The following is a 123749-nucleotide window of genomic DNA, read 5'->3' as shown; positions in this document are numbered from 1 at the left end:
GGATAGGGCTTAACGCCAACAGATGCTTTCCCCTCCCTACTTCGGTCCCTCGTCCCTCCCTCCCCGATAAGATCCCTGGACCCTAGACTAGTCTTCATCGCGGCCCAATCGACAGCCTGCAGTCAGTCCTGCCTAACATTTGTAGGAGCTCACACAAACATTCTGAAGAAATGAACATACGAATGCACTCTTTCCTCCCTGCCTCTGTGTCCCAAACAGGGCAAAACTCGTGATGAGATGCTCTTAAAAATGTCTTTCTCATCTGCCAGATATTTCCACCCTGAGGAACAGATGCCCTGGAGGAGTCTGCAGCTTGACTGGACGGGTCCTCCCGACTCGGAGAGGCGATGCTCACACACCAGCTTTCCTCCAGGGCTGGCTTTCTCCGCGGCCAAGGCTTTCACTTCCCGATTCCCACACGCGAGAACACGTCGGGAGGAGCACCAGGGCCCCGAGGTTCCCGGATGCTAACGGTGGCGGTTCGGCTAGGGCCGTTGGCTGGTGCGCTCTGAGTGGTCCTCCCGGGAGATGCTGAGAAGGGGCGGAGCCACCGACGGGATGAGCCGCACTTGAGCGGTCAGAGTTGGTGGGGCTGCCGCTGGGGAAAGGGCCCGGGAGTCGGAAGAGAGCAAAGCTTGCCTGAGACGAAGAAGGAGTCCAGCGGACCCCAGGCGGTAAGACTGAGGGGTCCCAGGAAAGGAGGCAGGGCCTGGAACCAAACCTACAGAGCAAGCCGAGGCTTGAGGTGTTTTGCCGGAGGAAAGGGTTAAACGGTTTCCAAGGTAACGGATCAGGAAGCGCGCACGACGTCCGCCGCAGGTTCAGAGGTTAGCCTGGAGTTTAAAGCTCCCACGGCTGTGCGGGTTCTGGCCAATGGAGAGGCCGTCTCCACCTCACGTGACGTGAAGGCCGCTCCGCTCGCGGCCGCGGAGCACGTGAGCGGCTTTTCCCTTTTCTTTGCTTTTTTTTAAAAGCCCACCCACTTTTGCGCGGGCTTGGTCACGAGGTTCTTCTCGCGAGAGGGCGCGCCACCCTCTCGCGAGAGTGAGTGGGAGGCGTGGGGACTAAGGTGGTGTTGCGGGCCAGAGCTGCGGCGGCGGAAGCCCGGGTGGGCAGGGCGGGGGCGGGCCGCGGGGCGGGGAGGCGGGAGGGCTGGGACCAGAGCGGGCGGAGCGCCTGCCGCTCTGCAGCTCGCGCGCCCGGTCGTTGCGGGCTGGTGATAAGCCTGTGGGCTGCGGAGGCTGCGGTCCTCAGGTGAGCTGAGTGCGGATCCGTTCGCCGCGTGTCTGCCAGCGGCGGCGGGATGTGGGGCCGCGAAGGATGGAGGGGCCCAGTTCCGGCGCCCCAGCCTCCGCCTGTCCGCAGTCTTTGCTCTGACTTGGGGCTGCTCAGAGCTGCGCCTTCGCTTGGAGGTGGGAGGAGGGCGGGAGGAGCCGGCGGAGGGAGGAGCGGGGCGGAGGGAGGAAGCCTAGGGCACGGGGGCGCGGGTGTGTGTGTACAGGGGCTGAAGAGTCCTCCGGGGTCCGGAGTGTGCGGCGGAGCTGCAGTCCTTTGAATGACAAGTTCAGCTTCCACCCCCGAGGTGCGTGGTGGGGCGTGTGCTTAGATTGTGTGCGTGGTGCGCGCACAGGAGGGTGTGCAGGAGGCAGAGGACGTTGCACTTTGTCCCAGAACAGCAGCATCCTTCACTGTCAGAATCCTTGAGCCCTGGAACAAGGCGCAACCCGTGTGGCAGAAATGGAAGGCGTCGAGCAGCTCTTCAGAGGGTTGAAATGTACATTTTCGGTCAAATTTTCTCTAAGGCTGTTGGTCGTTTAAATGCTGGTCATCCGTATTCCGAATGGATTGAGTATACGTCTGTTATTCCAGGCACCTAAGCTGCTTTATAAAAAACAACACATAATGTGACCAAAGTATTAAAAACGTTGACAGAAAGACTAGAGGAATAAAATCTAAACCACCACCGTAGTATGACTTGGTAACAGTTCTTTTCTTCTGCTTAACCCTGTGCTCTGAAGCCTTATTAAACCGGAGGTGATTTTGCTTTAAGATGTTAAGGAAATTTCAGGACGAGAAATACTGCTGAGACATCTAGTGCAAACGTGAGTTAAAAATTCAGGTTCTCTTTTTCGGCTTTGTAATTATTCAGTCCCTCGCAAAACCTGTAAGCTTTCCTTAGCTTCTTCCCACCTTGTTAGGGATGTTATGATGATTGACACTGATTTTGGTATGTGTGGAAATACTCAGAGAATAAGGGGTTCTCGATAATGCAAAGATGGTTTTAATGTTTTATTTACTATTTTAGAGTAAATGGAAGTACAGTTCTCAGCGCATGATTAGGACATTTAAAATGTTATGACTTAATGAATCTTTTGAAACACACTTCGTTTTCAAGTAGTACCCTGGTTTTCATACTTTTTATGTTCCTTCTAGCAGCACTGCTGCAAGGGTTGCCAGTGAATTTCACTGTTAGTTGCAGCTATAACAGAGCAGTTTATGAGAGGTCAAAGAATGTAGGGCAGTTGGAACAAATGGGATCCCAAGCTGAACTGGTAACTAGTCATTAGTGTATGTCTGTACCTACCCACATAACTGCATTATTGATAAGGACTAGTGATACATCCTAGTTGTTGAGGATATGGTACTTGCCAAAGACCCTGAACCACAGTGAGAAATTCTCTAGCTTCTGATCTCCTGGGGTAAGTCTAGAAACTGAAGAAGTCTTTTGCTTTAGAGGCTTGAAGAAGGATAGTACATTTAAAATGTATGTGTGTAAATATTATATACATATTTTTTAATTCTAGGAACTTATCTTCTAGAAAAGGAAATCAAACCCAATCAGATGATACATTATTGCTCATTTTTAGGGAAGTTTTCATGTATAAATAGTGGAGTTCTGTCTATACTTGGAGAAAATGTGAAAAACTTAGGAAATGTCTTTTTGAGAATGGGTAAAAGAGACCCATCTGTATTAAAAAAGTTCCTTCCCATTCCATATTGGCAACATGATATTCAGGGATAGAAAAACAGACTTATTTATTTTTGCTGGTCTTTATAACCTTTTGGCAAGGGTTTCAAGCTTTTAGGATGTAAGTATTAGTTGTTTTGTCTTGCCTTTGAAAAGTAATTGAAGTAACTTTGGGTAGAATAATTATTTAAGTAAGCCGAATTTGTTCTTTTTCTATTAAGTCACCTACCTTTTAATAATAAAATGAACTACTTGGAGAGAACAAGGAGTGGGGGCAGGTCAGGAAAAGATACCAGCTTAGCTTGGGCTTGAGTTAAGGGTGTCTATATTGGTGAAGTGGGGAAAGGAAAGAAAAATACTTTATCAGTTTAAAAACAGACCAAACTTTTATACATAAAAGTTCATTTTATTTTAAAATATTTACTAGAAATTGAGGCATTTGAAATATAGGGTGGGCCAAAAGTAGGTTTACAGTTCCCATGGAAGATATTACAATATATACATAAGAGTCCAAGCGACCGCCTGGCTGGCTGGTAGCTATGCCGCACACTGACCACCAGGGGGCAGATGCTCAACACAGGAGCAGAAACTACAGGCATGGAAACATGAAACAGACTGATGAATCTCAGAGGGAAGGGGGATGGGGGAAGGAAGGAAGAGATTAACCAAAGATCTTATATGCATACTAGAGGCCCGGTGCATGGATTTGTGCACCGGTGGGGTCCGTCGGCCTGGCCTGTGGGGATCGGGCCAAAACCAGCTCTCCGACCCCCTGAGAGGTCCCTGATTGCCAGAGGGCGCAGGCCAGGTCGAGGGACCCCACTGGTGCACAAATCCATGCACCAGGCCTCTAGTCCTATATAACAAAAGCCTAATATGCAAATTGTCCCCTTGGGAGTTTGACCGCTTGCTATGATGTGCGCTGACCACCAGGGGGCGGTGCGGAATGAAGGAAGGCCCTGGACAGCAGCCAGAAGACCCTAATCGGCCCTTATCTCCGCCAGGCCTAGGGACCCTACCCGTGCACAAATTTCCTGCACTGGACCTCTAGTTTTAAATAATAGTACAAGAATAAACTATTTTATGTACTCACAACTGTAAACCTACTTTTGCTCCTCCATGTTTATAGATTAGAAACTTGGCAGGATAAAAGGAGAAAACATTTTTAACATTTTTGGATTAATCTGAGAATGTTTCATGGGAAGAAATAAGAAGTGATGTAGTGGCCTGAAACAGGGAGTATGTTTACTTGAGTGCAAGTGAGGTAAATTGTGAAGAGTTTTTAGGTTTTGGAATCTGGCAGATCTATAAATATTACTGAGCCTCTTTTTCCTCATCCTGAAAGAGTTAACATACCTCAAAAGGTATTGTAAAGAGCGTAGTAGTTGCTTACTCAGTCTTTTTTTCATTGACCTCTTTTAATAGTTTGAGGATTATTTGTGAGGAACAAAACCCCATTTGAATTAACTTACTTTAAAAACACCTTAAAAAAAAGGTGTTTGTCAGACAGTTAGATGACTGCCTTTAAAGTCTATTGTATGACGTCTACTCCAGCTCAGTGTCCTAGGGACCAAAACATCTTCAAGGGGTTAATCTAGTTTTTTTCTGGGAATTCATGTTCTCATTCTCTGCTACTCTATGTTTTCTGCTACTAGTACTCTGTTATGTCTGTTCCAGTTTTTTTTTTGTGTGTGTGTGGTTTTTTTTCAGATTGTCCCTCTCTTTAAAGCTCCTGGTTTCTGCTTCCCCATAACTTTGGTTTTCATGAAACTTTGATTTGTCATGGTGCCAACACCAGACCCACTTTGACACTGAAGTATGATTCTCAACAAATACCTCTGTATCTGAATTCTGAATTTCTGAAGAGAGAATCTGAATGGTTAGGTACCCCTTCTAGTTCAGTGGGCTGTGGTTGGGGGAAGATGAAAATGGGAAAATGAATGGAGAGGAGACTTAGGTGTGTCTCACAGTTTGTACTTTTTTAGACTGGGTACCGAAAGTTCTCTAAGAAAGCGGTGTGGACAGGGAGGAAATAAAACATATTAAAAAAGAAAGAATATCATTTCCACTCTCAGGAGTTTAGAAGTCTAGTGATGACCACTTCATATTTAAAACTATTTCTTGAATTTAATCACAGTAAATTCTTCTAAATCTACCTCACCTGCTTTTCAGACTGCTACCTATTTGTGGTTCTTTGTTTACCTGCCCAGGAACACTTTATTATGGTTGTCCCTTTGGATTCTCTCTTGATCCTCTGTTTTTCCCCAATCTCTAGGAGTTCAACCATTGCCTGATATATTGCAAGGTTTTTCTACTTTGGTTGGTGGAGATGCAAACTATTCCAAGTCCTGGCTGGATCCAGGTATTGTTTGGCCTATTGCTCTTTGGTAGTTATTTTCCCAACCTCAGATATTCTGCACAGATCAATATTGAGCCAGGGACTCTAGGGGAACTCATCTGCACATTTCTAAAGTTGTTACTCTTCCTGAGCTCTCTCTCCAGTACTCTGCCCTACAAATTCTAGACACTTTGGCCTTCCTGAACCCTGATCTTTGTCTCTGCAGCTAGGTGAGGCTTTCCTTTCCCTATGTTGTGACAAGGATGTAGCCAGATCATAGTCCTGCTTTGCCCGTTGTGAAATGTTTGAAAACCACTGTTTTACATATTTTGTCTTATTTTGTTATAGTCATATTGAACAGAATATTAATTTTTAACACTTGGCCATTTGTTTGGGATTTGTCAGAATGTTTGTTTGGAGCACATACTGTAAATATTTCTCAAATATTATAAAATTAGAAATTATTGTAGTCTTATTTTCTCAAATAATTCATTAAATGTATCCATTTAAACATTTAAAGACATACTTTGCACTTTAAAAAGAATTAATTTTTATTAATTGAGCAGATGTTTGAATCTTACTGTGTTAGAATGCAAATACAATAAAACACTTTTGTCTCCAAGGAACTCACAATAGGAGGGAAGCATGCAAACCATTGCACCAGAAAAATAAAGTACAAATCACTTTGGCAGCATAAAGGAGGTGGCTACTGTTTGGCAAGGAGATGAGCCAAGCCTTCCTAGGGAGGCCCTTGAACTGATGCATGAAGAGTCAGTAGCAGTTCAGCTGATGCAAGAAACGGTAGATTTGATGAATGTTTAGGAGGAGGATGGGTCAGGACTTGGTGATTTACTAGATGTGGTAGTCTGTAGTGATTGAAGGGAAGGTCAGTTTCTAGCTTGGCTTACCGGCTTATTTGGTTTACTGACTCTTCCTGATACAAAGAATGCAGGAGGTGATTGTTTAGAGAGAAAGTGTCATTCAGTTTTCAAACATATTAATTTTGGGGTAATTGGGACATTTAGTCAGAAGTACCTAACAGAAAATTGAACATAAGGAACTGAAACTAAAGTGCACGAAGTGTACTGAAGATATACATACATATTAGGGAGTTATGTGCATAGTAAAAACCAATGGTAGAGATAAACTATCCTTGGAAAACTAAATAGTATGAATGCCAAAGAGGACGAGGTAGAGGTTAGAAAATATTAGTATTTGAGGCCCTGGCTGGTGTTGCTCAGTGATTAGAGTGTCAACGGTTCGATTCCTGGTCAAGGCAAGTACCTGGGTTTTGAATTGGATTCCGCCCCCCAGCGGGAGCTTGTGGGGGAGGTGACTAGTCCATGTGTCTCTCTCACATTGATGTTTCTCTCTCCTTCTCCCCCTGTTTCCTCCCTTCCACTCTCTCTGAAAAGTAATGGGAAAATATCCTCTGGTGAGGATTAAAAAAGAAAATATTAGTATTTGAGTAGCAAATTATAAAAGAACTTAGAGACGGTGACTAATGTAATGGCTAGAGAGATAGGTGTTTCTCAATCAAAAATAAAAGAGTACTTGTTAAAAAATAAAGATTTCTATTTTCCATGTAGACCTAAATCTAGATCTTGGGGGTTGGGGGCAGATTTTAGAAGTAAGCTGATCCTTATGTGTACTGAAGTTTGAGAATGGGTGCAGTAGGAAGAGAGTCAAGATAGGACACTATTGTTTTTTTTTAAATATATATTTTTCATTGATTTTTTTTTTTTTTTACATAGAGGAAGGGAGAGGGATAGAGAGTTAGAAACATCGATGAGAGAGAAACATCTATCAGCTGCCTCCTGCACACCCCTTATTAGGGATGTGCCCACAACCAAGGTACATGCCCTTGACCGGAATCGAACCTGGGACCTTTCAGTCCGCAGGCCGATGCTCTATCCACTGAGCCAAACCAGTTAGGGCAGGACACTATTGTTGATGGAAGACTAGGAAGGCGTTCTCAGAGACTCCTTGGCTTGGTTAAGTCATGTTATAAAAAGGCCAAGGAGTAGATGATGCTGTCTTGAACATTTCTTAGGCCAGAGGAGAGGAGAAAAGACTGGGAAGTATTTGTTTTTCTTATTATAAAAAATGTTTGCAGAAAGAAAGATAAAACACACAATATTGCATTTACCCAGACAAAACTAATATTTATACCCCTTAATATATGTTCTCTTTTATTGCACATAAAAATATACACATGTAATAATACAGATTTTACATAAAATGGAGATAATGTGAACATGTTGGAACCTGCCTTATTTCACTTAATTTATTATCTATATATATAAAAGGCTAAGTGTCCATCCATCTGACCGGTAGCTATGATGCGCACTGACCACCAGGAGGCAGACGCTCAATGCAGGAGCTGCCATGACAAGCACTGGCCATTTAAAAATAAATGGCACCACAGAACTGGTGCGGACAAACCAACACTCAGCTTCCCCCAAGTGGGACACAGGCCCCGCCACCACCCCAGAGCGACACCCCACCAAATCGCAGCCAACACTGCCAAGACCACCCCACCAAATCGCAGCCAACACTGCCAAGTGTCCCAGTGCACTGATTCATGCACATTGAAAGGAAACTAATTAGAAGAAATCCTATCTAATAAAAGAGTAATATGCAAATTAACCATCACTCGAAGCCCAGCTCAGCTCGGAAACTGTGGTTGTGGGCACCAGGTAATGACGTCATGTAGCATCGCCCAGCTTCCTTTCTTTAGCGACTAGTATCCTTGGAGTTTCTTCAGCCCAGGAACCCAACTTGCTTTATAGCCAGGTGTAAACATTTTACAGTTTAACCAAATGTTTGTGAAGCGTTTTCCCATGCCTCTTCTCATTTGATCCTCACAGAAGTCCTGGAGTAGGTAGATAGGAGACTCGGTAGAATCCTATTTTCTTTTCATTAGCAGGACGTGAATAGCGGTATTAAAATACTAGAGGCCAGGTGCATGAAATTCATGCACAGGGGTGTGTGTCCCTCAGCCAAGCCTGCACCCTCTCCAATATGGGACCCCTTGAGGGATGTCCGACTGCCCGTTTAGGCCCGATCCTAGTAGGATCCTAGTCCAACTGCCTAAACGGCAAGTCGGACATCCCTCTCACAATCCAAGACTGCTGGCTCCCAACTGCTCTCCTGCCTGCCTTCCTGATTGACCCTAACCACTTCTGCCTGCCAGCCTGATCACCCCCTAACCACTCCCCAGCCAGCCTGATTGATGCCTAACTGCTCCCCTGCCAGCCTGATTGATGCCTAACTGCCCTCCCCTGCAGGCTTGATTGCCCCCAACTGTCCTCCCTTGCAGGCCTGGTCCCTCCCAACTGCCCTCCCCAGCTGGCCATCTTGTGGTGGCTATCTTGTGTCCACATGGGGGCAGGATCTTTGACCACATAGGGGCAGCCGTCTTGTGTGTTGGAGTGATGGTCAATTTGCATATTACTCTTTTATTAGATAGGATAGAGGCCTGGTGCACGGGTGGGGCCGGCTGGTTTGCCCTGAAGGGTGTCTCGGATCAGGGTCGGGGTTCCCTTGGGCCATGGGGTGGCCTGGGCGAGGGGCCTGTGGTGGTTTGCAGGCCGGCCACGCCCCCCGGTGACCCAAGTGGAGACCCTGGTATCTGGGATTTATTTATCTTCTATAATTGAAACTTTGTAGCCTTGAGCAGAGCCAAGCCTCCTGCTCACTCCATGGCCGCAGCCCTTTTTGTTGGGATTTATTTATTTTCTATAATTGAAAATTTGTAGCCTTAAGCCGGGGCCAAGGCAGGCCAGGGCTGTGGAAGCTTGGCTTCCTCCATTGCTGGAGAAACCCAAGCCTCCTGCTCGCTCCGTGGCCGCAGCCATCTTGGTTGGGTTAATTTGCATACTCGCTCCTGATTTGCTGGTGGGTGTGGCTTGTTGGTGTAGCAGAGTGATGGTTAATTTGCATATTACTCTTTTATTAGATAGGATTTCTTCTAATTAGTTTCCTTTCAATGTGCATGAATCAGTGTACTGGGACACTAGTCTTCCCATGTTATATGACATTTTATAACATTTAAAAAAAACAACTTGTCACGAGTGACCACTATCATGAATTTAGTCTGTATCTGTCATTTTTCCTAAGTGTGTGCATACACACACATAAGTGTGTCAGAATTGTGTTTGAAATTTTTCTTTTAATCACAAGTAGAGAACACACTATTTACACTGTTCTGTAACTTGTTTTTTCCATTTATATTCTGTGGACATGCTGTCATATCAATATGTATTGGTATAACTATTTCCAACAGCTGGGTAATAATAATATGAATATATTATGATTTCTTTTAATTGATGGACTTATAGATTAGTTTTGGTATTTTATCTTATTTTATTTTAATATTCTTTCACATATATCTTTGTGGATTTTTGTAAGTATATATGTAGGATAAGATGTGAAATTGCAGGATTAAGGGATACGTATAACTTATTCAGAGTGTCCCATATCTCTGTTTTCTGTACCCTTTATAGTTGTTTCTTTAATTGCTTTCTTTTGTTTTATTTTATATTTTGTGGTATTTCTTAAAACTTCCTTGGTGTTCCAGTGTTTTAAACAATGTGTGTTCTGCTTTTTTGCTGCTTCTAAGGGATTTTATATTATTTTTATATCCTGTGTCTTTCCTGGGCTCTGGCAGCTCACTTTTGACTTGTTTGCCTTGTCTGTCTGTACTTTCTTGTCTCGGATCTGCTTTTTTTAAAAATGACTTAGGTTCACTTTCACTTCTTTGACTATAGAGAAAAACAATTAGTATTTTCCTGTTTAGGACTCTTGTTTATTCACCCAGAATAGGTCACAGAGCAAAAAAAAAAAAAAAAGCATTAAATGAAAAGTTTATTATTTTAACACAGAAGTGTCCTCAGGAAAAATACTGTATTTTTGCTCCTCTTATGAAATCTATCTAAAACTACATACACTCTAATTATATAAGATCATGAAGTAACTCTGCTCTGTTACTCTTTCTCTCCATCTGTCTTGGCATCATTTCCAAAAGTGATTGTTTTTTCTTTACCAGAGTGCAAGTCATTTAATCTCATGTTAGGTCCACTTTTATGGACCATTGCATAGACATTCTCTGATAGATTTTTTTCTTTGTGAGATGTTTTACTTACATTTAAGATATACACAGTGAAGGAGTAGGGTTCATAATTGTGTTTTTTTTCAATGAGTGAAGAAAAGTGTAGATATGAAATTAAATTTAGTTTCTTTTTTATTAACATAAATTCTGAGATATTATCCTGAAAATAAATAGTGTGAATTTTGGGTGGCATGGTTATATTTGTCTGGATTTTTTTTTCTTTCTTTAGTTTATTCCTTCTTATATTTGTTTTATTTATTTAAAAATTTTTTCTTTATAGGTCATTCATTTTTGCTTTGAAAAGAGTGTTTTATCTAGGTTTGCTACTCAGAAATATTGTAGGTAGAGTCAACTGGGGTAGCTAGAGAGATCAGATCTGGGATGTTGTCTGAGAGCACCACAGGCCTCCCCACAAGCTCACTGTGACTCTTTCTTCTGCCTGAGGTGGGCATGGCATGTCGCACCTTCAGGTGAGCAGCTCATGTAGATAATTGGTCAGTTTTTTTCCTGGTGAAGCCTCCAATGATTTCGTGTTTAATCTTTGCTCATATTGCCTCTTGTCAGCAGCTGCAAAGGTTATTGCTTTTTCCTGTCTCTTTTCTCAACTCCGCCCTTTTATAGGAGTCAGAGAAAGTAAAGATTTTTTGTGCGCCTCTCCTGTCTGCCCTTCCTCTTTGTTTTTAAAAGGCTGCCATTACCATCTCAGGAATGCATGCCAATTTATTCAGTAACTCCCTTTTTTCTGGTATCTTGACCGCTGCTTATTTTTCTCTATGATAAAGTGTGATGAACAGCTTTTCAAACCTTTATGCCTGGTTATTAGAGTTTGAAGATTTGGATTTGAGTCCTCACTCTACTGCTTGCTGTGTGGGCTTGGATGAATTGCTTAATTTCCACTTGCCTGTTTTTCTAATTATAAAATTGGAATGCTACTTAGCCAGTCCTAAGGATTAAATGAGGTATTAACTTAATAATCTCAGCAAAGCACTTGGTGCTTTATAAACTTTAGTTAGAACCATAGATGCTCCAGAATCATCGTTTCCTTTGCTGATTCCCAGAAGTAGAATTGTGTCATAGGGTAGGAATATTTTCAGGGTTTTGATATGCATTTCAAAATTGCCCTCCAGAAAGGTGGTGTCAGTTTCCTTGGGAGCTGAATTTGAGAGTTTTCTGAAACCCTTGCGTTGACCTCTATATTACATGTTTTACGTGAAGTTTGAGGCAAGTCCATTGGCCTAAGGGCTCTGGCAGTTGAAGAGAACTCGGGGGGTGGGAAGGGGAGTGAGTTGGCCTAGGACAAATAAAAGGATTATTTTCTTGTTTTGGCCACATAAATCTTTATATTTACACCTTGTTTTTTTTTTTTTTTTTTTTAAATATACTTTATTGATTTTTTACAGAGAGGAAGGGAGAGGGATAGAGAGCTAGAAACGTCAACCAGCTGCCTCCTGCACACCCCCCACCGGAGACGTGCCCGCAACCGAGATACATGCCCTTGACCGGAATCGAACCTGGGACCTTTCAGTCCGCAGGCCGACGCTCTATCCACTGAGCCAAACCGGTTCCGGCTACACCTTGTTTTGATAATTTTGGTCCTCTTGTTCATTTTGCTCAATAAATATTTTAATTTTTATTATACCTATGTTTTATAGTTTCCAAAGTGCCTCCCATAAATTATTTTCCATTTGATTCCCACAATAAACTTGCTGGGTGAGTGAGGTAATATGTACATGTGTGTGTGTGTGTGTGTGTGTGTGTGTGTGTATATATATATACATATATATATATGTATATATATATATATGTATATATATATATACATATATATATATATATATATATATTGAGGAAGTAGATCCAGAGATAATGCAATTTACCTAAAGGAAACAAAGCTAATGAGAAGTAGAACAGGAACACAAATGATACTTTTCTGAATCCTGGTGTCTCTCTTTATCTTGTGCTTTTGGGACCTGTTTCCTTTCTTGCAGTCCTACTTCAGGTCAAGTCATTAATCAAATTTTATTGTTAGACCACTAGGATTTATCTTAGTTCAGAATAGTATCTATGTATATGAAGAGGTAATATGCTAATTTGTTCGTGAAGGTGTCCCTGTAACGACCAATTTGCATATTGATGCATGCGCAGCAGCGGGTGGGCGGCAGGAGCCAAGTTCCTGGGGGTCTGAGGAGAGCGCCTGACAGGAGCCCGGACTGCAAAGAAGGAAGAGGAAGCAGCCACCGGGAGCTCTTCCACTTCCCCTGCACAGACACCCTACCCCAGCCCCCGCACCCTCAGGGGGATGGGTGAACACCCTACCCCAGCCCCTGCACCCTCAGGGGGATGGGTGAACACCCTACCCCAGCCCCTGCACCCTCAGGGGGATGGGTGAACACCCTACCCCAGCCCCCGCACCCTCAGGGGGATGGGTGAACACCCTACCCCAGCCCCTGCACCCTCGGGGGGACGGGGAGGCTGACTGGATGGGGGGAAGACCCAGCCTCGGGGGTAGCTACAGCCCGCACCCCGGACACTCGATCTCTTCCCCCGCCACCCCAGCCAGGGGCGCCCACAGTAGCACGCTGTCGACCACCCATCAGTGCCCCCAGGGCCCGCCACTGCCCAGCCCTCTCCGCTGGGGCTGGGCACACCTCTCCTCCCTACAACTCCAGACCTGGGTGGAGGCAGGCCTGAGCGCGCCCCCCAGGGTCAGACCCTCCCCCCCCCCACAGCAGCAGCGCCCCCTCTGCAGAGGAAGCATGCTGAACCTCACTGGGGGCACGGCTAAACTTGCCCTCCTAGCCTGCCTGGCTCCGCCCTGCCCCGGCCCCCACCCCGAACCAGGAGATTGGAGCCCCACCCTGAGCAAGTAGAGCTTCGAAACAGCCACGTACAATTTAAAGAATGGCGCCAAGCGGGAAGGTTTGACAGTTACTTCCCCTTTGGCCTCACCGCTCCCCTAGCGCCCCCCTAATTTCCTGCCCACCGCCAGTGCCTCCAGGGACAACTACCACTACAGGGCTGCTGGCCAGAGCCTGCCCCTCCCAGGCCTGCAGAACCCTCTGCAAAGCTTCCATAGCTACAGTCCTGGGAAACAATCATGCCCTCCTCCCCTAATCAGCACCTGCTACCTGCGAGGGTACCCGTGGGCTTAAAAATAACAACCCCTTCCGGTTTAGACATCACTTGATGAAACATTTCTAGGTTTATTAGCTCAGAACCTCCTCATGACAACCCAGTGAGGTAGGCGGAGAAGAGATTACAGTTCCCATTGTATGTGCATATGTATTCAGAAATGAAGCTCAGAGAGGAAAAGTGTCAAGCCCACTGGTTCCCAAGGTGCAGCACACGCCCCACGGGGGGGGGGGGGGGGGCGGGGGGTGCGGCGGAGGGCAATCCTACATAATAAAAGGCTAATATGCAAATGACCGAATGGTGGAATGACCAGTCACTATGATGTGCACTGACCACCAGGGGGCAGACACTCGACGCAGGAGCTTCCCCCTGGTGGTCAGTGCACTCCCACAGGGGAAGTGCCGCTCAGCCAGAAGCCGGGCTCACGGCTGGCGAGCACAGAGGCAGTGGTGGGAGCCTCTCCCGCCTCTGTGGCAATGCTAAGGATGTCCGACTGATGGCTTAGGCTAACTGACCTGTCAGTTGGACATCCCCCCAGGGCTCCCGGACTGCGAGAGGGCACAGGCCAGGCTGAGGGACACCGCCCCCCCCCAAGTGCACGAATTTCGTGCACCGGGCCTCTAGTCATAATTTTTTGTCTGAAAATTAGAACCTAGTAATCTCTAAAGGAAGGTGTATGTGTGGGTGCACACACACACACTTCAGCTTTATTTCTAGTACAAGAATATAAAATTAAAACTCCGCTAAACTTTAGGGTTTTTTGCAGTTCTGATGGGACTAGGTTGAAGTTTGGTTTTCCATATAAGTCTCTTTATAATAAAATTTATATTAATAACTGAATGTCTTTAAAACTTCTATGAGGTTATTCTTTTTTTTTTTTTTTTTTCAGTCCTCATCTCAGGATATGGTCATTGATTTTTTTAGAGAGCAGGGGGGAGGTAGAGAGACAGAAACATCCCCAACTGGGGATCGAATCCAAAACCTAGGTGTGTGCCCTGACTGGGAATTGAACCCAAAACCTTTTGGTGTATGGAATATGTGCCAACTAACTGAGCCACCTGGCCAGGGCAGTTAGGTAATTTTTATAAGACAAGTTTGATTGAAACTAATTAACCATTTCTTAAATCTTGATTGACTCAAATTTTTTAGTTATTTAGTGATTTAGAATTCAATTCCCATTCCCACCCTTTACTATAATAAAACATTTTCCTGGCTGTTCTCCCCTGTATCCATAGCATCTAATGCAAGTAAATGTTGAATGAATGACCAAGTTACTGTGGTCAGATGTTGATATTAAGTGATTAATACTGAGTTGATTTAAGCTCTCAAAGGTATTTTATTAAAGCATTGATCATCAACAAATCAACAAACAACAAGTGTTGGCGAGGATGCGGAGAAAAAGGAACCCTCGTGCACTGCTGGTGGGAATGCAGACTGGTGCAGCCACTGTGGAGAACAGTATGGAGTTTCCTCAAAAAACTGAAAATGGAACTCCCATTTGACCCAGTAATCCCACTCCTGGGAATATATCCGAAGAAACTAGAAAAACCAATCAGAAAGGATATATGCACCCCTATGTTCATAGCAGCACAATTTACAATAGCTAAGATTTGGAAACAGCCTAGGTGCCCGTCAGCAGATGAGTGGATCGGAAAACTGTGGTACATCTACACAATGGAATACTATGCTGCCATAAAAAAGAAGGAATTCTCATCATTTGCAGCAACCTGGATGGAATTGGAGAACATTATGCTAAGTGAAATAAGCCAGTCAATGAAAGAAAAATACCACATGATCTCACTCATTTAGGGATAGTAAAGAACATTATAAAGTGGTGAACAAAAAGATAGATACAGAGACAGTAAAGCATCAAACAGACTTTCAAAGTACAGGGGGAAAGTTTGGGAAAGGTGGGGGAGTTATGAAATCAAACGAAGGACTTGTATGCATGCATATAAGCATAAACAATGGACGCAAAACTCTGGGGGGGGAGGGCATGTGTGGGTGTGGGGTGGGGGGGGTAATAGTAAGATATGTACACATATAATACCTCAATAAAAAATTTAAAAAAAAAAATAAAAAAATAAAAAAAAAAAAAAAAAAGCATTGATCAAAAAGTTAAGACTTAATTTTAGAGTGTTTACCAAGGGCTTTGTGTCTGTGTGCACACATGTGCACGCATGTGTTTTAAGTACCATTCATTATTGAATTTGGATATTTGCTGAACTCTAGTATGCTGTTAAGATCCTATCTAATAAAGAGGGAATATGCTAATCGACACTCACGCCATCACAAAGATGGCAGTGCCCACAGCCAATAAAGAGGGAATATGCTAATTGACTGCCCCGCCCTCAAATATGGCAGGACCCACAGCCAATAAGGAGGGAATATGCTAATTGACTGCCCTGCCCTCAAAGATGGCGGCACCCACAGCCAATAAGGCGGGAATATGCTAATTGACTGCCCCGCCCTCAAAGATGACGGCGCCCATTCCCCTCAGCCCCGCTGGGGTGCCTGCCTCCTGAGTCCCCCAGTGCCCTCAGCCCCCCAGCCGCCCAGGGCTGGCCCAAGGCACAGGCAAGCCTCGGATGGCGGCTGCCCAGCTGTCCAGGGCCGCCCGAGGCTCAGGTAACCAGGGCCAGCCGAGGCTTACGCTGCTGGCAATGGCAGCAGCAGAGGTGTGATGGGGGTGTCTCCTTCCCCTGATCACTGGGTAGCAGCAGGCCGGGCTGAAGGACAACCCCTCCAGTGCATGAATTTTCATGCACTGGGCCTCTAGTTACTATATAAAGAATTTGTTTTTGTTTATTTGATTTTAATTTGATATGTACAGATTTCACAGTTTTATTTGTATATTATCAAACCTATCTGCTCAAGAAGTAAGAATGTCTAGAGCAGTGGTCGGCAAACTCATTAGTCAACAGAGCCAAATATCAACAGTACAACGATTGAAATTTCTTTTGAGAGCCAATTTTTTTAAACTTCTTCTAACGCCACTTCTTCAAAATAGACTCACCTAGGCCGTGGTATTTTGTGGAAGAGCCACACACAAGGGGCCAAAGAGCTGCATGTGGCTCGTGAGCCGCAGTTTGCCGACCACAGGTCTAGTGCATTCACAGTTGCTATGAGGATAGAGTGCCTTCTATAAATTGTTTTCCATTTGATTCCTATGACTTTTAGGAGACAAGAAAAGAAGACTGTAATCTTTTTGTGATATTCTCTATTTTAGATTTTAAAAGGTTTTTCAAATACTTATTGAGGCTTTCAAGTATTTTCTTATATTTTCAAATATTTGCAGTAAAAAGGGAAGTGAGATTGAATGATAAGTAAACTACTTTATAATAACCTTGAACATAAAAGTAAAATTTTTGTAATAATGTGGTATCTTATTAAGGTACTGATACTAACATATCTTTCAACTATTCTTGTTGGAATAGCTAAGTAAAAATTTTATGGCTCAGAATTTTTATGTTTTTACTAAAAAAAATAACTATTTTAGAAGTTATTTTAGGGCATAATGCTTGCCTGAGTCACTAAAGTTAATAAATTGTTTTCTTTTAATATGTGTTCTTTAGGTGTCTTATGGATTAACTCTTCATTCATCACATACAGCAGCAATATAGTTATGGCGACCTTCCAGACTTTCAGAAACAGTCGCATGAAGACTAGAGCATCTGTCAGAAAAGTAAGTTCTCTATATTACATTACTTTTAGTGATAGTTTAGTAAAAATGTTGATATTTTTTGTTAAGCAGCTATGATATTCTTGTTTTTAAATTACTCTCATTGAAATTAGTAACATTACAATAATGCAAAGATTGGAATATATGACAGTAGTGATAGGAAATCATGAAGATAATGAACCTTATTTCCTAAAGATCACAGTGCCTCCCCATTTCTTCTCAGCACATAGTTTTCTATCATCTTTTTAGCAATGTAAGTATTAGGTGTAAATTGTCTTATAGATCTTTATCTCTGCCCCATCTATATGTCTGTCCGTCCGTCCGTCCGTCCATCCATCCATCCATCCATCCATCCATCCATCCATCCATCCTTCTTTCCCGTGGGCTAGAAGGACTGAAGGCATCTGGCATTTTGGTGACTAATTTGCCCTGTAGCGCCACTTTTCTGTCCTTGCCTCTCTCTTTTCAAGGAACCTGTACCACCAGGGGGCGTACTTCTTATGTACACTTTGCCAGAGGTATTGCTGTCAAGATGCGCTGGAGGGCTTCAACCTTCCTTCCTGTAAGGACATGGAGGATGCAGCAGCCACTTTCTTCTCTCATTGGTGCTTTCTCCCCATTCTTTCATTCATTCATTCATTCTGGAAATATAAATTTGAATGTTTTTTATAGGTCAGGTTCTATACTAGGTATTAGATAATCAGTAGTGAGCAGATTTCTACTTTCTGTAAACTGTAGTGTATTATACTCTTTTCATATTAGCAACAGGACTCATAGCTTTAAGCGAATGATTAAATTATACAGATTGCTTTATATTAATAATTAGAACTAAGAAATATACATACAAAATAGTAATAGTAATGAGCTAGTGACCTTGTTTTTTAAGCATAATACTACATACCTTTTTGACTCAAATTTACTAATATGAGGAATTAGGCCACAGCTGAAATTTCATACTATTATTTTAATATCTTTTGTTATTCAGCACATTATCCACATTAGGCACAAAATAAAGATTTGGTTTGAATTCATTTGAATATTTGGAAACTCTTTTAGATAAAAGTATGTGAATTCAAATGTTACATACTGTTTATATGTATGTGTATTATGCATACACTTGTACCATTTTTTTTTAAAAAAATATATTTTATTGATTTTTACAGAGAGGAAGGGAGAGGGATAGAGAGCTAGAAACATCAATGAGAGAGAAACATCGACCAGCTGCCTCCTGCACACCCCCTACTGGGGATGTGCCCGCAACCAATGTACATGCCCTTGACCGGAATCGAACCTGGAACCCTCCAGTCCGCAGACCGATGCTCTATCCACTGAGCCAAACCGGTTTCGGCCCATTTTTGATGTCTTTCTTTGATATGGCTGAATGACAAAACTTACCTATTGGTTAGTGTGGAAATTGAAAGGTGTACTTGAATTCTCTAGATTGCATTTTACTTTTCATTGAAAATAGAGACACATTAAATATTTATTAGGAATCAAGTATTATGAAGATCAGAAAGAGCTATACTTTCTACTCTATTATTTTTTAAACATGTTATTATGAAAAATTTCAAGCATATTGAGGAGTTAAAAGCATAGTATACCAACACGTAAATCTGTATACCAAATACCAGTACTCAACAGTTGTTAATATTTTGTCTTATTTGGTGTGTATATGTGTTTGTGTGTTTACTTTTTGGCAGAACTATTTGAAAATTTAAGTCTTAATGTCTCTTTACCCCTGAACACTTCAGCATGCTTCTCCCAGGAATAACAGCATCTTCCCACATAACAATAATACATGATCACATCTAAAAAAATTAAACATAATTCCCTTATATCTAATACTAGCCATACTCAGATTTCCTTTATTACCCTTAAAATATTTTTATAATCCCTTCCTTAACTTCCATTTTGGATTCAGTGTAAACTCCTAGGCCTTAAGTTGCATTTGATGGTTATGACTTAATGACTTTCTTTTGGTCTGAAAGTTTCTCCTCTTTTTATTTGAATATTTTTTAAAAAAATAAATATAACCTCAAGATTTTATTGTCTTCAGAATAAAACAAAAGCTGAAGCTTAGAACTGGATCAAGAAGACTTTTCGCTTCTTTCCTTCTCCCAATTCAAAATGCCTGTGTGTCTTAAGGTTAGCATTCTCTTAGATCTACAGTTGGACTCAATGCATTCAAGCCTCAGCAATTTGTAATTTGAGCCTTTTTCTGGAAAATTGGTTTAGTCTGCCCACTATAGCCACTCTGCTTCCTGTCATAATGCTGCTTTCCCTGGGTATGCAGAGAATCCTTGTCCTTCTTGTTCTGTCTCCATGTGGAGTCTTGTACCATGGGATCTTATACTTCGTGTACTGTGTCACTTTGTGGGACTGGTGCTTGCCACACTTCTCATAAAAAGTCCAGTGGGTTTTAGGAATGTTCACCATGTCTATGAGAGTGCTATCCGCATGGAACAAGTCTCTCTCTCTCTCTCTTTCTCAATATATTCAAGACTGACTTGAACAGACTAGGTCAATTTTTTGTACAATATTCCATATTCTGGATTTGTTTAGTTGTTTTTTCACAGCAATATTTAACTTATTTCTCTTCTATATTTCATATAGACTAGAATTTAGGTATAAAGGATTAATTAGATTCTGGTTAAACATTTTTGGCAAGAATACATGATAGGGTGATTTGAGGACAGAATTTCAGGTTTTCCTATGATCAGTGATGCAAAAATTGATCAGTTGAGTAAGGTAGTAACTCTGTATACCTAGTATTGAAGCATAATACTACATACCTGTTTGACTTGAATTTAAGAGCTGTCCATTTTCTATTTTTTAGTTAGCAGATAATCTATAGTCTGATACTTGGTTGTGTGTAAATATCTTGTGTGTTTTTTTTCCCTCAACAACCTTTCATCTAATATTTTTGGCATTTCTTAATGACCCTTTCCCGAACTTGTTATTTCCTAGAAGTTGCAAAATGGTAATTTTTCTCTATTTTCCTTTTTTTTTTTTTAACATTTATTAGCTAACATTTTTTTTCTTAAAGAAAAGCTTTCTGTCATCTACCTTAGATGAACTACAATATCTCCTATAAAGGGAGGGTAATGCCCTTTAATTACCAATTTTCAGATTAATGTTTTAGTGGAATAGTTACTTCCAGTGGTGGCAAGTGAGTTTTTTCCCCTCACTCATTCATTTGTTTATTTGTATTGCTCTGGACTCATAGATTTTTAAAATAATATACATTTTCCAATCCTTTATTTATTTATAGTCACTTATTCACTCATTTATTTGTATCAAGTTGCTTAAACCAGTGGTCGGCAAACTCATTAGTCAACAGAGCCAAATATCAACAGTACAACGATTGAAATTTCTTTTGAGAGCCGAAAACCGACTTCTGCGCATGGGCCACGAAGTTTCAATCGCACTGTACGTGCGCGCCCACACGTGATATTTTGTGGGAGAGCCATACTCAAGGGGCCAAAGAGCCACATGTGGCTCACGAGCCGCAGTTTGCCTACCACTGGCTTAAACTATTCCAAACTTGGCCTCTGGGAGCCCCTGCAAGCTGGTCCCTATGTCCTTTTGTCTCAGGCTCATAATTCTTGATTGCTTCCTTGTTTCTACTACAACAGATTGACCCCAGTTTCACCTTCCACTTTCCCTTCCTCAGACCTGGAATTGGCTATTCCTCTAAAGAACTCTGAATAATATTCAGAAACCAAAGTCTGTGAACTAGGAGTAGGAATGCTTATTGCTTCTTCAAGTGTCATGAGTTTATATTGATAGTTCATGTTCAGATTTCACATTTTAATTTTTTTAATTCATGTTAGTATCTTAGCCTGAAAACCTTCACTCATTAAAGAAAACAGAATCATTTAAAATATTGAATATTTTCAAGCCCACAGAAAAGTTGTGGGAAGAAAAATACAGTGAGCCCCACATATATTTTTCACTTACATTTACCCTGTTAATGTTTTACCATAATCATTCTATCTGTGTTTGTACACATGCACACATACATATGCACTTTTTTTTAAAATCCTGACCCGAGAATATTTTTCCATTGATTTTTCGGCAGAGTGGAAGAGAGAGGGAAAGACAGAGAGAAACACATCAATTGGTTGCCTCCTGCATGAGCCCCAATCAAGGCCTGGGCTGGGAGGAGCCTGCAACCAAGGTATGTGTCCTTGACCAGAATCGAACCTGGGACCCTTTGGTCCACAGGCCAACACTCTATCCACTGAACCAAACCAGCTAGGGCCATATGCACTTCCTTTTTGTTCATACATGCAGACCCAGGGAAAAGCCTGGAGACTGAAAAATATACCTCTGTAAGCAGAGGGCAGGGGAAGACTGAAGAAAGAAGTAGGTCGCTCCAGTCCAGCAATTAACAGAGTTTATTAAAGGAAACATAGGCTCATCTTGTGCTGTGGCAAGAGGAAGTAGATAATCTCCGTGATGCTTGGCAGGCATTAAAGAATTATTTAGAGCAGGGCAGGATAGATGAGGGACTGGACTGGTCCCAGGTAAGGGAAAATGCCTTTCATGCTCATCCGGGCAGGCAATGGTCTGTTCCAGGAACCAGCACAGCATGGAAATTGGGGAGTCAGCTATCTCTGAGGGGATTTATGGGAAGCAATCTCTCTTCTGGATTTACAGGAACAATCTCTGTTCTAGCCAGGATCTAATATAATACAACTCAAGGGTCCAGTAGTGGCCATGCCAGGAAACAGTCTCTCCTCCATACCTTCTGAAACAATATGAGAGTAAGCTGCAGATATTATTTTACTTCTCTTCTGAATATGTCAGCATACATCTCTTAACATCAGCATCATTACCACCCTTCAAAAGTCATTAATTCAATAACATCACGTAATATGCAGTCTATTCACAAATTTCCCTAATTATCTCAAAATATCTGTTACTTTTCCCTTGCCTGTCTTTTTTTTTTTAATTTCTTTATTGATTAAGGTATCACATATTTGTCCTCGTGCCCCCATTTCCATCCCACCTCCCTCCCCACACATGCCCCCACCCCCCTGTTGTCCTTAACCGCTGGTTGGGCTCATATGTCTGCACACAAGTCCTTTGGTTGATCTCTCCCTTTATCCCCACCCTTCCCTACCCTCCCCCCGAGGCCCGACAGTCTGATCCATGCCTCCTTGTTTCTGGGTCTGTTCTTGTTCATCAGTCTATGTTGTTCATTATTTCCCCTAGATGAGTGAGATCATGTGCTATTAGAAATACACTTATAAGAACCGAAAATGAGACAAGCAATAATGGTTATGGTGACAGGCAAATGAATCGGTCTGTATTGAGTTTCTTTCTGGGCCAACAGTTCTTTTGAGACCCAATTTCAATGTCTAACAGTTCCTTATGTGTACATGTCAGCACTGACATTTCAGTTCTGGATGGTGTACAACTGGTGGTAATGCAGGTCCGACTCTGTCTGGTTTGGTCCTGGGCAAAGGACCAAAGCAGTGATGCACAGCTGCTAACTGCTAGTATGGGAAGGCCACATCAGCGCCTTCTGTCTCTGGACTGCTTCTCTTCTGTCTTCATGGCTGGAGTAGTCCTGTCGATTCTTCTCTTGCTAGAATCCACATGGTCTCGGAGTTGTTTTCTGAAAATATACAAACATATTCTCGACCAAAAGTTAATAAAGGAATATTTTCTATAAATTTGACTGGGGATCCTTTTTCAATTTTTGCCCAAATGATTTTCCTCTGGCTTGTTTTATCACCTTGTGTGTTTTTCATGGGTGTCTTGCTTTTAGCCTTACAATTAATTTTCTAAAGTATTAATTTTCTAGATGTAATTTACTTACAGGATATTTTTCCTTACATGATATTCCTCTACTATCCCCTCCTTTTTTGATTTAAATGTTAGGAGGCTTTTGAAAATTTTATAATGTAGTCTTGATGGCTTTTAAATTTTAATTTTTTGTACTATAATATTACTGTTTTAGGTTCATTACATGGTGCACAATTTTATCGTGAGATGAAGTACCAATAAAAATTTTAGTTGACACTTTAGGAACACCTTTTTGTCCAGTACAATTATTTTTTCTAGAATATTCACTTGTTTCAACTGGCCAATTTAAATTTGCCTGAAAACTTGACTACTATTTTACTGTCAAATTTATTACTCTAACAATAATCTTGTTTTACCCTGTAAATATTGGTGGAAGGGATTATTTGCCTTCTTGAGTAGGTCCTGAGCATTCCTGGTGGTAGGCTGGATTTAGATATCATAAACCCACTTCCCCACAACATGGGTACAAGACAACTCAAACAATTCTTGTTGGGGTGAGAGGGCAGCTGCTGTCGGCCAAGTCTCTGTCGGTCACCTGGGTCCTGATGTGAGCTGGGCATGGGAAGCATGAAGCAGCCATGGGGGCAGGAGACCTCCCTCAGAAGGGGCTAGGATTCAGGCCCCTGCAATGTTGGGGGGGTGAGGGTCTGTGCCCCACCTCTGTTGATCCCCAAATTCTCTCCTGATGGCCCCTCTGCGACTGTGCCTGTCTTAGGTTGTTCCTTCCTTGAGGAATCTTACCCCTCTCTGGCTAACCAGCCATCCTCCGGGGCCAAGCAGGGTGACGTGAGGTTCAGTTTTGTCTCCTTGGTAGCCTATGCCCCCGTGGCCTCCATGCCCAGCTCCTGTCTTGGGATCCCCTCGCCTGCTGGCGGGGACCCAGCACTGATCACATATCTTTTGGAACCCGGGTTTCTTCTCCGGGGGGGCTCAGTTCGCCCTACTGGGTGAGAGACAGATCCATGGCACCAGCCATAACGAGACTTCAACCTCGACATGAACAGAGAGCTCATGCAACAGCTGTGATCCCTTGCCTGTCTTTAAGGATCCAATCAAGGTTCACATTGTATGTTTGTGTATTGTGTCTTTGTGGTCTCTCCCAATCTAGTCCATTTCAATGGTCTAGATTCTTTTCTCATGACAGCAGGTCTTTGAAAGTCTGGACCAGTTGTCTTGTAGAACATCTCTATATTTGGAGTTCATCTGTTTTGCCCTGTGATTAGGTTTAGCAGGAAACTCCCAAAGGTGATGTAGTCTTTCCATTCTGATGCCAGCTTGACCAGGTGGTTAAGGTTATAATAATCTCCAATACAAAGACACATAATACCGTTGTAATTGATAAGTAATCTGTAGAGTGATTCGATGAGACAGTGTGAGTATCCAGTTCCCCAGTAGTTTATAATCCAGTAGATCAGGATACACTGATGTTCCTTTCCTAAATCAGTAATTACAGGGGGAGTTACAAATCAGATTTTCTAATTTTGTCATTCTGTCCGTATTTGTTAGCATTTTGTTTGTTTGTTTGTTTGTTAATCCTCACCCGAGGACATTGCCTTTGATTTTTTAAGAGAGAGTTGAAGGGAGAGGGAGAGACACAGAGAGAGAAACATCAATGTGAGAGAGACACATCGATTGGCCTCCTCCCGCACATGCCCCGAGGAAGGCTGGGATCAAGCCTATAATTGAGGTACATGCCCTTAGAACTGGGACCCTTCAGTCTGAGGGCCAACACTCTATCCACTGAGCCAAACTAGCTAGGGCAGTCAGCATCTATACTAAAAAGCACAATGTGCTAATTAGACCGGACGTCCTTCCAGATGACCTTCTGGACAAAGCCGGGGCTGCAGGGAAGCCCGGGTCCTGGGTGCCAGAGGGAAGCCGGTGCCAGCAGCTGGGAGAAGGAAGGCCTACTTTTGCACAAATTCTATGCATTGGGCTTCTGATTCTTATATAAAGAAGGACTCTTCCCCAGCTCTACCCTTTTATCTATCTCTTTTTTAGATTTTTTAAAAAAATTTAGTTTTTATAGTCTGTTACCATTTTTATTCTTTTAATACCCAAATTGTCCCAAATTAGGCCAATGGGAATTACTTCAAGTTGGCTTCCATGTCTTTTGAAATGACCTATTTAGTCTCTGGGCATTTCTTTGCATTCTGTCAATAAGAAGTTGCAGCCACACTTCATATTTTTTCTATTTCTGACCTAGAATTAACCATTTTCCCAAGGAGCTCTAGTTCTTTTTATTGGTACATGATATTTAGAAACCAAAATCTAGGTACTAGAAGTGCTCATTGTTACTGAGGGTCATTGCTTCTATGATTTTTCAGTGGAAAAATGTAGTACATATATTTAAAGAGTCTTGAGTTCATATTGATAATTCACATTCAAATTTAACTACATTCTTTCTTTTCTTTTTAATTGTTTCACTGGTGGTCTGTGAGGTCTGAAATGTTGGCGACCACTGGTTTAAAGTATTATATATGTCTCCTTTTTCCCCCATCGACCCCTCCATAGCCACTCCCACCCCCCAGGACAAGCCCCCACCTCCCCAGGGTTCGTGTCCTTTGTGTATGCTAATATGCATGCATACAAGTCCTTTGGTTGATTCCCCCACCCACTTGCCCTCTCACCCCTGCCTTCCCTCTGAGGTTTGACGGTCCATTCTGTGTTTCTCTGTCTCTGGATTTATTTTTGTTAATCAGTTTATGTTGTTCATTATATTCCCCAAATGAGTGAGATCATGTGATATTTATCTTCCTGACTAGCTTATTTTGCTTAGCATTTCATATTTGTATCTCTTCTCTTAGACTGAAGATTTTCACTAATTTTCAGTTTATTAAAATTAGCACACATTTATTGAGTTCATATACAGGGTGCGGCAAATGTAGGTTTATAGTTCATATGGAAAATAATACAATAATAAATAATAATACAAGAATAAATCTGAGTTTAGTGTACTCAAAACTGTAAACCCACTTTTGCCTCATCCTTGGTACGTGTGGTATTGAAATGTAGGGAAACACATTGAGTTAAATACAATTTTACAGTCTCTTGCCTCAGTAATTTGGTTTAATAGGTAGGCAAGACAAATATATCATGAAAACAAATTATAATATATTGTGATATAGATTAAATGATCTTAATGTATAACTAAGATCATTAATGTAGGAACTTTGAGATTTATTATGACCAAGGGATGGGAACTTCTTCACATGTCTTGGAAGATTGAGGAATAAGGATATTTCTGATAGAAAAGCAGATAAACAGATCAGCAGGAGAGTAAGTTAGAAGGAAATTAATAATCTATTTATGTCTAATTAAAATAGTTATTATTTTCTTTATGTAACTTTTTCCTTCTTCTAGTACTTAGTACTTGTGACATCCTCTCCTGCCAAATCTGCAATGCCTTTCCTCACATTCATCATATAGCTGCCTTAAGGTCCCTGAAAACCTTATTTGTGGTTATTAAGTCTTTCCCCCCACCCCCCATAACCAACTTTGTTATGAGAGTAATCACTATTGTAAGCATACCTTATTGTAGCTTCCACAGTGTCTCATTCCTTATAAATTATTGCTTCTGTTCTGCCAATGACTTAGATATCAAGTATGCAGACTGTTAGGTTTTAATGTAGGGTAAGAGTAAGTGAACCTGGTGTAAGGGCCCCGTGGTCTTTCAGTAGGTTGAATGCCTGGGTTATGATATGTGTGTTTTGAGATGTGGAACTCTATTTAAGCATTTTATTCTTTTTTTCTCTTAGCTGAATTGAGTTCTGTATTTATCAAAAGGTATATAATATGCCAAATGAATATTAATTGAGTTAGTTACTCTCCATTTAAAACTAGAATATCTCTTGGATCTTTGATCTTGTCTTAGAATCAATCTTGTCTTAAGGATATCTTTTGTTTTCAGAGCTTCAGTGAAGATGTGTTCCAGTCTGTAGAGTCTTTATTACAGAGTGAGAAGGAACTGTGTAATATATCAGCAGAGGACTGTTTAAAGCAAGATGAACATACCAGTTTGACTGAGGTTTGACATATTATTCTCTATACCCTTTCCTAATAAAGCAAAATGTATGTTCATGCATTTCTGTAGAACTGCATTCCTACTTTTAAAATGCCTAAAATGTTTACATGTTAATACATGTATGAGAAGTACCTGTTTTAAATACCCACTAATATAATTGTCATTTAATTCAGTGCACAGGCATTATTGCCCACTCATCAGACAGACAGTGCTGTATCAGATGATTCCTACTCGATTTAGTAATTGGTACTTTAATACTGAAACTTTCTACTGTGAAACATGAAATATATTCTTTTTTTTGGTAATAGTTTTTTTGGTTATTGTTAGTTTTCTTGGTTGTTTAAATTCAGTACCTTGAGTCAAAATGAAAAAGTAGTGCTAAATTTATTTTGAAATTAAGATATTTACTACTTGAAGATAAGATATATCATTTGCTCACCAGTTTCACTGCTACATTAGTGTTTCCTATCTTTGTTTGAATTTATTACTAATAAAAAGGAATAACAGCCCTAGCCGGTTTGGCTCAGTGGATAGAGCATCGGCCTGCAGACTGAAGGGTCCCATGTTTGATTCCAACCAAAGGCACATGCCCAGGTTGCGGGCTTGATCCCCTGTAGGGGGCATGCAGGAGGCAGCCAATCAGTGATTCCCTCTCATCATTGATGTTTCTATCTCTCTCTCCCTTTCCCTTCCTCTCTGAAATCAATAAAAATATATTACAAAAACAAAAAGCTTAAAAAAAAAGGAATAACATTTTATTCTTCAATATAATCATAGTCCATTAACACATTTATGATATCAAATAAAAGAGGATATGAGCTCATTGAATCTGAAAAATAAGATATTAGGTTGTTAATACAGATTTTTTTAAAATTAGTATTCTAATAACATCTTGATTATTCTTAGGTTTGGGAATGATTTTCTTTCCTGTTTCTTGAGAAACTATATTGAAATAGTCCCATAGGATGATGAGCACACCTTTCAGGCCTGTAGTGTTCTCTGACCAGAGCCTCTTCTTTTTGTATCAGCTCAATTTCTATGGCTCTTGACTATTACCTTAATTTCCCTTTTTACTTTATTTTCATAAAGCTGAGCCACTCTTAATCTCCTTGGTTGTTGCCATGTGTGACAAGTCTCCTGTGTCCTTCTGCCCTCAAACAATTTTCCAGCCTGTATATCTCAGGCTGCTTATGTAGTGCCTTTCTAAGCCCACATTTTGGCAAGGTCTTCTTCGATCAATGGGATATGCAAGACTCAAGTGGCATCTTTAAAACCCCAAGTCAGCTTATTTTCTCTTGTATTCAGTAAAAGGAAATTTGAAAGAATAGAAGGAATTTCTTTCTCACTTTAGAGTGTACATATCCCAAAATATCTTTTCAAAGAAAGGAAGGGAATTTATTTGAATGTTTCTTTGTTATTGGGTGCCTGTAATATACTAGGCACTTTCCTCTACATTATCTGATTAACCCTCACAACTGTGGAGGAGAAGTTGTATTGCCTTAAGTTTTATAGATGCAGAGACAAGCTACTAGAGGTTAACAACCTACCTAGACCTGTAGAAATTAACTGTAACAATTCTGTGAAGTAATAACCCTAATAAGTCAGAATAAACATCCTGAGCTAATTTCTGACTTGCTTCTGAATCGTCAGAAAGAGATCAAAAGTATATTGTGTTGCTTTATATTTTAACTATGATATTTTCCCTTAATTCCTAGATTATCTATATTGCTATTATTTAATTATTTCATACTTTTAGTCACAGTGCTTGCTTAGCACACAGTTTACTATTCTATCTTCAAATGGAAAATATTTCTTCCAATAATGTCAAAGACAAAGGGAATATAAACTTTACTTTTATTATTTTTAATTCTCACCCAAGGATATTTTTCCGTTTGTTTTCAGAGCGTGGAAGAGAGAGGGAAAGACAGAGAGAAACACTGATGTGAGAGAAACATCTCAATAGGTTGCCTCCTGCATGAGCCCCGACCAAGGCCAGGGCTGGGGAGTAGCCTGCAACCGAGGTACATACCCTTGACTGGAATCGAACCTGGAACCCTTTGGTCTGCAGGCCGATGCTCTATCCACTAAGCCAAACTGGCTAGGGCTGAGAATATAAACTTTTAAAATAATACTTTTTTTCAGATTATAAAAGCAGTACATATTTCCTTATAGACAGCACAAAAGAAGAAAATGACTATCATTAATCTTATGAATGAGGGGAAAAAACCCACAGTGATAAAAGTAGAAAAAAAACTGGCTGGTGTGACTCAGTGGTTGAGTGTTGGCCTATGAACCAGGAGGTCATAGGTTCATTTCCCGGTCAGGGCACATGCCCGGGTTGTGGGCTTGATCTCCATTGTGGAGCTTGCAAGAGGCAGCCAATCAATGATTCTCTCTCGTCATTGATGTTTCAGTCCCTCTTCCTCTCCCTCTCTCTCTGAAATCAATAAAAAAAGAAAAAAAATATGATTACTTATAATTTCATTGTCTTGAGTTAATCACTGTTGTAGTTTGATGTATTGCTTTCTGGTGTTATTCCCATGCATATGTTTTAAAAAATATTGTTGAAATTGTAGGCATACTCTTTATCATTTTTGTGTAACTTGTCTTTTTTATTTAATGTGACATGTCTTCATATCATTTCATATTCTTTAGAAATTTAATTTATGTAAATTTCTACAGAGAAATCTCTATATAAGGGCATTGATGGAAATAAGTGATGATAACACAGGGAGTCAATAAGGAGGTAACCGTGAGGGCCTCCTCTCTGAGGAGGTAACATTTAAGTTGGATCTTGAAGAATGAGGTAGAACTAGGCATGGGAACATCCAAGGAACAGAGATCCAGGTTGAGGGGGCCCTACTGTAAAGCCCTTAGTCGAGTACATAATGGGCATATTCTAGGCCCAGAAAGGGAGCCTATGTGTATAAATGAAAGTGAGGGAGGATTGAAGCCAGCTAACCCAGAGCCTTGGGGCCTGTTAGGATTGCACTGGGAAGCATGGAAGGCTTTTGAAAGGCAGGTGACATGATAATTACTGGGATCTGGTGGAAGAGAATTGTAGTAGCGCAGATGAGAAGTGGTGGTAGCGGGAATGGAGAGAAGTAGATGTATGTGAGAGATGTTTTGGGAGTAGAATTGATTGAACTTGCTAATGAAGTTGAAGAACTGCACTGTGAAGCCAAATCTTTGGTGGAAAGCCTCATCATCATCTTTGAAAAAATTAATCATTCTGTCCAAAATAGTCAGTATTTTTATTTATTTACTTTGAGGTCTAATTGACATAAAACATCATATTAGTTTCAGGTGTACAACATAATGATTTGATATTTGTATATGACAGTATTTTAATTCTTTATGTGTTTTTTTTCTGTTTCTCAGCTGTCAGTAATCTAATTGAGATAAAATGTTAAAATTTGAACTAATGGAGCTTACTTTATTTATTTATTTTTAATCTAGGTCACATTTCTAGGTTTTAATGAAGAAACAGATGCTGCTCATATACAGGTATGGATGATTTATTAAACTGGGAAGGACCAGGAGAGATTATTTGGAACAAATTTTGAGACACGTAAAATTTGCCTTATTAACCAAAAACTTACACACTAAACTTTTCTGTTATCATTCCTGTTTAAAGTTAAAAGGTGACATTTTGAGATCAGCTTTGGACATTTTCACTGAGTATTCTTGGTATGGAAAGCAGTTTTAGGTTAGGAAACCACAAAAGTCAATTATCTTAAGAAAGCTGAAACCGAAGGCTGAACTTTTTCTCCTGAAGTAGAATGTAAGCCTTGTTTTTTAATTTGGATGGTTTTTATAATCTGACCTCAACAGTCAGATTCTTATATTTTCAAATGAGATAGAATGAAATTTAAATGGTAAAATAAATGAGATAGAATTAAATCTAAAAGGTAAAATTTATAAAAAGTAATATTAGCCAATGCAAAACTTTTAGCCTGTTTGATTTACACAGGAATTTACAGAGGGACTGACAGTGAGATTAGGATCAGCAAAAGGAAAGCTTCACCGTTACATAAAGAGTGGTTGAAGCTCCAGGAGGTGTGGTAGGCATACTGTGTTTTACCTCATGCAGTATCTTAAGGTTTGTGATTGCCATATGTTTCCTTTTGTGGCAGTAAAGGTCTCCCAATAGAAGAAGAAGTAACACTATTCAATTCTTTGTGAACAATGCATAGAAGGTGATAATGAAAACTCTTGTGTGTCTTGATTGTACCCTTAGCTGAAGGGAAAAGTTTAGGCAGAAGGTGCAAGAGAGGACATACTCCTGAGAATGTGAGGCTGAAAGCAGAAGTGTTCCAAAGTATTTCTCTCTTGTTCTACTTCCTCTTTAAGAGTTACTGATAAAACCATAATTAGAAAGGAAAGTACTTTGAGAGGTCAAGGGTGTTAAAATACCTTAACTGGGTAAAATCCTATCTAATAAAGAGGGAATATGCTAATTGACCCTCATGCTGTCACAAAGATGGCGACACCCACAGCCAATAAGGAGTGAATATGCTGAATGACTGCCCTGCCCTCAAAGATGGTGGTGCCCACAGCCAATAAGGATCGAATATGGTAATTGACTGCCCTGCCCTCAAAGATGGCGGCACCCAGTCCTCTTAGCCCCCTAGCCACCCAGGGCCAGCCCGAGGCACAGGCAAGCCTTGGATGGCGGCTGCCCAGCCGCTCAGGGCCAGCCGAGGCTCAGGTAACTAGGGCCGGCCGAGGCTTGTGATGCCACCAGTGGCAGCAGCAGAGGTGTGATGGGGCGTCGCCTTCCCCTGATCACCGGGTCACCTCCCGCCCCTGAGGGCTCCCGGACTTTTCATGCACCGGGCCTCTAGTCAAATACGCAAATTGACAAATATGCAAATTGACCATACCTCTGACAAATATGCAAATTGACCATATATAGACAAATATGCAAATTGACCATACCTCTGACACACCCGTAAGCCACGCCCACAAGCCACGCCCACCATCCAATCAGAGCGAGTATGCAAATTTAACCCAAACCAAGATGGCTACAGCCACAGAGAGCAAGGTTTCCTAGGTAACAGAGGAAGCCAAGCTTTCTGCCAGCCGTTGCAGGCCTAAGCCTCCACTCAAGCTACAAAGTTTCAATTATAGAAGGTAAACAAATTCAAACAAATGGTGGCAGGATGGAGCTTGAGAGAGCAGGCCAGGGTTGCCGCCGGGAACAGGGGAAGCAAAGCTTTCCGAACACCCTGGCCGGGCCCACCTGCTTAAGGCAACAAAGTTTCATTTATAACCCCAACACAAATGGCTGCCAGCCTCGGAGGGAGCCCTAGGCTTGGCTCTGCTCCTTCTACAAAGTTTCAATTGTAGAAGGAAAATAAATTCCAGATACCAGGGCCTCCGCTTGGGTTGCCAGGGGGCGTGGCCCGCCTGCAAACCACCACAGGCCCCTCGCTCAGGCCGCCCCACGCCCCAAGGGAACCCCACCCTGATCCGGGACACCCTTCAGGGCAAACCAGCTGGCCCCCAACCCTGTACCAGGCCTCTATCCTATCTAATAAAAGAGTACTGTGCAGATTGATCATCACCGCAACACACAATATAGCTGCCCCCATGTGGTCAAAGATCCTGCCCCCATGTGGACACAAGATGGCCACCACAAGATGGCCAGCAGGGGAGGGCAGTTGGGAGGCACCCAGCCTGCAAGGGAGGGCAGTTGAGAAGGACCAGGCCTGCAAGGGAGGGCAGTTGGAGGTGATCAACCCTGTAGGAGAGGGCAGTTAGGGGTGACCAGGCCGGCAGAGGAGGGAAGTTGGGGGCAAACAGGCTGGCAGCAGAGTGGTTAGGGGGTGATCAGGCTGGCAGGCAGAAGCGGTTAGGGGTAGTCAGGAAGGCAGGCAGGCAAGCAGTTGGGAGCCAGCAGTCCTGGATTGTGAGAGGGATGTCCGACTGCCCATTTAGGCCTGATCCCACCAGGATCGGGCAGTCGGACATCCCTCAAGGGGTCCCAGATTGGAGAGGGTACAGGCTGGGCTGAGGGACAACCCCCCTTCGTGCACGAATTTCGTGCACCGGGCTTCTAGTCTACATAAATAAAAGCCTAAGCAACTGTTATGACCGGATGACCAGCCAGTAGCTGTGACACACACTGACCACCAGGGGTAGACGTTCAATGCAGGAGCTACCCCCTGGTGGTCAGTGCACTCCCACAGCCGACCTCCCATGGCCGGCCACACTCCCACGGTCCCTCCTCCCCCTGGCCAGCTGGCCCTGACCAGGACTGGGCAATATGCCCCGATTGGCCCCGATCACTGGCCAGGCCAAAGGGCCCCACCCATATATGAATTTGTGCACTGGGCCTCTAGTATTTACATAAAAAGGTCAAATGAGAGAAAAAAGCTATTTTCTTTTTCTTTACATCTTCATTAAATTATCAAAGTTTAATATAATACTTCAGAGAGAAAAGGTAGAAAAATAGATTTGTATTTTATGAATATAAAACTTAAACTCCAATGAAGTATAATCTGTAGGCAAGAATCCTGTATGAAAAATTTCACAGTTAAACTTGAGGACTTCAGGTTGACATTTGCAGCTAAAAACTATTAACCCTCATGGATGTGTGAGGTACCATGTAAAATTTTTTATATCTTCATATTAATATATTTAAAGGGGTACAGAAATGGCAGGTATTAAAATATTTTAGTACACTTCATTTTTGAGTTTTAAAAAAATGGATTGTGGTTGATAAGCATATGTTAACTATTATGAACTGGAAAATTTATTAACCAGTAGACCTTATGATTTTTAGATAGGACCCTCATTATAGGAATCTTAACAAAATTTTATTGTTTTAAATTAGGATTTAGCTGCTGTTTCTCTGGAACTTCCAGATCTTCTGAATTCACTACACTTCTGTAGTCTAAATGAAAATGAAATTATTTGTATGAAGGATATAAATAAATCACCAAATATAAACAATGGTCCTCTAAATCAGGTAACTTTTATATATAATTTCTAATGAGTTTTTAAGGGCAGATTTTACAATGACATTTGATTAAGACTGTTAAACTTTTAAATGCTTCGGTGAAGTTGTTTTTTTTTTTTTTTTAAATCGTATTTGAGGAAGTATGATTCATGAGAAATCTAACTCATGAAGCTTTGAAATCATGCTGAATGCTACAGGAAAATGGAATACAAAAATAGAATAGTACCTGGTTCCTGTCTTCAAGCAGTTTGCAGGGTAGTTGGTAAGTTAGGTGAATGATTAAATAAGAAAAATCACAGGGCTGTACAGTAATACAGGAAAACATTATTGCTAAATGAATGGATAGTAAATTCTGTAACATTTAAGGAGATAATGTAGGTAGAATTTCAATACCTGGATAAGAGAAAGCTGGGAGAAAAAGATTGGGGAGTGAGAAATGTGGAGAAAGAATAAAGAAAAGAATTAAACATTACAAAATCAGGCTGCATTTCAGGATGCATGTATTTTTCTTTTTTATTTTCCCCCTGAGATTGTGTTATTTCTAGGCTTCACTTCCAGATAATATGTTTTGTATGTATAATATGTTTTGAAATTAAAATATATTTATCATCTTTCCCAAGAGTCGTCATTCTGGAATGCTTTGTGTCATGAGAGTGTCACCACCTACATTACCAAGACTCAGAATTGATTTTATCTTTGGTCTCCTAAGTAAATATGCTACTGGTATAAGATACACCCTGGATACATACTTGCATCAGAAGCGCCAACTTGAGACCACTAATGAAGATGATGATGATACTAACCAGTCAGTGTCTTCTATAGAGGATGATTTTGTCACTGCGTTTGAGCATTTAGAGGAAGAAGAGACCTTAAAGCCATATAATGATGGTTTGTTCTTTACTAAACTTTTTGATATAGAGGATTAAAGTTTAAAGTTAAGTTTTAAAGGCTTCAAGGCTGAGTTACTCAATTCTTTTTAACCTTTTTTTCCTGATTGTCTGAGGAATTACTTTTCTTGAGATTTTTTAAGTTCATTGCTATCTGATTTTTATTTTTATTGATTTCAGAGAAAGGGAGAGGGAGAGAGATAGAAACATCAGTGATGAGAGAGAATCATTGATTGGCTACCTCCTGAACACCCACACTGGGAATCGAGCCCTCAACATGGAATATGCCCTGACCAGGAATCGAACCGTGACCTCCTGGTTCAAAGGGCAATGCTCAACCACTGAGCCATGCTGGCTGAGCCATTGTTACCTGGTTTTTAGTTTTGCTATTTCTGTTCTTATTTTGTTAGTACTGTTTACCTTATCGTAAGGGTTTGGAACATGCCTAGGGTCAAACTTGAGAGGAGTTAACTGGCAGAATCACTCACTGTATTCGTGTTTCTAACAAATGTGACAACATACTAAGCATTCTGTGTATTCTCAAGTATGGGGTAAAATTTAATTATTTTAGTAGAAGATATATTTGCTTTTGAGAATGATTTGGGATGAATATGTTAACATAATTTAGAAGAGACATGTTACAAATAAATATTTTATTTGGAAAGTCTATTCCCATTGATTTAAATTAAAAAAAAAAGTCTGTTCAAGAATAATCTGATCATTTTATTCTTTTCCTATAGGAGTAAACGTTACTGCACTAAAGAGCCACTGTGATGCTGCTTCACAGACTACTTGTGGTCACCAGTTAGAAACCCATGATTTAAGGATTCTGGTTAGCTCTGGGCGGCAGAAGTCATTGGCTAAACCTTCAACTTCCTTAATAAATGTTCTGGGACGTAAAGAACAACCTGGGAAAAGTTTAGTCACAACATCAATTTCTGAGCCTTGGATCCAAAGGAGTTTCTATAGGTCATCTAATGCTTCAGATAAAGGTCATGACATGCAGAAAACGTTTTTTTCTTCTTCTCCTGCCTATTCATCTGAATCAGAATGCTCAAGTCCAAGTCCAGTTATTTTCTTAGATGAAGAAGGATATCAAAAAAGTTTAAAAGCCAAACTTGAGTTACCAAAAATTCCTGTAATGAAAGATGATATAGAGGACTCAGACTCAGAAGTAAGTGAATTTTTTGATAGTTTTGATCAGTTTGATGAACTAGAACAAACTTTAGAGACTTCTTGTCCATTTCTAAAAGATTCTGTAAAAGAGAAGATACTGCAAAAGAAAGGGCACAAACATGACAAATCTTCTGTAACCACTACTATGAATCCTCAGAAATTCAAGTTTGATTGTCCAGCTCTCCCAGCTAATGTTCGAAAGCCAACACCTCGTAAACCAGAATCCCCTTACAGCAACCTGAGTGATGCTCCAGATTCTCCTCGCCCAGTGAAGGCATCTGGGGAAGACAGTGGCTTGTTTAGCCCCATTCGGTCCTCTGCTTTTAGTCCTCTTGGAGGCTGTACACCTGCTGAATGTTTTTGCCAAACAGATATTGGTGGAGATCGGATTCATGAAAATCATGATTCTATTTATTACACCTATGAAGATTATGCCAATAGAATTACATGTGAAGTACTGGGCTCGGTCCTTCATACTCAACATACTAATGCAATATCAAACATTAATAGTGTTAAAGAGGGAAAAAATGAAACCATTGCTCTTAAGAGTGGAAACCTTGATCAAAATAAATCTAAAAATAAACCCTTAATGATTAGAGATAGCATTCAAAAATTTGCAGCAGATCTTGTGGAAAAAAGTTTTGGCAGTGCATTTAAAGACTTGCAGAAAGGAGTCACTTCATGTACCAATGCATTGTGCCATTTAGCCATCAAATTAACATCATCCGTTTTTCAGATGGCATTTAATGAACTGAGAAGGCAGCGTGCATTTTCACTGAAAGAGCGTGCTATTAGTGGTCTGGCTAATTTTTTGGTGAGTGAAGCGTTATCAAATGCTTTAAAAGATTTACAGTATGTAAAGAAGCAGATATTTACAAACATAGTTGCTGGGTTTGCTGCAGATCTTGCTGAAGAGCTTATTTTTGAAGGTATCATGGAAGTGTGTCAGTTTTCATCTCCTCCAACACCTGCATCTCCAAAGTATTCATTTGACTATGAAGACAAAGTAGTGAAGTCATATGCAAAAGATTTGTCTGAATCTGTAATGCAGGAAGCATTCATTGAGCTATCACAAGTTGATGTGATCTTTACAACAAAGGCAGCAGTTAGTGTTTCTACAGATAACATAAAGTATGTGAGTGCAGAAAATATTGTGCCATGGACACAGACCTCCACATGTCCCATTTTTAATAGTCAAGCAATTGTGGCAAAACCAATGCCAGAATATAAATACACTGTACAGCAGGCCTTATTTTGTACTTCTGGAATTGTTACTTCTATACCAGTGCCCCTGGCTGGAAGTGCCCTTCTCCCATATCACTTTTCATCTAATACATATCAGGCAAAGACTCATCTGTCATCTGGTGATAGTAATTTGAATGGTGATTCTACTGAAGCAGGTGTTTCCACAAAAAACAGTGAAGAGGAAGTAGCTTGTCTCAGAAATATTTGTTTACCTTCAGAACACAGTCTAGGTAACCAGAATGATTTTAAACCAACTAATGATGATGTTGAAATGCAAAGCTCTTCAAAATTAACAAGTGATCCTGTGATTATTAGCAACTTTTCTACAGCACTGGTGCATTCTATAGTAAATGAAACTTTAGAGTCAGTGACATCATTCAAAGTTACAAAAACAGTTGATGAACACACAGATTGTTTAACTAAAACAGTAAAGGGAAAAAACCCTCCTTTCCACAATGATCAAGTGACCCTGCAACAGAGTGAAGCTAGCAATAAGGACATGTTTGTTGATCGATTATCTAAATCTGTTATTAAACATTCTATAGAGAAAAGCAAATCAGTGATCTCCAATGTGGATAAAAATATGGTAAACAGGGAAGGCTTGCCTGTTGCTGGAGAAGAGTCACAGTTGATCTGGGAAAAGTTTCCCAGATCTCTTGATGCTCAAGATCACTTAACTCACTGTTCACTTTTAGTAGGAAAGGATTGTGTTCCAGAATGTAAAGATTCTATAGCTCATGGATTTTCTTTAGAGCCACTACCATGTAGTTCTACTATGGCAGGTCAGAAACCTGATTTGAAGGAAGCTGCTAAGGACACATTAGTGAAAAAGTATAGTTTGAATAATATGGCACCTGTGCCCTTGTCTTTTGGGCAAGAAAGCCCTTCTCCCCATTCACATACTTTCTCATCTGCAGTGCTTACATATGTAGATGGTTTGCATGTGGAAGATAAACAGAAAATCAGAGATGGAAATGTAATACCTGATACTCCTCCATCAACTCCTCTAGTACCATCCCAGGCTAGTTCTGAATGGGATATCAAGAAGTTAACCAAAAAGCTTAAGGGGGAATTAGCAAAAGAATTTGCACCTGCTACACCACCTTCTACACCTCACTACTCATCTGTTGGTAGTTTGTCTGAAAATGAACAAAATACTATTGAAAAAGAAGAGTTCATGTTGAAACTCATGCGATCTCTTTCAGAAGAAGTTGAAAGTAGTGAAGGTGAAGAGCATCCAGAAGTGGATGTGAAGGCAGAGCACTCGGAGAAGAAAGCTCAGTTTGCTGAAGCATTAGCTTCACACATCATTTCTCTTGCAACTGAAATGGCAGCTTCCCATTTAGATAATAAAATAATTCAAGAACCCAAGATTAAAAGCCCTTGCTTAAATGTGCAGAGTCAAAGAAGTGTATCACCTACTTTGTTAAATCATGCAGATGAAAATTTACAAGCATTATGCAGTTTTGCAGGTGATATGGCAGCAGAAGTCATTACAGAAGCTGAGAAAATAGCAAAAGTTAGAAGTTGTATGCTTTCCAGGCAGAAGAAGAGTAGTTATAGTGATGGTGACCAAGACCATAGAACAGAAGAGAAGCTGAATATAGAGACGGTAGCACATCCAAGAGAAGTTGATCCATTTATTCTTTCATTACCACCAAGTTCTTGTATGTCAGGTCTGTCATATAAGTATCCCAGCTGTGAAAGTGTGACAGATGAATATGCAGGTCACATTATCCAAATACTAAAACAGGAAGGTGGTAATAGTGAGTTAATTATGGATCAGTACGCCAATAGACTTGCTTATCGGTCTGTCAAATCGGGATTGAAAGAAGCAGCTAAGACCGCAACAATGAAGTGCAACTCAAAAATGTTTCTCTTGAAAAACTCACAGGTGAAAGCCAACAATGAACTCTTAATGTTCTTAAATAAACACCACCAAGAAGTAGATAAAAAAAGACAAAGTAAAGGAAATGGAGGTTACCTCTGTAAAAACCAAACTTGTGAATGGACAGGGGATACATACAGAAATAAATGCTCTGAACTGTATAGTTTTTCAACCTCTCTTGCTCACAGCATAACCAGAGATGTTAAAAAAGAGCTTACATTGTCTGCAGTTGGCTTGCCAAAATCCTCAACAGATTCTTGCCTTTATGAAAAGTCTGGATGTGATGAAGATAATGAGTCTCACATTGAGCCAGAATTTCCTAAGTTTCTTCAACCTTCCCCGCAAAATCACAGATTTTACCACAGTGCAGGCAGCTTAAATGCGTATGGTTATGAAGAGAATGTTGTTCAAGCTATAGAACAGTATGCTAAAAAAGTAGCGGATGACACTTTAGAACTCAGTTTAGGATCCGCAGTTTTCCAAGTGTCTGAGACCACAAAAGCAGCAGATAGGATCACTTATGCAGAAAAGTTGTCACCTCTTGTAAGTCAAGCTTGCAGGTATTGTGACGAGAAAGAACTCCATGACTGCAGTGGAAATTCACCTCAACATTCTTTCAGACAGGATTCACTTGCTCATAGTAAGCCAGGTTCTAATTCAAAATTTAGCAACGTTTATCAGAAATCTAGAATTTTTCACCTTGATGTTCCTCAAATTCATGTTGATCTTGATAAGAAGACAGTGCTTGCTGAGAAGATAGTTGCTGAAGCTATTGAAAAAGCAGAGAGAGAGCTGAGCAATACCAGTTTGGCAGCTGATAGTGGAATTGGACAGGATGGTGTTAGCTTTGCTGAAAGCCTTACTACAGAAATAATGACATCAGCTATCATGAATGTTGAACATGCTGTTAGTAGGTAAGTTTCAAATTTCTTTTGGGTCTGATGATAAAATGAAAAGTTAAACTCCATTATTTCTGGCTGGATGGCTCAGTTGGAAAGGTTGCGGGTTTGATTCCCAGTCAGGGCACCCAGTTTGCAGGTTTCATCCCTAGTCAGGGCAAGAATAAGAGGTAACTGACTGGTATTTCTCTCTCACATTGATGTTTCTCGCTCTAAATTTTAAAAAAATCAAAGAAAATCATATCCTCAGGTGATGATTTAAAAAAAAATTTAAACTTGATCATATATGTCTTAGATTCTGTTCAGAAAGGCAGGATTTTTTTAAACCATAAATTAGCAATTTTTCTCTGTTACATTTATGTATTGTTTCATATCCTACATATTACTTTGATATACATTCTTCATTATCCCACAACAGCCTTTTGAGGGAAGGTATTAACCATTTACCCAACTAAAATATGTAGCTCTTATGGTTTAAAACTATAGTGTGATTGTAGGAATGACCAATATAATTCTGGTTAGTATATTTTAAATACAAAATGAGACTAGCCCCCAAATGGGGGCAGTTCAGGACCTATTCTAGGCACTGGGGAACAAAAGTAAGTAAAACAGGCAAAAATATGTGTTCACTTGGACTTCATGTTACAGTAAAGACAATAAGTAAAATGTGAAAAAAATAAGTAAAAGGGAGTTAGTGTTTTTGGTGATGGCAGTACGTGGCAGCAGGTGGGGCTGGTTTGCAATTTTGAATAGGTAGCAGGCAAAAGTAACCCTGACAAGGTAACATTTGAGCAAAGAGCCAAAGGTGAAGAGAGAATAAGTCACATGAGAATCAGTGGAAAGAGGGTTCCAGGCAAAGGGGTGGGACTGTGCATGTGGAGGAAACGGCAAAGAGGCTTGAGTGGCTGAAGTGAGTGAGTCAAGGGGAGTAGTAGGAGATAAGGTATAGGTTATGAGAGATTGTCACACCAGGTTATATAAATATTTGGCTTATTTTGACTGGTGAGAAGCCACTAATGGGTTTTGATCAGAAGACTAACATTTTTCCTCTTTATGTTTAAAAATACACTTTTGACTGCTATGTTGAGAATTAAATGTAGTTGGGCAATTGCAATAATTGAACAATGGCCTTCCTTGTGAAAAGATAGAATAAAATTTGAGAATGTTTCTTCATTGGAAAAAAGTGAGAAGGGTTAGGTTTATGATACACACTCAAATTCAAAGAGATTTGGCTTAGTTTGACTCTAAGTTTGATTTACACTACTAGAATTACTTGAACTACTTTTTTTGTTTTTTAAAGCCAAAATAAAGGGCTTTATTTTGTTTTGTTGTACAAATAAAAGTACTGTCTTACAAAGCAGTTGGAAAACTTAGGAACTTGTGCTCTTTCATAGTGGTCCCAGTTGAAAATATGAACTGCTTTGAAAATAATTTAAATGATGCACTTGGGATGGATGGTGTTCGTGGGTACTCACTTAACTCTGAAAGTAATAAGCTGCCCTGCTAAGTCTCTTTGTTAGCAGACACAACGAAAGGGGATTAGGTGGACCATTGGTCTGACTCTGAATATCATTTCTTGTTTTTGTTATCTTTATCATTTATAAGAATTAAAGTCTTACTAGAGGCCCAGTGCATGAATTCATGCATGGGTGGGGTCCAGCTGGCTTGGCCCCAGTCGGGGCGGATTGGGTCAGGGCCTGTAGGGAGGAGGAGACAGCAGGAGGTTGGCCAGCCAGCCCGACCCAATCGGGCCCAATTGGGACTGGGCCGGCTGGGGAAAGGGGCCGAGGGGGGGAGGGGCAGCTGCAAGAGGTTGGCCAGCTGGCCCCACCCCCCGATTGGGCCTGTTTGTTGGCCACAGTGGGCATCATAGCAACCATTCGTTTCGGTCGTTCTGGCATTCTGGTCGCTGGAGATATATATATAGACTAGAGGCCCGGTGCATGAAATTTGTGCAATGGGGAGGGTTGTCCCTCAGCCCGGCCTGCACCCTCTCCAATCTGGGACCCCTTGGGGGATGTCCGACTGCTGGTTTAGGCCCGATCCCGCAGTCGGACATCCCTCTCACAATCTGGGACCGCTAGCTCCTAACCGCTCACCTGACTGCCTGCCTGATTGACCCTAACCGCTTCTGCCTGCCAGCCTGATTGCCCCTTGACAGCTCCCCTGCCAGCCTGATTGACGCCTAACTGCTCCCCTGCTGGCCCGATTGCCCCCAACTGCCCTCCCCTGCCTGCCCGATGGCCCCCAACTGCCCTCCCCTGCTGGCCCAATGGCCCCCAACTGCCCTCTCCTGCTGGCCCGATGGCCCCCAACTGCCCTCCTCTCAACTCGATGGCCTCCAACTGCCCTCCCCTGCCATCCCGATCGCCCCCAGCTGCCCTCCCCTGCCAGCCCGATCGCCTCCAACTGCCCTCCCCTGCCAGCTTGATCAGCCTCCTTCATGCGAGGTGGCGGAGACGCCGGGACTGGCCTCCTCCGTGCCACGCGGAGCCGTGGGATCCCCACGCGGAGCGGCCGCGGGATCCTGCCTCCGCTGTGCGCATGGCCATCTTGTGGCGGCCATTTTGTGGTGGCCGTCTTGTGATGACGTCATGTGCGAGGAACACTTAGGCTTTTATTAGTATAGATAGTTCAGAACCTGATGCGTTTGGCATTCATTCATTCATTCATTCATTTATTTTAGTCCAAAAGAAACAGAAGACTTTCAGTCAACTGAGTCTTTCGGTAGCCAGCAGATGAATCTCAGTATTGGTGATGACAGCACTGGTAGCTGGTCCAATTTAAGTTTTGAAGATGAGCATCAGGATGAAAGCAGCAGTTTTCATCATCTAAGTGAAAGGTAACTAAAATTTTACATGTGATTGCATAGTTTAGATCCTCACACCTCTGAAGTGAACTATTAGTTTACATTGAGTATTACTTAAAATTCTGAATTTGAGCATCTGTCATTATTTTCAAAATGTATTTTACTTGCAATATATTTCTAATGGTTTTTAACATTTATTAAATACGAGAGTCCCAGTGCACGAAATTCGTGCATGGGTAGGGTCCCTAGTGGCTGCCAGCCGGGGGCACCTCCCTTCCCCTGGCCACTGGCCCCGCCCCCTGGTCGAACTGGTCGAACTCCTGGTCGAACTCCCAGTCAAGGGGGCAATTTGCATATTAGGCTTTTATTATATAGGATAATAATTAGCCCAGCTAATTTTCTCTGGATATGCCAATAGTTGATTTGAAAATGTTGCATACATTTAATTTTATACCCTTTAGGCTTTACCTGGACTTCTAATGAATTTTTTAGGAAAAACTTTTTTTCCCCTTACTTTAAAGAGAGTACTTTTTTGCCGAAATCGGTTTGGCTCAGTTGATAGAGCGTCGGCCTGCAGACTGAAAGGTCTCAGGTTCGATTCCGGTCAGGGGCATGTACCTTGGTTGCAGGCACATCCCCAGTAGGGGGTGTGCAAGAGGCAGCTGGTCGATGTTTCTCATCGATCTTTCTAACTCTCTATCCCTTCTCTCTTCCTCACTGTAATAAATCAATAAAATATATATAAAAATAAATAAATAAAGAGAGTACTTTTTTTTTCTGTAGAGCAGTGATTTTCAACGTTTTTCATCTCATGGTACACTTACAGTAATTGCTAAAATTCTGTAGCACACCAAAAAATATATTTTTTGCCAATCTGACAAAAAAAAATAGGTATACTTTTGACTCGTTCACACCATACAGGTACTAGTATTGTGTGACTGTTGTCAATTTTTAATTTGACAATCTAAGGGAAAAGAGGTCAGTGCCCCTGACTAAATAGTCAGGTATTACATTTTAAAAAAAATTCTGTGGCATACCAGTTAAAAATAGCTGCTTTAGAGGATAGGAAAAAGGACAGTTATCTGTAAGAGACATAAAAATGGCCTGTAATTTCCCAGGGATTAGTTTAGGTAGTATTTTTGGGGGGAGAAGGGTTCTTACTTGTCCTGCTACTCAGGAAAAAAATGATCCATAGCATTTATACTCGAATGACTGAAAATACATAAACTCATTATAAATTGTTTGGTATAGCAGAAGGCACCTACCTCATATATAACTTTTCTTAATTAACTTTATTTTGAATAAAGTTATGGAATATTTTATTTATTGTGATACAGTTGTTTCTTATATGTATAACTCTATACAGGCATTTTCTAACCAATAAAATTACATAAAATCTTTATCCACATTAATTGAAAATTGGAAATGATAAATACCATCTATAGCTGAGTCTAGGGAGTGGAGAGGATTCTCAGCATACATACTTCCAATTTTGGGCATATGTGGAAAGGACCCTGTGAGGCTCTAGGTGAACAGAGCCTTGGAATGGACTTATCAGGAGCGGGAGGTAAGAGGAGGAGGGATGAGGGAGCATAATAAAGGAAATGGCTATCACTTGTTAAAACATATCATTTCAGAGTATTTTGTTTGATGCTTGGATTAGCTAATAATTATTAGTATTTTTATAAAGTATTTTATTATAGTGTCTTAAAATGTAGTTGTAAATCATCAATATTTCTTAAAATGTAGACCCAAAAATGGCAGTTTTTAAAACTGGTAGTAGGAAGTGGGGGTGATAATCACACATCCTCACTTGGCTCTTTTCCATAACTTTATCTAGACTAGAATATGAACACTTAAAATGTTCTCTCATCTTTGAGAGACATAGGCTTCTAGAGTTTCAGTGAGGGTTGACATTTCTTAGGAAATCCCAGTGTTAAAATGGGAAAACTAGGGTTAGAGGCTAGTGGCGTTAAGAGGATTGTAGCCAGTAGAACAGCTCTATGTGGAATGTTACCTAGTTTGATGAAAAGAGGGAGACATCTACCATGCTCTGTTCTTGGTTCTGTCCTATATAGCATTATTTTATTGGTGATAAGTAATACTCATTTCTGAATGACTCAAAACGAAGATGAAAACAGTACATCAACAAGTGTTGGTGAGGATGTGGAGAAAAGGAAACCCTGGTGCACTGTTTGTGGGAATGCAGTTTGGTGCAGCTACTATGGAAAACAGTATAGAGTTTCCTCAAAAAATTAAAAATGGAACTGCCTTATGACCCAATGATTCTGGGAATATATCTGAAGAAATCTGAAACACTAATTGGAAAGAATATATGCACCCTTATGTTCATTGCAGCATTATTTACAACAGCCAAGATTTGGAAGCAGCTCAAGTGCCCATCAGGAGATGAGCAGATAAAACCTGCAGCCGGCAGTACATTTACACAATGGAACACTACTTGGCCGTGAAAAAGGAAATCTTACCTTTTGCAACAGCATGAAAGGACCTGGAGAGTATTACACTAAGTGAAATAAGCCAGTCAGAGAAAGACAAATACCATATGATTTCACTTATATGTGGAATCCAATAGAAAAAAACACAAACAAACTAGAAACAGACTCATAGATACAGAGAACAGACTGACCGCTATCAGAGGGAAGGGTGTTGGGAGGCTGGGTGAAAAAGGTGAAGGGGTTAGCAAAGAAAAAAAACAATTCATAGACGCAGAAAACAATATGGTGATTACCAGAGGGGGAGGTAGAAGAGGGTAAAGGGGAGATGAATGGTGACAGAAGACTTGACTTGGGGTGGTGAACACACAATACAAAATACAGATGATGTATTATAGAACTGTACACTTGAACGATATAATTTTATTAACTAATGTCACTCCAATACATTCAATAAAAATTTTTTAAAAATTAGGATGAAAGATAATCCCATTAATAGAATCAAGGTTCAGAAAGACCAAATTGGGCTGAGGCTAAAATAAGAATATTTAATATGGATAAATGCAAGTTGGTTCAGAAAATTAATTATTTGAATTCAGGATGGGAAAAGTTTGTCTTGATAGCATTTTGTCAGAAAAACTGTAGTTTAATCTACCACAGTCTTAAGAACTATTATGGCATTAAGATTCAGCACAAAGAAAAAGTTAGTGGGACTCATCCAGGCTTGTTGGACATACAGTTTCCAGGGCCTCATGTCCCAGAGATTGATTCCCTAGGTCATTAGAGGGTCCCAGAAATCAGCATGCTTGATAAGACCCTCAGATGGTTTTAATGCAGGAGGTTCAGAGAACACACGTAAGATAATATGGCTTTTCATGTTTCATATTTTGATGACATGTGGTGTAGTAGGCACTGTTATTTTCTGGTACAGAGATCAAGGTAGGAGATTAAAGACTTCAGAGGTTTGGACAAACTTGCATTTTCCCTCTAAGTAGGAAGTTCCATAGAGGGCACCAGTTAAAAAAGAAACAATAATCTCAAAATTTCACAAGTGTTTAGGAGGAATGTATAATTATTAAATCAGAAAGAGAACTGGTCTATGTAAGTGAATCTCAAGTATTTCAGCAGTTTGTGAATTTCTTTCCCCGCACTGATTTTTAAACAGAGTGGAAGAGAGGAAGGAGGAAGGAAGGGTGAGAGAGACAGAGACAGAAAAAACATTGACGTGAGAGAGACACATTGATTGGTTGCCTCCTGCTTGATCCCCGACCGGGTCCTGGGATCGAACCTGCAACCGAGTTACGAAGAAGTACGTGCCCTTGACCGGGAATCGAACCCTTAACCCTTTGGTGCATAGGCTGACACTCTAACCACTGAGAAAAACTGGCCCGGACTGGTTTGTGAATTTCTTAAAAGTTAAGTTGTAGCCCTAGCTTTTTTGGCTCAGTGGATAGAGTGTCAGCCTGCGAACTGAAGGGTCCGAGGTTCGATTCCGGTTGGGGGCACATGCCTGGGTTGTGGGCTTGATCTCCATTAGGGGACGTGCCGGAGGCAGCCAATTGGTGGTTCTCTCTCATCATTGATGTTTCTATCTCTCTTTCCCTCTTCCTTCCTCTCTGAAATCAATAAAGATATATTTTAAAAAAGTTAAGTTGTAGTAGATTTAGGTAAGTGATGGGGCTGGACTTGCCAAATTTTTTAGATAACTTTTGAGATGTGGCTGAAAGCCACAGTAAAGAATTTTTGGCCCTGACTACCAGTGGTTTGCAAATGCCTGTCTTTAACATAGGAAACATGAAAAGACATAAAAGAAAATGATGGAAGCAGGACAGTCTTTAGGAATGAAATGAAAAGACTTTTAAGTGAAGAAATGAAGTTGTTTTATGTGTGGTTAACATAGGATGATCGTTCCTCCCAGTTTGCTCAGGACAGTCCTGGTTTACTTCTGTTCTGGTGTAATTATTGTTGGTGACGTCTTTCATTTTCAGAAGTGCCCTGGTGAGGTGAAAAATACATGGCCATCCTAGTTTTAAGTGGCATTTTGTAAATAACTGACTTCAAATCTTTACTTCAAGGGGCAACATGGAAGGGGGAATGAGGTTAGATAGAGGGAGTTCGACAATATTTTAGCTGGTATTTTCATGTTCATCTAATACTTAGATGATTGATTTTATTGAATGGAATCATTAGTGTATGGGTAAGAAGTTTGTATATATTTTTTGTTTAGATAATCATTCTGTTAATAGAAGTAAATACAGTGTTTGAGATAATTAATTTCTCTGGCTAGTAGCTCTCTGTTCACTCTCTATTTCTGTATTTTCTCAGTTTTGGTTTGTTGGACAGACTACATGGGCAAGATTCTGGTTTTAATAGTTTTATGATAGAGCTATGTTTGTTTGAATATATGTGAAAAGCTACTGCTCCATTTTAACTTTTATTCTCTAATACGTTATAGTTTGTCACAATTTGTTAGTGGCAGAGTAAACATGGATATGTAAATTATTCGAGATTGCTTGGAAACTACTTAGAACTTTTAAATAATCTTCCTTTTTCTAGTAACTTTGTCAACATTTACTGATGCCTATGAAATTATTTAATGTTAATTCATTTTTTAAAACCAAAATTTTGGTTTATGTAAATATTAACTTTTATAATTGCCTAGCCTAATATGGGGAAATATAGCTGCTTTCACTGCAAACTAATGTGCTTACTAATTATTTTAATGATTAGAATTTTTAAAAATTGCATGTTTAGGTGTTAACCTGAAAGATTGAATTTAGTTTTGTTTCTGAACACAGTTGCTTTTTGTTTTTTATTGCTTTGCTGCAGTTTTAGAATATAGTTGCTTTCTTCTTTTGATTGGCTTAGTATAAGTTGTTATCTGTTTGGCGTTAGTGACTGGCCAACCAGACAAGTGAAATGCTTGAATAAGCCTTGGTTAGTCAATATTCTGAATAAAATGTATGTTATTTGCCAACTACTGAATTATATGTAATATATGAAATGAAAATAATGACATAATAAGAAAACTTGTTTTTGCTAAGTAGTTGAAAAGGTCTCTTTGGGACTATGTTTTGGTACCTACCTCCCTCACCCCCCCCCCACCCCCCAAGTCTATCACTGTTTGCACTATCTAAAGACCTGAGAGAATGTTAACATGTGGTTTTTTATTTTTTAAACTTATTCCAAACTGAAGAGTATTAGCTTTTAAAACTTGACATATACTTAATTTAATTGTTAAACTTCATGCATTCATTTGCTGTCTTTAAAGACATTTTGTTGTCATAATCTGTAAAATAAATATACATTTAGAATAATTTTTATGATCTCTTGAGGACAAGTAGGAAAATGTCCAGATCTCTGAAGCTGTCAGTTACCTTTTACAGTAGCAGTGTGGGCCTCTTGACCCCTGTGGATGCTGCACTCCCTGTGGCAGTTTCAGAACAGCCACAGTTATCACTTGACTGAAGCTGTTCCAAGGAAAACCACGATCGTCTTTACTATTCATTTTCTAGTTCAGCTCTGTTCTTTTCTTCCTCTGGCAGTAATGGTAACAGCAGTAGCTGGAGCAGTCTTGGTTTAGAAGGAGATTTGTATGAGGACAATTTATCCTTTCCAACATCAGACAGGTTGGTCCAGTCCAGAAACTTAAAAACTGATGAGTCTTTCATCACTAATGCATGATGTCATATTCTTAAAACAATGTGGGTTACAATGCCAATATGTATCAAGCTGCTTTTCTCCTATTTTTTGACATGATTCTGCTTGATAAATTACATCTAATGAAAACATTCTACTATGCTAAGATATGATTGACATCTAATTGCAAAATGTATTACTTTCATGCATGTATTGCTCTGCTTGCTATTTTTCATTCTACCAATTATTATTTCATTAAAAAGAGCTTGCTTCCTACAGGATTTCTGGTTTGTGTTTTTTTTTTGTTTTGGTTTTTTTTTGGTTTTGTTTTGTCTTTTGTTTGTTTTTGTATATAGTTTTATTTCATACATAAGAAAATGTGTTCTAACTATGTTAAAAATATATAAACGGCATCAGAGAAGCATTAATAAATATTTGTGGCATTCTATGATATTCAAATGCTGTGTTATCTAAAACTAAATTAGTAGAATATTTTGGCTTCAAATTATTTTAAATTAAATTTTATTATGAAATTATTTGGTGCTCTATATATCATGGTCAGGTAGAACTTCTAGGTTACGATAACTTATCTAGGCATCATTTGCAATTCGTATTTTAACATGAAATGGTGTGAGAAGCAAAGCTTCCTTTTTTATTGTCATTTCTCCCCTTTTTAAATACCACACATCGTATTGTAACATTCATTCTTTACCACATTTCAAGAATTGGTTTTAATACCATTATTAAAGCTTTTTTGTTTAACTGCTTCTGTTCTTTTATTCGAAAAGTGATGGGCCAGATGATAAAGACGAAGAGCATGAGGATGACATAGAAGGTAATTGACAATTTGTTTTTCAAAGTGTTTGCATGTTTTGTTTTATTTTTAATATATTTTTATTGATTTCAGAGAGAGATGATGAGAGAGATTCATTGATCAGCTGCCTCCTGCATGTCCCCCTACTGGGGATTGAGCCCATAACCCAGGTATGCACCCAGATCAGGAATCTAACCATGACCTCTGGTTCATAGGTTGACACTCAACCACTGAGCCACAGTGGCAGGGCCATGCTTTTCTATAAGGTTCTCTAGAAGAGTCTTTAATTCTTGTATTTGTGCATTTCATCAGTTAGGCTCTGGGCCATTACAAATAAGGGTATCTACACTAATAAAAGAGTAAGATGCAAATTGATAGTACCTTCGCGACGCCCACCAGCCAATCAGGAGTGAGTATGCAAATTAACCCAACAAAGATGGTGAGTTAATTTGCATACACAGTGCCGAGCAGCTGGGGGCCGGGTGGGACACTTGCGTCGTCTCCATGGCAACGATGCAGGCATTTTGCACCGCCCCAGCCACTCCGGGCCTCTGGACAGTGTGGGAAGGCAGAAAGGCGGCTATGGGCTGGAGTGAAAAGGCGGTTCTTGCCGGAGTGAAGGCGGTGCTGGCAGCCAGGAAAAGGAAGGCCCATTCTTGCACGAATCTTCATGCATCGGGCCTCTAATTTACATTATAAATCAGGGTATTCTTAAATTAATTTATCCAATGTCAGGCCTTTTGTTGAGCAATTTGTATTATTTGATTGCTAAACTAATGAAGTACCCATTGATATAAAGACTGAGTTGCTTTAAAAGAATGATTTAATTACTTGTAAGGGAAATTTATGATCAACTCTATAATTATCTTTTTCAAAATATAAATTTCTTACTCATAAGATATTATTTATTATAACTATAGTGTATGTCATAGTTCTTTCCTTCCAAACAAGTAACTTGTAGAATTAGTGCTTAATGACAATCTCACATAACTCATATTTCCTCTTCACATTTCTGCCCAAATTCCAGTCCTACACTCACATACATGTATTTGAAGAAAATACTCAATTCTTCCTTTAATGAACATAGTTCTGAATATGTTAATACCAGATACAATTGGTTTCGGAGTTCTGGACTATGATTTGTAACCCCTAATTCAAATATATTAGACTGTCTGAGTGAATCTAAAAATGGTTCACATTGAAGCTGAATGTTTTTTAAATGTATATATTTTTATTGATTTCAGAGAGGAGGGGAAAGGGAAGAGAGTGATAGAAACATCAGTGATGAGAGAATCATTGATTGGCTGTCTCCTGCACCCCCACTGGGGATCGAGCCCACAACCCGGGCATGTGCCCTTGACTGGAATTGAACCTGGGACCCTTCAGTCTGTAGGCCAATGCTCTATCCACTGAGCCAAACCAGCTTAGGGCGAAGCTGAATTTTTATTGTATTTAGATGGTTGTTGAATCCCCTCCGAATCTTATTTTTCCTTAATTATGAAAATACCAATTATGTCTTCTCTAGGGTGGAACATAAAAATATTCATACTGTTTGAGGTACAGTGCTTGTTTGTGAACTAGTGATTTTTTATGTTATCATTTATTTAGAAGTGGGTAAACTGAGAAAATTGCCAAAATGAATTTTTTGAAATGTATTTTATAACACCTAAATTTCCAGTCAGTTTTATTACCAATTGTACTTTTCTTGTTTAGTAAAGTCATGTACCAATTTTTTAGCTAAAATCCTCAGACTTAGGATGATTATTCTATTTGAGTGCTAGTGCCTCTGCTAAGTAGATATTCTCTTCATACAGGGCTTCTAGAAGTAAGTTTTTTCCATCAGATATAAAGTAGAAGTAGGGTGGTACTTTCTGAGTTATGGATAGGGTAGTAATTTAGCTTTATTTTTGTTAAAGTGTTGACTTTTTAATATAGAAACGTTTTATACTTTTCCCCAAGTAATACCTATGAGTAGGTTATTCCAAAGGCTATATACATGGTACAAATGCATGTGGTGAATATTTTCTGTAATGAATGCTAACTTGACTGAGAAATGATTAAGAGAGAAGAAAATATAAGTTAATATCTATAAAATTCATTTAGAAATTTTCACTTTTGGCACTAGGCAGCTGTTAAGGATTTCTTTTGTGAGTAAGTAGAAATCTGGAGATTAATTATTTGAAAATATATGTTATTATCCAGCTTGTGAGATTATAGTCATCTCTCATTATATAGAAAACTAGAGACCCGGTGCACGAAATTCGTGCATGGGGGTGTGTGTACCTCAGCCCAGCCTGCACCCTCTCCAATCTGGGACCCCCTTGAGGGATGTCCGACTGCCCGTTTAGGCCCGATCCTGGTAGGATCGGGCAGTCGGACATCCCTCTCACAATCCAGGACTGCTGGCTCCCAACTGCTCGCCTGCCTGCCTTCCTGATTGCTGCTAACCGCTTCTGCCTGCCATCCTGATCACCCCTTAACCACTTCCCTGCCAGCCTGATTGATGCCTAACTGCTCCCCTGTCAGCCTGATTGCCCCTAACTGCCCTCCCCTGCAGGCCTGGTCATCCCTAACTGCCCTCCCCTGCAGGCCTGGTCACCCCTAACTGCCCTCCCCTTCAGGCCTGGTCCCCCCAAACTGATCTCCCCTGCAGGCCTGGGTCCCCCCCAACTGCCCTTCCCTGTAGGCCTGGTTGCCCCCAATTTCGCTCCCCTGCTGGCCTGATTGCCCCCAACTGCCCTCCCCTGCAGGCTTGATCGCCCCCAACTGTCCTCCCTTGTAGGCCTGGTCCCTCCCAACTGCCCTCCCCTGCTAGCCATCTTGTGTCCACATGGGGGCAGCCATCTTTGACCATATGGGGGCAGCCATCTTTGACAACATGGGGGCAGCCATCTTGTGTTGGAGTGATGGTCAATTTGCATATTACTCTTTTATTAGATAGGATAGAGGCCTGGTTCATGGGTGGGGGCCGGCTGGTTTGCCCTGAAGGGTGTCCCGGATCAGAGTGGGGGTTCCCTTGGGGCATGGGGTGGCCTGGGTGAGGGGCCTGTGGTGGTTTGCAGGCCAGCCACGCCCATCGGCAACCCAAGCGGAGGCCCTGGTATCTGGGATTTATTTATCTTCTATAATTGAAACTTTGTAGCCTGGAGGGGAGGCCAGGGCAGTCCAGGGCGGGTGGGAAGCTTGGCTTCCTCCATCGCCAGGGGCAACCCAAGCCTCCGCTGGCTCCAGCTCCGTGGCTGTGGCCATTTTGTTGGGATTTATTTATCTTCTATAATTGAAACTTTGTAGTCTTGAGTGGAGGCCAGGGCTGGCCAGGGCGGGCAGGAAGCTTAGCTTCCTCCATCACCGGGGGCAACCCAAGCCTCCTGCTTGCTCCAACTCCGTGGCTGCCACCATATTTGTTGGGTTAATTTGCATTCTCACTCCTGATTGGCTGGTGGGTGTGGCTTGTGGGCATAGCGGAGGTACGGTCAATTTGCATGTTTCTCTTTTATTAGATAGGATTGTAGCCAACTTAAAAAAATTTTTAATTAGAAATTGGTAAATTAGGAGATAGATTGATGTAGATTTATAGAAAGATTCAAAATTATGGAAATTCTAAGGAAACAACCCTTAAAATTTTTGTTGTTGGTTGTTGGTAGTTTAGGATGTCAGTCCCTTCTCTTTTCACTGTGTTTAGTACCTTCTCTAAAGACAAAGGTCACTCATAGGTGAGGCAACCAGGAGTCCTGAACTGAAAAAGCCAATAGTACAGAGAAGCCTTGGGGTGACAGCTTCCAACCCCATGACCCCTGCAGGAATTACAAAATGGCCCAGAGACCATATTTAATACGATAGTGCACCAAAACCCTTTTTTGATTGAAAGTCATTGGTAAGAGAGGAGGGCAAAACAGTACATTTATTTTAAGAGAATAATGTGGACCAGCTTTTTAATGTTTTTATTATTATTTTTTAAATTTAATCCTTATGGTAAATTTTCCATTGATGTTTAGAGAGAGTAGAAGGGAGCATAAGAAAAGAGAGAGAGAAACATTGATGTGAAAGAGACATACCAATTGGTTGTCTCTTGCACATGCCCCTACTGGGACCAGGATCGAGTCTGCAACTGAGGTACATGCCCTTAATCTGAATTGAACCCACAGCCCTTCAATTCACAGGCCAACGCTCTAACCACTGAGCGAACCTGCTAGGGCCAGACCAGCTTTTTTTTTTTTTTTTTTTTTTTGAGGTATTATATGTGTACATATCTTACCATTACCCCCCCCCCCCCACACACACACACACCCCACCAGACCAGCTTTTTAAATGAAAAAATTAGGGACCTACACATATCCTAAAAATAATTAGTAGTGGTCTAGAATGCAAACTATAAAAATGAATGAGGGACATTAACCAACAAATTTTTATTACTGGTACAATTTGGTACCATGTCTGCCAGCTGGCCGCACTGTTCACCTTTTGTGTGGGAGGGCCCATGTCTTAGCACTGCTTATTTTCCAGCCATCCTAACTTAAACAGGAGTGTTAAGTCATTACTTTTACAGTCAACAGAGATTCATCCTACTTTATGTTGAAAACACAATTTTATTTTCTTTTATAATCACCCAAGAATATGTTTTTTTTTTTTACCTTGGTTTTATTTTACTTTCTAAATCCTTATCCGAAGATATGATTTTCATTGATTCTAGAGAGAAAGGAAAGCAGGGGTGGGGTCGGGGGGCGGGGGGCGTGGAGAGAGACATCGATGTGAGAAAGAAACATCAGTCAGTTGCCTCATATATGCCCTGACCAGGGATTGAACCTGCAACCTAGATATGTGCCTGATTGGGAATCAAACCCATAACCTTATTGTTGCACAGGAAGATGCTCTAACCAACTGAACCACCTGGCCAGGGTGAAAACATAACTTTCATTTTAAAAAAATAAACGTGAGAGCAATATTTTATTTATAATAGTGGTGTGCCAGAAAATTCCCTTGTCTTGCTTTTGGGATTAAAGTGGTTGTATATAACATTTTTCCATTAAGAGCATGGAGCCAGATTGCCTGTGTTCATATCCTTCCTCAGCCACTTCCTGACTCTGAGACTCTGGATCTCTCTCTGCCTCTGATACCTTACCTGTAAAATGGAGATGATAATAGTTTCTACATCATAGGTGGTTTTGGATTATAGGACTTTGAATATCTAAACAGCTTAAAATAATACTTTAATGTATGCTATACAAGTAGTTGCTGCTGCTGTTTCTCTTAGTTCAGAAAGCTTTCTTAAAGTCCATTTAATGTGTTTATTTGAGGTTTTTATTTGTGTGTTTCATTTGTATTTTGATTGTAATCTTGCTTTATAGTTTCATTTTCTCTTCCTTTACCTGTGGATCATATTTTGACACAAATGATGGCATGTGTGGTACTTCAGTACTGTGCTATCAGTAGGTGATCAAAGTTATCCCTTTGTTTTATATTATTTTGCCCTTTCAAAGAAACATTTTAATTGATGTTTTGGTGTGGTTAAGAAAGGATGAATTTTTCCAAGCATTCATTGGAATCTTAAGATGTGGCAAATATTTACATACCCTTGGATACCAGAGTGTTGAGAGTTGAATTGATGCATTTCACTTTATATTGTTTAAATTTAAATATTAGGTTTGGGGCAAGATGGAAAGACTCTGCTAATAACGAATATTGACATGGAACCATGCCCAGTAGACCCTCAACTAAGGATTATTCTTCAGTGGCTCGTGGCCTCTGAGGCTGAAGTTGCAGAACTTTCTTTTCATGACTCTGCAAAGAAGGAGTTTATACAAGTAAGTATCTGCCTTACAGGGTGGTTGTGAGGATACATTTAGTACATGATGTTCTGTGTCAACTGGTTGATCTAATAAGAAAACTCATTGATAGTAGAGTGATTAAATGTGTAGGCAACAGAGTCTGATAGTTGGGCTCATATATCAGCCCTGCTACTCTCTAGCGTACATGTAACTTTGGGCAAGTTCACCAATTTCCTATCTGCACTGTGTAAGTGAGTATAGAATTTACAGAGGTTTGTGAGGATTCAATATAATACTATAAAAAATGCTTAATCTAGTGCCTGATACATCCTAAGTTCTCAAAGTTAGGTGCCATTAATAAACATTTCAGGTGTTTCTAGGAAAAGATTGAGTTTGTATTTAATTGATTTATAATTGTGCCTAGTACTTCGTTTGTCTCTTTCTCTGTTAATCCAGTTTCATTATTGTGAAGAGCTAGCAAAATCAAAAGTCAATAGAAGTTTAAAATTCTAATAAGGGACAATGGACCTGTTTAATAAGGTTCTAATAAAACATTCAGATTTGATGCACTAATAGGATATTTTTATTGAGAACGTACTGTATACCAAGCACTTTGTTAGCCAAGATTTTCAGTTTACTGCACAAACCAGCATTTGGGAATCATTACCACAGTTCTTTTATCTCAAATATCCAAAAAATAATGAGCATATTTGCTAAAGAAATATAATGGTATGTTATTACAATAAACATCTGTATTTTCATTAAAAATATTTTTTCAGTTTAGATTCTTAGGGTTTTTGGCTCAGAATGTTTCTTATCAGAACTTTGGTTTAATTTAATTGTAAGGTATAGAATAGTCTAATGAATAACCAATGTAAATTGCTCAGTAATAAAAAGGGAACTGTCCAGTTTCTCATGATTCCTGGTTCAGAATTTACAAAAGTATTGTTGGAAGAAGTATGTGAAAAATATATTTTGAAAAAATACTGGGTTTTTTGTTGTTGTTTGTTTTTACTTAGATATTTTTTTTGTTTTTCGTTTTGTTTTTTTTTTTCCCCAGTTTAGGTCTCTGTTTTTGGGCAAAGGGAAAAATAAGACAGAAAGTGATGCTCAGGAATAAACTGTCAAGAAGAAAGAATGGGTAGGAAAAGTGTTAGAAATGACCTTAGGGAGCAAACATTTTCAAGTCATTTAGTCTTAGATAAACTGAGGGCTAAGAAAGGCCAGCAGCCGAAACCGGTTTGGCTCAGTGGATAGAGCGTCGGCCTGCGGACTCAAGGGTCCCAGGTTCGATTCCGGTCAAGGGCATGTACCTTGGTTGCGGGCACATCCCCAGTAGGGGGTGTGCGAGAGGCAGCTGATCGATGTTTCTCTCTCATCGATGTTTCTAACTCTCTATCCCTTTCTCTTCCTCTCTGTAAAAAATCAATAAAATATAAAAAAAAAAAAAAAAGAAAGGCCAGCAGCAGAGCTGAGTGTGATAGTGCTTGAGTTAAGGGAGCTTGTCCCTATGGAACCTCAGAAAATATTCTGCCAGTTCCTCAAAAAGTTAAAGATAGAAAAATAAAAGTTAAACATAGCATTATTGTATAACGCAGCAATTCCACTCCTAAATATATGAATGTTGTCCATTGCAACATTATTCATAATAGATCAACAGTGGAAACATCTTTAGTATCTATTAACTAATGAATGGATAAATAAAATATGGCATATCCATGCAATGGAACATAATCCATCAATAAAAAGGAATGAAGTAGATACATGCTACACCATGGAGGAACCTTGAAATTATTGTGCTAAGTGAAAGAAGCTGGTCATAATAGATCATGTGATACAAATAATAATTTCATATAAATGACTTCATTTATATGAAACTAAAGGCCTGGTGCATGAAAAATCATGCACTGGTGGCCGGGGGCGGTGTCCCTCAGCCTGGCCTGCCCCCTTTCATAGTCCAGGAGCCCTCAGGGGTGGAAGGTGACATCCCCATCACACCTCTGCTGCTGCCACTGCCAGTAGCGCAAGCCTCGGCCAGCCCTGGTTACCTGAGCCTTGGGCGGCCCTAGGCAGCTGGGTAGCCGCCATCTGAGGCTTGCCTGAGCCTCAGGAGGCCCTGGGCAGCTGGGTAGCCGCCATCCGAGGTTTGCCTGCGCCTTGGGCCGGCCCTGGGCAGCTAGGCAGCTGCCATCCAAGGCTTGCCTGCGCCTTGGGCCAGCCCTGGGCAGCTGGGGGGCTGAGTGGACTGGGGGACTCTGGAGCCAGGTGTGTAGAGCGGCCAGACCCACCTGAGGGCAAAGCCTGGTCGTGCTGTGTGCTTGCCATCCTGGTGGGGCTGAGGGGACTGGGCACTGCCATCTTGTGGCTGTGGGTGCCGCCATATTTGAGGGCGTGGCAGTCAATTAGCACATTCCCTCCTTATTGGCTGTGGGTGTCGCCATTTTGTGAGGACATGACGGTCAATTAGCATATTCCCTCTATTATATAGAATGGCCAAAATAGACAAATAGAGACAGAAAGTAGATTAGTGATTCTCTAGAGTTGAGGGGGTTGGGAGAAATGGGAAGTGATTACCAATGTGTAGGGCTTTCCTTGTGGTGTGATAAAATGTCCTCATATTGGTTGTGGTGATGGTTGCATTCAACTCAGTGAATAATACTAAAAACCATCAACAGGTACACTTTTAAAAGAGTGAATTGTGTGGTACGTGAATTATATTTTTATTGAGGTATAACTCAAAAGCTATTTTTTAAAAGGCTAAGCGTATTTACATTACAGAAATTGAAGTAGTTTTTACAGAACTAAATAAAAAAAATGAGTGAAGATGTTCTGATTGGTGATGGTAGAGTTTTATTTAAACTTGTATGTATTAACTTTTTAAAAATCCTCATTAGAAGATATGTTTATTGATTTTAATCAAGAGAGCAAGGGGAAGAGAGAGAATGAAAGAGAGAGAGGGGAAAACATCCATTGGTTGCCTCCCATATGCATCCTGACCGGGAATTGAACCCTAACCTTTTGGTGTACATAATGACGCTCCAATCAACAGAGACACCTGGCCAGAGCTACTTACTTTTTTTTTTTTATTGAGGTATAATTGCTATATAATATTATATTAGTTTCAGGTATACAACATCATATATACTGTATTGTGAAATGATGACCACAATATTTTACTTTTTAGGTTTTTTTGAAACATTAACATTTCTTAACTTAGAAAACCATGTTTCCTTTGAGGCTACAGTGTGTATTCCAAAAACACACACCACACTATATGTTGTGGAAAGAAAATCCACATCCTTTTATTAAGCTTGACATTGTCTTTATTATTTTATGTTTCTACTAGAGGGTGTGGCAGATGTATTTAGTTAGGTTAAGAGTATTTAGTTGGGTTAAGAATTTCCTGTAGAAATGTAGCACTATACTCCCACACAGGATATTCGCTTGGTGAGGTTATTGGAGTTCTGTCTCCAGCAATGCCAAAGTGTCATTCTGTGGAGGAGATGTGTTTATAAAGGGCAGGAAAGGAAAATGTTTAATTTGTGTAAAGTGGTGGTTAGGGAGAAAACTTGGTTATAACTGGGAAACAGTATTTTATTACAAACAGCAGGATTCTTAGATTTCGCTGATGTTAATAAAAATGAAAACTTTATTGTTATAAAATTATTTTTGGCTAATGTTTGACATATCTTTCTGTCTTATTAGCTTTCAAAACAATTACAAGAAAAAGGATGGAAAGTGGGAGACCTCCTGCAGGCTGTGCTTAACTACTATGAGGTGGTGGAAAAGACTTCCAGTGAGGAGAAATGCAAGTCACTGTATGATTGGCTCTTGGAAAATGCATAGAACAAATTCCAAACCAGTATATGTTTATTACTCGTTTTAGGAGAGGAAGAAACAGATAAAGACGCATAGGATAAAATTTGAATAGTGAATATTAACATTTAAAGTGAATTGGGGGAAAGTAAATATAGCTTGTTAAGCTCATGTGTCGTCACATACTGTATATAGTTCATACTTTTGTAATCTCTGTCAAATATTATCTTCATTCTTCTATACACAAGTGTAATATGTTAAAACCTTAAGAACGTATTTGAAGGAAGGTGTAACCATGAGGTTTTCAGGGACAGTCATATCATTCTTTTTACATCCAAACTGTGCTGCTAGAAACTGCACTGAGGTAGCTAAGGATAGGTTCCAGGGATAAAGAGTTAGAATTTGCTCCTTTGTAAACAAGTGGTATCCTATTAATAACTAATTTGACAAAAAAAAAAAAAAATAGCATTGGAGCTGATTTTTTTCTGGTAGTTTTGGACTCATTTTTAGAAGTCAATTTTATTTTGAAAGCTCAGCTATTGGTAGGTTTTTGAATCCCTCAAACTATTTAATTCCTTAGGAACATTAGTATTTTAGGTTTCTGTTAATACTGTAAATGATAGTTTCCTCAGCCTTTCATCAAAGTACATTATTTCCAATCATTCTGGCAGGAAAGTGAGTGTGTGTGTGTGTGTGTGTGTGTGTGTGTGAGTGTGTGTAAAGGAATACTTTAACCTTGCTAGTGCTTTGTGCCCTCTTTTATTTTAATATTTTCTTGGTTAGAAATTCACCATTGATATTAAAAAGGTGCTTTAAAATAAAATGTCTGTAAAGATTGTGCAGCAAAAAAACTTTATTTTTTTTGACTATTTGGGGTCCCCAACTTATCCTATAAATTAAAATAAAATTGAAAAACATGTTGAAATTTAAAAAATTAATGTTAATAGGGAAATGCATTTAGAGAAGCCCAATGATGATTTTCACTCTTGAATTTTTGAAAACCTCTCCTCTTGAGCAAGGGTAAGTTTTTTTCTAGGGGGAAAAAAAAAGGATCCTCCCGTGATAAAACCTATCTGCACTATTTTGTAAACCTCTGACATTTCCTACTGCTTTAGCTTTAGAAACTGCAAGTTGATTTGTCTAGAGGACCAAGATTGTGTCTTGGTTTTGTATTGGAGGGTGTGCATGTGTGAATTTTTGGTTCTTCTATGAGTGGATTTTGTAATCCAGAGTAAATCACTTTTTTCTGGGGGCTTTGGTTTTGCTTTAATACATTTTTTTTTCCCTGAGCACTGACTTTTTTGGAAGCTGCACATAGTGTAGAAGCCATAGCACCTGCCATGGGACAAGAAATAGGGGTACTTAATGTTAATTTGAATTAATAATTATGGTAGAGAAATATATTTTATAATGAAAGAGTCAAATTTGCTTTTTAAGAAAATGCCAAGAGCTATTTAAATATTTTGAGGTTATATTGCAAGCTTTGGTTTTTCTCAATTTAAGATAAAGAGCAGGCCTTGAAAATAAAAGTTCCTCAAGTTTCTTTAAGTATTTTTTAAGGTGGAGAAATGCAGGAAATTATATAACCAGAATGGTTTCTGTCTTTAGCTTCTTGGAACTTGAGAGACAGCAGCACTGGACTGGGTTTTTAAATGTTAGGAGCTGTGTTGTTAATTATAACACGTGTTAACTGATTATTAAGTTTGGATTGAATTTTTACAAATGTATAACTGTCATTGCATTTAGAAACTTCAGTGTATGTATGGGTTTGATTAACAGCAAACTGAGTTCTGAATTTCTTTTAACCTAAAGTGACATTATATTACTTTTGTAAAATTTTGTGCTTGAAAATGTTTATGTTTATTTCTTGTGGCAGTAGTCATTTTGAGGTAAGATTTTCCTCAGCTCCTTTTCTCCTTTGCAGTTTTATGGAGCTGTGCTGTTTTCCGAGTTCTCTTAGCCTCCACTTATGTCAGCCCAGTCATTAGGTATTGGCATGCCTAGTAATAATCATAGAAAAGTCCACACTTGTATCAGTTCAGTGCAGGGGCATAGAGAAAATGTTAAGTATTGGCAGATGTGAAAAGAAGCCTCCTTACTTAGAAAACATTTGTGTTTAGAGCAGTATTTTTATCAAGTACAGTCTAAATTTACTTTCTTTGAAGGCACTTTGTGATTTTTCCAAAGACATTCTAGATCCCTTTGATTGCTCAGTCTTCAGAACAGCTCTGTTTTTTGAAGACAACTCTGTCTTATTTGAATACAAATCTACTTGACCTATTTATATTATAATATTGTATTAATGCCATTCTGTAGATTTGGCTCTTATGAAATAGCTTATTCAGAACTGTTAAAATTGTGATGTGCATTGAGTTGAATTTTCTTTATCACATTTAGAGCCATTGAAGGATCTGTGGAAAGAAAATGAATGAGGCCTCTGATAAGGGGTTTTTAGAACATTATTTTAGATTGAAATGTGGCAAGTCTTTCATAGTCTTCTTTTCTCAAGCTAAGTTTAAATTTTTAGGTGTTAGTAATGTTGATTTTGAAAATATGTACAGATTTATACAAAAGAAATGATTCGTTTATAAATCACAGAAGAAAATTACAATGTCTGTTGGATGGTTTGATACAATTTAATGGAATAAAACCTTTGAAAGTATTCACTCAGTGAATATATGTGATGACATCTTTATACTTTGAAAAATGTTTCACTCACCCTTTCAGATATTTGATATGAATTAATTAAATTAATAATACTTTCATTATGCTTAAATAAGTGGTTTATGTTGTTGATAAGAGAGTTTGATTACTTACTAAATGCACCCTATATGAAATGAAAGGTGGTTTACCCAATGACTTTGACATTAGTGCACATTCCCCAGAGGCAAACTTGAGTCATCATCAGAGTCCAGACCCAGATGTTTTCTTAGTTAATTATTTAGCTAATATTATTCTTCCACAATTAAATGTTATCAATTTCCCATCAGTATATTGCTTAAATTTTATATTTTTCAATGGAAACTTTCCAACTAATTTTTTTAAAATGACACATCCATACTCAAACTGTAGGGAAAATACTTTCATTTAAAACCCTATCCACCTGTCACCAGCACAAAAGAGTTAGAGCTTCAATGGGAATTATAAAATTGTACTAAAGTGAAATACATTTTTTTCTCATTTGTAGCAAAAGGCCCTGTATGTAGTTACTCACTATTTCTGCTCTGAAGAAGCAGATACAGTGTTAGTCACTCTTGTCACTTTATTTATTTATTTTTTTTACCATCCATGTACATTCCTTTCACAAGGGTAGAATTGTAGTTGTAGAAGTTCATTGTTTTATTTTTGTTGTAATGTTTGAATACTATTTAATATCAGGTTTAATATTGCTGGATTTGCTATCTTCGGTTATTTGTGCAGTGTTAAAAGTAATTCACATTCTTATTTAATATACCAAATATATAGCAAAAGCAGCTTTAAATAATTGTAGTTGTTTATTTGACTGTGCTGAATTACTATATTAAGACCTTGTATTGTATAACAGTAACTTCTTTCTGCTTTTCAGTAATTTAATATGTTCATTTACCGAAATATGAACTTTAGGATGCACTAAAATTTTGTTTCAGCAGTGGTTCAAAATAAACATTTCAGAAATTACTTTTGTAATAATTCACAGTTGTTCTTTTATCTTTCATCTATTGTTTAAGTCTGTGATTTTTCCCCTTCCACCTAAGAATTCTCCAATAAACTTAAGACATGCCTGGCCTTGGTTTCATTGTATAGTATCTTATTAACTACTCTGTACTGAACTAAAACAAAGGCATACAAGTGGAACTGCTATAATAGAAGACACATCAAATAATCTCAGTGCTTCCAACATGGTTTTCTAGAACAAGAGAAGTTAGGAATGAATATATATATATATTTAAGTCCTCACCTGAGGACATGTTTACTAATGAGAGAGAGAGAGAGAGAGAAACATCGATGTGAGAGAACTGGGGATCGAATCCGCAACCTTTTGGTGCACAGAACATGCCCTAAACAACTGAGCCACCTGGCTAGGGCAAGAATATTTTCAATTGGACACTGGATTCTAACTACTTATTTAGGTGCTTCTGGATTCTGACACCGTGACTTGAAAGGCTATTTGTCTAATCTGATTTGGATTTTAGTACAAAGTAGAACAAGCATGCCAAAATCACAGGCTGCTTTCAGCCCACTGATATAACGGTATGTGAGAAACGTTTTAATAAAAATCCTGATATACATAATCTATACTAATAATAGCCTAAGTGGTTGTCACACCCTCACGCAACACGCCCTGTCACAAGGTGGCCATGCTCACAGTGAAGGTGGGGCCCAGCGGAGGAGGCGGGTCACAGCAGGGGAGGGCAGTTGTGGGTGATTGGGCCAGCAGGAGAGCAGTTAGGCATCAACCAGGCTGGCAGGGGAGCGGTTAGGGGATGATCAGGCTGGCAGGCAGGCAAGTGGTTAGTGGTCCCGGATTGTGAGAGGGATGTCTGAGTGCCATTTTAGGCCCGATCCCTGAGGGGGTCGGCCATTCTGGCAGTCGGACATCCCCTGAGGGGTCCCAGATTGGAGAGGGTGCAGGCCGAGCTGAGGGACTCCCTCGTGCACGAATTTTGTGCACCGGGCCTCTAGCTATTAATAACAAACTACAATGTTTGCTAATGACTGATTACTATAATCATGTTGCGTTCATTTCCCTTACATGCCTTAAGCTCAGGCGCACCATTTCTCTCCACTAATACCAGCAGCGAATATTTTAGCAGCTGATTGCCACGTCATTAGTCTTGGACTGACTTGTTTGGTGTGCGCAACAGGAAATATTTTGCTTTCAGAGAACAAAATAAATAGGTTTATTTGTGTTAGGCTTATTACTTTGAGCAGTTATTCAGTGTCTGGTAAGTTAATGTTTAAGAAAAGCTGATTTTTATTAAAATATTCAATTATTTTATGTTAACGATCATTTATTTCAGCCCTTTGTATTCAGCATGTCTCTATCGAAATAAACCTACATTTCTATGAAAATTGAAGCTTTTGTTTTTTAACGCCCCACATAAACTTAAACCTTGTTTATTTGGCCCATGTTAGCCTTTGAGTTTGACACCCTTGAAGTAGTAGAATATTTTGATTCCCTTCACTATGAGTGTGTTATAAAATAATTCTGGTGTGGGTTGAACACTCCTTCCATAGAACATAGGGATCATACCTCTGTTATGCCATGAAGCATAAAGCACTTAACCTTTTGCACTTGGATGTCGAGTGTGACTCGACACAGTTAGCATCGGTAGCAGCTCTTTTTATACTCTTTGAATGTATCAATAATTTGAAATATAAAAAAATCCAAATAAATAAGTTTGTATGAAAAGAAACTCCAGTTTTTTATTCTACTGCCACGCTTTGTAAAATCTGGGGTATTTAAAAAATTAAATCCCGAGTAGAATAAAGGAATCGAGAAAAAAGCAAGCGAGTGCAAAGGGTTAAAAGTTAGGTGCTATTAATTTATTACGAATGGAATTTGACTGCCTTAAGTATTTTAAGCCCTAGAAATTAGGGAATGATTTTTCTAGTTTTTCAGGAATGTTTCAAAATGCCAAGAAATTATAACAAACAATGGCTTGGGTGTGAGTGCATCCCAGTCAACACAACAATTTAAAAATTCTGAGAAAAGGTTAGCAAGATTACTTGAACTGCAATTCCAAAATCTGAACAATTTTGTACATTGGGATTATTTGTGATCTGTGTCCTATCTGGGATAGAGAGGAGGGTGAGGGACAGGGCTTGATGAAATACTTCAGATTTTTGAAAGTGGACAGATAGAGAGGAGTCACATATCCAAGGAAGAATATGCCCTTGGGGTTCTTATGTGAAAAGTGTAAGAGTAAAAATCTGAGCCCTTTTTGCAGTAGTATGTTTATAGCAGGAACAAAAGAATGGGTGAAGGTGATTCCTTGGGGGTAATTGTTGCATTTTTCCCCTCCATCCTTAGTAGTTTTGTAATCACCTATTTGTGTTTTAGGTTAAGGAGGGTAATGTTTTAGATTGGAGAGAAATTCAAAAGAAACATTTTAAGACAGGATTGAAGCCCCTGAATTTGATGTTTTAGCTCCTCACTCCCCTTCCCCTATACCTCTTCTTTTAAACAGATACCTGCATAGATTTCTTAGCTTAGAGTAAGGGGTTAAGACTGGACTCCTGTTTGCTGAATCAGCCCAATGATATGCTTTGGCCCAATGGGAGAGTATTGTAAGGTAATTAACACCAAAATAAGGAGGTTTCACATTTCACTATGTTTTGTTACAGATTCTCCTTTAAAAAAATGGAAGCTCTGGAACTGATTGCACTCCTCTGGCAGCAGTCTGGGTTTAGGTTTCTTTTTACCTCTGGCATGACCTGCTCCACTTCTCCCATTTCTGTTGCCTGCTGGGGGCCTGTAGGTATTTGAGATGCAACCTCTGATTTAAAGCAAATGAGGTCATGTGCTTAGAAAATTTGAACGATATTCAAGCAATTTTTCCATTCTCTAGGATTGCTTGAAGGGGGAAGATTATAGAAATTATAAACTTGGTGAGTTGATTTCTCCTGAGAAGAAAGCAAATCATAATTGTTGAACGCATATTGTTTTAAGTATAGAGAAGAAAGCAGGAGGAGGCTGCATAGGTTTACCAAGAGCAGATTCTGTTTGATTTACATTTCCTTTTTCAATAGAGTTATTGTACGGAGACATAGTATCTGTGTTTTAATGAGGCATTTTACATGGAGAAAAGGAATGAACATTTGTAGCTTCCTGGCTTTTTGAGAACATGTTCCCAGAGATCTGTAGTCAATAGTTCAGAACCCACCTGGCAGGTCAGCACTCTGAGGCGCCATAGGCCATTTGTGCATGGCTTTTTATATTGCCTTGGGTGAAGACTGTTGGAAATCTGTCGGTCGGGGGTGTGAAAGAGCATTATGATAATTATTCAGTAACCATACCAAGGATTACTATTTAAGTAGAATTGAAGTAAACTAGGAGCAGACAAGGGACTTCTGAGTCTATTTTCCCTTTGTCTTGACTGAACCATGATTTGACATTTTCCTTCAAAGGTGGGAAGGTTCTGTGTTTACACACTGCTCTTTTACAACTATGGGCTTGAATATTTAACTTCAAATGCTATATTTTTATGGCTTTCTTGATATAAAGTTACTTTTCTCCCTGTTACATAAATTCTATGATGCTTAGAAATCCTATAAAGGCTTAAAATGCTGTTAGGAAGAAAGAGAAGCTGCCAGAATTACTTATACCTGAAATCAACTTCATTTCTGTTTATAATGGTGTGTGTTTGTGGGGCAGAGGACATGGATTCCAGGGAGATTGAAATGCTACAATAGCTTTTCCAACCTGTAAGTCTATGTTACTGAGTCAACCTCAGATGCATGTAGCAAATGTTGGGAAGTCACTTAAGTTGCCTAAGTTTGGGGAAGTCAATAGACCTCTTCACTGGCCCTAAACCCCAAGAAGCCACGGCTTCCAGAAGGAGGGGGCCCTGGTTCAGTGGCAGAGTCTGCCGTTGATACAGCTGGTGAGATACAGTCAGTGTGTTGAGGGAAAATCAGATCCCGTAAGACTAGGCCCAAATGGTTAAGTGCTATAATAATGTGGGAGGTAAATCGTGGTCCCGCCTAAATACAGGGCAGTGGGAGATGAGAAACCCTCAGGCATGTATCAGGATCCGGAGAGGCTGCAGAGAGAAAGTATGTTGGTGCCAATGCCCTATTGGGAGTGGGAATATGTTTGAATGAAAAAGAAAAGCTCAACATTTATTGACACCCCCCCCCTCCCCATTGGTCTGCCTTTATGGAGCTTATTCTTTAGTGAAGAAGAGTCTTCAAAAAAATAATGTTTTTATTGATTTCAGAGAGAGGAATGGAGAGGGAGGGAGAGAGAAACATCAATGATGAGAGAGAATCATCCATTGGCTGCCTCCTGTACTCCCTCTAATGGGGATTGAGCCCACAGCCCGGGCATGTGCCCTGACTGGGAATCAAACCATGACCTCCTGGTTCATAGGTCGATGATCACCACTGCACCACATCAGCCGGGCAAGAAGAGTCTTTAAATGAACCATTTAAATTCTCTTGTAAGGTAGGAGCCTAAAACAGACAGACTTAGGATTTCCCTGAAGATGTGAGGCTGAGGCTTGGGCTAGGTTTGAGCTTAGTAGGTCCCAACCAGGCAGGAAGTTAGGGGTGGAGGGGAGTGGGAGAGTGGCTCCAGTACAGCCAGCAAGCACCCTGAGGGGAAGAGGCTCGTGACTTATTTAAAGAACCAAAGACCAGTTCCGCTACAGCATGAGGAGTTGTGACAAATCTTGAGAACAGCTTCTTAGCTAGCTCTCACTCAGGTGCTTAATGAAAGTGTTTGTAGTTTTCTGCACTGCAGTGGAATGCAGTTTTTCTACTGCAGTAGTTGGTTTTAAGCCCAGGGCATGGTAGATGATAGTCTTGCTTGACCCTGTGCTATTCAAACCATGCCTAGTCCAGATACCATCTGAAAAAGAACAGAAATAATGTGAACCATCCACATCCATAACAGCCTCATATGAGAGAGCTAAAAATATATCAGTTGAGTTTTCACTGAAGGAAAAAGGCTGTTTGGGCTTGGAGAAGGACAGGTGTGGGGGCTTTCAGTGTAGACAGATTGAAACTTGTCACCCTAGAGCAGTGGTCGGCAAACTCCTTAGTCAACAGAGCCAGATATCAACAGTACAACGATTGAAATTTGTTTTGAGAGCCGAAAGCCGACTTCTGCGCATGGGCCACGAAGTTTCAATCGCACTGTATGTGCGCGCCCACACGTGGTATTTTGTGGAAGAGCCACACTCAAGGGGCCAAAGAGCCGCCTGTGGCTCGCGAGCGGCAGTTTGCCAACCACTGCCCTAGAGGACCAGGTAAGGACCGGGAATAGAAGTTAGTGACAGATTCAGCTGGCTCTTCAAAAAGTGACTAGATTCCCTTCATGAAAAAGGTGTTCTTGTCCTTGGAGATGTGTCTGCAGTGCTGGCTGATCACTTCTGCAGGTTTTGAAAAGAACTCCAAACAGTTCATAACTTTAGATTAAGTGACTTCCATTCCCATACACTTTTTTTTTTTTTTTCCCTGTGGCAGTTTAGAAAAGTAAGAACATAGGTTCTGGGGTCAAAAGAACTCGATTTAAAATTGTAGCTCTGTCACTTGAGACCTATCGGTATGATATGGAGCAAAGGACTAGAATGATGGTACTTTTTCTTCGGTGTGTGTGTGGGGGATCATTCCGGTCAGGTGCCTGGGGGCACAACTAGTTTGGGAGCTCCTTGCTTTAAATTGAGGTCTCCTGGGTCACCAGGGCAGCTTGATGGTGCTGCACTCCAGGCCAGGGCCCGCATGTGGAGAGTGCAGCCTGGGAGCGCCAACCTGACGAAGAGGTGGTTTATCCTGTTGGTGGGTGGGGGGGGGGGTGGCGGGGGAGAGGACTGCCTTTTGCCTGTCTAGCCCTATGAGGCTGCCAGAATATTACTCTGGTTTTTGTCAGGTTTGGCAAATATTCTTGGGACAAAAAAATGGTGTTGAGTGCTGGGTTTATCTCCTAGGGTCCTCTGATTTTGTTGGATTTTGACCCACTGACTCCTCAATTTCTTATTAGCTTTCAAGACGTTTTAATATTTTTTATCCACCTTCCCCTCCCAGGTAACCATAATATTTTAATCTACATGTAGTTAGTTCTTAAATGTTTTTTTCTCCATATGCTTTGATGTTGATGTCCCTTTTATTTTTGTCTATATTTTATCTTTGGAGAGGGTTATAAGTGCATATGTTATTAAATTCTAGAAGGCATAAGAAGGTGCAGTGAGAGCGGCTTTCTCATCACTTCAGCCTGGAGAACCATTATCAAGTCTGCTGCGTAGAACTTGTGCTGTACAGGACATTCCAAAGCATTGCTTTGCTGTTATTGTTGGATATTAATTTGAAAGTGTCAGAAACAGGAACTGATTACTATACTAGTAAAATCCAGGTTAGTGGTTACTTCTGGGGCAGAGGGATATACAGGAGACTAATGTATCAACAATATTCTATTTCTTGAGTTGGGTAGTGGTTAAACTATCCGCACAGATTACATGCAATTCTGTGTCAACATTTCATAGAACGTGTACATATGCGCATGTGAGCGCATACATAATGTTTAAAACAAAACTGCAAAACTGATCATCTTCAAAATGACCAGAGGGTACAGATGGGTTACCTGCAAAGCAAAGTTTGGTTCACAGCAACCTGCTGAAGAGTTATGATAGAAGCCAAAAGATAATAGAACATCTTCAAAGTTCTGGTTTAAAAAAGTCAAATCCAGAAATTCATATTCTGCTAAACTATTTTTCAAGAGTGAACATAAAATTTCTAGTAGACTGAAAGAGTTTACATTTAATTTACCTGTGCTGAGAAGAAAACCTGATGAAGTGTATACTAATTTTATAAGAAGGAAATTGAGCTCTAAGGAAATAGTGGAGAAGCAATGTTTAAAACAATAAGTAAAATAGAAAATGAAAGAAGGAGCAAGTACCCAAATGCAATACATGTTCATATAATTCCTATTTACTGTTATGGCAAGCACTTCACATCATTGAAGCTAATATCAGCCTTGTCCTTATTCCTAGTTTTCATGTGGAAAAGACTCAGGCTCAGAGATGTTAGATTTCTTACATAACAGAGATTGGGTAATGCCCAGGTCATTAGGCTCCAAAGCCCAAGTTCTGCTCATCACTCTGTCACCATATTTACAAACCAAAACACAAAAAGATGACAACTTGTAATAACATAGAGACCATTTACATGTTAGCATACTTCATGTTTTCCCCCCTATATATCCTATCTAATAAAAGAGTAATATGCAAATTGACCATCACTCTAACACACAAGATGACTGCCCCCATGTGGTCAAAGATGGCTGCCCCCATGTGGACACAAGATGGTTGGCAGTGGAGGGCAGTTGTGGGTGATCAGGTCAACAGGGGAGGGCAGTTGGGAGGGACCAGGCCTGCAAGGGAGGGCAGTTAGGGGTGACCAGGTTGGCAGAGGAGGGCTATTGGGGGTGGCCGGGCCTGCAGGAGAGGACAGTTGGGGGGACCAGGCCTGCAGGGAAGGGCAGATGGGGGGGACCAGGCCTGCAGGGGAGGGCAGTTTGGGGGTGACCAGGCCTGCAGGGGAGGGCAGTTGGGGGCGATCAGGCCTGCAGGGGATGGCAGTTGGGGGCCACCAGGCCTGCAGGGGAGGGCAGTTAGGGGTGACCAGGCCTTCAGGGGAGGGCAGTTGTGGAGAACCAGGCCTGCAGAGGAGGGCAGTTGGGGGCAACCAGGCCTGCAGGGGAGGGCAGTTAGGGGTGACCAGGCTGGTAAGGGAGGGCAGTTAGGGGTGACCGGGCCAGCAGGGGAGGGCAGTTAGGGGCAATCGGGCCAGCCGGGAAGCAGTTAGGCATCAATCAGGCTGTCAGGGGTGTGGTTAGGGGGTGATCAGGCTGGCAGGCAAAAGCAGTTAGGGGCAATCAGGCAGGCAGGCAGGCAAGCAGTTGAGAGCCAGCAGTCCTGAATTGTGAGAGGGATGTCCCACTGTCCATTTAGGCCCAGTGGGATCGGGCCTAAACGGGCAGTCGGACATCCCTTGAGGGGTCCTAGATTGGAGAGGGTGCAGGCTGGACTGAGGGACGCTCCCCCCTGTGCATGAATTTCATGCACCGGGCCTCTAGTCTACACTAATAAAAGAGAAACATGCAAATTGACCATCACTAAGCTATGCCCACCAGCCAATCAGGAGCGAGTATGCAAATTAATGCAACAAAGATGGTTGTGGCCATGGAGCTGGAGCAAGCAGGAGGCTTTGGTTGCCCCCAGCGATGGAGGAAGCCAAGCTTCCTGCCCATCCTGGCCAGCCCTGGCCTCCGCTCAAGGCTACAAAGTTTCAATTATAGAAGATAAATTAATCCCAGATACCTGCTTCCAGCCAGCCCTGGTCTCCGCTCAAGGAGGCATTAAAAACAAAACAAAAAAAAAAGAAAGAAAGAAAGGAGGGGCTGGGAGCCTGGATCACAAGGGGGCGTGGCAAGCCTGAAAACAGCCATCAGCCCCTCATCCAGGCTGGCCTTGCCCCCCCTCCCTGCCAGCGGGGACCCTCACCCCATAGGGGCATGGCCGGCCTGCAAACCACCACAGGCCCCTCACCCAGACCGCCCCACGCCCCAAGGGAACCCCCACCCTGATCTGGGACACCCTTCATGGCAAACCAGCTGGCCCCCACCCGTGCACTAGGCCTCTATACTAGTAAAAGGGTAATATGCTAATTAGACTGAGAGACCTTCTAGACATTTTTCTGGACAAAGCCATGGTGACAGGGCCAAGGTAGAGGTGGTTAGAAGCCAAAGTTAGAGGAGGGCAGTTGTGGGTGATCAGGCTGGTGGGGGTCGGGGCCATTGGGGGTAAGCAGACCAGTAGGAGGGCCAGTTGGGGGCGAGCAGGCCATCAGTGGGGGTCAGTTGGAGGTGATCAGGACAGCAGGGGGAGCAGTTTGGAGTGAGCAGGCCAGCAGGGGGGCAGTGGGGGCGAGCAGGCCAGTGAGGAGGGAAGGTGGGGGTGAGCAGGCCAGTGTGGGGGCAGTTGGGGGTGAGCAGGCTGGCAGGGGAGGCAGTTGGGGCGAGCTGACCGGCAGCGGGGGGCAGTTGGGGGTGAGCAGGCCGGCAGGCAGAGTGGTTAGGGGCAATCAGTCAGGCAGGTGAGTGGTTAGGAGCCAGCAGTCCCGGATTGAATTTCGTGCACCGGGCCTCTAGTATTTTATATAATTAGGATTTCCTTTAGTTCATAAATATTTGTCAAAAACATTTTTAAAAGCTTTGGACTTTTCAGGTTTGGTTGTCAATCAATTTGGCCACTCTCTTGACTGGAAATAACGGCCAGAGCTCTTTGGTCTGACTGACTTGATAGTTTATTTTTGCATTCCTATTATGTGGGATTGCTTTGTGTCAAAGTTGGTTCAGTAAACCATCGGTTGTGCAGCCCTTGATTTAACGGACTTCAGATTTAATGGACAAAATTTCTGGTCTTTATGTCATATGTGAAAATTAATGCCCTTTTAGTTTTAAAATGCTTTTAACCAAGGTTTGCTTATAATTACACTAGAGGCCCGGTGCACAAAATTTGTGCACTGGGGGGCGGGGGGTGTCCCTCAGCCCAGCCTGCACCCTCTCCAATCTGGGACCCCTCAGGGGATGTCTGACTGCCGGCAGTCGGACACCTAAACTGGCAGTTGGACATCTCTAAACTGGCAGTTGGACATCCCTCTCACAATCCACAACTGCTGGCTCCTAACTGCTTGCCTGCCTGCCTGCCTGATTGCCCCTAACTGCTTCTGCCTGCCAGCCTGATCAACCCCTAACCGCTCCCCTGCTGGCCTAATACCTAACTGCTCCCCTGCCGGCCCAATCGCCCCCAACTGCCCTCCCCTGCCAGCCTGATCTCAACCCAACTGCCCTCCCCTGCAAGCCTGCCCCCCCCCCCCAACTTCTCTCCCCTGCCAGCCTGGTTGCCCCCAACTGCCCTCCTCTGCCAGCCTGATCTCACCCCCATTGCCCTCCCCTCCCGGCCTGATCTCGCCCCCAAATGCTCTCCCCTGCCAGCCTGATGGCCCCCAACTGCCCTCCTCTGCCGGCCAGATCTCGCCCCCAACTGCCCTTTCCTGCCATCCTGATTGCCCCTAACTGCCTCTGCCTGCCTGATCACCCCTAACTGCCCTCCCCTGCTGGCCTGATCTCGCCCCCTTCTGCCCTCCCCTGCAGGCCTGATCTCACCCCCAGCTGCCCTCCTCTGATGGTCAATTTGGTTCTGATTGGTTGGTGTCTATGCCAGTCAGTGTCAAAAGCTCTACCTCCTAGGCAGCCATTGGCTCCTCACAGTTGACCCAGATTTGGTTCTGATTGGTTGGTGTCTACGCCAGTCAGCGTCAAAAGCTCTACCTCCTAGGCAGCCATTGGCTCCTCACAGTTGACCCAGATTTGGTTCTGATTGGTTGGTTTCTATGCCAGTTAGTGTCAAAAGTTCCGCCTTCTAGGCAGCCATTGGCTCCTCACACTTCACCCAGATTTGGTTCTGATTGGTCGGTTTCTATGCCATTCAGCGTCTCTGGGCCTATCAACGGGGCCTGATCAGAAAGGCCTGGTGTAGGCCTGGAGGGAAATGGAGGTGTGGCTGCTGACCAGGCCCAGAGCTAAAGAGAGAGGCAAGTGCTGATCAACAGTTGCCACAGAGGCTATGGATCAGACCCTGCTTCTCTCTTTAGTCCTCTCTCTGGGCCTGATTCACAGCCCCCTCAGCAGTCAGTGCTGGGTCACGGTGCCTGCAGCCATAGCAGTCAGCACTGGGTCACCACGGCAACCCAGCGCTGACTGCAGGACTGACTTCCGGTTGGTCAAGCCTCCCGGTCTTTGTGCATGTGATAGACCTAGGGTTTTTATATATTAGGATTAACAGGTTTTTTTTTTTTGTTATTAATTCAGTAATTGTGAATTTTGTTCATTCATTCATTAATTTTTAACAAATTTTAGCAGACAGGCCATATGTTGGGAAATTTTGCTGACATAAATATAACTACATATCTATAACTACAGTTTACATATTTGAATTCAAGAGTCACTGCTCATAAACAGTGTTCCTCAAATGATTAGCTCATGATTGAACCATATCATTGGGTAATTGGTTCTATTACCTGGCTAGACTTTCTGTAACAGTTTTATTTAACTTCTGCCGCCTGCTGGTAATGTTAAGCCACGCCTCAGCCACGTGCATTTGTTTATCCGAGGTGACTAGTGAATGCATGCATTTACTGGACCTATTCAGTATAAATTTAAAATTAAGAGTAATACATGTAGAAAACTTTTCTCTGAAAGTAAACTTTTTATACATATTTAATTTTAATTATACAAATGTGTCTACATAAGTAAAAACAGGTAAACTAATTTGTCAATTTTTTAACATACACATTCAGAAAAATCTATTTATTATATAACGGACTTTGGGCTTTACTGGACACCACCTCGCCAGAATTAGTCCATTATATCAAAGTTTTACTGAACAGCTGAATATCTTTATAATGTATTTTATGTATATCTTTTGAGAAGGACAATATTAATAAGGGTCTCTGGTTGGTTTCTAGAAACCAGGCAAAAGTAATTATCTCAGCTTGACAATTTGATTTTTCTCTCTCCTCATCTTCAATCTTATTCTGCCCATCAGAGCTGACAGCAATAGAGGCCCTTTCATGCATGAACTAGAGCTCATCTTGCACCAGTAAACATGCACTATGTACCCTCCCATACTTGTTCAGGCTTTTGAGGTTAACACTTTGGAGTAATCAGTTATCTTTGACCTCTTCCTCTCCACCCTGACTCCCCTCTCCAAGAGGAAGGAGAAGCAGGTGTCTGGAGAAAAAATAATCCTCCATTCAGGGGAATGGGGAAAGTGAAATGTTAAAAGATGTTGAGGAAAGTTTGTAATTTGGTGCAATGTAAACCCATACTCCATAGCCAGTGATTTTGAATCAGGTATATGTAGTTATTAATCATTACTATTTTGTATTGGATACAATATATTGAGTCTTACAAAAGATGGCTCGGTAATACCAGATGATAGGAATCACCTAAGAGACGAGCCACATTTCTCGATTCAATAGTCTGTAAGGTAAATTAAAGAAAAGCACAATAGCCCTGGCCGGTGTGGCTCGGTTGGAGCATCGTTCTGTGCACCGAAGGATCACAGGTTTGATTCCTGTTCAGGGCACATACTCAGGTTTGCGGTTTGATCCCGGTTGGGGCGTATACAGGAGGCAACTGACTGATGTCTCTCCCCCTCACCCTTCTTCCCCTTTCGCTAAAAATCAGTAGAAAAATATCCTTGGGTAAGGATTTAAAAACAACACGAAAAGCACACTACATCAGCTTGTTTACAGACTTGCACTTTTGTTAGCTTGGCAGATGATTAACCCTTCCATTGAAAACAAACATGCTGCATAAAATATTAAAACGTTTCCTAAATGCCTTGATAGGCAGCATGAAGGCAAGGAAAATGTAGGCCAGTACACAAGTGAAATTGAGTGGGGGAACCCCAACGCTCCCACTCTGGGGATCAGACGAAAACTTGTTTCTGTCCAACACTTTGGCAGTAAATTGAGAGGAAAAACATCTTCCCTGAGAATTGATAAGCTAATTCTCACGTGAGCTTCAGTCTAAATTCACCCTACCTGGGCGGTTTAAAAAAACCTCAAGTGAAGAATTTAACATTTTTCTGTTAATGCTTCTCAGAACCTGCGGGAGGCAACCGAATCCCATGTTCATCCTAATGTTTCGATGATTCCCAAAGATCAAGTTCCAAGAAAAATGAGAAACTTAGATTTTAAAAACTGACAAAACCATGAACGTGAACGAAGCAGCAGAGTGGAAACCAGCTCAAAACAGAGACTTCAGATGTTGGTATTGTCAGGTGCAGAATATAAAGCAGCTGTGTTATATATTTTTGTAAGACAAAAAGGGAAGTTTAAATACGAACAGGGAACCTCCTCATATCCACTAGGATGGCTAAAATAAAAGAGGTGGGATAGAAAAAGACGGCCAAATAGGCAGATGTGCCATGCACCTCGGGCTGGAGCCAGGCTGGAAAAGAAAAGCAACTAGACGGGAGATCATCCACAGGAATTAACAAATTACACACAGCCGAGGAGACAGTTTACAACAAGGAAGGGCAGAGGAGGCCTGGAGAAAGGTAGACACGGGGATCTGGGCTGGAGAGGGGCACACAACCGCCTGGCGGAGAGGGTGAGGAGGACCCTGCACTGCACCAAAGCCGCGAAAGGCTGCGCCGAGAAAGGCGGCCCGGAAGACAGCCCAAGCAGCGCCGGGAGGAGAAAACTCACAGTTCGTGGTGGTTTTGGTTGCTTTGTCTTTGCTTTTATTTGCTAAACCCAGAACATAAGATCTCTCCATTGCAAACACTTGGAGCAGCGAGAGAGGCACAGTCTTGAGGTCCCCGAGGAGAGGTGGGGGAGGGAAGCAGGGCAGGGAGACGTGGCCAGGAATCTGGCATTGGGACATCCTTAGGCTTCCAACCCTAAGAGGCCATTTCTCTCCTGAAGAGCCAGCCCCTCCCGGTAATACAGCCAGCCACACCCTGCCTGCATTTTGAAAACAAAGGCAGAGGCTAAGTTTATGGGTCTGAATAGGCCCCAAGAGCCCCCAGTGACTGGATTGGCAGAGGGGCCAGTCGGCCTCGCTATTCTGTGAGCCGGACTGAAGAAACTCCAGCTTGCCAGCCAACCCCACTGGCCTCCCTACAAGGATCTCTGACCAACCAAGGCCAGAGTAATATTTTGGGTCGCTTGTGGAGGAGTAGCTCTCCTCAGGAAAAAATCACCCATCTTATTCCCTGAAAGCGAAACAACACCAACCCCACCTAAAGCCCTGTCAGAAACAGACTCTGAGTGATTAAGACTGACAGCTGGTCCTAGCCGGTTTGGCTCAGTGGATAGAGCGTCGGCCTGCGCACTGAAGGGTCCCAGGTTCGATTCCGGTCAGGGGCATGTACCTTGGTTGCGGGCACATCCCCAGTAGGAGGTGTGCAGGAGGCAGCTGATCGATGTTTCTCTCTCATCGATGTTTCTAGCTCTCTATCCCCCTCCCTTCCTCTCTGTAAAAAGTCAATAAAATATATATTAAAAAGAGACGGACAGCTGGCAGACAGGCAAAGAGGGCAGATTGGTCCCGCCTGCTTGTGGCCAAGGCCTGAGGAGACAGACACAAGCGGAGGGCCTGTGGACCGCTTAGAGCTTCAAGCAGGGTGCCGAAAGCCAAAGACAGTGCCTGACAGTGGCCAGCACCTACTAGCAAGTACCTAACAGGAAGCCCAGGATTAACAGACAGAACAGAAGAGTGGGTTCCTAAACCAGCTCCCATGGGGCATTAAACCTCGGCTGAAACTAACGACACTTCACTTTTTAATTTTTTTATTACCTTTTTCTTTTTATTTTAAAACTAGAGGCTGGGGGCACGAAATCGTGAAGGGAGGGAGGGGGGAGGGGGGCGGGGACCCTCAGCCCAGCCTGCACCCTCTCCAATCTGGGATCCCTCAGGGGATGTCCGATTGCCTCTCGCAATCCGGGACCGCTGGCTCCTAACTGCTTACCTGCCTGCCGCTGCCTGATCACCCCTAACCACCTCTGCCTGCCTGCCTGATTATCCCTAACTGCTCCCCTGCTGGCCTGATCGCCCCTAACCACCTCTGCCTCGCGCCGCACCCAGGACCCAGGATTCCCTCCCTCTGGCCAGCTGAAGGCACCCAGGACCTGGGCCAGCTTCGCCTGGGCCAGCCACAGCCGCACAGGACTGTGGGTGGACAGCTTCATCCGGGCCCAGCCTCAGGCGCCCGGAACCACAGGGCAGGCAGCTTGTCCCTCTCCCAGGCAGCAGCCTGGCTGGTCCCCATTCCTCTCTCCCGAGTTCATTTGTGCCTGGCTGGTCCCCATTCCTCTCTCTCGAGCTCATTTGTGCCTGGCTGGTCCCCATTTCCCTCTCCCCAGTGTTGAGTGTCTGAGCCATTAGGGCATGATGACCATTTGCATATTAGCTCTTTATTATATAGGATTTTAAATTATTTTTTATTTTATCTTATTTTATTTTTTACTTTTTTGCACCCTTTTCTCCTCTTTTCCCTGTTTGAGTGTTTCTGATATGGAATTTTTGGACTGGAACACGTGATGTTCCCCTGGGCCGACTGTTTCCTGGGTTCTTTGTCCATGGGAATCGAAGAATAAATCCATGGATGGAAGGTGGTATAGCAAAGGTGGAAATTTATTGAAGATCAAGTACAGACTCTCATGTGGGGAAGGGGGAAGAATCTCACAGCGCAGACTCCTAGGAGGGGGAAAGAGTTCCAAAGAACAGACTCCCACATGGGGAGGGGGAAAGAGTCCCACCAACTTCCTGTTTCCACGGTTTATAAAGGCTGTAGTTCCTGTGTCCTGATATACCCTCTGATTGGTCAATATTCCCTTTCAAATTGGTTACTATAGTAACTCCCGAGGCCCGCCTCCTTCATTGTCCTCCTATTACCTCTGGGCTTTCTTCCTCCTTCTTTATTTTGTAAATATAGACCTCTTGGCTACTCCCAGTTCCCTTGTCTTATGTAGATGTAACTGTTGCTGCTCCCTTGTGTTTTGGACATGTACCTTCTCCCAGTTTCCCTTGTCTTATGGAGATGTAGCTTCTACCAGTCTGTAGCCCTGTGTTTTTTGCCATGGACCCCAATTCTAAAAATTCCCTAAACCTGCCTATATCCCCCTAAATTTCCTGTTTCATTTCTTTTCCCCCCTTTTTAAAAATGGATCTTCTTTATCTGCTTTATTGGTGTGTTATCATTCCAGTCTCTGTTGATTTATTCATATATCTAATTTCCTCTTCCCTGCTCTTACCCCATTTTCTCTTCTCTTTCCTACTCAATTCTCTTCACTACTCAATTTTTTTTCTCTCGTCTCCTAATTTTTTAACTTGTTCCACTTCTTAAATTTAGGCCTATTTACTCTCTCCTCTATTCTCCTTTTCAAAAAATTTTTATTTTTAATTAAAAAATTTTTTTTCTTCTTGTCTTCTCATTTCTTTTCTCCCTCCTCTATTCTAAGCCATGGTCCTTCCCCTATTCATCCAATTCCTCAACCTTATTTTCTCTATTTAAGCTCTGCATCTACAGATTCTGCCTTTGTTTTCTGGGTGTTTTATTTTGTGCTTTTTGCTTCATTTGTTTGTTGTGTTTTCTCCCATAGTCTTTTTCTTCTTGCTTATTATCATTCTTGTTCTCTTCTCTCTTTCCTAATTCTCTTTTCTCTGGTGGTCATTTTTATTGGGGTATAGGTGTCTTGTATACATTTGTGTTCTGTTCCTTCTGTGTCGTGTCTTATCTTATTGTATTTTGTGCTGTTTGATCAGCGCCTCCATAATGGTTGGCACAATGTGGTAGGGAGCGAGCCACACAATCAGACAACCCGAGAGGACACTCCACCCATGAATGGGACAATAACATTCAAGACCCAACTATATCAGGAGAACCCAATTATCTCAAGTAGGAGGCCTCCCTAGTGACATTGGGGGAAAGGAGAACTAATACATGTCTAATAATTATAGGAGGAGAAGAGAGAGAGAATGAGCAGAATTAATATTTAAAAAGATAATTGCTGGAATTTTCCAGAAATGATGGAAGAGCCATCCACGGATTCAAGAAACCCAACAACTCTCAAGTAAAAACAGAATACATATTAAATTTTTTAGGAAGAGCTATACATATATTTGTCTACTTTTGTGGATTATTAAAAAGTAAGCTAAAATGAATTTTCAGGGTGTTCAGTAAGAATATATATATATATATACTCATAATAATATATATATATATATACTCATATATATGCTATATGTATTCATATACATGTTCTATATATAGACGTCAAGGAAGTATAAAAAAGAAACAGACTGGGACCAAAAAAAAAAAAAAGAAACAAACAAAAAAATAAGATGGTAGGTATAAAGCCTGCTTTCCTCATCACTCACAGGTGTTCCTGACAGTACCCTCCAAAAAACTTCCTGCACAGGAACATCAGAGTCTGTTTCCAGGGCAACCTGATCTGTGAGATTGGTACAATTGCTTTGAAAAATGATTATTATATAATTAAGTTGGATTTGTGTGTGCCCTATCACACAGCAATTTCACTATCATATATAAACTCTAGGGGAAAATCTTGCTTATATACGCCAGGAGGTATGTGCAATATTTATGAATAGTAGACTGCATATATAAATTGTGATATATTCATTCAAGGACATTTTATACAACAGTGGAAAAGGACAATTGCTATGCATCAACATAGATGCACTGCAAAAATATAATAGCAAAACAGGCATGTCACAGAACACACAAAAGTAAATCCATTTAGGTAAAGTTCAAAAACAGGCAGAGCTATATACTGTTGTTACATATACATATACACACTTATGTATATATATATGCATATATATATATGCATTATGTATATATATGAATACATATATGACTATTAAAAATATAAGGGAATGATTATTACAAAATTCAGGATAGTAAATTATCTGTGGAGATGGGGAAAGGGAAGAAGATGCAATCGAGGCTTCTAAGGTACCAGTAGTATTCTTTTTATGAGTGCTGGGTCCCTGAATGTTCAATTTATTATTGTTCTTCAAAGTATACACATTCTTTATATAATATTTTAAATATATGCTATACATCACAATGAAAAAATAATTTAAAACAGATACAGTAGCCCTCCCCCCTCATCCATGATTTCACTTTATAAAGTTTCAGTTACCCGTGGTTAACTGTGGTCCGAAGATATTAAATGAAATATTTCAGAAATAAACAATTCATAAGCTTTAAATTGTGCGTTGTTCTGAGTAGCATGAAGGAATCTCATGATGTCTTGCTCCTTCAGACCAGGGCCTGACCCATCCCCTGGTCCAGCTATCCACGCTGTGCACCGCTGCGCACGCTCCCCGCTCCTGGGTTCCGTGGTATCCGTCTTGGTTATGGGATTGACTGTCGCTATGGCAGTGCTTGTGTTCAGGTAACCCTTATTTTACTTCATAGTGGCCCCAAAGTGCCAGAGTAGTGATGGTGGCAATTCGGATACGCCAGAGGATTCACGAAGTGCTTTATTTAAGTGAAAAGGTGAAAGGCTCTCGACTTAATGAGGCATTTTATTTCACATCAATCCTAGAAAAAGGGTAGAAGATATTTTGAGACCACATTCACATAACTTTCATTACAGTGTATTATAACTTCTATTTTATTGTTAGTTATTGTTGCTCATCTCTTCCTGTGCCTAACATATAAATTAAACTTTATTGTAGTGTTGTGCATACAGGAAAAAACACAGTATGTACAGGGTTCTTCAGGACTGTCTGAGGTTCCAGGCACCCACCGGGGATCGATGTCCCCTGCAGATAAGGGGGCTACTGTACTCAACAGAATTTGTTGAAAGGAGGTGTGTGTGTGTGTGGGGGGTGTATTTTTTTTTTAAGTGTTTGCAAAAACAACTTTGAAGAAAAATGACGTTTAAGCACAAGAAGATCAAGGAGAAAAAAGCAACGGAACCTTTTCTGTTTCCTGAATTTTTCCCTGGAAAAATACACATTCCCTGGGTTTTCGGCTTGTCAGCCTCTTAACGTTGGGAGGAGCAGGGTGAGGGAGGCCATGGGAAGCAGTCAAAGAGAAGCCAGTGTCCTGGGGTCTCATCACTGTGTCTGTGTCTCCGCGTCCCCACTGCACCCGGACTCCTGCCCCAGCTCCTGGGGGAAGCTCCTACCCACCAGGAGGTGGTGACCTGCGCGGCTGTTGCCCTGCGGGGGGCGGGAGCAGAGGAGGTGGAGCGGAGGAGGGAGGAGATGGTGGAGAAGGAGGCTCTAAGTCAGAACCTTGAGCAGGAGAAATGCCGGGAGGCGCAAGGACACCGGCCGGCCAGGGGCCGTGGAAGCGGGCAGAGCTGTCGCGCGGCCCCGGGCTCTCGGCCAGGAGTGGGGACATGCCGATCTCCGGAAGCTGCCTCGGGATTCAGGGTGAAGAAACAGCAGAGATGCTTGCGCTCCGGAGGGCCGAGGCGGTCACCCTGGCAGCTCGCCCTCTGCAGTGGCCCCCAGGCGCCAGCCCTTTCGCAGGCACCTCTGCAGCCTTTCCCCCCGGGCTCACGGCAGGGCAGCCTCCCATCCAGGGCAGAGCCACGCAGCGCTTCATTACAACCGAGGGAGGGAGCCTTGGGGAAGGCCTGGCCTCGGGTCCAGAAACTAGGTGATCCGCTCTGCCCTTCAAGTGCAGTGTTCCTTTGAGCCTCAAGGTGGTACAGCAGCACAGCCCACGGCTTACAGAGCCCCGAATTCAGCGCAGAATGCTTCCTCAGGCACAACTGGCCCGGCCTTCAACCTCCTCGCAGTCTCCTGCGGGCATTCCTTGTTTCACATTCCCGGCCCCTCACCTCCATCCCCAGTCAGGATCTGGATCATTTTCTCCTCTTTGTTCACTTCTGCTCAGGTCTCTCCCTCCGTTTCAGGTTAGAACTGCTGCCCTGTGCTCACGGCCCAGGCAGTGCCAGGCACGCAGGACAGGTAAATACTGGGGCTCCTGGGGCTGTCACATCCACTGTCCCCACCACATCCTATTCCTCCTCTTGTGTTCACACCTGCTCCTGCCTTTTTATTTTCCCATTTCCACCTGCTTCCACCCCACACAGCCTCAGTAGCTTTTTTTGGGATTTTTCTATTAGTATTTCAGCATGTCCATGCTGTTTACAATTAGCTTTTATGCTAAATATGCTCTAAATTGTACTCCTAATTTAGTCTCTGCTCAGAATGTCAGTTTACCAATATCGTCTTCCCTTACCATGCTGGCCAAATAGCAACTACCTTCCAGCACTCTTTAACCCCTTACATTGCTTTGTTTTCCTTCTTTGCCCCCTCACCACCTGAGATAAGTATTTATTTACCTCTTACACTCTCTAGAGCCTAGAGCAGTGATGGGCAACCCTTTGAGCTTGGTGTGTCAAACTTCGCCAAAACACTGAGCATAACTCGGGTAGTGTGTCACTTTGAGGAAAAAACTAACTCCAAGATTCTAGTCGCAAATGTTTCATCCTCAGGAGCAGCAAATGTTTCATCCTCGGCATGCGGCCGCGTGTCATCAGAAATGGCTACGCGTGTCAGTGCTGACACGCGTGTCATAGGTTCGCCATCACTGGCCTAGAGTGTAACTTGATACCTACCACAGGGATCAAGTTCCTTTTCAATATAAGGAGAAGAGAGTGAACGTTTAAAACTGGGGACCTGGAGCGTAAGCTCCCTGAGAGCTGGGACTTTGCCAGTTTTGTTCCCTATGTTCTTAGCCTTAGAACAGCGTCTGGCATGTAGTGGGCACTTGGTCAGTGTGCTCCCAATATGGTAAATAGGTCTCAGAATAAAATAACAATAATTAAAAAACCCTTGTCTTTGAAAACCAGCTACCACCTTATGCCATGATTTTCTTCGTGCTAGTTCGTTGTGGTTGTTTTGTAGGATTGGAACAAGTCTGGTATCTAAAAACCTTAAAATATCTTTTGAAAGGTCAGTGACATGTGAGAGAGAAAACTCACGTCTGGAGGTACAGGTAGAACTTCCTGAACTTGGCTCTGCCTTTCTTACCCAAGGGAGGAAATCTTAATGAGCGTGAGGACCGAAGCCAGTGCCTTTCCACTGTAACTCCGTGGTTCCCAGGGTCCTCAGTTTTAAATGTTCCCTCTCCTCTCCTTATTCTGAAAAGGAACTTGATACCTGTGACAGGTAGAATGAGCCCCGCTCCTCCGTCCCCTCGGTATGTCCAGGCCCTTATCCCCAGAACCTGTGAATACATATATGCACAAGGGACTTGGCAGATGTGATGAAGTGAAGGACCTTGCGATGGGGAGGTTATTTCGGATTATCCAGGTGGGCTCAATGGAATCTTCTTAAACTGTAGTCAAAGGCAGATGTGATTAGAGAGGAAGAATCAAAGTCTCCCTCAGAGGCTCCAGAAGAGATGCAGTCCTGATGTCACTTTGATTTTAGCCCCGTGAGACCCATGTCATACTTACAGAGCTGTAAGACAATAAAGTTTGGGTTGCGTTAAGCTACTAAATTTGTGGTAATTTGTTACAGCAGCAATAGGCAACCAATACATTACCTTCTGTTTGAAAAAATGCTTTGCATTCCCCAGAGTGAAAGAAGAGCAGCCAGGCGAGGCATCTAAAGCCGTGCTGTCCAGTATGACAGCCACTAGCCGCATGTGTGGACTGAACACTTGCAATGTGGCCAGTCCACCCTGAGATGTGCTCTAAATGAAGAACACAGAGAGATCTGATGTGGACAAAATCTCACTAATGATTTAGTCACATCAATTACATCTTGAAATGACACTATTTTGGATATATTCATTTAAATAAAATATATTATTAAAATTTATCTCACCATTTTTTAACTAAAAAAGCGACTTTTAGGAAATGTAAACTGCACACCTAGTTTGCACTTGTGGCCCACATGAGCGGTGACATTCAGGTCCAAGAGGAAAGATCAGGCTTTTTCTTCTTTTGCGTCTTTCTGTATTGGACTGTGAGAGAAGGTGTTGCACGGGTCACTACCTCGTTAGCATCTGGAGAGTGGCTGTCACATGCTTAGCGATTACTTGCCGAGCATTTGATGTTGCTGATCCGAGAAGATGCTTTGACAAGGCGCAAGATGGTAAATTTGTCTTGAACAGTTGTTTTGAAGGACCTAGAAACTGTGGTCTAACTACAAACAGGATGCAACAACTGGGTCTTTTCCCTTTTGGCCAGTATTTGTTGGCCTACCTCACCCCTCCCAGACAGGGTTAGTTAGCATTTGCAAAAAATAAAGATGTCAAAAACCCAAAGGCAGCTTCAGATGTCTGAGCCCAAATACCAACAAGCATTCCACGTAGTGATTTCTGTTTGGCCTATTTCTTATCTCTGTGGCAACTTTTCCGTAATGCGGAGAAAAATGCCTTGAACTTAGAAATTAGGAGATAAACACTTCATTTGAAATTTTAATTCTCCTCTGATTTGCTCCATGATCAATTAGCTTCCCTGTGGTTTCCTTCACTGTTTGTTTATGAGGACCAAGTACTGTGAGGATTAATTAGTGATTCTAATTAAAATATTTAAAAAATATCAGGAATAATTTGCCTCAGAAACAAATTATCCTGGCACAGGATTTTGGGTTCTGATCAGTTGCTTCGCTACAATCCGGACATGGACATTTGCAAAATCTATTGTAGTTCAACAGCTAGTGTAGGCCCACAATACCACTGAAAGTGTTCATCACGGATATATGCAGTGAAATGTTGATTTCCCCCCTGTATGATGTCATTTGCTTAACTCAAATGAACTTTGTGCCATTAAAAATGGGTAAATACAATTGATTTCAATGCCATTTGAGTCTGTTCTGAGGTATTGTGGACGGAAATATCCTGGTTACTTGGTTGGGATGATTCATGTAGTAGAGCAGTCTGGGAATAAACTTTATCTTGTCCTTGTCTTTATTTTTGTTTTCTATATGGAAACTAATCATTTGAGGTTGGCAACGTGGATTTGGGCTAAATTTCTTCAATGAATTTTTTCCATGGTTCTCTACTTCAGACAAAAAATGTCCAACTCCAGGCTGTTTTCCAAAAGCAAATCTACTCACGGCTCTCTGAAAGACTGCTAGCCTGTCAGATACTACAGTCAGCCCTCCTCTGAGGTTGGTTAGGTTCAGAATTCATTGCGCTTTAGTCAAAAACAGAGTGTTGCAATTTATTTCCAGGAGCAAGAAGGCAAGATAGTAATGGAAACATTGTCAGTGGAGACTGCTGCCTGGTACACAGACCGAGCTCATTAGCCTGACCCCCATGCTGGGCCGTGGGCTGGGTGACCAGTGAGCAAGTGCTGATGGTGGTAGCTGAAGACAGCGTGCGCTCAGATTCACCGCTCCTGCTGGCGGGACTGTCTTCAGCAAGCGCGCGCGCGCACACACACACACACACACACACACACACTCACACACACTTATGTTTTTCCTGATGCTTCAATAAAGCCTGGGAGTAACTGACTATCTTGTCACTGTGAAAATGTCATATTCACAGGAAATGGATAACATGCCCACCAAACAATGAGGCTATAAAAATGAAGAGATCAAGGCATCAACAGCCATGGAGAAAATAATAGAAATCCAATCCAACTGTTTCTTAATAGTCTGTAGCAGCCCATTCCAATGGTATGGTAGGATTTATAATAACCACATATGTTTATTCCCTTACTAAACTATTTTAATAGATCAAGGCTCCTGTTTCAAAACTGAAGACCACTCACTAGTTAAAATTATGTTTCTTTTCATTGATGAAGTATAGAGTAAATATCTTAGGGTTTTGGAACGTGCCATTAGACCATGTACAACTAAGCACACTTAGATCAGCTTTGAAGTTGCACATGTTACATGCCCTCCCCTGCCCCCTTCCTGGTGAATGAATAGCTTTTGTCCATGTAACATTATGTTCAGTTTGAGGGCTGCTGGAAGCAATGTCTTTTATTCCCATTTTATTTTCTTTATTGTGCGAGTTCGCAGAGCTGGAGGCCATCCTCGCTGTTTAAAGCTCATCTTTGTGAATGTGATTGTTCTTGGAGGCTGTCAAAACCGGAAGAAATGTGGCCTTCCTGAATGGCTGTGGAATAATGTGACAGCATTTTCAGAGCAGCCCAGCACTGGGAATACTTCTCATGGGCCAGGCAGGTATAAGGCAGGCATTTTCATTCTCGGAGCCATTGGCGGAGGGAGGTAGACATTTTGTTGGCCATTTGTTTTTCTGCTTAAACAAATATGTCTGGAGCACAGCCGTTTAAAAGTCTGCACAGGCACCTGCAATGGCATCACCTGGGGAGCTTCCTCTACCTGCAGGTTGATGAGTCTCACCCAGACCTACTGAATCACAGCCTCTGGGGATGGGCCACCTGGGAAGCCCAATTTCTTTAAATACATTTTAAATTTTAGAATGGTTTTAGATTTATAGAAAAGGTGCAAAGATAGTACAGAGTTCCCATTTGTGTCACAGCCAGTTTTCTTTATTCATTTGTTACAATTAATGAACCACTATACGTACATTATTATTCACTAAAGTCCACACTGCATTCACACTATGTCCTCCTTCTGTTACCACATCCTATCCAGGGCGTGTTATGTAAATGTCTCCGTAGGCTTCTCTGGGCTGTGAGTTTCTCAGGTTGTCCTTGTTGTTGGTGACCTTTGAGAGTGTAGAGGCGGACGAGAGAGTATTTTGTAGAATGTCTCTCAGTTGGGATTTGTGTGATGTCTTTCTCATGGTTAGACTGGCCTTAATGGGTTTTGGAAGGAGGCCACAGAGGTATAGGGACCTTCTCATCACATCACATCCAGGGTCTTACTATCAACATGACTCACTGTGGATGTTCACCTGGTTCACCTGGCTGAGATGGTTTTTGCTTGCAGGTTTCTCCACGGTAAAGTTATTCCTGTTCTCCCACCTTTTCATGCTGTACTCTTAGCACAAGTTCATTGTATGTAGCCCACACCTCAATAGTGGGTAGTTATAGCCACCTCCTTGGTGAGGGAGTAGCTACATAAATTATTTGGAATTCTTCTGCATGAGAGCTTTGTCTATTTATTTATCTCATTAATAATTTATTTATATCAGCATGGACTCATGGATATTGGGTTATAATCCAATACTACTTTGTTAATCGAAGTACTGCAGCTTTATCCATTGGGAACTCTTCCAATTGGCACCTGTATTCCCTACATATATCCCCATTATTGTATTTTTTGGGGTGCACTTCTGGGACTTTATGCCACTAAAAAATGATCTAAAAATCCACATATTTAACAGACCCCAACACACTAAAAGTGAAGATTTATCATTTTCAACCATCAAACCCAGACATTTCCAAATGGCTTGTTTATTTGTGGTTGTGGAACAGTGTAAAAAAAGGTCATAGAATAATTTGTATCCTAAAACTCTCTCTCCATTTACTCTGTAGCATGTCTAGCCAAGGCATGTAAGTCCAGTCAAGAGACTGGGACCATCTGAGGAGAATCATCAATGGAGTATTTTCCCAGGAGGTGCAGGGCTACTGGGCACAAGCATATCGCTGGGTGAGGGCAGCGTTGTTTGAGTTAGCCTGGTCTCTATCAAAGAGCATCGTGAGCCATATCAGCTGCCTTCCTGGGACTCTTCCGAGGGGGAGGGTCAGGAAAGACCTATGGGTAGCAAGTCTGAGGGCTGGCAGTGGAGTGGGCTGGAGCGTCATTCACAGAGCACTGTGTGGGCTAAGGCCCAGGCTGACTGAGCCTGTGCTGCAGAAACTGAAGGAAGTGACTGTTCTCACAGGGTGCCGAGTGCGTGTCTGTGTGTGTGTGTGTACACATGAACTTGCAAGTGGGCAAACATTTCTCCCATCTTGTAACTGGGTTAGATTGAGAGCCCTTTGCTGCAGCACGTGCGTGCCGTGTCAGCCCATCAGATCCATGGCGCCACCCCTAGCACCCGGTTCAGATCCTTGTTGAACGCTCTGCAGTGATGACAGTGCAGCCATGTAACACAGAACCACCAGCTTGAAGGGAACTGGCTCTTGTTTTTCTTGGCTCTTCCTTGGTCTCCATATTTGCTTTTGCGCCTCTTCCTTAGCTGAACATCTGTTTACTTTAGAATGCATCTGGTAGTGCTTCTAATTAGTAATAACAACAAATTATGCATACACCTTCACATCACGGCATTTGAAACTGCTGAATGTCTGATCTCATGGCCAGAAATCACTTGTCAGTTATTATTATGTACTAGAGGCCTGGTGCACGAAATTCGTGAATTGGGGGGAGGGGAGGGTTTCCTCAGCCTGGCCTGCACCCTCTCCAATCTGGGACATCCCTCTTGCAATCTGGGACTGCTGGCTCCTAACCACTCACCTGCCTAACTGCCTGATCACCCCTAACTGCTCGCCTGCCTGCCTGATTGCCCCTAACTGCCTCTGCCTCAGCCCCCGCACCCGGGACCCAGGCTTCCCTCCTTCTGGCCGGCTGCAGGCACCCAGGACCCTGGAAGGCTTCACCCAGGTTGGCCACAGCCATCCACCCCTAACTTCTCCCCTGCCTGCCTGATCACCCCTAACTGCCTCTGCCTTGGCCCCTGCACAAGGGACCCAGGCTTCTCTCCCTCTGGCTGGCCGCAGGCACCCGGAACCTGGGTGGGAGGGGGCGGTCCCTCAGCCTGGCCTGCTCCCTCTCACGGTCTGGGAGCCCTCAGGAGATGTCCTACTGACGGCTTAGGCCCTCTCCCCAGTAGGCCTAAGCTGCAGTCTGGCCTCCATCTGTGGGAGGTGACTGGCCGATTAGGGGAAGGCATGCCCCATCACCCCACCACTGCTGCTGCCTCTGGCCTCCCTCTGCAGGAGGTGACCAGGCCAGGTGACCAGGCCTATCAGGGGAAGGCACTGCTCCCATCACCTCGCTGCTGCTGCCACTGCTGGCCTCTGCAGCGGCCTGCCTTTGGCCCTCACAGCTGCCGCCATGGCTGCCTGCCCTCAGCCCTGGCAGCCGCTGCGGTGACAGCCTGCCTTCGGCCCTCGAAGCCACTGCGGTTTTGTCCGGAAGGATGTCCGGAAGATGTCTGATCTAATTAGCATATTGCCCTTTTATTACTATAGATACCCCCAGAGTACCCATTTTGATTGTTCTTCCTACTCTCTACCTTAGGCCACTTCTCTTGTCCCTGTCCTCCCTCCCCTCAACACAGCCTCTCCCCGCTCAGTTCTGCAGAGCACAGTAAGAACGGCCTGCAGGTAATCTTCTCCTGGCAGGCGCCAGTGCCAGCAGCAGCTGTCCTCCAGGTATGTTCTTGGCACACTTTCTTGCATTCTGGAAGCACTGTGGCTTCTGTGCTTTCAGTGTTATTGATGATTTTTATTGGGGTTTGGGTGTGTTGTGTTTTGTCTCACAGGGATTTTTCCCATCTGTTTCTGGGCTTGAGATTATGGCAGAGGTTCATTTGAAATAGGATTGCTGGGTTTTATTTTCCCATTTGAGGCAAGAGTGTAGATGGGCTGTACTTTTAATTCCCTTTCTGCCATGTAGGAGGAATTTGTCATTTCATTCCTAAAGTAAATAGGAAAAAGAACCACATCTGAAATAATCTAATGCAAATGTGTGCCAACAACTCCAACTCCACCACCCCTGGTAAAGCAATTTCAAAAATTCGTGTGATTATCTACGTCAAAGTCACTCTTTTGAGTTTCCACTCAAGGTCTGTAATAATGACGATAAAAGTAATGTTAACAGAAATAAAGTAGCATACTTTTGTTGAATTCTGTCTAGTTGATAAAAATCTCTTCCCATAGTTTAGTTTTCACAATAGCTATATCCATCTTACAGTTGAGGAAACTGATGTGGGAGATTTTTTTTCTCCTTCAAACACAGAAAGGTCCTAAAGGTGTACAATGATAACTTGACTGGAGAAGCTCAGTAAATAAACCAAGCAACTGAATTACAAGAGGGCTAGAAATGAATGAAGAGACCAATAAGGAAGAAAGCTCTTCGTGTATCTTCGTGGATTTGGACAGAGCGCTAGGCGGAGCTAGGGCTTGCCTCTAGGATGGTGACTCAGGATTCCTGCCCAGGATCTGTCTCCTGGACTATTTCTCCGGGGCCCTCCCTTCTGGCCTCAGGCTGCTCTGAGCTTCCCCTAGCTAGTTCCTCTCTAGGCCTGCCCCCCACTGAGGAGGTACTTTCCTGTCTGCTCCCTAAGGATGCTCCTCTGGGCTTCCAGCCACTGAGCACTGACCTTGCTGTCACCTCCCTCCATTCCCTTCCTCCAGGAGGTCTCAGTTGGATTCTGCACTAACCCCTTACCCATTTCTTCTTCCCAAACTGTCAGAGAATATCTAGAATGCTACTCAGCTATTAAGGCGAATTCTGGCCTTCAGCAAAGCCTGGCCTTTTATGCATAAAAATGCTGAGACCTTGGGTCCTTCCCTGCAATGGCTGTCAAGGCTCATGAGCTAGCTTGGTCCATCACCAGAAGCGTCCCTTCTTCCTCATGGCCAGTTATGGGCACACCCAGAGGCAGAGGGTGTTGGGGCATTTTAGAGGACCTCCTCTCAGGTTTCTGTTGGGCAAGGCCAGCCACCTTGCACAGGCTCCCAGAAGTCACCTTTCCTCTTGGCTTTTGCCCACTTTCTCTTTCTACCTCTCTCCTTCAGGGTTCTGCTTGGTCTTGCAGTGAGGACAGCTTCTCTTCTTGTTCAGGTGTGGTCAAGCTCTGTTAACTCTGGATCCTTGATGTTCTTCAGAGCCAAGTACCCATAAGATAAAACAACAACAACAACAACAACAACAACAACAACAACAAACTCCTCTTGCTAATACCCAAGCAGATCTGTTTATGCCAAGACCTTCCCACCCTGGACACACAACACAAACCAGGGGTGAGGTGGGGAGGGTGAGGGAACAGAAGCTCATTCTGCCATTAGCAATTCTCCAGTAGCCTTGAAGATTTTCAGGTCCTACCTAGTTTGGGAGCCAGCATTAGGTCCCTCTAGAGCAGGATGCATATACCCATCACCTCTGTTTCTTTTAAAACCTGCACTTTCTTTGGTAGCAAGTTCTGCTTCTCTTGTTAGGGACACCATCACCTTGGAGCAGAGCAAAGATGACTAACATTCCACTGCCCAGTGCTCATACTTCCTGGGTTTCCATCTGCCCCAGGTTTCCCCAATGACTGTGACCTTCCCTTGCATTTTTAGCAAACCTTCATTGAATAGTTATTCAAATACTAGAGGCCCGGCGCACAAAATTTGTGCACAGGTATGGTCCCTAGGCCTGGCTTGCGATCAGGGCCATCTTCCCCAGCTGCTGGCAGCCAGCCCGCCCCCCCGCTGCCACCCACCCCAGGGTCTCCATTCGCCATCTTGCACCTGAGGTGGGCCTGGCCCAGGATATTCTTTGAGCCCGTGTAGGAGGCTATGATCCCCCTGGTGGATGCCCGTTCACAGGAGATGCTTTTGTGTGGAATTTCTTTCAGGTAAGGAATGGGGTATGGGCTCAATGCCCGAGAGAGTTCCAGGGGGCCAGTGGCACTATCAGGGTCATTCTGGTCATGCCTGAATGTTCACTGTGTTTATTTGCTGGAGGATTCTAATTTCAGGGTCCTGGGGCGTGACAACCCATCTCACAAAAAGGTCCCATTAGATTTCAGGTTGCATCACTACCGAGGAGGGTAAGATCAGGTGCTTTAAGCAGAGAACACAGAATTCTGAACAGGGTTAGAATTCAGCAGCATCAGGAGACAGGTTTCTCAACAACCCACCTAACCAACGCTTGCTACCTTGCTGATGGCTTCTCCCTCCCCCTCAGGGAGCAGGTGGGGAGGAGTAAGGAGCTACTATCTGTAGCTGTGGGCAGACCTGTGTCTCAGCTGCAGGGAAAGAATACCGCCAGCCGGCCCTGCACCCACCCCTGGTTCCCCATTCACCATCCAGCAATCAGAGCCTGCTGGCAGGGGTGGGGGAGTGGGTGGGGACCCGAGGAACCAAGAGGTTGGCCTTTCCCACTGCTGGTCGCTCTCTGTATGTGGGGCGACTGTCAGGGTGGGGGCCTTGGCCTGGCGCCGCCCATGTCCACCACCACCCACTCCTGGTTCCTTGTTCCCCATCAGGCAATTGGAGCCTGCCCACTGGGGGAAGGGACCAAGAGGTAGGCTGGTAGGTCCCCATCGGGCGATCGAGCCCTGCGGGCTAGGGGCAGCTCCTGTGTTGAGCATCTGCTTGTCTGCTCTCTGGTGGTCAATGTGCGTCATAGCGACTGGTCGTTCTGCCGTTCAGTAGATTTTCATATTACCCTTTTATTATATAGGATTGTGCCAGAGAGGTGGTACAAAAAATGCAAGGGAGAGGTAGCTGGTGGGTACACATTTTCATAATCTACATTTCCTTTGTATTATTTGCTAGAGGCCCGTTGCATGAAGAGACTCGTGCAATAGGCCTTCCTTCCCTTGGCTTCCAACACCGGTTTTCCTCTGGCACCCGGGACCCAGGCCTTCGCTCCGGCCAGAGTCTGCCTTCTTCGTCTTTGCTGCAGACACCAGCCGGAGTCTGCAGTCTTGTCTTCGCTGTGGTACTCTGCTCCTGTAGATCCCTTCGCCACCCACCCTCCCTCTCATAGCAGGCGTCCTGCCCGCCTGGCCACTCTGTGCACCTGGAGCAGCTGGGCAGCCGCCATCTTTGGCCTTCTAATTTGCATACTCACTCTGATTGGCTGTGGGCGTAGAGAAGGTATGGTCAATTTACATGTTTGTCTATTATTAGGTAAGATTTGTGTTTGCAGTTCTAGTGAATGGGGTGTTAAGAAAGCTCCAGAGGAGGTTGAGGTGAGCTTTGATGTAGATGGTCAGGAGAGTTTTCCTGTGAGAGGTGAAATTTGGTCATGACCTGAAGGATGTCTAGGACAGTGACTGGCAGGAATATGCAGTTGGAGGAGGGCTCAGGCACAGCAGAGCGCTGGAGCATGACACCTTGGGGCTTGTCCTCAGAGACCCTCCTGTGGCTAGTCTGGCACTGTGGAGAGATGTGAGGAAAAGGAATGGGAAGGGTTATAGGAGTGATGCTGTTGAGGGTTCCCATCGTAGAGGAGTGTTTTGCCAGTTCCCACAGTAGAGGAGTGCTTTTCCAGTTATTCCAGTGATAACAGTATAAAAATACTTCATATATACATTAAAAAGATTCTACCTAATTCTCTACAGAAGGAAGACAGCTATCACTTAACCACTATACTGTTAATTCCAGTTTTGAGCTTTTTAGAAGATGTAGGGAAAAGCATGCACCAGCATCCTTGTTCCTGTGTGGAAACTATTTTCCAAAAATGAATAATTAATTGTATTTGTTTGTCTGTCTGACTTTGTAAATGGCTTTATGCCTTTTATTTTTGTTTTGTGCTTGCAGTCTGTATGTTTGGGGGTTTGAGAACGCAGGTGGGGGCCAATCTGCCTGGATTTCCACCTCCACTCTGCTACTCCCCAAAGGCGTGATGAGCAAGTACTGAACTCCCCTGTTCCTTTGTTTCCTCTTCTGCAGAATGGAGGTAATGATGGTACATTCCAGGGTTACTATGAGGGTTAAATGAAATTATACATGTAAAAAACTCTCCTTCCTGGCACAGAGTAGACAATAAGTTTTCACTATTATTATCATGCTTTTAAAAATTAAATGAATTATTCATATTGGTATTGAAAAATTGAAAGAGTAATACATACACATGGTGAAGCAACAGCCACAACCAATTCCCTGGTTTGTACCAGAGGGTGAATAGTGAATGAAACTCCCCCCCCCCCACCGCCGCCCCTCCCGTGCCTCCCAGCCTGAGGCCCTCCCTGTTACATTTTAGTGTATGTTTCCAGAATCAGGTTGAGATTCTACAGCATATTTATGCGTGTGTGCCTCCCTCCCTCTGAATCTGAAATATATGTGTGTTTGTGCATGTATCCATAAATGCTTAAAGACATATATGCATCATTTGCACCTTATATTTTCACATTATAACATCTCTTAGTGATCATTTTATATCTGCTATACAGACCTATAGTATTTTCTTTCATACTAGAGGCCTAGTGCATGAAATTTGTGCACTGGGGGTGTCCCCTTAGCCCAGCCTGTGCCCTCTCCCAGTCCAGGAGCCCTCGGGGGACGTCCAACTAACGCGGGGAGTGGCCTAAGCCCCTAAGTCGCGGAGGCGGGAAAGGCTCCTGCCATCACCGCTGCGCTTGCCAGCCAAGAGCCCGGCTCAGGGCTTCTGGCTGAGCGGCACTCCCCCTGTGGGAGCACACTGACCACCAGGGGGCAGCTCCTGCATTAAGCGTCTGCCCCCTGGTGGTCAGTGGCCGTCATAGCAACAAGTCGCTCTGCTGTTTGGTCGATTTGCATATTGGCCTTTTATTAGATAGGATATTTAAACCCAGTCCCTTATAAATGGAATATTAAGATTGTTTCCAGTCTTATCTTACAAACAATGTTCCAATGATCACTTTAATACATTTTCATTTTGATGGATATTATCAAATTGAAAATTATGAAGTGAATTCTTCCATTTTTCCATAAACTCTTCAGTGCAATCTACATTTTTCATGTATGCTTTGTGAGGAGGATTTACTTTGGGGGAAGTGATGTGAAGTGTTGTATTCAGCTTCAAGGTGGTATAGAAAAAACCATAGGTTACCTACATGTGAGATACTAGGAGAATTTTTTTAGTGAAGGAAATCTCTGATGAAATATTATTACCCTTAAAATGTTTCTCTTGAAAAAATTTTGCTTTATCAAGCACAAAAAGCAGGTTATACATTTTTATTTACCACTAGTGAATCTATTGCTGTCTTAATATACTTTAAAACAAATCTATGAGTTAAAAAAGCAAGGAAGAAACATCTGCATATGATAGGTGAATATTTTAAAATATTCCATTAATTTAATTTTTTAAAATATTTTTTCAAGTGTTTTGGAATGTGCATGTGTTGTTTCATAATGGAAAATAGGAAATAAGAAGACATACTTATAAAAAATTTATCTTTATTGTTGAAAAGAATACAGATGCCCCCCTTTTTCCCTCCAATGGCCCCATACCTACCCCCTACCCCAGACCTTCACCACACTATTGTCTGTGCCCATGGGTTATGCATGTATGCATATAAACTCTTCGGTTAATCTCACCTCACCCACCTACCCACCCCCACCTTCCCTCTGACTTCTTAAAGGATCAAATTAAAAGCGGGGGGGGGGTGTGTGGGTGGGTTAGGGGGAAAGACTGCTGGAGGAAGGCATACAGACAATTGTAAGAAAAAGGCAAAGTGGAGAAGGAGACAGAAGAATGGGTCTAGCAGTTGGGTCTATAGCTGAAACCTTAGGAACACCAGTCAAGTCTGTGGACAAATTGTACTGCCATTATCACACTAAATATTAATCTTTGGGGATCTTGAGTCAGTGAAGAAAAAAGGCTCAGTAAATTCATAATAGATCGGCTCAGGTAAACTAGTGAGGAAGTGTGTAGTACATGTTAAAATAATCTTCATCAAGATAATTTTTGAAGTGTTATCATTTAAAGGGGGAAATCAGCTGCTATTAGAAAAATGCCCTGTCATAGACAAACTCATTGCTTAATAGTGCTGGATAAATGAGGCCTTACTGTATTTAGTCTTCTCAAATGTATACTGTTACCTTTTTTAAATGTTATCTTCAGAGAGAGATCTGTTTGTTTATTACTTGCTTAGCTATCTTTGATTATACGATTTGCTCCTTGTTCAAGTTGTTTATGAAAGTGTCACTATAAAATATAGTGACCTACAGAAAAATGACCTACAGGTCTAATTCCATTCCAAGAATTCAAGGGACTTTCCAAATTAATTTATTTGAATTCTGCTTGGAATTTGCAGTTCAGAAAAGGGTAGAGAGACACTAATGTTTTTATCATCTATAAAGTTAGGGTTTCTAAGCAGATGACTTATGTTTAACTTCCAGAAAACCAACTTCTTAAGTATCATCAAGTTTTGTTACAGGTGTCTGTTCACAAACAAATGGTGTGTGGTATATGATCTTACTGATCTATTTAATTTTTTATTTAACTTCCAAGGGTTTTATTTGACAACAATCTTGAAATGATTGATTTGTTTTTCAAAGAGTCAGATATTTTTTCCAACCCTCTGTCATTTCTTAAATGGATCTGGATTAGTGAGGTTAATACTTCATTTTAATACCAAATTCATTTTGTGAATTTATTGTATTGAATATTCTTGAAAATATGGGTTTGGAATGAAAATCTCTTTTTTTTAATGGGGAGATTTTGTTGCAATGATTCCTACTTTGATCTACACAGAATGAGCAGGCATTTTCTCCTTATTCCTTATCTGACCTTATCCCCTGTGTTAATGAAGGTTCTGTTAGGCCTCTCCCACCCTGCTGTGTTCCCTTGTTTTTCTAATACCAGATTACATTAGCTACCCAAGGGAAGAAATCAGTGTTTGTTTCTCAAAGAAACAATATATGATTGTGATAATATACATCTACAACCTTCCAGTGAATGCCCAGCAATGCCTCCAGGCTCAGGCCCTTGTGTTTCAAGTCTCCTTCATGGGTATTGAAGCCTTTCAGATGAGGGCAGTCCATTCTTGCCTGAACTGACGGACCAACCGACGTGAGTACCAAGGCGAGCCCTGTGCTAGATACTACAGTCCTGACTTAGACAAAGCTGAGTTTAAAGAACTTTGGAGTGGACATTGGGACTCCTGGCTTTTTTTCTAACTCTTGACCTTGGAATGTTACCTCACCTCTCTGGTCTTCAATTCCACTGTCTTTGTTATAAGACAGTGATACTTTTAATAAAAGGTCCTTTCTAGTGCAGAAATTAGATGATTCTAATGAAAGAAAAAGAAAATCATAAAGTGGAACTCCCATTTGACCTAGTAATTCCACTTCTAGGAATATATCCCAAGAAATCAAAAACACCAATCAGAAAGGACATATGCACTCCTATGTTCATAGCAGCACAATTCACCATAGCTAGGTTTTGGAAACAGCCTAAGTGCCCATCAGCAGATGAGTAGATTAGAAAACTGTGGTACATCTATATAATGGAATACTATGGTGCTATAAAAAAGAAGGAATTCTTACCATTTGCAACAGCATGGATTGAACTGGAGAGCATTATGCTAAGTGAAATAAGCCAGTCAGAGAAAGATAAATATCATACGATCTCACTCCTTTGTAGAATATACTGAACAACATAAACTGATGAACAAAAATAGATGCAGAGACATAGAAGCATTGAACAGACCATCCAATCTCAGAGGGAAGGCAGGGGAGGGAAGTGGCTAAAGAAATCAACCAAAGGACTTGTATGCATGCATATAAGCATAACCTATGGACACAGACAGTAGGGGGGTGAGGGCATGAGATGGGGGGTAGGGGAGACTGGGGAGAGGTCAATGGGGGAAAAAGGAGACATATGTAATATTTTAAACAACAAAGAATTTTAAAAAATCATAGCTGAAGTTGGTATATATTTTTAAGCCTTGTTCTCACCAAGATTTACCAGAGTTCTCTTTTCCCTCCCCCATGTTCCAGAGTTCATCATTCCTTCCTTCCACTGTGTTCTCCCAGTGCTTTGCCTTTAAAGGCTCCCCATTGGAGAGTTTATCATGTGATATTACACTTATCTATTTATAGTATCTGTCTCCTTTATGGGACCATGACCCCCTGGAGAGCAGGAACTATATCTCATCCTTATATCTCCATTCCCACACTCAGAATCTATCTCGTCAGTTACCCAAGAATGATTGTTGAAAAGCAATCCATCTGTAGGAGCAAAAAGCAATAACTTGCAGATCCTGAAAGTATGTTTTCTTATCATAGCACTAATCTGGCAGTCAAGAGACCCTGGTTTACAAACTGACCAGTTCTAGGCCCCTGGACACCTTGCTTCACCTATAGTTTGCCAAAATCACTGGGTTGTGCTAAGGCTCAAATAAGATGATTCAGAAGAAAATACCTTAAAGAATAAAGAGCTATTAATATTTTAAAAGAGCTATTAATATTAATAGTCATTTCTTGAGCCAATGTTAAAGCCATCATTACCATTTCTGTTTTACTGGTGAGGAAGTCAAGACTCAGAGATGCCTTGTTCAAAAATGCCACAGTTAGCAAATGGATGGTCTGGGATTCAAAGCTCTTTCTACTACACTACGCTGCCTCCTGCTTTGTAGTGAATATTAAGTTGCTACATCAATCTTTAGTGAATCCATACTGTGTGCAAGTTGCTGTGTGTATGTATGTTTTTGGTGGTGATGAGAGGTTGTAAAAACATAATATATGCTGGATTCATATCCGATTTAGTCTCTCACCACTGTTTGACACTGTTGACCACTTCCTCCTTGAAACACCCTTTCCTTGGCTTTATAACATAGCCCTCTCTTTGTGGCTATTCTTTTTTCAGTTTCTTTTGAAGATTTTTCCTTTTCAATGCAGCCATTATGTGTCGGTATTCCTGAAGAATTGGTTCTAGACCTTCTCTTTTCATCCCCCGTTTCTTCCAATGCAGCTAAGACAAGGGCTTCATTGGTGCTTCGTCAATACTTCATTTACACTGATGATTTCTAAGTTCCTATCTCTGAGCTTCGGGCTGGTATGCTTATGGACATCTCCAGGGCAACACAAATGTAGGCCCCAAACTACACTCATGCTGTCCTCGCTCCTCCCAATACCCTTCCTGGTTTTCTTCCAGGTATATTGTTTATCCTCACCCAAGGATATGTTTTTATTGATTTGAGAGAGGAAGGGGGTGGGGGAGGGAGGGAGAGAGAGAGAGAGAGAGAGAGAGAGAGAGAGAGAGAGGGAGAGAACATCTATCAGTTACCTCCAGTAAGCACCCAAATTGAAGAACAAACCTGCAACCTTTTGGTGTATGGGACTACGCTTCAACCAACTGAGTCACCTGGCCAGGGCTCTTGCAGTTTTTTTTTTTTTTTTTAATGTTTTTGTTTTGTTTTAATATGTTTTTAAAATTGTTTTTAGAGAGAGGAACATTGATGTGAGAGAAACATTGATGGGTTGCCTCTCCTGGAGGACAGAACCTGCAACCTGGACACCGAATTGGTGACCTTTTGATGCACAGGATGGTGCTCAACAAACTGAGCCACACAAGCCAAGGATCTTCTATTTTTCATTTTTTTTTTGGATGCCATCATTTATGTAAACCAGAAAAGGAGTCATGGTTTGGACTGTTCTTTTCTTCACTCTTCTGGAGAGAGTTCATTACCAATTCCCATCAGTGTTTCCACTAATTAGTTCTCTTATATGTCTTGTTCTCTCCATTTCTACTGCCCAACCACAGTCTAAACCACCACCACCTGTCACCAAGACTGCTGCATTAGCACCCTAACTTGGTCTTCCTCTATGCTCTCTGGTCCTCCTCTTATTTTTAAAAATTTAATAAATCTTTTTTGTTCAGATTATTATAATTGTTCCTCTTTTTTCCCCCATAGCTCCCCTCCACCCGGTTCCCATCCCACCCTCTGCCCTTAACCCCCCCGCCACTGTCCTCATCCATAGTTTCTTCCCACACCCCCACACCCCTTTCCCACCAAGAATTGTTAGTCCACTCCCTTTCTATGCCCCTTATTCTATTATATTCACCAGTTTATTCTGTTCATCAGATTTTTTTATTCACTTGATTTTTAGATTCACTTGTTGATAGATATGTATTTGTTGTTCATAATTTTTATCTTTACCTTTTTTTTCTTCTTCCTCTTCTTAAAGAATAACCTTTCAGCATTTCATATAATACTGGTTTGGTGGTGATGAACTCCTTTAGCTTTTTTCTTATCTGTGAAGCTCTTTATCTGCCCTTCAATTCTGAATGATAGCTTTGCTGGGTAGAGTAATCTTGGTTGTAGGTTCTTGCTATTCATCACTTTGAATATTTTTTGCCACTCCTGTCTGACCTGCATAGTTTCTGTTGAGAAATCAGCTGACAATCGTATGGGTGCTCCCTTGTAGGTAATTAACTATTTTTCTCTTGCTGCTTTTAATATTCTCTCTTTGTCTTTTGCTCTTGGCATTTTAATTATGATGTGTCTTGGTGTGGTCCTCTTTGGATTCCTTTTGTTTGGGGTTCTGTGCACTTCCTGGACTTGTAAGTCTATTTCTTTCACCAGGTGGGGGAAGTTTTCGGTCATTATTTCTTCAAATAGGTTTTCAGTATCTTGCTCTCTCTCTTCTTATGGCATCCCCATAATTCTGATGTTGGTATGCTTGAAGTTGTCCCAGAGGCTTCTTACACTATCTTCACATTTTTGGATTATTTTTTCTTTTTGCTTTTCTGGTTGAGTGTTTTTTGCTTCTTTGTATTTCAAATCTTTGACTAGATTCTTGCGATCCTCTAGTCTGCTGTTAGATCTCTGTATAATATTATTTTTATTTCAGTCATTGTATGCTTAATTTCTAGTTGGTCCTTTTTAATATCCTCAAGGGTCTTGCTAAATTTATCGGCCTTTTCTAGAAAATTCTTGAAAAACCTTATAACTGTGGTTTTGAACTCTATATCCCATCGTTTGCTTTCCTTCATTTGTTTCATTTGTGATCTGTTTTTTTGTCTCCGCATTTTAGCTGCTTCCCTGAGTTGATAGAGTGGCTTTGTGTGCTAGGTGTCCTATAGGGCCCAGTGGCTCAGCCTCCCCAGTTACCTGAGGTGGACACTCTTGGTGCACCCCTTTATGGGCTGTGTGCACAGTCTTGTTGTAGTTAAGCCTTGATTGTTGTTGGTATCACTGGGAGGAATTGACCTCCAGGCCAATTGGCTGTGAGGATCAGCTGTGTCTATGCTGGGAGAACTTCTGTGCTGGAGACACCCTTATGAGACAAGACTTGTAAAAGCCTCTGTGCTCAGCTTGGATGGGGCGAAGTCTCAGGGCGGAGCACACAGCATTGGTTTCCTGTCAGCCCTGCCCTAATAGGCCCCTGTGTCTCAGTGTCCCGTGGTAATCACTGCAAGCACCTCTGAGAGAAAGCCGCCCTCGAGTTCCACCCGCTGCCAGACAGTCCAGTTTCTCCCCGAATGAGTCTGGGTCTCCAGAGTCTCGCCCAGAACTGGAGTTCAGTGCATTCGGGAGCTTTTGTCTCCCTCCCACTTGAGAAAGCCAGCCGTGTACTCAGTTGCCCACCCTCTCCGTGTGTGCGCCTCGGTACCTCTGCCTTCCGCAGTTCCTCTGAGTCTCAGTGTGCTTTTCTCTTTCCTGACAGTCCAGTTTCTCCCTGAATGAGTCTGGGTCCCAGAGTCTCGCCCAGAACTGGAGTTCAGTGCAGTCGGGAGCTTTTGACTCCCTCCCGCTTGAGAAAGCCAGGCACGCAATCAGTTACCAGTCCTCTCCATGGATGCATCTCGGTACCTCTGACTCCTGCAGCTCCTCTGAGTCTTAGTGTGCTTTTCTCTTTCCTTCTAGTTGTAGAATTTCCACTCAGCCAGCCTTCCTGTGGTTCTGGATGATGTCCGTTTTGTCTTTTAGTTGTAGTTTTAAAATTGTTGTGCGAGGCAGCAGTTTAGGTGTTTACCTATGCCACCATCTTGATTTATCCTCTGGTCCTCCTCTTCCAGTCCCTTTTCCACACTAGTGACAGAGTGGTTTTTTAAAAAACATAAATGTATTCCACTTACTCTCAATGGATCTGCATTGCTCTTAGGAAAAAGACCCAGACCTTTCGCAAGGCACAGTCTCTGAATGGGCTTTCCCACTGTTCTAACCTTACCTCCTTCTTTCTTCCCTCTCTGTTCACTTTAGTTTCACTGGCCTTGCAGTTCTAAGAACTTGACCTTCTCCATTCTACAACTGGGTGTTAACATAGGCTTCTACCTTTACTGGAATACTCATTCTATCTCCACCATCTGTGGTAGGCGGAATAATGGCCCTCAGATATATACAGGTTCAATTCCCTGAAACCTGTGAATGTTACCTTATTTTGTATCAGGATTTTGCAGATATATGTAAGGATTCTGAAATGGGCAGGTTAGTCTGGGTTATGAGAATGAGCCCTAAATGTAACCACTAGAGTGAGGCAGAGGGAGATTTGACACAGAGGCAGAAGGCAAGGTGATGATGGAAGTAGAGAGAGATTTGGAAATGCCATGATCTGGCTCTGAAGATGGAGGAAGGTGCCACTGACAAGCAATGTGGTGGACAGGCAAAGGAACAGATTCTCCTCCAAAACTTCCCAAGGGGCCATGGCCCTGCTACAGCTTGGTTTCTGCTCAGGGAAACCATTTTGGACTTTGGGCCTCCAGAACTGTAAGACAATAAGTTTCTGTAATTCTGAGGCACTAAGTTCATGGCAATTTGTTACAGCAGCAATAGTAAACTACTATAAAACATTCTTATTTAAGCAAATATTTTGAGCTCCCTAGAGTAAAAGAAGAGAGGCCCAGCCAGGGGTCTAGAGCTATGCCATCCAGTATGGTAGCCAGAGTTATAGGTGGCCACAGAGCACTTGAAAGTTGCACTTGGGCTAGTACAACTGAGGTGAGACAGTGAGAGGTTGGGGCCATTTTCCTAAAAGCAATGCAAATCCATTGGGGTGAGGGAGAGGAATTCATTTGAATGCATTGAATTTGAAGGGGTTGCCACATGCTTTTAATTCTCCTTTGCCCCAGCTACAGTAATGGGCACATGACCCAGGCCTGGCCAATCATGATATGCTATCCTCAAGGCCATGATAACTGGCCTGATGGTCTAGTGCCCGAGCCAGAGCAAGTAGGAGCCTCTCCAGAGATGTTATGGGAATATGCAAATGGCAAACTCTCTCTTTCCCCCAGAGTTTCTGAGCTGGAATTATGCAAGACTAGAAATGTCAGTGACTCTGTGTTTCCCTTCTTCCTCTGCCTGGGGGAATGCATGGCAGCAGGAGAATAAGGTTGACATGGAGAAGCAGAGCTGAGATTGGCAGGGACAGAGGTAGAGAGAGAAAATGACTTGATTACATTTTTGGAATCCCTTGTGTCCCTAAGGCAATTTTTATCTCTGAGATCACAAGGGTAAAGATCACAAAGATCTGGGGTTGTAGGAGGCCACCTGTGTCACCATGTGGAATGAGCTTGCCAAAATAAAGCCAATAGGGAGGAGGGCAGAACTGAGAGACTAAGAAAAAGGGCTGGAGTCCTGAAGACCGCCCGTGAACTTTTGAGATCCCATGCACCAGATACTAGCAAGACCTGTTAGATGTCCCAATCATGTAAGCAAACAAGTCCCTCCCTTTGCCCTAAATATTTTGCGTTAGCGTTCTTTCACTTGTCAATTGAGTTTTATTCATACAACTAGAAAAGCTACTAGTGCATTATTTGAAGTAAGATTTTTAAAAATTTATATTTGTACTGTGTAGAGAAAAAGAAATTATTCAGAGATTCTTGAAAGATTAGGCAATAAAAGCAATAACCTATTTTACAACAGCCTTGTAAATGGCTGCAATAAATCCAGGCCCCAGTAAATCAATTGCCTCCCTGGTAAGTTTCATTCCACCACCCTCCTCCTACCACCATTTACTAGGGAGAGTTGAGATGCCAAACAAGGCACAGGGTTGGCAATCCCAGTGTTTTTATTACCCTTTACCTCTGTCCCGCTGGTGATGACTTGGAAAGTCTTAAAACACAAGACTTTCAAGGCAACGATTTTTAGAGTCTGTCTTGAGTCTCTTGATGACTAGAACAATGCCTGCCTAGCTCATATTAAGTCCTCAAAACTATTTTTGAATGAATGGCAGCAATATTTACTTTGCACCTATTGTGTTAAGTACATTAAGGCATTCAAGGGAACTAACGAATTTAGGAGTAGTTCCCTGTCCACATAGAGGGTACAGATTAGTTTATTTTTAGTTTTTTTTTTTCTAATTTACTATAAGCCCATAGACTAAAAATCATTGAATTTTTTCCTCTGATCTATTTGCAAAATATGATTCAAAACAGCATCAATCCTATATAATAAAGAGGTAATATGCAAAATAACCCTCATGCCCTCACAAGATGGCTGCCTAAGACCAGGCCAGCAGTGGGGTTAGTGAGGGACAACCAAACAACTGAACAAGCAGGCTGCATGGGGTGACCAGGCCAGTGCGGGGGGGGCGGGAGGGGGGCAGTTGGGGGTGACCTGGCTAGCAGGGGGGGGCAGTAAGAGATGACCAGGCCGGTCGGGAGGGGGGGGGCAGTTAGGAACAACCAGGCTGGCAGGGGGGGCAGTTAGGGGTGACCAGGTAGGCAGGCAGGCAGGTGAGCGATTAGGAGCCAGGGGTCCAGAATTGTGAGAGGGATGTCCGACTGCCGGTTTAGGCCCAATCCCTGGAAACAGGCCTAAACCGGCAGTCGGACATCCCCCAAGGGGTCCCTGATTGGAGAGGGTGCAGGCTGGGCTGAGGGGACCCCCCCCCCCGCCCCCATGCATGAATTTCATGCACTGGGTCTCTCTAGTGTTCTTATAAGTTTTAACATTATCTGGTTCAGGTATTTCCTTGGATGGATGGATCAGATGGATCAAATGCTTAAGAAATACAGACTCCATGGAAGCCCCAGGCTTATTCTATGAGATACAACCAACATTTTGTTTTTAACCATAGGAAATAGGTAATTGAAAAAGTAGGATGATTTAATTCCACATCTGATCTAAAAACATGGCAGTGCATTCTGTGTTACTCATGGAGCAAATATAACCCGTTCAAGCAAGCCATGGAAATCATGAATAAAGTGATGATGAGGGCCTTGTGATGGTGGTTTTCTGAATGCCAGTAGTCAGTTTGCCGTGGGAGATCTGCCAGGGGAGCTGTGCTTCTGCACTGGGCTTGGATCCGGCGAGCACGCTGTCACTCCCTGACCCGCCTGCACTGTTTATGGTGAACCCAGTCAGCTCACACCCTGCATGCATGCACAGGTCAAGGGCAGCCTTCCAGCATCACCATGTCCACTGGGTGAATGCTGCCTATAAGGTGCGGTCAGGGGTGGGAGGGTGAAGGGAAGTACAGCAGATGCTTGCTCCACCCTCCATTCCGTGCAAAAAGTCAACAACCCATAAACCAGTCCACGTGGTCAGCCTCCAGTGTCCTCCCAGCGAGGGTGTGTGCACAGGGCCTAGCACCGGACATTGGATGCTGTTTACTCCTGTCTATCTAAGGAGTCATTATTAGCCAGAAAGGAACCGTGACGTCAGTTTGGTCTTTGTGGATTTCCTGATTCAATGTTTATGAAGCACACACAGATGGTCTAAGATATCTGGTCTAATTTGTATCATACAGTAGACATTTTTCATTTTCTATGTGCTGGTAATTGTCATGTGTTGTGTTCTGTGACACTGTGGAAATAAAACTGTGGAGGAAGGTGGAAGGAGGTGGTGCTTTTTCAGTCTTCTTTCCCTCCTTACCACAGAGAGCGAGTGGGTGAGAGTAAGGCCCCTGCCGCAGTCAGCTCGGAGAATCCTTATTATTTCAGATCCTGTCTTGTTACAACAAAGCTGTAGTTCAGGTGCCCTCTGTCACCCATCAGGACCTGGAGCCTGGAGTCAGGTGTGCTTCTGGGACTAGCTCCCGAGAGACCTGCACAGGAGGGAGATCTGAGGTCCTGTTTGCTCCCTCTCTCAGCTGCAAAGCCAAGATCTGAGGACCGCTCCCCTGCCTACGTTCAAGGGGCGGGAGAGTATCTGCGAGGCTCTTAAGCCTTTGAAGGCAGGTGCTGCAAGAATTTGAGATAAAGTTTCCGGAGATGAAACAATGGTCAGGAGGCCCTCGAGGGCTGACAACATCAGCGCAACTGATTTTTCCTCTCTTCCTCTTTGCCAAGCCCTCGGCTTTGAGTTTGTTGTAACGTAAGGACTTGAATTGAGGGGGGAAGCGTACTGTGATACCTTAACATCTCCTTCCTCATCCCCCCTCTAGGGAAGTGGGAAAGAAGAAAGGAGAGGAGGAAGAAAGGTTGGAGGAGGAGGTTAGGGAAGGGCTTTGATGCCGATCTTTTCTTAAGCGCACAGGAAGAGGAGAGATGCTAACACAGCCCAGTGCAGCGAGCTGCTTGCTCAGTGTTTCCAGGATGTGTCATCTCCTTCGAGCCTCTGTGCAGCTGTGGTCTCTCAGCCTGGGCTGCCCTTATCTCCCTCCTCACCTGGGAACCGGCGGTTAGCCAGCCTCCCTGGTCCTTGGTGAGTCCCCTGCTCCAGCCCCGGGTTGTTCACCACTTGCTTGTCTCTGGCTCTTTAGACTGAACTCTTTTTTTTAACACACATTTTTAAAGTTGATTTCAGAGAGGAAGGGAGAGGGAGAGAAAGATAGAAACATCAATGATGAGAGAGAATCATTGATCAGCTGCCTCCTGCACGCCCCCTGCCTCCTAGGGATCGAGCCCACAACCCCGGCATGTGCCCTGACCAGGAATCAAACCATGATCTCCTGGTTCATAGGTCGACACTCAACCACTGAGCCATGCCAGCCAGGCTAGACTGAACTCCTTTTAAGTATAGGAGCTGGGCTTTATGTACCTTTTCACCTGCCTGATTCTGAATCCCCAGTGCCTATGCCCAATAAAGATGGATAGTGTAAGAAGAGTCCTCCATTCCACATCAGTCCAGGGGATGCTAATATTCAGAATCTGAAGGTCCCTCTAGCACAGCCATGCCACTAGGACAGAGTTGAAATATGATCCTTTAAATCTTGAAGCTGGTTAATTTCATATACAACCCACACGCTATTATTAACCTCTAAATGTCTTCTATACTACATTTGCAGTATACATTTCTTTATAGGGAGAGATATATCTCACTTATATTTATTAACTGTTTGTGCTCTCTCCCCTCACCCCCAATAATACTCTGTATGCAGTAGGCGTTTCAAAAGTGCTGTGTAATCTTATTTTCCTCAGCCTACAGGAGCGGGGTGGTTGTGGTGGGCCGAATAATGGCTCCTAAGTATGTCCACACCGTAATCCCAAGAACCTGCAAATATTACCTTTATGTGGCTAAAGGACCTTGCCGATGTGATGGAATTAAGGGATCCAGACGTGGATATTATCCTGTTATCTGGGAACTTGATGTAATCACAACAGTTCTTCTAAGAGTGACACAGGAGGAGTCAGAGGAGAAGGTGATGTGACCGTGGGAGTGAGGTCAGAATGGTGCGGTTTGTGTACATGTCAGCACTGACATTTCAGTTCTGGATGGTGGACAAATGGTGGTAATGCAGGTCCGACTCTGTCTGGTTTGGTCCTGGGCAATCTGCAGTGATGCACAGCTGCTAACTGCTAGTATGGGAAGGCCACATCAGCGTCTTCCATCTCTGGACTGCTTCTCTTCTGTCTTCATGGCTGGAGTAGTCCTGTCGATTCCTCTCTTGCTGGAATCCACATGGTCTCAGAGTTGTTTTCTGAAAATATACAAACATATTCTCGACCAAAAGTTAATAAAGGAATATTTTCTATAAATTTGACTGGGGATCCTTTTTCAATTTTTGCCCAAATGATTTTCCTCTGGCTTGTTTTGTCACCTTGTGTGTTTTTCATGGGTGTCTTGCTTTTAGCCTTACAATTAATTTTCTAAAGTGGTCTCAAAAGAACTGTTGGCCCAGAAAGAAACTCACTACACTGATTCATTTGCCTGTCACCATAACCATTATTGCTTGTCTCATTTTCAGTTCTTATAAGTGTATTTCTAATAGCACATGATCTCACTCATCTAGGGGAAATAATGAACAACATAGACTGATGAACAAGAACAGACCCAGAAACAAGGAGGCATGGATCAGACTGTCGGGCCTCGGGGGGAGGGTAGGGAAGGTTGGGGGTAAAGGGGGAGATCAACCAAAAGACTTGTGTGCAGGCATATGAGCCTAACCGGTGGTTAAGGACAACAGGGGGGTGGGGGCATGTGTGGGGAGGGGTGTGGGATGGGAATGGGGGGACGAGGACAAATATGTGATACCTTAATCAATAAAGAAATTAAAAAAAAAAAAAGAATGGTGCGGTTTGAAGACGGAGTAAGGAACCGCAAGCCGAGGCATGCAGGTGGTCACTGGAAGCAGGAACTGCCCAGGAGGAGCCAGCTGCCCCAACCTTGACCTCAGCCTGGTGAAACTGAGTTAGATTTCTGACTTCCAGCACTAAAAGACAATGCTTACTGTTGTTTTAAGCCATGACGTTTGTGGTAATTGGTTACAGCAGCAACAGGAAACTACAAAATGGTATGCCTGGTACCAGGTTCTGGGTGATCTCAGGGTAGTACAAGAGCCCTGCTGGACCAAGGGGTCAGGAAACAGGTGCAGACCAACCGGCTGACTCCCAGCCCCCTCTTCCCTCCCAGGCACTGGTCAGAGGAGACTCTGTCCTTGCAGCTTTGTGCATCCCTAAGGATTGAAATGTAAAATTCCCCTAGTGGGGAAGCAGCAAATGCAATGCTGCTATGCCTGGGATTCCACATTTGGAGATCATTTCCCCCTAAGTCATCCACAGTGAGGCAAACTAGTTCTATTGGCTTTTCCCCAAAATATATTCTCCCCAAACGAGGGAAACACCCCCAGGGAAAATGAGTTCCTGAGTCACAATAACTGCCTTAAAGACAGCAAATCAGACAGCATTAGCCATCCCAACTGTCCCTGACACACTGGCGCATGATTAAATATACCTGGAGAGATAAGGGACACTATTAGTACTGCTGGATAAGATCGAGAAGTACAAAAGAACAAAGCAGAAGCATGTCTGAAAAATTTAATAGTTGAGATAAATAACACAGAGAAGGGCCAAATACTTGGAAGAATACAGCAGAGACTAAGCATATGAGTTAGAATATCAGACTGAGGGTCTCCCCTAGAAGGATGCAGGAAAGGTTCAAGAGATAAAAAATGTAAAAGAAAAGCCAAACTGAAGAACACAGAAGACAGAAATAGAAATGCCGCCATTCATCTTATACGAGTCCCAGAAAGAGAAATCAGAGATTAACTTCCTAGAATAACAGATTAAAAGATCCATATTGAGATACAGAGAACCCCCACACATAGACACATGAGAGGGAGACAGGAGGAGTTTGATGAAGAAAACAGATCATTTATTAAGCCATAAAGGAAGTCGCCATAAATATCAAGGGACAAGTAGCATATAGACGGCGTATACAACTATAAAACATATGGGCTCATTTCACTGGTGAATGTAGATGCATAATCCTATATAATAAAAGTATAATATGCTAAGTGTCTGACTGATTGGTCTACCACTTGACCAGTTGCTATGAAGCACACTGACCACCAGGAGGCAGACGCTTGGACTGGTAGGTTAGCTTGCTGCTGGGGTCCAGCTCATCGGGACTGGGCAAGAGGGCCAGACACACCCTGGAGCCCTCCCACAGTCCCTCCTCAGCTGGCCGGCCCCATTGGCCCGATTGGGACTGGGCGAGACTGTCCTGATCGGACCCGATTGCTGGCCAGGCAGAGGGACCACACCTGTGCATGAATTCGTGCACTGGGCCTCTAATTCTTTAATAAAACATTAATCGAATCCAACAATGCTTTTATAAACACACCATAATCAAGCTAGTAGATCTATAAACACATGAATGACATCTTACCTTATAATAGACAAATATGCAAATTGACCGCACCTTCGCTATGCCCAAACCACACCCACCAACCACGCCCACCAGGAAACCATTGCAGGGACGTTGGGGTGTGGTGGAGCCCAAGGCCGGGAAAGCCTCCTCCCGAGGCTTGGGCACCAGCAGGGAGCCTGCACAGATCGAAGGCAACGACCAGGGGGTTGGCTCCTACGATCCTTAGCAGGGATGTTGGGTGCCGCCGAGCCCAAGGCCACTGCCCGGGGCTTGGCCCCGAACCTGAAAGAAGGCAGAAGGCGGTGGCCACAGCCAAGGCCTGGGTCCCTGGTGCCGGCAGAAAACTGGTGCAGGCAGCCAGGTGAATGAAGGTCTATTGCACGAATCTTCATGCAAATGGGCTACTAGTTAAATATATCATAGCATCTCGGATAGATCTTAAAGCCATAAAGCCGAGTAAAGTAAGAAACAGAAAAACCTTTTACATAAAATAAAAGCACAATGAAAGACCAATATATATTTTGGAGGAATGTTTAAATCCTGGTTGCTGAATCATCTTAAGTAATTTTCTTCATCTTATCAGTAAAATAGAGATAATAATAGAACTTACAAGTTGTGACCATTAAGTGAGTAATAAATGGAAAGCCCTTAGAACAATGCCTAGTAAGTAGTCAATACATGTGAGCTATTATTTGCTATTAGTAAAAGTGTCCAGAGCAAGGATTGGGTGGTCTATTTTTTGAATTTCAAGGCCTACTACCTTGCCCGGCGTCTGGGCTAGCATCTAGTAAATGTTTGAGGAGTTGAAAATTATAATCTAAGTGAGAATAAAACTGGAACATAGGGTAGGAGTAACTTTAGATCTATAATTTCATGTTTTATTTCAGAAAGACTTAGCACAGTAAGAAGTCAGTAGCCTGCCCAGTTGTCCAAAGATGAGCACAAGCAGATAAATATGGAGTAGAAATAGCTCAGGTCATAGAAAAGGCCAAAGCATGGAGGAAAGCCCTGGTAGCCTCTAAAACATTTGTTGGAAAAGTTTTTGTTTTTTCCAAGTATTTTGTCTGGTAAACTAAACACTGAATAAATATAATGTATGATTATGTTGGGTAGTGGCTTCAAAAAATTACATGAATTTACCATCTTAGCACCTTAGAGCTGGAGGGGATCTTGGACATCTTACCTCTTCAGATCTCTGTTTCCTTATCTATAAACAAAGGAAAATGGAAATGGCTTCTCTAAAGTCACATAACCACTTATGCCAAAACCAGAACCCATGTAAGTGCTGGGTCCACCACAGTCTGCTGCGGCCATCATAATTAATTGTGATAATTATATAGATATATTCCCTCTCATTCCTGTTAAGTCTGCTCCTCCTTCTGTAACTCTCCTCCCAGCTGCCTTCGGTTGGTTAGTATTGATCAGACTGGAAATCTATCATATTGTAGAAGGGCATATTAGTAGAATGTGTTAAGTTAATGACTCAGGAAAAATATATAGGTGTAGAAAATCAGATAAGCTACCAAACACAAGACAACAGAAGGTTGACATTCTTTTAGTGACAGGAATGAGATAAGCCAAGAAAACTTTTTTTTTTTTTTTAAAGCCTAGAAGTAGGCCAAAAGTCTTGGGGAAAAACAAAAAAGGACTTCAGCAATATTATTCCCAGGTGTCTTCAATTGTGGTAATTTAGTTCATCATAATATTCTGGTGAGGATTTTAATTAACTGCATTCAGTTTTATTCCCTTTAAGATTATAAAGCACAGAGAGTCAAGCAATAAGTAATATGGTGAACTGAATTCTTTTATAGTAAAGTAGTTTTATAGTAAAGACCTATCAAAGTCAGAAGAATTAGATAGTTTCTCTCAATGTCCTTTTCACCTAAATTCATTCTATGAATTGGGTGATTTATACAAATAATATTAAATAATTAGACTGGGGGAAGGTGTGCATTTTGATTTGTCCCATTCTTTGGAAACTTCTTGGTCATTCCAACCACGTGACCTCATGAAATGTTTTTCACCTCTCTGAGCCTCACAGTTCTCTTCTGTAAAACATGGACAATATCAGTCTCACCTCAGGGTTGTAGATATATCTTTGAGTGTCTGAAAGCACCAGTAAAACACCTACTTAGCACATAGTAAACACTCCAAATATTTTGCTCCCTCCTGCCATTGAACCCTTTTCATTCCTTTTCTTTCATTTCTTCAAGGATAGCAAATTATTCTTACCTTAGACATTAGGTTATCTAGGGAGTTCTTGTCTAATTCCCAGGGAAGTAGCTAGTACCGGCTAATACTCCTCCCCAAGTCCAATCTCATCTCTCTTAATGCAAATGGTTACAGAAAAGAAAGGAATCTTTCAGTGGTGGGTTCTTCTACCTGTCACACGAGATATAACTGTACAAAGTGGAACAGCATCCTGGTTACTGAAGTGCTTTGATTATAGGCACCACCTCCTACATGTAATATGAGACTTAGTAGAAAGCTCCAGTTAGCTTACATATCAGCAAATTTGTTTCTTTCAGATTTTCCATCCAGAAGTCTGTCTGGCAAGGCAGCTATCCAGGAGTCTCTGCTGCATTTGCAAAAGCAAGGGATCTCTAGAAAGCCCATGATATGATTTCCTGGATCCATTTCTCAAATTTCGTACTATAAACACAAAAAGAAATGACTGGGAATGGAAAGAGGAAACATTCAGTGAGGCATTGAGCCATTGAATTGAGGTAACTTTCATCAATATTTTTTATGGTTTCCTGTATTAAAAAATGTTCTCCTGTCAACAGGTATTACAAGTATAATCAGATGTTAAAAAGTGATTTTTAAAAAGAAGTCATTCAAAAAAGAAGTTTGGAGGAAGATATTCTGTGTCTCTAGATGGGAACACAACTGAGTATTGTGTACCCTGGGTTGGGGGGTGGGTTGGGAAAGACACCTACTAAGAAGGGTTCCTGGGGGCTCAGATTTTAAAGAACAGAGCCTAGCAGCCATTTCTGTAAAGGGACCTCTCAGCAATCTGCACTTTTTGGAGAAGCCTGTGCTGAGCTGCCTGTCTCTGCACTTAACTGCTTGCCTGCACTGTGTTTCTGCCATCTGAGCCAGCCCTTACAAAAGAGTTCCTGGAATACTATTACAATCAATAGAAATGAGGCTCTCCCCACCCAATTGGAGCTGTGCAGCTCTGGCCAATCAGAAAAGCCCTATTCTAACCAATCAGGACAGTGCCTTTTGGACCAATCAAACTTTGAGGATTTGGAGTCCTCATTTGCATAAGGACAGACCAATCAGAGATGAGGGGTGAGGATTCCTGTCCACATAAGCCAGCTCCCCTCTGTCTTGAGAAGCACACTTTCCCTTTCCACTGAAGACTAAAGATGTCTCAAAGTGGAGCAGACCATCACAGACCTGTAGGGAGCAGAGCAGAGGTGTCTGGCTGGAGAGAGACCTGGCCCCTGGGCTGTGCTGTTTTCATACCCCTGCTGTATCACAATTGAGCTGTTTTGCACTGAATAAACTTTCCTTCTTCAACACACCCCAAATTGGCGATTCCTGTTGGCATTGAGTTGGTAACAACCATGGATTAGCAGTATGAAGGCTAACAATGGTTTCCAAGTGACTAAAAACGAAGTGGCCCTGGAGAGGGATTATTATGGGGCTTAAAGAAATCCTTCCTTTGAAAACAATCCCAAATTAAAAAAATTGTTTTAGATTGTACATAATTAATGTAAACTTTAATTCAGAGGGAAGGCAGGGGAGGGTGGGTGGGAAGAGATCAACTAAAGATCTCTTGGGGGTATGAGGAGGTGGAGGTGAGCTGGAGGAGGTCAATGGAGGAAAAAAGGGGACATATGTAATACTTTTAACAGTAAAGTAAAAAACAAAAAAAACAAAACAAAACACAAGAAAAAAACAAAAAAAAAGGGAAAAGGGGAAAAGAAACTGATATTCAAATATTTACAAATTGATAAACATCTTCCCAGACACCTTTTCTATATATTTATATTATTTAAGTATCCTATATAATAAAAGGCTAATATGCAAATCAACTGAATGTTGGAACTTCTGGTTGTTATGATGTGCATTGACCACCAGGGGACAGATGCTCAATGCAGGAGCTGCCCCCTGGTGGTCAGTGTGCTTCCACAGGGAGAGCGCCACTCAGCCAGAAGCTGGGCTCATGGCTGGCAAGCGCAGCGGCGGTGGCGGGAGCCTCTCCTACCTCCGTGGCAGTAGGACATCCCCTGAGGGCTCCTGGACTACTGAGGGACCCCCTCCCCAAGTGCACAAATTTCGTGCACCAGGCCTCTAGTATGTATATAACTACATAAATGGATTGAGCAATTTGCATTTTTACTCAACAGTATATCTTAGACAGATTTCTATTGTCAAAAGATAAAGGTCTTTGTTATTATTGTTAATGGCTACACAATATTGCATGATGCTATAATTTACTCAAAAGAGTCTCCTTTTATTGACTACTAGAGGCCCAGCACAAAATTAGTTCATGGGTAGGGTCCCTAGTGGCTGCCGGCTGCCAGCCGGGGCCTCCCTTCCCTGGCTGCCGGCTGCTGGCCAGGGCCTTCCTTTGTTCCACGCTGCCCCCGGGTGGTCAGTGCACATCATAGCGAGTGATTGAACTCCCAGTCAGTCGAACTCCCGAGGGGACACTTTGCACTTTAGGCTTTTATCTATATAGATAATAACAATGCTTTGGTATATACCTTACCACTTGGGTGATAATTACTTTAGTAAACTCCCAAGAATTTCATTTATTGGGTCATTTTACATTTTGATGCATTACATATCATATAAATTTACATTTTGATACTTATATAAATTTATAGTTCCATCAGTAAAACATGAGTGCCAGTTTTCCATACCCTACTGAGGGCTATAAATTTCTTGTTGTTTTTCATATGTAATGCAAATATATTTTCTAGGCTAATATCTTTTTCAACCTTTTTTTATGGCATGTCTTTAAAATAGAAGTTTCAAATTTACATAATTAAATTATAAGATTTTTTTTTATTTCTGTGTATGTGTGTGTGTGTGTGTGTGTGTGTGTGATGATGATGAGATAATGATGATGTACTTACTTTTCTACCCATAGCTATAGAAATATTCCACCAAATTATTTTATGGTACTTCATATAAATTTTATTTTTCAAATCTTTGAGACATCTGCAATTTATTTTTCCCAAAAGAGAAGAGGCAGAAGTCTTGCTGTATTTCTTTCCTCACTCCAAATATTTATCTAGTTTTCCAATATTTTTCTTAGATATATTTTCCTTATTGATTTTAAAAGTGATCTTTATTTTCTATGTTTGAACTTATTATGTGATTGTTTATTGTTTCTGTTCTATTATTCTGTTGTCCCATTCCTGCAATAGTGACTTATTTATAGATATATTATTGTCATATATTTTTAAATGTCTGATGGAACAAGCTCCTTATTGCTAACCCCACTTCCAATTTTATTATTTTTCAGATTGGATATTTTTTCATGTGTTTTTCTGCCAGCAATCTTTTAGAAACATTCTTGATTGACTGTAATTTTGATTTGGATTGTACCAAATTTATAGATTAATTTATTTTAAGCCATCAATACCTCTCTTATTATTCATATTCTTTTATATATTTTTTGCAATGTTATCTATTTTATCATTTTCCCATATAAACCCTTTGTATTGCTGAGAAAATTTATTTCTAGTTTTCTTTTTTTTTTTAAAGTAAACTGTGATGTTTTATACTGTGTCAAGGTAGCTAATTAGGAATTGTGTTTCCCAAAATTCTTTCTCCTGTTGCCCCACGTTTAGAGTGATCACAAGAGAAATTTGTGTAAGATTTAGGAATCAGAAATGAATCAGTGGCTACTGTGCTCCGAAGGTCACCTTGGGTCACAGGTGGTGAGGGACATATGTGGAGGTGCTAGTGGGTTCCACTTTGTCCTTGCTTCTCCCACCGCCAAATATTCTTTCTCACTGCTGACCACCTGACTGACTGACACGGTGCACCCTCAGATAGAAACAAATGCACCGTATTAATGCAAGATGTTTATAATAGGGGGAGCTGCATGTTGGGTCAGGAGCAGGGGAGTATATGGGAACTATTATCTGCTCAATTTTTCTGTTAACCTAAAAATTTTCTAAAAATAAAATCTTTTAATTTGAATCTCTTGTTTCTGACCAAATGTTACTTTTCTGTATACAAAACAAGGTGCAGGAAGACATAGCCTGATCTGACCACGCAGCAGGCACAATGAATTCCCTATCCTGCTGTGATCTGGGCCCCTTCACAACCTTTCTTATAAGCCTCTTACTTTATATTTTTCCTGTCACATTTTTGTCTTTACAATTAGAATGCTCAAGCTCTTTTGTTCCTATGTAATAAAATATTTGGCAATAGAATGTACCTTATTTTCTATATAAACTATCCAAAAATACTTACTATATTTGGTATGTTTTACAATATAAGGAAAAAGGAAATAGGGCTAAAAACCAAGTCAGAATATCTTTCTCACCTTCTTTGCTGTAAATCTCTGATTCACTTTCTAATACTCTGGATTTTAAATCAGTCTGTGGCAAGCTCACAATCAAGGATGCCATGAATTTGAATCCAGCTTCACTGTGCTTAGCACATGGTCTGGCACACTGGAGACTCAGTGTATGTTAGTTCTTCCGCCACAACCACCAGATGAGGGTAGGCAATTATTCCCTGAGCCTAAAGTGAGAATACCCAGTATATTTACCTTGCAATGGTATTGCAGAAATTATAATAAATATTACACAAAAAGTAAGTACCATAGTGGCCCATAAATAGTAGATCTAAAGAAATTACAGCTGCTATTATTACTGATGTTATGCTCACTATTATTATTACTATTGAGTTGGAAGAATCTACTTCTGCTAAGCCACCCACTCAGTACAACACATCATGGCAATGGAATATAGCAATGCTGCTCTTAGGCATTGACATTTTCAAAACAGATAAAACTTCACATCAACAGGCTGTTTTGATAATTGGAAATTAACATCATTGTATATTTGTTTTGTAGGTGCACCATAAAAAGCTCTTCGCTAACACACTGATAGCATCTTTTATTTTCTTTCACTAAATCAGAACTTTTCTGTGCCAAACAATTAGTCATGCTTTCATCAAAAGCAACCACTACTAACGGAATGTTGATGTTCTACAGAACTTCATTATTCTTGCCTTTTCATAGTTGTCATGGGAAATAAAGATCAGATCAGAATCATAGCCTACAGCATAGGAAATATATGATTCAGAAAACAGCACAGGATCTTTTTCTTGCTGCCACAGGATGCAGAGCAACTTTGGGCTGAAAGCGTCCTTGCTCCACAGATTTATTCATTTTATGATGGTCAGAGTCATTGAAAGTAAATTTCAGATTGTACTAAAGGAAAATAACAAAGACACTAAATGGCAAGAGTCTCTTGTGTTTGACAGAAAATTTTATGCGTTTGATTGACTCAGATCTTTGGGAAAAATGGAAGTTAAGTGATAGACAAAAACATCAAACAAGGATGCCAGAGGTGAACATTGTTGCATGATACCTTTACTTTATTGATTATTTGCAAATTGTGTTCTAGTACTATATTCTCTCTCTCTTTTAAAAGATATTGGAAAATAACACAATTCTTAAGTTTATAGAGTTCAATATTGTGGCATAATTCTCAATTGTATCAATTTTCCCCTTCATCCTTTCAGTAATAGATTCTTCCACATTCTAGTTGGACATACTGACTCCATTCCCTAAATCCCCTAGAAGCTAGGTATATAATTAAATTCCTGTCAGTGGGATGTGAGCTTCTCTTTAAAAAGAAGCTGGTTGCTAGGTATTCTCTTTCACTCTTCCTGTGGGGTGGAATGGAGAAGAGATGTGAGACAAGAACAACAGCATGGGGAATAGTGGAGCTACAAGGTTGAAGGGTACACCAAAAAAATGAATTTGACTTTATGAAAATTAGATCTTAATACAAAATGGGAAAAAAAAAATTAGAAGAGCCTGTGTTCCTGAGGGACCTCATGGAACAGAGTCAGTCTTGCCCACAACCTCTGCACTCCTCTGTTAAAGGAAAATATGCTTCAATCCTGCTGCCGCTGGGGCTACCCCCTAATTACTAGGGATGCTCTAAAATCCCCATACATACTATTTGCCCATTGGCTGAAGGACTTGTGAGACACAATATATGTTAAAAGGAAAATGACTTCTCTAATGCTTTTTTCCAAGGTGATGGATGAAGCTAAACTTCACATTACAAGTACCTTTTAGCTTAGTATGTGTCCTCAACATCTGTACCAGCTTTCATTTTTATTTTTTCTCTTGTTTGTTAAATGAAATTAAAATGACTGTGCTATGAGTTTTCAAAATGGCAGCCGAGTAGGTAGATACATCCTGTGCCTTCTCATGGAGCAGATAGAAGGAACAACTAAATCAAATAACATCCACCTGGAATTGGCGAATTAAACACAACTGGTGAGACAATCCATGGCTGGAAAGGACAGAGGATGCCTAGAAAATGGTAGGATTGGGGATCTGGGCTGGAGAGAGAGAGAGAGAGAGAGAGAGAGAGAGAGAGAGAGAGAGAGAGAGAGGAGGCGAGACCACTGGGACAAGAGGGTCAGAAGGAACCTGCTCTGCACCAAGTCTTGTCCCTTGGGGACATGAGTAACAATCTAGATCTAAGTCCACAGCCGTGAGGGGCTGCACCCAGAAAGGCAGCCTGAAGAACTGCCAGAGCCGTGCGGTACTGGGGTAGGTGGGGGTTGGGGGGAGAAACTCACAGTGGCGCGGTTGTTTTGCCTTTGTATTTTCCCTGCTTTTACTCACTAAACCCAGTTCATAGGACCTTTCAATTATAAATGCTTACCAAGGCTGTGGTGCAGGTAGAGGTGCAGTTTTGTGGATGCCAGGGAGAGGCTGTAGAGAGGCTCAGGACAGGGAGAGGTGACCAGGAATCTGGCACTGACACATTCCAGACCCTCCAACCATAAGCAGCCATTTTTTTCTGCTGAAAAACCAGTCCCTCCCAGCAGCCACAGGGCAACTAGTGCAGCTACACCCAGCCTCAAGCTTTGCAGAGGAAACAAAGACTCTGAATAGCCCCAGAAAGCCCTCAGGGATTGGGTTGAGGGGCCATTTGGTCCTGGAAACCAATACAGCAACACCCCCACCTAAAGCCCATGTCATAAATAGACGATTGAGAAATTAAGACTGACAGTAGGCAGACAAGAAAAGCAGGCAGATTGGTCCCGCCTGCTTGCAACTAAGGCTGTAGAGACAGACACAGAGGAGCTGTGGATTGCTGGGAACTTCAACATGGTGCTGACTACCTAACAGGAAACTAAGACTTGGCAGACAGAACAGTAGAGTGTGGTCTTAAACCAGTCCCCATGGGACATTAAAACTTAGCTGAAGTGAATGACAGTTCATTTTTTTATTTTTATCTTTTATTTAATTTTTTTTCTTTTTTAAATTATCTTTTATTTTTGTATTACTTTTCTTCATTCTATTTTAATTTTTATCATTATTTTATTTTATCTTACATTTTCTTTTTTTCCACCCTTATCTTTCTCACTTTGCCCTTTTTCATCATGTTTCTCTTCTCCTGACCCCTCTTCAGTTCTTCTTTCTCCTTCCTTTTTACTCCTTGTTAAAAATTGATCTTCTTTATCTGCTTTATTGATGTGTTATTATTATTGTAGTCTCTATTGGCTTAATCATATATCTAATTTCCTCTCCCCTGCTCCAAGTCCATGCACCCTTCTCTTTTCTCTTTCCTTGCTGGCCAATTTTCAAATGCTTTGTTTTTCCTCTCCTCTCTTGTTCTCTTCTTCTCCTAATTGCTTAACTAGTTTCACTCACTAAATTCAAGCCTATCTTCTCTCTCCTCTATTCTCCTTTTCCAAAAATAGATGAATATATACCAGGTGTACCGGTTAATAATGTGGATTTTTTTCAATAGATGGAGTTACACATATGTTGATATATATGTGATTTGATATGTATGCTATTTTGTTGTGTTGACAACAAGCTTCAAAACTTCATATGTCAAATTTTCTGAAGGTGTTAACATCATAGATATTTTTACCGTTAAAAACGTCAAGTTTCTTGCCAAAAAAAGAGCATTTGCGGGAAGTTTTAAGTCATTATTTTGAAGAAAAGTGCTGCTGAAAGTTATTGTATACTTCGGAAAGCTTATGGTGAACATGCTCCATCTCAAGATACTTCTGAACGCTGGTTTAAATGCTTTGAAAGTGATGATTTCGATGTGAAAGGCAAAGAACGTTCAGGTCAACTGAAAAAGTTTGAAGACCAACAATTATAAGCATTGAGTTTTACATGTAAAACTCAAAAACAACTTGCAGAAAGATTAAACGTTGCTCAGCAAACAATTTCTGATCATTTACAAGCAATGGAAAAGATTTTAAAGGGAGGAAAATGGGTGCCACATCAACTGAACAAAAGACAAATGGAAAACCGAAAACTCATCAGTAAAATGTTGCTTCAACGGCACGAAAGAAAGTCTTTTTTGCATCGAATTGTGACTGACAATGAAAAGTGGATTTATTTTGAGAATCCCAAACGCACAAAATCATGGGTTGATCCAGGTCAACCATCAACATTGACTGCAAGGCCAAATCACTTCGGGAAAGAAGACAATGCTCTGCATTTGGTGGGATCAGGAAGGTGTGGTGTATTATGTCCAAATAACTGGACAACTTAGATGAAATGGACATATTCTTAGAAAAATACGAGCTTCCAAAACTCAAACAGGAAGAATAAAAAAACCTGAATAGGCTGATAACTACTGATGAAATTAAAGCAGCAATAAAAAAACTTCCAGCAGGGGTAGATCCAAGATGGTTGCTGATGGGACGGCAGGCTGCAAGATAGTGTGTGAGTGAGAGAACAAAAGGAGAGTGCGTGGATGTGCGGGGAATGTCTTTATTTGTGAGTGAGGGACAGCTATATTCCAAGGGACTGTTGGGGTCTGGCAGACTGGCCCCCCACACCAGGCAACCTCTACTGTGGCTGAAATCTCTCCCAGAGTGGTCGGCTCTGCTGCAGAGGCCATGCCATCTTGAAGGGGAGACCGGCTGTGATTGGAACCCCAGCCTTACCTTCAACTTGGGAGACCTTGGATACCTTCCAGGACCTTACAACCACAATGCCCAGGGACCAACTACCTCAGCTGTGAACCCACAAACGCCAAAACTCCAGCCTCCCCGACCACGGGTTCTTGGGAGGTCTGCTCAGGGGGAGACAAAGTGGTGCAGAAAATGCAGATGGGCCCTGTGCCTTCTCACAGAGTAGATAGAAGGAACAGCTGAATCAAACAGCACCCATCTGGAACTGGCAAATTAAACACAGCTGGTGAGGCAATCCCTGGATGGAAATGTCAGATATTGCCTAGAGAAAGGTGAGATCTGGGATCCAGGCTGGAGGGAGAAACACGCACATTGGAAACTAGAATCTCAGAGGAAGACTGCACTCCACAAAATTCGTGGCCATTGGGGTCAGTGTAGCCCTCGAATGTGGAAGGGGTTCCACAGGGATGCTGGCAGAAGGGGATTCTTGATATTAACCCACAGCTGGACTGGGCTCAGAAAGGCAGCCTGAAGTTCTGTACTGGCTGCGCAGAGCCAGGGGGAAAAGACTCTAGCAGAAACGTGGGCAGAGCCAGGGGAAAAAGATGCACACAGAGTCACGCGCAGAGACGGGCACAGAGCCAGGTGAAAAGTCCCGCTCAGTGCCAGGGTAGAGAGGCCTTTTAGCCCAGGATATTAAGACAGAAACACTGCCACTCAGGGCTTGTATCAGAAATTCACTCTTGTGTAAATACAACTAAAGGCTGGCTGAGAACCAAAGAGAGCAGAGAGATCCCACCTGCTTGAAAACAGGGTTGTGTCATATGACACAGAGGAGTGATGGATTGTAGGGAACTTCAATACTGTGCTGACTACCTGAAAGGAAACAGATGTGCCAAGCAGAACGGTAGAGGAAGTGAGTGACCTTCACTACTTCACATTTTATTTTTTATCTTTTACTTAATAAACTAATTTTTTCTCTCACTTGATTTTACCTTGTTTATGATTATATTTTTATTTTTAACTATTATTATTAATACTATTATTTTACCCTTTTTAAAAATTTTATTTTATGTTATTTTTTCTTTATTTTATTTTATTTTGGGATTAGTGTTCTACATTCTATTTTTATTTTCCCTTTAGCATTATTTTACTCTATCTCAATTTTTTCTTGATGCCAACACTCTCTTGCTCACTTTCCCCTTTTTTTTGTCCTGTTTTCCTTATCCTGTTCCTGCTTTAGTTTTTCTCTATCCTTTCTTTTTACTCCCTGTTAAAAATTGATCTTACTCATATATCTAATTTCCTCTCCCCTGCTCCAAGCCCATACGTACTTCTCTCTTCTCTTTCTTCACTATCCACATTTATTTTGCCATTTTCTTTCTTTCTGTCTTGTTGTTTGTTTAATTGTTGGTTAGTTTTTTTGTTTGTTTGTGTTTTCTGTTGTTGTTTTTTGGTTCTGTTTTTGCTCTCCTCACTTGTTCTCTTCTTCTACTAATAGCTTAACTAATTCCAATCACCAACTCAGGCCTATCTACTCTCTATTCTCCTTTTCCAATAGTAAACAAATACATAGATAGATAGATAGATTAAAGAAGAGAGAAAATTATATGTGTGTATATATATATTACTTTTCTTCTTATACACTCATTCTCTATCAACCTCCTCTATATGGAATTGTGGATATTTCCCCATTCATTCAATTCCTTGACCTTACCTTCTGGAAATAAGCTCTGCCTCCTCAGATTCATCCGGGTGTTTGTTGTTTGCATTTTTTGGATTAGTTGTGTTTTATTGGAGTTTTCTCCCCACACACATATATTTTTTCCCTTCTTTTTTCTTCTCTTTCTTCTCTCTCTTACATTTTTTCCTTTTCTCAATATCATTTTTGCACTCTTCTCTATTCCCTAATTCTCTTCTCTCTGGTGGTCACCTTTATTTAGTGGTATTAGTATTGTGAATACATTTGTGTTTGGTGCCCTGTGCATTGTGTCTTGTTGTGTTGTATTTTGTGCCTTTAAGTCACAGGAGAGAGAGAGCTACATAACCAGAAACCCTGAGAGGAGTGATCATGGGGAGACAAAGAAACAGCCTGCATATGAAAGAAAAGGAGGAAGCACCAGAAAAGTAAGTAAATGAAATGGAGGCAAGCAATATGACAGAGAAAGAATTCAGAGCAATGGTCATAAGGTCGGTGAAAAGAATGGAAGACAAATTCAACAATATGTGTAAGAACCAAGAGGAAATGAAGAAGAACCAAGAAGGAATGAAAAATGGCATCACTGCAATAAAGAACTCAATAGAAAGCATCAACAGTAGACTAGAAGAAGCAGAGGACTGCATCAGTGAGCTAGAAGACAAGGTAGGAAAAAATACCCAAGTAGAGTAGCTTCAAGAAAAAAAAAAAGAAAAAGCAGGA

At 41.9% G+C, this 123749-nt stretch overlaps 1 protein-coding gene across 1 annotated transcript; it reads left to right on the top strand.

The window, feature by feature from the left end:
* Positions 1 to 2071: 2071 nt before the first annotated feature.
* On the top strand, positions 2072 to 63190 carry AKAP11 (A-kinase anchoring protein 11). Its single transcript, XM_028151562.2, has 12 exons — positions 2072 to 2102; positions 17127 to 17236; positions 26961 to 27077; positions 30534 to 30581; positions 33916 to 34050; positions 34662 to 34929; positions 35669 to 40151; positions 42823 to 42978; positions 48944 to 49027; positions 49826 to 49872; positions 55492 to 55652; positions 59322 to 63190. The coding sequence occupies exons 2-12, from the start codon at positions 17177 to 17179 to the stop codon at positions 59460 to 59462; spliced, it is 5700 nt and encodes a 1899-aa protein (XP_028007363.2). The 5' UTR covers positions 2072 to 2102; positions 17127 to 17176; the 3' UTR covers positions 59463 to 63190.
* The last annotated feature ends 60559 nt before the right edge of the window (positions 63191 to 123749 follow it).

This window comes from Eptesicus fuscus, chromosome 8 (assembly GCF_027574615.1).
Source record: "Eptesicus fuscus isolate TK198812 chromosome 8, DD_ASM_mEF_20220401, whole genome shotgun sequence".
Lineage (NCBI taxonomy): Eukaryota > Metazoa > Chordata > Mammalia > Chiroptera > Vespertilionidae > Eptesicus > Eptesicus fuscus.
This window is presented reverse-complemented; position numbering and strand designations above follow the sequence as displayed.

Bases quoted from the DNA above. Each gene is read 5' to 3' on its own strand.
- AKAP11 (XM_028151562.2), top strand. From the start codon at position 17,177: ATGGCGACCTTCCAGACTTTCAGAAACAGTCGCATGAAGACTAGAGCA. The intron at 34,930-35,668 runs GTTTGTTCTTTA...CTTTTCCTATAG, and splicing joins CTTAAAGCCATATAATGATG to GAGTAAACGTTACTGCACTA. The intron at 42,979-48,943 runs GTAACTAAAATT...TTCCTCTGGCAG, and splicing joins TTTCATCATCTAAGTGAAAG to TAATGGTAACAGCAGTAGCT.